The following is a 144,179-nucleotide window of genomic DNA, read 5'->3' on the forward strand; positions in this document are numbered from 1 at the left end:
TGCCATTAAAAGTAATGACAGAAACCACAATTACTTTGGCATTAACTTAATAATTTATAGTTTTACATTTACTCTGTATGCCACATTTTCTTTATCCATTCATCCGCTGATGAGCACTTAGGTTGATTCCATATTTTGGCTATTTGAATAGTGCTGCAATAAACATGTGAGTGCAGATCTCTCTTCCATATATTGATTTCTTTTCTTTTGTGTATATACCCAGTAGTGGAATTGCTGGGTCACATGGTAGTTTTATTTTCAGTTTTTTAAGGACATCCATACAGTTTTCCATAGTGGCTGTACTAATTTGCATTTCTACCAAAAATGTACATGGGTTCCTCATTTTCTATATCCTCACCAAATTGTTCCCTTTTTGATAAAAGCCATTTTTACTGGGGTGAGACGATATTACCTTGTGGCTTTGATTTGCATTTCTCTGATGATTAGTGAGGTTGAGCATTGTTTAATATACCCGTTGGTCACCAGTGTGTCTTTGTTTGAGAACTGTATATTCAGATCTTTTGCCCATTTTAAAATTGTATTGTTTTTTCCCATTGAGTTGTTTGAGCTCCTTGTGTACTCTGGTTACTAATCCCTTATTAGAGGAATAGTTTGCAAACATTTTCTCCCATTCTGTAGGTTGTATCTTTATTGTTTCATTTGTTGTGCAGAAGCTTTTTAGCTTGATGTAACCCCACTTACAAGATCACCCCAGTGGCGTGATCTTGGCACACTGCAACCTCTATCTCCTGCACTAAGTGATCTTCCTATCAAAGCCTCTCAAGTAGCTGGGACTACAGGTGCATGCCACCATGCCCAGCTAACTTTTTTGTATTTTAATAATTTTTTTTTTTTGTATTTTAAGTAGAGACAGGGTTTGGCCATGTTGCCCAGGCTGGTCTTGAACTGCTGGGGTCAAGCGATCCGCCCACCTCAGCCTCCCACAGTGCTGGGATTACAGGCATGAGCCACCGTGCCTGGCCTTTGTCTTTGACTTTTGAGAGTTTGATTCCTATATACCTTGGGGTAGTCTTATTTGGGTTGAACCTGTTTGGTGTTCTCTGACCTTCCCGTACCTGGCTATTTACCTCTTACTCAAGTTTTAGAAAGGTTTCTGTTATTATTTCTTTGAATAAGCTTTCTACCCCTTGCTCTTGCTCAACTCCCTCTTGAACACCAATAATTCTTAGATTTGGTCTTTTGAGGTAATTTTCTGTATCTGGTATGTTACCTTCATTCTTTTACATTCTTTTTTCTCCTCTATTTTCAAACAGGCTATCTTCGCCCTCACTGATTCCTTTTTCAGCTTGATCTATTCTGCTGTTGAAAGCCTCTAGTGAATTTTTTAATTCAGCAAATTATTTCTCAATTCCAAGATGTTTATTATTTCAATCTGTTAAATTTCTCTGATAAACTTCTGAATTGATTTTCTGTGTTATCTTGAAAATCACTGAGTTTCCTTATAACTATTTTGCATTCTTGTTGAGTTCCCATATCACAGTCTTGTTTGGGTCCTGGTTCCTTATTTTGTCTGGGCGGTCATAGTTTCCTGTTTGCTTAAGTTTCCAGTGGATATACATTTATGTCTTTGCATCAAAGCATTAATTATTTACTCGTCTTCTCCGTACGGCTTTTTTTTTTTTTGGATACGTTAGAGATTTTTTTGCCATCGGACCTACTGATTTTCCCCCACTAAGTCCCTGCCTCTTTTCTGGCACTAGATGGTGCCTTAAGCCCAGGTTTGCCACCCACCCAAATGGGGACGGAAAAGTACCCAAAGGGGTATCTTGGTAGTGCGGAAGGCTGGCCAGGGGTTCACGCCCAGGACGCCTGTGGAATGAACCTCATATACCCTGATGTTGCTGAAGAGCCACTCTGATTTGGTGTTTCTTTTGGCTGAGTTACATAGCTGCCAAGGCTTGCCTCCTGCCTTTGTCTTTGGATGACCTCAGGGGTATTTTTCCCTTAGGCACTCTTGATGCTTCCCATGGGTTGAGGTAGGGACAGGTCTCCTGACAGGGAACTCAAGATGGTGGGGAAGGTGGTTGTTAACGTTAATCTCTTTTTCCAGTGTAGGAACTCTGAGCTGAGGGGTGAAATTTTTGGGGGAAGGGCATTGTGGACATGGAGGTCCAATTCTCCGACTACTTGGAGTCTTTTCACTTCCCTGTGGTTCTGGGAACTATCTCTTCTTCATATTTGAATTCTAGAATATTGCTGGTGATAATCTCGGCACTATATGTTTGTCTTTTTTTTGTGTATGGGGGTTAGTGGGGTGGGGAGTAAAGCAAGCTTGCTTCTGTGCTGCCATTTTGGAACCAGAAGTCTTGGTGGTTCTCACATTTGTGCAACAGAATCACTTGGGGAATTGGGAAAAAAGTTACATCCCTGGTCCTACACTGTCATTGTGAAGCAGAATTTCCCTATAATGTGTACTTTCTCCCATCAAACTCTGGGAGCAGAATTTCTCTCATCAAATCCAAGGGAATACCTTTAGAATCCCCTCCTTTCAGATCCCACCCTTACCTGGAGGGATCCAGGTTGTGGCCAATAGTGGGAGGAGAAATTCCAGCTCTTGTAGGATGAATGCAAAGGCTCTAATTGTGTCCATGGCAAAGGGCCTGGGTACCTGGCCCATTAAGCTGTCCTGTGGAGTTCCCCATGCCAATAAAACTTAGTCAGAGTGTTGTCTAAGACTTCCCCACCTCTTAGTTTTTATTTTTATTGCACAGAAAGCAGTAATAAGGGAAAGAATTTTTAAAAGGGGAAAATCACAATGCCAACATCTGGACATCAACCACTTCACTTTTTAATTTTCTTTCATAGTCTTTTGTAATTATTCCATTCAATAGCATTATTATTTCATTTATATTAAGGACCAAATATACTTTTGTGAATGAGCCTAGGAATCTAGCTCTCTTCCCTTTTATTAACAAGAAAATACACTACAAGTTCTATACTAATTAAAAATGAGAGTTTTGTAGGGCTTAAGGCTTAGTAGACCTGGGTGTGAACTGGAGTCCATAATTTACTACCTGGGCAAACTTTCAAACTCCTCTGTGCTTCGGCTTACCTCTAAAGCAAGGGTCACATTTAAGAAATGCTTGAAACATAATATACACTTAATAAATGTTAGCTTCTTTCTCTTTGTCTTTGTTGACATCTCTAAGTTTGTTAACACCTTTTTATGCTTGTAATTTAAATTTTGTTTTCTTTTCATAATGGACTTCCTACCAGTTTCTTTTCTAAGGGACACTGTCTGATACTGAATATTTAAATTATTTCAAGTCTAGTTTCCAGCTAAGGTGTTTCAACTTAAAACACATTTTGAAGTTTTATTTTTCCAAGCTGCAATTATAAATACATGAAAATCTCCAGGTATGTGTACACCATATTGATCAGAGTTTTACATTAATGAAGATGCAAGTTACTTGTGCATTCTAGTGAGAGGCCAGGTTTTCCTGCTCCCCTTTTACTGTGGAGAGTGGGGAAGGAGGAAGTGGTTCAAGGCAGTGGCCTACTTTCCTTCCCAAGGGAGTGCGGCAGAGGCTATTCTTGTCTCCTATAACCTTCCAATCCTCCACCTGTAACTTAACTCTATCTGATCTCCTAAGTGAAGCATGTGGCTATCCATTATAGAGATGTTTCCCAGCCTCTCTGCAGCTAGGAGTGGCCATTTGACTACGTTCTGGTCAAAACATATGAGTGTAAATGATGTGCACCTTCACAGCTCTTACCCTTTTCCTCTTCCCTTTGGCGGCAATGCAGATGTGTAGAATTATACTACTTTAGTTTTTCATACGAGAAAAAAAGAACTGCTAACTTGTTTCAGCCATTATTTTGGGCAACAGCCAAACTTACATCCTAGTGAATATGGAGATAGTGAACATGGTCTGAGGCACTGAGGTTAAGGCATTTTCTGATATGGATAAAAAAGAAAGCACAATAGGAAGAAATGTTCAGTGTAGGCCAAGGAAATCTATACTACTTCCTCAGTCCTCCTAAACATAAAATTTGGAACCATGAATGCGAAGATAGTAAAACTGAAATCTGACTACATAATTCTAAGAATGTACTAATAGTATCACAGCCCCAATGTACAGGAGTAGATCTGCTTTGTAAGCATATAATTCATCCATTTCACATGCAGGTTAGATAATATTTTCATGGTACCTGCAAAAGGAACAAGAGTGGTGCCAATTTTTCTAAGTAAGATGTCTATCACATTTTAGATGGATATTTAGTTAAGGACCTTTGTAGGAAACTGATTAAAAGCCAAGAGCTTTTAATCTACAGCATATGATGAGGGAATACCACCATTAATTCTACAACCAAAGTTACACCCAGTTTCAGGTTTCTTCAGTCTCTAATTTGAATTTAGTAAATGAGCCAATCAATGATTAATGTAATCATTCCAGTAATAACTAAAGAAGAGGTATCCACAAACAGAAACATGCAAGAAGTCTGAAAAGTAACTGCATTTTGTAAGTTACTTTTGCTTTTCAGAAGATAAATATCCAGCATTTACTCAGTAATTTCTGGTGCTTTCAAAGCAATGATCCTGCTGCTATATAGCACTGATAAGATATCATTAACCATTAAACTAAAGGAAAAGTAATGCCTTTCATGACTTGGAAATTTGAAAGTACCATGACACTCAAATAGAGTTAAATAGCCATTCATTTCTCAAAAAAGCTTCATTTAAAAGTGGCCTTATGTATTTTGGAAGACTCAAGTTATACATAACATAGAAGCTACTGATTTAAAGGCTGCCTAAAGTAACTGATGGGCAGGTCATTTAAACTGAAGTTCCGTTTTGGTGGAACTGCATGGCAGGGGGTGTTGGAACCTCCAAGATCAGTGTCTAGTCATGGATGGAAAAGGAGTATAGGGCCTAGTGTTAAGTGTTACATGATCTGCCAATGCAAATATTATTTCTGCGTGCACCACCATATCAGGAAGGACCACTGACAGCATCTGTATGAGATAGTGTCAAACATTTTTACAAAGACTATCTTCACTGTTACTGAAAATATTGTTTTGCAAATTGTTCTGTGGCATAACAACCAACCTAGTCTTTCCTGGGATTTTCAGCAAGCAGAAAGCAGCTGCAACTTAAAAAAATAAAGAAAAGAAAAATAACAGAAAACTTAAAATTCCTCTCAAAGGAATTACAAAAACTATTCAAGTGGGGAAAAGGCTTAAGAAGTAAAGTGTACATATTTTAGGATTTCATTTATGCAAAATTGTAGAAAATGCAAACTAATCTATATTGTTAGAAAGCAGATCAGTGGTTGGGGACTGGGGTGAGAGAAGGGCTCAATTGCAAGGGGCAGGAGGGTACTTTTGGGAGTGGTAGACATACTGAGGATGTTGACTGCTGGGGTGGTTTCACAAGCGAATACGTAAGTTAAAACTCTGTCAGCAGCACACTTTTACTTAAATGCTCACCAAATTCTGAGGTGACTTAGCTTTCACATTGACTTATTTGGCAGGTAGGATATCTGCATTTTAAAAAATTGGGTGCAGTTTATCATATATGAATTATACCCCAATTTAAAACAATGCAGATCTCCCACCTGCTAAATAAGTCAATGTGAAAGCTAAATCACCTCAGAATTTGGAGAGCATTTAAAATTACAGCATGGCAAAGACCACAGACTTGGGTTTTAAAAGACATGGGGGTGGGTCTCAATGTTGGCTTTGTTGCTATCTATAGAGCGGTCACAAAGCCCCTGCATCTTCTAGTTATAAGTTATCTTGTTCTATTCCTTTGTTTGCCATTCAATCTAAGATTTTTCTTATGCTCTTCTTTGCATCATGGACTAATAGTGGCCACAGTGTCCCCATGCATGAGATTCTGCCTGAAACAGATGATGATGGAAAAGCAGACTCAGGCAGAAGTCTTAACCTTTAGGAGCCTATTTTCCTATCTGTAAGATGGGAATACCATCTAACTACTGTGTGACTGAAATGGACATGTAACTTGGTATTGGTAATAGCAGTGCAGTTTATAATATATGATAAACAAATATTTATTAAAAGAATGAGCAAATGAATGGATGGATTTACTAAAATGAAGGTAGAGTTTATAAGAATGTGTGCATGTGTTTAGGTTGGAAAGCCAGCAGGTTGAAAAATGAATGAAACACCTAATTTAACTTAGAAATGCTCTAAGAAATCAGCTTTCTGATGAGAAGAATCACTTAGCAATGTATGATGTGTTGTGCTTCATAGAATGAAATTGTGAAGAGCTCCATTTAACACAAAATTTTGAAATGCAAGAGATGATGTGTTAACTGGCCAATTACCCAGCCTCTTAAAAACCATGATTATCGTACAAAAGTGACATTTCAGTTTTTACTAGGTTCTGTGTAAGGTAAACATGGTGCTAAAGCAGAACACTTCACAGCTCATTTGCTGATACAAGTCATTCACCACTTTTATGTACCAGTTTAGAATAGGAATCTGAATTTTATTAAAAACAAAAATAAATCTAAAAAGCTTCCTTCAGTTACAAATATGCACAAGGATTTCTGCATTACATCATTTGACATAAAATGTTCTGAATAACAGAAGTAGAAGTAGAACTTACTACCATTTTGAAGACAGGAGTTGAGCGCTGAAAACCACACACATTTATAGAAAGAAACCAAAGTTTCACAGGGAAGACCTGTGATCTCTGGCTACAGGAGCTGAAATTAGGAACATGAAAGAAACTTGAAGAGAGAAGACATTCAATACTCTAAAATACTTCAGCAAAAATAGTCAAACATTTGTAAACAACTTTTAACAAATCTTTATATGTTGTGTTGCTATATGGTAAATATTCTTAACTGATTATTATTCAACTCAAAAAAGTGATTTTTATTGCTCACGAATACTTCCCTCTAGATTAGAGAAAAGCTTGCTTGCTTTCCCTGGAGGCAAGAGTCAAATATAATTAGGGCTTACTCAGTGATTGTTTTTGAATTTCTTAGACTGGGGCATTCCAGCCACTTGCTTGGCTGTTTGCAATTTCCACCCCAAAAAATAGTCAAAATAAATTGTAAAACCAGAACGAATAAGTTTGGCTCCTTGTTAACATTTTTATTTGCAGGTTTGATGGATGAGGACACTGATGAAACTGGCTGTGGATTTAATTATCCCTGGGTATCTTTTTCTCCCATCTCCAGGGATCATCAGGACTTAAAAGCATGAAATTGACAACACAACTACTTAAAAACAGAGTAAGGCTGAACTGTACTCAATGTCCAGGGCAACTACAGTACTGAAAATCCCAAGGAACTTACTGTAAACAAACAAGCAACTGTTCAACAGCCTCTTGCATTTGGTACCATGACTAAAATCTACTATTTTCTTCCATTTACCTATTTGGATATTTTTATGAAATGACTACATGTAAAAACCATAATAAAATTTCCCTTTAAATGTGTTATGATACAGCAAAACACATCAATGACTATAAATAAAATCTGAAATCTCGAATGCTAAATCCTAATGGAAACATCAAGCCTTAGCATTCACGCTTGGATATCTCGTGCTCTGAGATAAAAGGCCTCTTTAAAGTGACTAGGTCCCTTTCAGTGGAGTGACAGATGTACATACAAGCAACAATGCTATGGAGGAGTCATGCTTTATCCTAGTCTACAGTTATTTTCTCTGCCAATTTTATTTTACTATTACTATGCTGAACCCAATATCTGTTTCAGCTAGGTAATCAAATTTGGGAACAATAACACTCCTTTTATTTAAATTAAATGATAGAAGACATTTATTTCCAGGAAGCTTTCTAAAATAGCTTTTGAAGAAGCTAAAAATAACAGTTTAGTACAAACTGTCCTTCACCTGTATTGCTTGTATACACAAGGAATTCATTATAAAACTCAGCAGTAGGAGGAAAAAATAATGGAAGAAAAAGTTACCTGCTTTAGCATTTTAAAGAATAGTTTTGATAACTTCTTAGATCTTGCTTATCTGGAATAGAGCAAAAACTACAATACAGTCATGATAGAATTCTAATAATCACAGCAATTAATGCTTTCATTCTGAACTTTTTCTTCTTAAAACATTAATGCTATAAAAATCAGATTGATGACATCCTTATTTAAAAAAGACATCTTGTATTGGTATCAAAATATGACTTATTTTAACACCAACTGAAAAAATATAGTTTGTATAGTCTATTATTTCAATGTCATTTTATTATTAAAGTTATTCTGAAGGTTTTGGTAGCAAAATTACTGTTAACAATATAAATACTCTATAAGTGTTGAAATTCTCTTAAAAGTGTTGAAAGGCGGCAGGCATTCTAGAATGGGATTGTAAGGAAAATCAAATATTCCAATATCCAGGATAATTAGGATACTTGTTGAATTTATATTTACTTCTTTAACTTCCTTCTGATTTGCCTGGTTTATTTCTCATTTGGTATCATAAAAAGAAATCTAAGCCCGAGCCTTTTTTAGCTGGAGTAATTACTTCCATTTTCCATTATTTTTCTTCATTTTTTTTTCCCAAATACATGAGAAAACAATCCAAGAATCACTGCAGGAAGAAATGATCATTTAAGCTCAATCATGTTCTTTTGCCTTTTAATTTCATTTAAGAGATTAATATTAGAGTCATAAAAGCTTTACAGTTTCAACACACATACACACAATCACAGAATTAAAAATCTTTACTCCTTAAAAAAAAAAAAAGAGTTCCATTTTGTTCAATGTATCACAATCAAATTTTAGTCTAACAAAATCCGGTAAAACTGCTTCCATTAAATAGAGCAGCTGCCACTTACCTTTACATATTTTACGGATGGAACTGAGTTCAGTACTGATCCAAGGATGCTGGCATCAAAGCCCTTACACAGAACTATCCCTAAAGGTTCCGTATTTCCGTAATATACCACCGATCACTCTAAATTTATAATACCCTGTCTTTAACTTGGTATATACCATCTTTTGGGAAAAAATTATTAATATTTTGAGATGAGATACAAGAATAAAGTCATTCTTGAGGTTCCACCTCTAATATGAAAAAATGGACGATGTTTGCACATAGCAGCTAGTTTGATACCTCCTGCTCTGTTAGGCTAGCCTTCACACAATGAGCATGCATATACAGCCACAGTTCACTGCACCTGTTTTGAAGTTGCAAAGTGCTGCTCATTCAAGTCACAGATGCTACCATGTTATGCAATGAAACAGTAAAATTGTATGTCCACCATGAGTAAAGGAAAATAAACAATGAAACAAATGCAGCAAATATAGGCAGTTGGCATTCAGAACACGCCAAAAAGCTAACACTCATGAATTGTCATTATAAGGTTTTCCTTTCCTCAAAAAAAAAGTCTTTCTTTGCATATTTCAAAATGTAACGGTCCCAGAGAATCATGAAGTGCCTTGTCGTTTCTGCTGCTGACTTCTGATGACCTCTAGTTGTTTTTTGCATTGCTGGTAGTAAGTAGAAAGACTTTTGTTTTCATCTAAAAGCTTTTTATGTTCCTGTACCAGGCGAGATGTATTTTGCTGGTCCTTTTCATCCTGGTCCAGTTCTGCAACTAGTTCTTGCCTACAAACAAATACCACATAATATTACACATGATGGAAAAATTCATACCTTACTAGCTGATGGTGGAAGCTCAATTAATGAGAATTTTTATTCTTGGTTTATCATTTTGCATCTTAGGTACACTAATCAAATATAATTATGGGCTGGGGTGGAACTCTCATCTACTTCTAGTGTAATCATACAAATATCATAATCCTTTTATTAAGTAACTGTACTTGGATAACTAGTGAAGCAGATAAGATGGTAAAATAAAAGTTTCGGAAAATTTCATTTTCTATCCTCTTTTTGTGTAGGAAGGATGAAAAAAGGGTGGGAAGGGTTCTATGTGGCTATGGGAAAATATCATGAAGTTTTTATCCTTCACATTCTACTTTTATACTCATTCACATTCTGAAGTCACAATCCTACTTAACTGTAGTAGAGGGTGGTAAGTTAATAGAAAATTTGCCATCTAATTAAAATAAATGCTATCCAATTTAAAGCTTTTTCCCATTTTAAAGCAGTGAGAAAAATGACAAAGTACCACTTATTTTAAAACACTTATATTTGCAAGCATTTTCAGGAAAGGCCCTCATTCTTTTATAGTCTGATAAACTTAAATATTTAAGTCCTTTTTATTTGGGAACTATTAAGTATTCCCGAAAAAGATGCATCTTTAGCATTTCCTAAAGTGAGGTTACTGGATATAAATGGATAATTAATAAAAAGTCCTCAAGTAAAATAACTACCTAATACTACTTCTGAAAGTATTTAAAATTGATTAAAACTGTCATAGTTTTCACAGCCAACACCCTAATCCACCATTTGTTTTTTCCAGCATAGAATTCTTCTTTCAAATGATTAAAGTATGGCAAAAGTATAGGTTAAATACGTGAAATAAGAAATCAAGCTTTTTCAACATAAAGTGCCAGCAGTTCGATAATTACTTCTACGATTTCCAGACTGTAGTATTTAATTTCCTATTTAGGCTTACCTTTCAAATACCAGGTTGGTTCCATTTAAATCACTGTATCAATAAATTGTGATAAAACAATTTCTTCTCTCTTTTTTTTGAAGTACATACAGAAAGCTTTTCACAAATTCAGAAAAAAACAACTTTCATTTATTTAGATTAAAATTAATGAAGGGAATCCTATTATCATACATATATAAAGTTGCCAAAATTTTTTCCTTAACACTTCATTTTAGTTACAACCAATAATTGTTTCCTAAGTATAAAATTTCATGAAGGTCATGCTTAAGAAAACTGAAGATACATACATATTTAAGAATTATGAATTTAGTAGTGAGGAAATTAGACTGGGTTTCTTTAAAAAGGGAGGAGGGCAGTTTCTATAACTCCTCAGAAAAACACTCAGTTATGAAATACAGTCTTTTAATAAGTAATCCAATTCTAAACATACACCTGGAAAAAATGTATCTACAAAAATGTTTCTAAGATAAGGCACAACTGAATGTTAGTAAATCAAATTATTTTGTCTATGTACAAGAAAACAATAAATCTTTATAATAATAAATCTAAACAGCTCTGAGAACATAAAACAACGGGTATAGAGCACCAGTTTATTTTCCATAGCACTAATATGATATAGTCAAAAAGACTGAGTTTTGCATAAAAAATTTTTAGTAAAAGGGTGCTTAAAGCTTAAACAAGTTGAAAGTATACTTAATGACTAATTCTAAAAACTACGTTTTCATTGCACCTTATCATATTTTAAACTCAAAATACTAATGTATTTTTATTTTTATTCATAAAAATAACTTACTTTCTCTGTAATAACAATGCAATTTCTGTTTGAACTTTCATATATTCTTGTGCCATTTTACAATGCTGTTCAAACACTGCCATAGATTCTTTGGAGTTTGGGCACGGTGCTAGAGGCTGAAAATAATCAGGAATGTTAAAACATAATTAAATCAAATTTCAATATCTAGCTAAGATGAGAGTTAAGACAGAGACTGTGATATATTTTTAGAGCACTAAAGCAATGATCTTTTAAAAGTAAGTGTTAAACCATGCCCTAGAAAATCTCAGTGTCCTTTTGTCAGAGTTAACTCAGCATTTAAATTTACTCTTGCTGTTTTAACAGTCTGTTACAGAGAACCACGACTGTTGGAGTTGTAGTCTCTGGTATGACATTTCAGGTTGCAAACAGGATCAAACTAAATGATGTTTATAGCCCTCATACTCATGAGGAGGCACTGAAGTATATTATTTACATTTTCAGTCACTATGAACATGAGAATGTATCACAAATGTATTAAATGGAAATAAGCTTATGAGTTTTGTTTTAATGCACTAAAATTAAAGAGTGAAAATGTAATGCTTAGCAGTACTAAAGAAAGATACTGGAGGATTTTAAGATGACTGAAAAGATAAGAATATGATTCTGCCAATTTAAAGTTTGATTAACTTAACCAAGAGAATTATTTTGATTTGATTCTAGAAAGTTTAAGGAGGCCAACTAAAAGGATAAATTAAGGACTATACAATGACAGGTAGCAACACAATTGTCAGCTTAAACTCTCTAAGAAGAAAAAAGTCAACTTTCAATAAGAAAGTACTTCTCTACCTGTAGTTGGTGATCCAGTGTAAGATAAGCCATTGGGATGGAGTTATCTGATCCATTGGTATCTGTAATTCAAGCATGTATTTTATTCATTTTCTGTCACAAATAATTATAAACGAACAGCAAGAAAGCATGAATGAAATGCTTTTTTTTTCTCTAAAGTAAATAATACGTAAATTAAAAGTTATGGCTATTGGTAATGGGAGAGTCTATTTCTGAATTCTAAAGGTTAAAAAAAGGATATTCATCTACCATATATTAGAATGTAATCATATTCTCATACCTATAATTTAAGTTGGCTATAAACTGAATAGAACACAATATATTAGAGCTTCTAAGCTTAGTTAATTAAAAACAAAAACAGTGATATGAGATCTTTATATTTTAAATTCAGTCTTAATTGACCCTATCTAATCAAAGCCCCCTTCTCTTTTCTGTATCATGCTAAGTTTATTTTATAGAAGGCTATGTCAACTCTGCTAATATCAATGTTCCTTAACAGGGAAAGGGAGAAAGCAGAGACAAATTCTCTTCCAGCGGATCATTTTCAATTTATATAGATTATAATGTGACCCCCACCACTCAACCTGCCCTTCGCAGTAAGAATCACTGCAGAAAACGAGATGTTGGTGATGAGAGTGTATTACAAATATGAACAGTAAGGAACCAAAATGAGGTTGAAACCTGTGGCTCAATGTCATGCCGAAAACAGTTAAGTTGATTAATTCAAACACCCAGTCAATTTTATAAAATTATTCCAATAGAATACTTTTGTTTATATATCAAAAGAGGTAAAACTGCCACACAACTTGAATGAGATGCGTGGGACAGTCTCTTCTCAACTTTAATGGTTATGTAGAATAGTTACAGAGGTAAGCAGAATAACTCTGAAGCAATACAGACTTTTCTACTTCAGAAGTAGTTGCTTTCCCACTGTTAGTAGAGAAAAAATGAGCTAAATGAGTGAGCTGTTCAGCCTTTTTCTGACGAATAACTCCTTGAAGGAGTGGTGTGGATAAAGGCAAGTCAGGATGACAGCACACGCACTGTATGCAATCCAAAAAAACTCAAGAAGGGTTGCTGGCTCAGTAATCTTCTAATTTATTGTTAACTGATATTCCAGGTGTTTTTTTTTTTTTGCTTTTTTTCTAAAGCCAATGAGAATGTGCTGGTAAGAAACTCCAAAAGCTAATTAGCGAAATCAGACCAAATGAGACAATGCATGTGAGAAACACCATGGAATGCTGGCGTATATTAAGCACTCCACACGACAGTAGTTATCATTATTATTCAGAATAAATGGAGAATTAGAAAGAACAATTTAAAATAGTATAGTATGAATTTCATATTAAAAAAGTAATGTTTATTAAATATTGGAGGGCAATACAGAAAAACAGTAGAGACTTAAGGCACTTACCCTTAAAGCTCATACACAGTACTAACATAAATGTGTGTTTTTCTGAAGTGGCTAAACAAGAAATATACTTAATTTGTCATTTCTCTGACCAACTCTCCTCCCACCCCAACAGTAGTTTCAAACTATGCTCCTACGTAAACATTGCTTTCCACAAAACTAAAACTGATTAAAAATGACTGATTTCCTCCTGATTTACTAGAAAAATTTAAGTGTCTTGAAAAAGTTTCAATTTAAGATTTCCATTCCTATTATTATTTCTTAAATCACTGATACATTATATATCTTATTATATCAGCACCCTGTATCTGATATGTATTTTAGAATTAAGTATAATACATCAATGTTGCATGGTATTCTGGGAGTGGGAAAAAAGTCCAAGGATTGTGTTATTCAAATAATTAAAGCCCTTCTATGGTGGGGAACTTAAAGTCCTTCATTGAATTTCATCTTCTCTCTAAAACAAGGAAGTGGGATTTCACTTTCTCACTTTTAAACTAAATTGAAATTGAACTTCCAGTCTCTACTAGCAATAATTAGTCAAAGATCGGAAGATTATTTAATGAAAGTTTTTTGCGGGGTGTGTGTGTGTGTGTTTCAATTGCTAATCAAATCTAATTGCTTCTCCTGAATGTCAAGGCTGAAGTCGGTTTGGTTAAATTAGGCAAACTCTCTTTTCTGACCCCTCAAACACAACACTTGTTACTATCTCATATTCTTTGAGTATGCATTCCCTTCAGTGGAATGTTGCCTTCTCCTTTCTGCTTTATTACTAAAAAAAGTCTCATCATTTTATGAAAAGGTCAGAGACTATGCCAGGTCTTGTTTAATTGATTTCTCTTACAACTATCAAAACACTCAGCTTGTACTATAAATTTAGTAAGTTATTATATCGTATAAGTTTATTTTTAATGTGTCAGTATTATAACTCTAACCAGACTGCAAGGAAGGGGCCATGCCTTATACTTTATATTAATACATCTATGCAAAGTACTAAGCACAGGTGAAAATTCTTCAGTGAGCTTCCCCCTCTGCAGCTCCCTCTACTGCGTCTAGATATCTCTCTCACTAGATTCTCCCAGTATGTGTGTCTTTTTAAATACCCATTATATTATAAATAGGAACTGAAGAGCACTCATGATCGGCTATGATTATTAAATTGTTATGCTCTTTAGCTTTCTCTGAAAATATACAAAAACCTCTCAAATTAAAAAAATTTAATTAGGTCGCTTTAACTTATGTTTACACTCTTAATTTTTTCCTTGGTCAGTGGGCCTTCAAAGAAAAAGACTTTACCTATCTGTTCCCTAATTTATTCTCTTAGCTTGGTTACCAATATTTTTCTTAGAAATACTGCAAAGCTGAATTAATTATAAACTTAAACCAGAGCATCCATTTTTAAAATGTATTCAAAAAAAATTTTTTTTTTTTTGAGACAGAGTCTCGCTCTTTCACCCAGGCTGGAGTGCAGTGGCGCGATCTCGGCTCACTGCAGGCTCCGCCCCCCGGGGTTCACGCCATTCTCCTGCCTCAGCCCCCCGCGTAGCTGGGACTACAGGCGCCCGCCACCTCGCCCAGCTAATTTTTTGTATTTTTTTAGTAGAGACGGGGTTTCACCGTGTTAGCCAGGATGGTCTGGATCTCCTGACCTCGTGATCCGCCCGCCTCGGCCTCCCAAAGTGTTGGGATTACAGGAGTGAGCCACCGCGCCTGGCCTAAAATGTATTCAAAATTATAGCCACACATTTGCAATATATTTCAAGGCAAAGACAAAATTCAGCTGATATTGCAAATTATTTCTAGCAATTGGTATTTTGTGGTGTTTCTAGGTACAGAAAAAGAAAACAATGGGACAGGAGTTGGAAGGTAGAAGCAACATATGAAGGAGAAATGTAGCGGTTATGTGAGAGAGAGCCTTAAACATTTTTTATTTTACCCCCATGAAGTCACAATCTGCCACACTATTGACTGGCATATACAGATTAGTGTAGACTGAAGACAGGAGGCTCTGCTGAGTTGAGTACCAGACCTGGGCAAATGCTGTAATGTCAGAGAGCGTACTCCCTTGCCAGGGGGTTCAGAAATCAAAAAGAGCTGCTATCACCTGAATGTTAATAATAAAATTGGGCAAGAGCATTTCCCTGTCTACCACTGGGGTCGAGCAAGTCTATAATGAATTCTACACATGTGCTATGTAGTGGTGAATGCTCTGGAGAGTCCTAGGTTGGGCTGTGCTAGGGGTGAAACAGGAGTTTTTGCCACCACTAAATTTAAACTTACACCCTGGCTAAACATAGTTGGCTCTCTTATATGACACAGAGAAAAAGCACCCAGTTAATTTTTTAAATTAAATTATAAACTTGACCAAACCACATCAGATAACTATAAATACTTGAGTTGTATTTTAGTTTGTAAAGATAGAAGGCTGGCTTTTAAACTTAATATAATTGTTACTATTAAAAACATAGTCGATCTTATATACAATATCAAATGCTTTAATTTTCCAAGGGCTAAGAGATCATCTTTCCCTTTATGACTTAATATCATATAAATAAAAAATTTCATAAGTACACTTAAAAGCATTTATCAAGGTATTCTCTTAAAGTTAGGGAAAAGTTAATTCTATTATAGCACATCATTTCCTGTTTGCCCATAATGAAATGATGTCATCACTACCTTTAGGTGGGTAGACATTAATACTAATATTGTGACCAGTTAGTTATTCATGTTGGGGAGCTTTAATAACTCTTCACAGGTTTCTAAAGGTCTAATAGAATATTTGTACAACTGAAAATGGTATCTTTTATCAGTTAAAAACAATTCAAAAGGTCAATGGTCAAAATTTTTTTCAACTTAAGGTATGTGACATCTTGTGTCCTTAAAAGACTGAGATGAAGATGATGAGGATGATTTTTAACATTCTCCAATTTTGGTTACTGAAAAAATGATGACTTTACACTATCATCTAGTAGGATGAATCTAGTAGGGAAATCACAGGATAAGTACCAAGAATTCAATATGCTTCGCAACTGGAAAAAAACCCCAAACAGACAATCTTTTTTTTTTTTTTGTTTCGGCTTCTCGGAGAGACGAGGCGGGTTCTCTCTCTTTCCCCCAGGCTGGAGCGCAGTGGCGCAATCTCGGCTCACTGCAATCTCCGCCTCCTGGGTTCACGCCATTCTCCTGCCTCAGTCTCTCCGAGTAGCTGGGACTACAGGCGCCCGCCACCACGCCCGGCTAATTTTTTGTATTTTTAGTAGAGACGGGGTTTCACTGTGGTCTCGATCTCCTGACCTCGTGATCCGCCCGCCTTGGCCTCCCAAAGTGCTGGGATTACAAGTGTGAGCCACCGCACCCGGCCCAGACAATCTTTAAAATACATGTTTAGTATCTGGATAAAAACAAATATAGAAGGCAAGGCAGTCCCCGTCTCTGTATTCAAAACGGTATTTTAACATGTATTGCTAAATAGTTTATTTAATATAAAAATCTAAACAACAGTATAATGCCTGCCTTTGTAAACATTAGAGTAATGACATGGCCAAATGAAAATGAACATAAAGATGACTGATTCAATTTCATAAGTATGAAGAAACAGACTGGTCACCTGTGGAATCATCAGGGGTCCATGGATGACTTCGAGTTGGCTTTTCTGAGGTTGGTCCTGAGGTAGTAATCATTCTGACACTGGGACTGGATGACCTACTGCTCACCTACAGGAAGAAGTCACAGGAGAAACAAAATGTGATTTTTTGAATAAAAAAATGGCAAGAGAACGTTTCCATTAAAAGGCAAAGAAGAGACTTAGAGATCCCCAAAAAATTATTGTAAACAACAAAATAAATCCTCTCATATATATGTAAAAATTTATATGCACTCACACATGATACCTCTTAAAAACTGATGAGCTTGCAAGAAACTAAGAAATACTCTGAGATTAGAAACAAAACAAGATCAGGAAGCTAGCAAGTGCTTAAGCTGACAGCCGTGGGAATTTCAACTGAACACCAATGGCCTAGAGCTACTGTTTTCACAGGCTGCTGCACTCAGAGGAATGGACCATAAAGCCTTGGGCCTTTGTAGGATGGAAGTAAGACTGCAGAAACCTCTGCTTAAAGCTAAAACTCAGCAAAGGCTTCACTCTCAGAGAAAAGGTCACACAACTAGGAAAAAAAAAAATCTGTCCTACAAAAGCAGACAGGAAACAAATGTGTCTCTCTTGGGTTAGTGGCTCTGGGTGGAAGGGAGAAATGTATTAATTGTGAATCCACAAAAAATTTCCAGATTGGATGCAGGTTACAAGAAATTCCAACCACAACAAATCCCCAGCATTAGAAATAGGAGGAAGCTCACAAATTGAGTTCAACATGGAACGTATACGTTCAAATTCTAGGAAACAATCAACAGGAGACAGAAAAAGCAGCCAGAAGAAAGTAGAACAATATCTTCAAAGTACTGAAAGAAAATAACTGCCAGTCTAGAATTGTCTAGCCAACAAAATTTGAAGATGATAGAGGCCAAAATAACATTCTTAGAAGGGCAAAAACTGAGTTTACCTTCCATACATTCTTACCACAGAAGTTTTTCAAGCATGTATTTTTGGAAGAAGAGAAATTTTACTTGATGGAAGGATCAAGATGCAATAAGGAATAGTAATAAACGGGAAAATAAATCTACACACTGAAAACATTCAGTGACGGAAACAGTGAATTTATAGAATCATCAAACAAATAAATAAGATGGCACTAAAATTATAAATAGCAATAGCATAAGCATAAAGAACACTGATTTAAAAATCCTTGTATTGTTCAGGATGAGGGTACAAATCTTTACTAGGTGGGGCATGAATGTTAAAATTTCAAAGGTATTTACTAAAAGTAGTAATTAATATATAACTCCCAAACCAGGAAGAAAATAATAAAATGAAAAATAAATTTATTCAACTCAAAAGAAAACTTGAAAGAGAAATAAGAGAAAACATAAGAGAGCAAATTTACCAGTAACCGCAATAAATGTAAATGAATTACTCTCCAGTTAAGATATTTTTTAAAAAATCAGATTGTCAGGATGAATTAAATGCTATTTATAAGAGACATATCTAATTTACAGAGACAGAGAAAACAGAGAGTTAAAGGATAAAAAACGAAAACCAAGCAAAAACTACCCCAAATAAGGTACCTATATTAATATCAGAGAGAATATATTTTAGGGTCCAAAAAATTACTAGAGAAAGAGATAATATAAGTGGTTCAATTCAGAATACAACAATTCAAAATTTATTTTTTAAAAATTAATTTTTTTTTTTGTAGACATGGGTCTTACTATGTTGACCAGGCTTCTCTCAACCTCCTGGCCCCAAGTGACCCTCTTGCCTCAGTCTCCTAAAGTGCTAGGATTACAGGCATAAGCCACTGTGCCTGGCCAATGATTCAAAATTTATATGCTGTACATACAAATAGATAAATAAAAAAAAAACTGCAAGGAAAAAGGACATATCCACCATCACAGTGAGATTTGTTTTTAAAGACAGGGTCTTGCTCTGTTGCCCAGGCCGGAGTGCATAGCTCACTGTACCCTCAAACTCCTGGGCTCAAGCGATTCTCCCATCTCAGCCTGAGTAGCTGGGACTACAGGCACACACAACTATGCCCAGCTAATTTTGTAGAGCCAGGGTCTTGCTATGTTCCCAGGCTGGTCTCGACCTCTTGGCCTCAAGTGATCCTCCCTCCAGTTTCCCAAAGCACTGGGATTGCAGGTATAATCTACTGTGCCTGGCCAACAATTCAAAATTTAAAATTTGTATGCTGTACATAGAAACAGATGAAGTAAAAAAACTCAAGGATGTATCCTCAAACTCCTGCACTCAAGTGATCCTCCTGCCTTAGCCTCCTGAGTAGCTGGGACTACAGTTACATGCTATTATTGCACTTGGCTAATTTTTAAACTTTTTGTAGAGATGGGATCTCACTATGTTGCCCAGGCTGACCTAATGGCTTCAAGAAATCCTCCCATCTTGGCCTCCCAAAGTGCTGGGATTACAGGTGTGAGCAACTGTGCCCAGCCCCACAGTAATATATTTTAATATTCTTCTGTAAATTATATAAAAGGAGACCAAAAAACAAAAACACCCACACACACAGTAAAACTTGAACTCCATAAAAAACAAGCTTAATCTAAACACAAGTGACTTTACGCCTAGCAAATGAAGAATACACATTCTTTTTAAGCGTTTGTGAGACACTGATGAAAACTGATTGTGTACTAAGCTGTAAAGTAAATCTCAAAGCTAAAAAAAATTTCAGCATCATAATTTAATTACTTTTTATACTGATTTCAAAACCTTTAAAAATCTTTTGTTTTGAAAACCACTTCTAAATAACTCATTGGTCAAAGAAGAAAACAAAAGGGACATTAGAAAATACTTGAACTGACTTTTAACATGAATCATGCTAATACTTGGGGATGCGACTAAAAGAGCATTTAGAAGAAAATAATTAATTCTAAATATATATATGAAAAAACCAGAAACACTGACAATTTATAAGCTAGAGATCTAACTTTGTTAAAAAAAAGAATTTGCCTCCCAAAATGAAAAATGGTAAAAGATAGTATTTTGAAATCAGAGACAATACTATAAAAATGAACACATTCTTTAAAAAAAAGTTTCCAAAATTCCTATATATTATAGAAAATACCAAGCACAGAGGAGGGTTTTACAGGTAAGTTCTATCAAACATTCAAGAAAAGGATTTTTTCAATCTTAAATTATCCTAAACAAAGAAAGAAGAAACTTTCTGACCCATTCTGTGAAGGCAGTAAAAATCAATATATAAGGACAGTGTGAGAAAGAAAGTTAGAACTGAACCTCACTTCCAAAAAAATAAAAATAAATAAAATAAAAATAGACACAAAAGTCAAAATTTCTAAAAATTATATTAGCAAATATAATGTGGCAGTGTAGAAGCAATAAAAACCATTTAAAAAGTTTAGTTTATCCAACTTTGCAAATGACTGCAGAGGTCACTCATCTGACATTAGGAAATTCCATTAATAAAATTCATCGCATCAACAGATTAAAGGACAAAACCTCAACAGATGCAGAAAAAGCATTTGACAACATTTAACATCTACTTATAAAAAATACATTTAACAAACTTAAATTCCATGTATGAGAAGATAATTTCTTTTTCTTTCTTTCTCTCTTTCTTTATTTCGTTCTTTCCTTTTTTTTTTTGAGACAGGGTCTTGTTCTGTTGCCCAGGCTGGTGTGCAATGGCACCAACACAGCTCACTGCAGCCTTGACCTCCTGGGCTCAAGTAATCCTCCCACCTCAGCCTCCTGAGTAGCTGGAACCACAGGCTCACGGCACCGTGCATGGCTAATTTAAAAAAAATATTTCTGTAGAGATGGGGTCTTGCCCATGTTGTGCAGGCTGGCCTTGAACTCCTGGGCTCAAGCGATCCTCCTGCCTCAGCCTCCCAAAGTGCTGGGATTACAGGTGTGAGCCCCTGTGCCCAGTGGGAAGAGGATTTCTTAATCAGATAAAAGGTATTTATGATATCTGGAAACATGATATATGACAGAACGTGGCACTGAGGGTTGCTGGGGAAATGACAGGAAAGGCCACAGGTGAGGAACACACAGGGACCAACCCCCACTGGAATTGCTAATGTTCCATTCCTTAAGCTGGGTAGTGGGTTCACAAGTGTTTATTTTATTATTTTCATAACTCATACATTATATACATTCTTGTCTACATGTTAATATTTCATATACTAAAGCCTTTCAAAGGACATAGAAACTAAAATGGGTTTCATAAGGACTTTTTAAAAAGCACCCTTTTTTTCTTGATGTGTTACTGAGTACCAAAAAAGAGACTTAAAAAAGAATGTGGAGTTATAGAAAATAAAACATAAAATAAATTCATGAAGAATCTTATATCTAGCTTCAACATATATACAAACACTCAAATTCAAGACTGCAACAAGTAAAATGAAACGCAATACAAAAGTACCTTTGAGTAGAATCCATCGTATGTGAACTCTAATTATGCTGTAATGTCTGCTTTAGATCACTTCAACCTCTATCTGCAGAGGGGTTGGGGCTGGGTTAAGAATGTAATGAGAAGTGTTCCATATAGTGCTAACATTCTATGATTTTAGGTCTTGAAAACCCACAATGGATTCAGGATATTAAACAGTGAGAGGTACTTTGTTTTCCTCTCATTTCTGTTTTTTTTAAATAATTTTTAATTTTTGTGGGTACATAGTAGGTACATATTTATGGGGTACACGAGATGTTTTGACACAGGCATGCAATCATAATAATCACATCATGAAAAATGGGGTACCCATTCCCTCAAGTATTTATCCTTTGTGTTACAAACAATCTAATTATACTTTTAGTGAAAGGTACTTTCCTAACAATTTCAGAGAAAAAAATCATAGATTAACTTTGAAGAAAAACTGATGAAATACGACTTTCATTTTGGGTACCCACTGAAATTGCTTCAGAAATTCCAAAAAGCTTTTCTACACCATAACCAATTTTTAACTCCACATAAGATTGCTCATTCTGTTCTTTTCTTCTCCTTGTTAATCCTTCCCCACCCTGTAAGGCCCAGCTCAGGTTTTCTTCTACATTATGTGGTGATTCTTGCCACTTCTCTGGTTGTTTGTGTACAAGGCCAGACCTTGTGTTTGAGGACATGGAGTGCCTAAGAGTGTACTGCAGGCAAAATGTTCGTTTACTGATTGTTACTGAATCAATTCTGAAATTCTCACTCTGGCATTCATGACTCTCCATCAGCAGGTTTACCTTGCCCATCTGGATTTTCTCTCCTCTTAAAATTCCTCATGCCCCTGTTTCCCTTGCAGTTTTGTTTTTGTTTTTTGTTTTGTTTTTTTTTTTTTTTGAGACAAGAGTCTGGCTCCGTCCCCCAGGCTGGAGTGCAGTGGCACCATCTCAGCTCACTGCAAGCTCCGCCTCCCAGGTTCACGCCATTCTCCTGCCTCAGCCTCCCGAGTAGCTGGGACTACAGGCGCCCGCCACCACGCCCTGCTATTTTTTTTGTATTTTTAGTAGAGACAGGGTTTCACTATGTTGGCCAGGATGGTCTTGAACTCCTGACCTCGTGATCCGCCCACCTTGGCCTCCCAAAGTGCTAGGATTACAGGCTTGAGCCACCACGCCCAGCCATCCCTTGCAGTTTTTAATCCTGACCTCGTATTCACCTAAAGATAATATGGTGTAGTGCACAGGGCATGTATAAAACTGAACCACATAAAACTGATGTTTTTGTAGTTCAAAACTCAGCAACTTCACATGTTTCAGTCTAATACTTTGGAGACCTGGGGTTATGTCTCCATTCTGCCACTTACAGCTGTGTGAACTTGTGTAAGTAACTCAGCCTCTCTGAGACTTAGGTTTCTCATTGATGAAGTGTGAATGAGAAAAAGTAGTAGCAGTAAGAAGTTGGGTGTTGGAGACAAGACAGCCCAGAGTTTGATTGTGCTCTGCCATTTCTAACTAGTGCAGCTTTGGGTAACTTATTTAACCTCTAAGACTCAATAGGAAAGTAAGGACGGTATTATCTATCTCATAAGGTTATAAAAATTAAATGAAATGATGTACATGAAATGTCTTCACACGAGATTTTTTTCTTCTTTGAATTTTGGCTGTATAGTCAGTTCCTACTTCAACTTGTGCCTGAAATTATAGTACTCTCAAAGTTTTATTCCTCTTCAAAAGTATTATAACCTCTTAAGGGCAGAGACCATGCATACTTTTTATATTGTACTTCCCAGGATCTGGGAAATTGCTGAATATATAATAAACACATAATAGATACTCATTGAATAAAATGAGAACACAAGCTATTGGCACTCAGATATAAGATTGGTGCTTAAGCTTATTTACCTTTAGTATATAAGAATAACGACATACACCAAAGAAAACCAGTGATGAAATGTTTAACTCTTACTTTTAGGATACTTTTACCCTTGATAAAGCAAGTATAGACATTATGAAATTATTCCTGAGTCTTTTTAACTTTCTTTGACTGAAAGCAAGTACATGAATTTGCCCATAGTTATAACTGCTATTGTAAATCAAAAGCATTTTTCCTTCAAAGTGGTGGCAGACCAGGGTTTCAGAGTCAGTGTAATGCTAACGCACATTTTAAAAAAAGAAACACGTTTGTGACATGTGAGAATCAGTATCAGTTGTGAGAAATCAACAAGATACAGTAGAAGTAATAATTAGGTTTTTAAAATGAGAATGGATTTAGTATATTTAAAAAAGAGGTCACTGAACATTTGCAATATTAAAACAAGTAAGTTGGACCTAATAGGAATTTTATAGTACTCCTTAAGCTTAAATCTTTTGCAAAATGATTCTTTGCTACACGTTTCTTTTGACCTTCTACTTTCCAAGAAACTCTTAGCACCTTCTGTGCATGCTTGTTTGTCCCACTTGTAATTTCCAACAGCTATGAAACTAATACAAGGCTTGCACTTTTAGTGCAAGTTTCAAAACTGTCTTTAGACCAGCATAGAGTTAGATTTAAATCCATAAACTAATAAGTAAATCTTTATATTTTAAGAAATGTGTATCTCAATAAATAACAGTATGCTAATATGTTTGTTTAAAAAACCAAGGAAATATTTAAAAACAAGGCATAACTGTAGTTTTTAAATATGTGAATAATACAAGGCATAAATAAGAGGAACACATAACGTCTGACAATTAACCAAAAAACTCAAACTAGTCTGTGGCTGAATTTATGTTACTGCTTGTAACCAACTACTGAAGAAGTTTTTACAGTAGTTATTTTTTTAAATCACTGGTAAAATTCTGAGGGTCACAAATGCTCTCAAACTATTAAAACTCATTTAAGTTGCTCCTTCCTTTAAGACATTTACAATTACTTATTCTATCCCCACATTAATTGCAAAGTTTAAGAGATATAGGCAAACTTGACTTACGAAGAGGATTGGATATGAAAGTGGTTACAAGAGTATAGAAACGCGACACAGCAATTTAAGGCAGCAAAAGAATACTAAGCCAAATTTAAACCGCAGGGGCAGATTACCATCAGTAGACATGAACCAGAATTGGCCTTTGACCAGAAATTTATCCCTATATTTATAAAAAGGAATTGGAAGTTATTTTACAGACAAAAATAAAGCAAAGCTTTTAATTTCTTACCTGAAAGACTGGGAAAATATTTTCATAAGTCAGGAATTTACACCCAGTGTTATTACTTAGACTGACATTTAAAAGCTATTTAATACCCTCAGAAATCTTAGTAGCTAAAATCATACAAGCACAAAACACAGAGATTAAATGATGACTTCTACGATATTCTTGCTAAAGTAACATCTCAATAATATAAATATTTTTAAAATGGGTATAAGTTAGTAATGTGGATTTACATGGGTACTTATTATGGTAGTCACAGATAATTAAATCTATACATGAAGGTTGTACTGAAAATACTCTTTCTAATCTAAAGGTCTGTAGGCTTGATCTAATTTTGGCTTCACTACAGTTTTTTATAAGGAAATTTCAGAATTTTATTATTCTTACATGGTCTTCTACAATAGAAAGGTGTCTATTCTCCAACAGAGGCCGAGCGTAGTGGCTCACGACTGTAATCCTAGCACTTTGGGAGGGTGAGGCGGGCAGATCGCTTGAGGCCAGAAGTTCGAGACCAGCCTGGGCAACATGGTGAATCCCTGTCTCTACTAAAAATAAAACAAAAATTAGCCAGGTGTGGTGGCACACGCCTGTAATCCCAGCTACTTGGGAGGATGAGGTGGAAGAATCACTTGAACTCAGGAGGCAGAGGTTGCAATAAGCCGAGATCACATTACTGCACTCCAGCCTGGCTGACAGAGGGGACTGTGTCTCAGAAAAAAAAAAAAGAAGAAAGGTGTCTATTCTCCAACAGAAAGGTATACTATGAAGAAGGAATTATTCAAAACTATTACATAAGTTTCTGACTTAGAGTTTACCAGAACATTTGTTTACACAAAAGGAGGTGCAGAATGAAGATGCACAAAAGTGGTATAATAAATCACATCCCTTAAATAAATAATAACAATGTATATTAATGTCACTCACTATGCGATAAGAGACCTTTAAAGCAAATACTTTCCACGATCTTTGACACAAGGTTTCCTTATGATACAGAAAGAACGCTGGTGGATTTTACTTCTTTCCCTTCCCAAGTGCTATTTTCTTTTTATTTCTCACTATCATGAAAGCAAGGAAGTGGTATCAAGAGCCCGATGAGGCACACTGTGAAGATGCTGGCATACAACATGGATTAGTATCTACTGTGTGCCCTGGTACTTTCACATCTGTTAAGAACTCTGGGAGGTGGGTGTTATGGTGCCTATTTGCAGATAAGGGTGCAGAAGCTCAGGGAAATTAAGGAACTTGCCCAAAGTCACATATTTGACTAGTAAAAGTAGATTATAAAGTTCATATGGAAATGTAATATGCCCACTTCTCTAAATAATCATAACTGTATCATCTTGCAGTCATAATTTTCACTGACTGCAGCCCCCTCTAAGGGAATTCTTGAATATAGATCTATACTGAATACAATTCCAGAAGGGGTATTCAGGCATTTATAAGAATGTATATTGTTTTAGTGAAACACAGAATGGCTCACCCAGGTATATAAAACATAAATTTGTGCTGTCATTGGTAGAAATTTATTACGAAGATAGGCTAACCTTGTTCAATGATATGATACAGCTACAATTCATCATCACTTAACAACTATTTAAATAATTAATGACAATGCAGACTATTAGAAGCCAAAATACCTAAATGTAAGAGATCTAGGGCTATAACAGCATGCATCACATCTAGTTTCACATGCAAGTTAGAATGATTAAAGTATAGAGTTTGTGTGCTTTGCAATCAGGTCTTGATTCAAAACCTGGTTATAGGAATTACTGGCAGCATAAGGAAGTAAGAGACTTAGGTCAGTTTCTCTCATCCTCACTTTACCTGGCTGCAAATGAGGTGAAAAAGTACCAACTTCACAGTACTAAGATCCTGATAACAGGATTAACATTCTGATAATGTATACTAAGAGCCTATCTGGCACAAAGTCAGTGCACAACAAATGGAAGCTGTTATTACTCTAGTTTTCTAATTGATTTGGGCATAAGTCTGATCTCTCCAAATGAGGTCCTTGCGGACTAGGCTTTATTGGTATTGTCAAAGCCCTCTAGCCAAAGACTGCCAGAAACACACCAATAGTGGAAAGAGCTGGGTTTAATATTTATTGCAGTGAAGGAGAATGCTTACCATGGGGCAGCATGGGGTGTCTCAGTAAGAGGGTTTTAGAAAAAGAATGTATTATAGGATTTAGGCTTTGGTTGAGTGATTTTGGGGAAACTCTAAGGAAGGAGGGGTTCGTTCCAGATTGGCCGCTGTCAGAAAGCAAGGGCAATTCCACAGGGAGGGCAGTCCAGAGTGAGGACCAAGCTGTAATTGGTAAAGAAGCAGCAGTCACTCTTAATAGCTGGGAGAGGACAATGTTAGATACTTTGTGGATGGCACAGTGACCTTGTTTTTGTCTGTGCTTAGAAAACATTCCGAAATAGTCTTGTTTCGTCTCCTTTTATCACGGTCTCAGCATTATCTTGTCTGATGTTGGTGTTCTGAGAGATTATGGCCAATAAGACAGTAACATGGTCTAGCTGTGACAGCCAGCCGTTGAGAATAAGGCTAGCTACTAACAACAGTGAGGCCACAGTGTCAAACCAGTTCCTGGATGTCAGGGACTGCTTTTTCTTTCTCAGTATCTTTTCAAAGCTTCTAGGAAGTCACATCTATTGAGTGTTTAAAAAGCTTCCTGAATTAATGAAAAAACCATGTTTAAAAGTGAGTTGTATGTTGTAAGAATGCAATCTTTTACGCCTATACTTATATCATTACTTTTAATTAAGAAGCTTGCTTCAGTTACTATTCCTCTCAAATGGATGGCAGCAGAAAGACAACCAATTTAATTTTAGTTTACAGATGGAAATTCTAAGTGGTTTTACTAAGATTATGTTTTGAGTCAAGAGCCACAGTACAATAAGTTTACTTTCCTCGACAAGATGGAATCACGCTTAGCCAGACTTCAAAAAGGATGGCACCTTCCAATTTTGAAAACACATACTGTGAATACTTTTCTTCTTCAAATGAATATCATCTTTGTGAGTAATTTAAAAGATTTAATGATCACTTATCATACATTTTTTGGGAGAAATGTTTTCCTAGTACATTAGGATTAGTATTTGCCACTCTCATGCCAAGCTGAACATTAGGCATTTTAAGGTTATAACACAAATAATTTTGAAAGAGTGAATCAGTTTTAAAATGTGGCTACACAATGGTCATATACCACCTGTTTCAGTACAGGTTTTACTAATATCAAACTCTCCCTCACCCCAAATCTTTCAGAGTGGTCTATGACAATTCCACAAATGACTGTCCCACACCCATAGTTGGCCTCAGTTCCAGTGTTTTACTACCTGAAGTTATTGTGAATTAAAAGGGTAACAACCAAAATCTCAAATAATGTGGAACTTGTGAAGAAATAAGTAAGACTTGGTGTGGGAAGATCAGTCCTGAATTATGGCAACACTTTTATTCTAGAGTCTACAGAAAAGCTTTCAAACTAGTAGCTGCTCCTGACATGTCTTAGGACAAGCTTCTCATTCCTAGTCAAACACTTAGCTAGAAGTTCTCATAACTGGAATATCAGTGGCAATAGTAAACAGAGTTTAAAAGGCTGAGCTCATCAAACCTCCAAAGAATTAAAGCAAATAGCAGATGTCAAACTGTCTGTTACTAAATGGGCTGATTAAAACTTTTAAGTATCTGAGGGGGAGAAAATGGGAAACTTCAGCCAAAAGTTCTGGGGTCTTACAAAAACAGATACACTGAAAAAAACTATCATTAAATAATGAAATCAAGATTTAGAGTCACTAGTATCACAACACATAATAAATTAATGTGTCTATGTAGGTTTTATTTATATATGTGTTTATAAGTATTTTGTGAAATAAACATTTCCAGATATAAATGAAGATCAAGGATATTCACCACTTAAATATTTGAAGTGGTTTTTGGTAAGTTGGTTAAACTGATGGGTATAAAAGGCTTTTTCATTAATGACTACAAAGAATCTCCCAAATTTTAAGTATATTATAAAAATGATATAATAATAAAATACCTTTTTAGGATGACAAATACTAATACATATTATCATAAATTACATCAGATTGTTTATAATATATAAATGCTAAAATTTTATAAAAATATGGAACATGATATAATAATTTCATTACTTAATACTTAATAATTTAATACTTAATACTTCTTAGTATGTAATAATTTCATTACTTTATTAATTTCATTACTTTTATGCTGCTCTCATAAAACTTATTCTTGTACAGCTGAAAACAAACATCTTATAATTAATCTTCATTCATTTTACAGAATATAGTATATAATAAATTATATATGTCAAGTGTATTAATCTGAGTAACACAGAAAAACAATGACTGAGCTACTTTTATATACCTGGTGGGTTAAAACTCTGCACTAATCAGTAATGGCTTAAATTATAACACTGTCTGCATCATCTGCAAAGCAGCAGTGATAAAGAGACAAGGAGAGTTTAGAGGAGGATCCAGAAATATAAACAACGAAATCTTAACCACTGGAATAGAAGCCTTTCGAGAGTTTACACATTTGCTTAGTAAATGTTATCTTAAGGATATTTGAAAAAAATATTAATCCAGTGGATATGCCAAGTTAAAAGATGTTAGAGTTCTCCACATATGCCAATGCCCTACGTGGCCCTAGAGGAGTAGCAACTTATTGGGGAAATGTTTACTACCCTTATTAGTAAAAAGGAGACATACTAATGATTCACTTTAAAGGACACTTTAATGATAAATTGTTAAATTATAAAATTGAATACTTATTAAAACATACATAAAACCATATGACATATATACAGTGCTAATGAACAATTTACTTTTCCATGGAGTTTAATAAACCTACTTTAATAAATTATCTTTCAAGTTAAATTAACAATGGCACCTATGTTTTTTCCCCCCTAAGCATTTAAGTTCAGGTGCAATGAATTTCTCTATCACAACTTTAGGTCAACTCATAAAACTAATTTTGCAGAGTAGATTACAGTGAATTCTTGATTTCTGCCTAGTATTCTTCCAAGATAGAAAATTTGAATGTTGTCTTACCTGACCAGGTTCTGTTCCAGTTACAGTCAAGTCTTGGATGGATCTACGTCTTGGCTGTCCGTTGCCTTTAAAAAGAAGAAAAAAAGTAAAATACTAAAATCTAGTCAAACAGACAAAAAGGGTGTAATTGCTACAGCAGAAAGTTGGAATTTGTCGCTCCTTGGATCTACACAAAATGTTTGTGGGGAAAAAAAAAGTGAGTTTATTGCTAAGAAAAAAAAAAAAAGAAGAGAAAGATGTAAAGAAAGGAAGAGAAACAGCTGCAGTGTTTTAACTCAAAAGTTGCTGGTCTACAACAGAGTATGTCCTAATACAATAACCACTTCTACCACATGAATAGCTGCTGAACTCTCTTCCACCATCTTCTGTCATGTGTTTAAATAGATTAATGCTTGGGGGCTGGGGCTGATGACGGCATCTATTTCAAGGGCCTTACGTTACAGTTTTTACAGCAAGACAGCTAGCAGGTTGTAAGACACAACTGACTTTTAACTGGCAGCAATATCTTGTTCATTTCAGGGTCTAAAAGATGCTTAGGCTTAAATTTGTTATATTGAGTCACGCTTACTTAATCCCCATTAGTCTTTGTCAGAATCTAGTAATTTATTATTTGTGAGCAACAACTCTTAATTTCCTACTGGATGTTAATAACTGTCACTCTGTTCTCAAATATACAGCTTGTTGAAATGGGCTATTGTGTTAATTCTGCTTTAGAAACTTCTATGCTTATAATTAATTAAAAATCAACTTATGAAAGAATTCTACACATATAAGTCCTCAGCAAAACAATGAATTGAGCAATAGCTTCACTCAGCACTTTTATTTGGGAATAAGGCTGTTTATGCAGTATCTTCTAACATGAGAGATCAGCTGTCTAAAAGGAAACACCAAAATACTGAGTAACAGCTGATACAGTACTCAAAATTCTTTTGACTCTGAAATCTGTATTATGTAATTTCTCAACTAGTGGGCAACACTTAGAACATGTACTCACTCTAATTGTAGTTTCCCGATTAGTAGACAGAATTCATTCTTAAAATTTTAGACTTCCAGAATCTTTTGTAGAGACATCCTTTTAAAACCAATCAGCAATATAATTTAGCACCTTAACCCACATGACCCCATTATTACACTGCAGATAAACTAAAAGGACCTTACAATGGAATAAGAATGTTTAATAGAATAATATGTGTAATGAATATAAAAACTCAAATTTGTAACTCCTCTTGCAAATGTAAGACATCATCAGTTTTTTCCATTTTAAGCTATGTTTTATAATTCTTTGCATAATCTAAATTCATATTTACTTCAAATTTCATTTTATTCCAAAAATTTCAACTTTTCATTACAAACTAAAACAACAAAACTGTGCATTTATTGAATTAGGCCTACTAGATTACTTTTATGAATACTTTCAACTACCCCTGTTTCCCGAGGACAAAAAAGATCCCCACAACCATGACTAATAAGCAATTTTAGGCACATTTCATTCAACACACTCATTCTAAAATTAGCGGTGATGAGACAGGCTTGTAAAAGTGTCTGGAATTCTCTTTTCAGATTAGCAACACAGCAACATTTGTGAATCTGAGGAACCACCCAACACATGTGTCTATAAACCATTACATCACCATTGCAATAACAACAAAAACAACTTAAATTTAGGTGGAAGGATAGGAGAAAAGGGAAGTAAAAACTTTTAAGGAAGTAAGGTAAAGAAGAGCTGACAGTTAACAAATGCCATAAAATGAGAAATCTTTAAGCTACTGCATGAATCAAAGCAAGCAGTATTAGGCAATGCATTTTAATTAGCACAACCATGGCAGAAACCATCTGGCAGATAGTTCAGACAAAGCAAAACAGGATTGCAATCAACAAATACTTGTTGCTCCAATATTAAATTTTAAGTCATAATTTAGAAATATGAATGTAAGAAAAATCAACCTCCTATTACTTCAAATGAAAATTACTGGGTGTGTTCTCAGTAAATTTGAATTGATTCTGAAGTTTTTTGCAACTGAATACTAATTTAGACATTCACTCATTTTACCTTTTTTGGTCCTTTGATATGTACATACCTATATTATACATGGTAGTGTAAATGGAAAAAGTAGTAGAAATGAGGACAGCATGATGTAAACAGATGCCTGATCAAGGAATCTGAAACCTGCATATGCTATCCTGAGTATTTCATTCTGTAATGAATTCTGGAACGTTCATGTCTTATAATAGAGAACAAATTCCACTTTTTAGAAAGACTTCTAAGTATACATCACATTGCCAGTGCATACTAAATCTGCACTCCTGCCCCCCACAAATAGAAAGCAACTTAGGGGTCACTTCCATTCTTTTTACAGTAATGTCATTAAGACAGAGCCCCTCTTCCAAAAAGCTGCTCTTTTAAGTACAACTGATTTCCTGAGCTGGTATTTAAAAGTTATCCCGGGGTTCTTCCAGAGACTGCTGGCTTAGGTCCCAGACAGCCACTCCTGTAATTTTTCTTATCAGTTAAGCTCATAGTTTTCCTTGACTTACACTACTCTTATTTTCCACTTTAAAACTTCCCAAAGTCTGTCTTCATGTAAGAATCAACACTACATTTTCCTGGAGACTTCTCTTAACCTAAATGTTAGAAATTTTGAGATTCACAAGTTTTGAATATTACAAATTACGGGACACCATTCTCTTCATGTGTAAAATACCCAAGATTTAAAAAAATGCATAGCATGATACAGTAGCATTACATTACTGCTTCATGGTAAACTGAACATGTAATTTTAAAATATATGTTCTAATTTAGGCTGCCAAAGTTTCATATTTCTTTACTAATTTCAACAAATTCTGGCTCTTTCACTGGAAAGGTCTGTCAGGTGGTTTATTTGCTTTCCAATAAACCAGCTTTATTAGGTTAGAGTTGAATTTTTTAGATTACAAAAAGTGATCTTGGTAGACTATATAATATGGCAGAAAGGCCACCTAAATATTCATTATAAAGTTAGATTAACTTCCCTATTTAATTTGCCACAAATAGAGAATTTTATTGAAAGTGAGGTGGCTATACACAGAAACTAGTACAGCACATCTTAGTATAGCACCCCTTAGCCCTAGGATCCCTATCAAAGGCTTACATCTGCTAATGATACTATCTGTGCTAGGTAAGAACTTGCCAGATCTAGAAAAACTCAATTCTTTCTCTCTTTGCCTCTTCATATTGGTGCTGCAGTAGTTTGGAGGAAATATTTAATAACTTACATGCTTCCAGTTAAAGAAATGTTTACAAACATTAGTTATCGACCAGCTCTTGAACCAAATATAGTATTAAAAAAGTGATATTTTCGGCCGGGCGCGGTGGCTCATGCTTGTAATCCCAGCACTTTGGGAGGCCGAGGCGGGTGGATCACGAGGTCAGGAGATCGAGACCACGGTGAAACCCTGTCTCTACTAAAAATACAAAAAAAATTAGCCGGGCGTGGTGGCGGGCGCCTGTAGTCCCAGCTACTCGGAGAGGCTGAGGCAGGAGAATGGCGTGAACCCGGGAGGCGGAGCTTCCAGTGAGCCGAGATTGCGCCACTGCACTCCAGCCTGGGCGACAGAGCGAGACTCTGTCTCGAAAAAAAAAAAAAAAAGTGATATTTTCATCCTGGTGGAGAAAGCAAAATAGAGCTTAGGTGTCCTTGAAAAGTATCTCTGCTTCCAGTTGTTTAAGCATTCTATAAAGCCCTCCCCACCTAGATAATTTATTTGCCAATAACCTGACATTTGAAACTTCTGAAGGAGGGCAACAAGATACAAGTATTAGAAGCCTAACTAACCATCTATTTTTCTGTTAAAATGTTTGGGCCTCTCTACATTCTACTTACTCCAATTTACTACTTATCATACTCTTAGTAAAAAGCCAATATACAATAGAGCTAAACGTCCTTGACTGAAATTAAAAGCGAATACGCGTTTTTTATTCAGTTAAGAGATCTAAATGCGGCTGAAATCATAAGGACACCTAAGGTTTCTTTTTAGCTTTAAGAATGATATTACAAACAATAAATATCAATTAAGTTCAGGCTCTTCAGGAAACTAGGCAAAAATCTTATCTATTTCAGTAAGATCTGACTCAAAAACATTTGTATATTCAATCTTCTTTTGCATATCCTTAAGAACAGTATGTAAGACAGAAAATCATCTTTGGTCAAGGCATTTTATTGCTCTCGAATGTTATGCCATATTATTTTAGGCTTAAAAATAACAAAAGGTACACTAAAGCAACACTGTTCAAGGTTCTCAAATTGAAGCACTTCAAGGCAATGTTCATCTATAGAATGGATGGTTTTCAAGTACTTGAAATCAAGCATTATAATCTAATCTGAACTAAGAAATAAATTTAGAATTATCTATGATGATATAACAGCATTAAAAACGTCTGTAATTTAGAAAATTTTACTTTTGCATATCACATTTGGGAAACTCATTTCACTTTATAAAAGCAATCAAGCCGGTGTGAACCATGTACAACAAATTTTATATCAGAGTAGAAGTGCAGAAGACTAATATTTAATTAAATCTTTTATAGGTGGTAAGTATATATGTATATGACAGTATTTTTTTCCAGTAGATTTTAGAATGCATTATAATTACAGTTTATTTCCTTAAATGCTATAACTACTCACACAAAGGCTCCAGAGCAGAACCGCCCATCTTCCATTATTGATGCTACAAGCATGAAAAAAAATTCGCTTTCTTAACTATTTATTCTCTTACTCTACATGTTAAACTGAAATTGTTCCTCTTTTTTTGTAATAGTTAGGCATTCCACCTGTTCCTCTTTGACATTTGGATTTTTAAAAGAAATGTAAAATTTAGGTATTCTTCTAACATCAGATGGACTGCATTAGAATGTCTTATATAGTTTCAGAATCACAATAATCTATTTCATTTGTGTATTTGAGATGAAGATGAGTGAAAAATAGATTCTGGGAAGCTTAGATAGTGACAAAAAGAAAATATGGGAAAAAGTAAAGAAAATCCATGAAAAACAAAGATCTGTGTTCTTACTGCCCTTATTAAAGTCCTAGAACAAAAAAAATCTAGAAAAACTTCAAGGAATCCAATAATCTGCCACCCATTCCCTTTTCTTCAAATATAAGTGTAACAAATTAGATGTACTGGCTGAAAGGGAGAAAGGATATGGTTTTTAAAATGCAAGTTTTAGTAAAAAACATTTAAGAAAATCTATTTCTTTTCTCAAAGTCCCTTCCAACTTATCAGCAAGCAAATGCATTAGAAAACTGTAGTTCAAATGGTCTAAATACGGGGCAAGAAACTTCCACATTTACATTTACTTTGCTTAGGTAGCACACTGCTACTTGGCAGGACCTTCTCTACAAAGGAAGATTCAGCAAAATGTCACACATTCTACTGGTAATTTGCTCTTAGCTGCGTGTCTTCCCTGGTAAAAAGGTGCCAGGCTAATCTATAAAGCTCACTCTTTTAAGGGCGGATCGACAGTGGAAAGAAGGAAGGGTTACCATACAAAAGTTTGCCAGTTCTTCTTCAGAGCCAGTAATATGGTAGAAGAGGTATAAAAAATTGTACAGTCTGACCCACAGGGAGTCCTAAGGTATTAAAGGTTAATTTCTGTATGATCTGAGAGACTACTAAATTGATAAATACTGCTGTTTTGCTAAGTTGCTTTTTCTTCCACATTTGACTGATGGCATAGTATACACATTTTGAAGAGCAAGCAAGAAACAAGATTACAAGATTAGGGTCTTTGCATTTCTTTATCTATGACTAGGTTAGACATTTTAGTGACTATAAAGATATATATACAAAACCTTTTTATGATGCTTGAAGGATTGCTCTTATTAAGAGAGGTAGTTCATTCCAAGAAGTACATTAGACTCAGTATATTACACTTGGCCAAAGGGAAGTATTAATGAAACTCTTATCCATATAAATAAGATTTTTAAAAAGCTATATTTAAAAAGAATGCTTGCAATTGGGTTTCAATGCTAATTAAACAGTTTGAATATATCAAGAAGTATTTGCTAATACTATAAAGCTTGTGGGAAATCCACTTAGAACTAAACAATTTCTAGAAAGTATTAAGAAATTTTGGAAATTAAGTATCATCCTTCTTTACAATTAAAATGCATGTAGGAAATTTGAGATATTCCCAAAGGGTGGGCAGTATTTTTATATTTAATTTAAAAACATTACCTATGAGCACATTCATGATTGGCTTTTATGTCCACTAGTGGCAATTCTACAGCTTGTATTCTTCTATTAAAGAAAGTGCACTTGAGTAAGTTAATGTTTGATATCTGAGGGGGGAAAAGCCTAAAAAGAACATTTAATAAAAGGTATTACTGAATAATATTTTCATATGAATAGCACTGCTACTCTGGCAATTAAGAGAATTAAGGTTACCTGATTCCATAAGGGCCCAATGTCATAAAAGAGGATCTCCCTGGCTGAAGAGCTCTCCTTAATGTGAACACTAAGAGAAAGCAAGAAGAAATTACTCTAGTTTCTCTGACTTAAACAAAAGAACAAAAAATGGATGTGATTTGGAGTCAGAAGATCTGGGTTGGGGTCCTGGCTATGATTCTGGAAAAACCACTAAACGTCATCAGATCTAAGTCCTTCGTCTGTTAAGCAGCTATAATTTCATCTGATAACCTAGTTATAAGATTGTATGAAGGTAAAATAAGATGTACTTTAAGCTACTTTGTAGGGCACAAAGAACATCTAATCAGGGGTTTTCAGCCTCAGCACTGTTGACATTTTGGGCTGGATCATTCTTTGTTGGAGAAGACTGCCTGGTACACATCAGGATGTTGAGCAGCATCCCTGGTCTCTGCCCACTACATGCCAGTAGTACCTGACAGTTGCAAACTATCATTCTTTCCTTATTTTTCCCTCCCCCATTATCTTATATAGTATGGGCTATACTGCCATATATAAATTTATTCTTTTTTTTTTTTTTTTTTTTTTTTTTGAGACGGAGTCTCGCTCTGTCGCCCAGGCTAGAGTGCAGTGGCGCAATCTCGGCTCACTGCGAGCTCCGCCTCCCGGGTTCACGCCATTCTCCTGCCTCAGCCTCTCCGAGTAGCTAGGACTACAGGCGCCCGCCACCACGCCCGGCTAATTTTTTTGTATTTTTAGTAGAGACAGGGTTTCACCGTGGTCTCGATCTCCTGACCTCATGATCCGCCCGCCTCGGCCTCCCAAAGTGCTGGGATTACAAGCGTGAGCCACCGCGCCCGGCCTCCACCTCTTTAAAATATGTCCCTTACACACAGTACCTTTCAGCATGGAGGTAAACTGATCTCCATGTAAAATGACCTCTTTGTAACACAATCACAGGCAAAGGACAGCCTGCTGAAGAATTCATCCAACTTACATTCATGAACGTGTGTGGAAAATATGTATTTCCTTATCAAGATTTTGGGTAAAGAGATAGAGAAAAACCTAAAGGGATAAATAAATGATAATTCTGATAATACATTAATCAATACTGAAGGTCAATATGCCATTTAAGTTTCCATTAAAAATGGTAACATATTCCTCTATGAAATGATCACCGTAAGAAATAAAGCAGTTTACCAATTTTAGACACTAAAGTACCATGTGTAAGTTAGGTATAAAAACATGTAATTTATGAGATTCTCCTGATAATACACAAAAATCAGAATTGACCAATTATTTTACATGATTCTTTGGCAAGATACCCTGCAAAACAGCACATCTCATTTAGCTTTACTTTTGTTTTCTAGGTTAAGGCAAAATGCTATTTAGCAACTCTCTTCTCTCAACTTCATATTCACTTGCTACCAACAGAAAGAGGTTAGGATAGAAAGTCTAGAGGGGACCCAAAAAGCAGTAACTGAGAAAGGAAAGGAGCCAAGGAAAATAACAAATTTTAATTAGTTGTTTCCTCTTTCTGTTGGGTGCCAAAAAGGTCTGGGTTTAGCTCATGTGCTCACTTAAAAGTAGAGAGGAAGTTGGTAGAATTCTGGGTTGGTGTTCTCCCTTCTCCAAAAAGGTTTACTTTCTCTTCTATTTTATCCTCATGTATTGTAGATCAGAGGTATCTTTTCAAGACTGCTTCAGAATAAATGTAGTTTTTCAATCTGTCTCCCTAATTACTGCATGCAAGGTATCCATTTTCACGTCTTGTAAAAATTGGAGCAAGAAGCATTTTACAAGTACCAGGGATCATTATTCCGGTTCCACAGCTATTAGACCAACTCAGGTGGTCTATGATACCTGATATGACGATCTCAGGGACATCCAGAATGTTGCCAAATGAAGCGGTTTTACGGTGGCCCCGTTTAGGCTTGGAATAGGCTGCAAAAACACATATACAGTATACATGCAAACAACCACAAACAGTAACACGGAAAATGATGAACTACAAAAATAGACTCATTTTCAAATAGTTCATGTTAATAACATTTCATGCAGAATGGCATGCAGAACTACCTAACTGTTCATCCATGCTCAGAAAAGGTGAGATTAAAGAGCAAACAACTACCAATACAAGATGTTTTACACACTGGTTTTAATTAGCAGAAAAAAATAAAAAGAACAGAGACAAAGCTGCAGGGTAATGAGGAAGCAAAATTTCAAATATATTCATAAAAACAGTCTACTTAAGTGAAATCACTGATATGTGATGGGGGTGGGGGAACGAACGAGGAAAGGAAGAAAGGTGTTAAAAAGTAACTTGTCGTATTTGTTTTAATTACACAAACACAGGAATATATGTTCAAGTTAGGTGTTTCTTGAAGTGTGCTATAAAGTAAAATTCAATGATTAAATAATAATTATTGGATCAAAGTGTGAAATGTATATGCTTTTGTAATCATACTTATGCATATTTCTAGTAAACCAAATATTTACTATATTTTGCAAAGTTTAGGGTACATTCACAGTAAACACAAAGTTTGTCAAAAGGCTGGAAAGTATGACTCTTTCCAAGTAAGACAATTCATGAAAAAATTTAAATTGCGTAAAACTCAAAGGATGTACAATAGCATTTGTTCTACATTTAGGCAAAAAAAGATAGGGTAATTTTAATGTGTGTGGTTATCCTTCTAGCAAAGTCATTTCTGTAAATAATAATAAAAAACCAGTGCTTGACTAGAAATATGATACTAGCAAAGACATGAAACCATTATTATAACAATTTTCAGTTTTGAGACAGCAATTAGTATGTGGCAGATCTATCCTGAGTAACACCCCTGAAGTGAAAAGGGTTCCTCAAAGCATGAGGGTATGTCCTGGTGAGTAGGGTTCATCTGACACTACAGTGAGACAACCCTGCTCCAAAGAAATACTTGTGACTCATGAAGACTCATGGGCTTGTCAGTGGCTGGTGACTTCTACTCAACTTGATAGTTTCTGAAGACCCATCTGTGGCAGACACAGCTATCTTCTGCCAGTCTCTACTCTTCCCTTCTGTTTTAGCAATAGTACTCTGATTTTATTTAGGACAGAAAAGTCATCACATAAAAGAGGGCCGATCTCCTCTTCCCTTGGAGCTACGTGTAGCCATTCGACTGTGTTACTTTGACCAACGACGTGTGGACGTTGTTAGGAGAGGCATCTGGGAATGTTCCTTCAAAGAACTTGGATGCCTATTTGCCCTGCCCCCATGTCTTCCTTCCTATTGCCTGGAATGTAGAAGTCATGAAATGGAACTTTAACAGCCATTTTGGAGTGCAGGATAACTTTGAGAATGGAAGCTATACAATAGGGATTACAGCACAGAAATAGGAGACCAGTTACCTCAAGATCACACAGCCCACTCCCTCCAGACTTGTTTATGTGTGAAAAATAATGCTTATGTGTTATAGACACTGTTATTTTGGATATTCCGTTATATCTAATGGATTCGAATACTAGCTGATAAAATCAATGATCATGATTAGTTGAAGACAAGTATAGTATGATGGTCCATCTTGACAACTTCTTTCTGAAAAGAGCTCCACACACAATGAATATTCTATTTAGAAAAAAACCAAGTCAGTGAAAAAAAGACCTAAGAAATTGGTTAGCTAAGTTAAAAAAGATGCAAATACACATGAAAATATACATTTATACACATATATAGTTAAAAGATGGGGTAAATACACACAAATGTTAAGTGTTTATCTCTGAGTGGGGTAATTATGTAAGTTTTTTTGGCTTGTTTACATTTCCACATTTTCCACAACAGAAATGTGTTTACTTTTAAAATCAGCTCCCCCTGATCCCTGGAAAGAATCAGCAAAAAACCAAAAAAGTCCAAATTAAACCAGCATTACTAAAATGAAACCTGGTCAGAGAATTAGGTTGTCAGTTTACTTAAGTAACAAAACATGTAATTGTTTTTGTGCTGACCAGTTCTTCCATGACTAATAATTTTAAGAACTGAACAATGGAATTTAAATGCCAGCTTTTTCAAGATCCAATAAAATTATGATATTTTATTTTACAATTTAAAAAATTAACCACAACCAGCTTAGCTATTATTTTGTCACTGGAATGAAGAAGCAGATAGAAGGTCAAATCATACATGGATCTGGAATACATTTTTCTGTTAAATTTGAAACAAAATATTTGCCATTATTTGAGCTCAGCACAAAAATCTAGTAGTATCACTCAAAATCCCCAAAATATTCTGGTTTTGGCAGAATTTCAATTTCTCACTTAGACTTTCAACTCAAGTTTGAGCAGAAAGAATTATATTTGATAAAATCTGTAAATGAGGAAGGCATACTTTCTCATCCAAATAATTTTACAAGTCATACTTTCCTTATTTGGAATTTGAGATAAATGCATAAATTATTGCTAGTAACTTAGAAAAATATATTGTAAACCTACTTCCTATTTTAAAAAAAATACAAGACACACACAAAAAACCTTTGACAACTGAAACTACCATGGTCAAAAAGGCTTATATACATTTTCACTCTTCAGACTTGTAGTTCCTTTTTACCTGTGGTTGCAGCGATCCTAGCTTCTATTTCAGACATGTCAGCACTCATCCTCTTGCCCTCAGAGGTTGGGGGCAAGCTCTCCACACTGCTCCCACGGGAGGCTCCCAAGCTTAAACGTCCAGATTCACTCTGTTAAAATTACAGGTCAATCTGAATTACTGAAGTTCTTTAGATTTAGCAATCTTAGGCAACCTAAAACGAGGAAGATGGCAAGTGGGGTTCTGATAGATCCTGTTCTGCTCTGAAAGGAGAGGGAAGTTTGCACGAGAGGGAGCTACAGGGGTAAGGGAAAGCAAGCTGCAGATACTGTCTTTATGAAAGGGCAGTCACTAGAACTGGGGGCTAAAAGCCCCAATTATTCATTAACCTAAATGCCTCCGGCAAAATGAATAAACTCACTCCTTGAAATATTTTAAAAAATCAACAACGGCAAAAATATAATAAATCTGAACAGCATGAAATGATAGACTTAGGACAACTCCTCTAACTGGGCAGCGTGGCCAAAATATACCGATTTTACATTTTTAACCATCAACCATTACATTTAGGGATGATTATAGATAGGGATTTAGAGTTGGCAAAGGTAGCAATCATTAGAAGGAAAAACCATTTGGTAATAAATGGTAGGAGAATCTCATTACATGTCTCTATTTGTAAGCTCTTTTGTATGTTTCAGGAAGAAAATTCAGGATTTATAAAACAGAAGATGGTAAATAATTAATTTCAGCTAGTATAATATTGTGACTACTGGTAAGGTTATCAGTTTTACTTGTAATAACACAACAAACCTGTTGCTTTGCCTGATTTTTCAACAATTTTGATTCTAAGCGCTTAATAGTATCATTTGTGGCAGGAACTTGCTCCATATTAGTGTCACTTTTGTTACTCGTATTTGTAGAAGCAATGTCCATGAATGAGCCTAGGAAAAGCAGAAACATTTATGACTAATGGTTGGAAATAATACAAATGCTTCACTTAGTATTACGCAACTTACATTCTTTTATAAACTAGTCAGGCAGGAACAGAAATAAAATAAGACTTTTCAGGCTAATGAAGATATCCAAACAAACCCATTTTAAGTGAAACTTAAGGATAGCACAAAAAAGGAACCAAGATGCCTAAATAGTCTTCTAATAGTCAAGAATAACTTAAGGTTTTTAACCTGAGCTAGTAGAAGAACTGAGGGCTATTAATTGAGATGGGGAAAGACTACAGGGAGAGTGAGTTTGAAGGAAGCATCAGGAACTCAGTTTGGAAAATATTGAGTTTCTAGTAGATGTAAAGGAAGTAGTTGGATATATGAGTATAGAGTTCAAGTATAAGATGGAAAACATTATGAGCCAACAGATGGTATATAAGGCCATAATACTGGATGAGGTTACCAAGGAAATGAGGTTACCAAGACAGATAAGTGAAGAAGCCAAATGACCAGGCCCTGGGCACTCCAACATTTCTAGGTTGGGGAGATGAGGAATAACCAGCAAAGAAAACTGAGAACAGATGGCCAGAGACGTAAGATGGAATCTAGGCTAGTATGGTATCTCGGAGGCCAACTGAAGAAAGTGCTGTCTGTAAGAAGGGGAAAGTAATGAATTAGGTCAAGTGTTACTGAGAGTCAAGATGAGAAATAAAAATGATTCCTTAAATGTAGTGATGTAGAGATAACTAGTGACCTTGACAAGAACAATTCTGAAGTGCTGGCATAATATGTCTGAATGGAGTCAGCTCAAGAAAGAAGGGGAAAAGAGAAGCTAGTGAATGCAAATACAGACTACGTATGTTCTAGGAATGATCCAGTAGAAAGCTAAAACTGATGATGCAAGAGACAGGGGAGAATTGCTCAGAAGAGCAGATGGGATATAATGCACAGGCAGAAAGGTACACCTTTGGCCAGAAGTATGGATAGTTTAGCCAGAGTAACAGAAGAAAGCAGAGTAGATGGGCACAGATGTTGTAGAAGCTGTCTTCCAATTACTCCGATTTTCTCAGAGAAAGAGCAAACAAGATCAGCTGAGAGTGAGGAGTGGCGAGGAGGTGTTTGAGGAGAGGCTACGGTATAAAATTAAGACATATAGGAGGAAAGAGATGAACTACAATATAGTACAACTGTCCAATAGCACTAAACATGCATGTGAGGATAGTAAACCTGTGCTATCTCCAGCCACACTCAGCAGCACTGGTACAGGCAAGGAGTAAGCCGAGTGTCAACTTTTATTAGGCTTGTGGTTTAGTCAAGCAAGCTTGAGAGAGAGGCTAGAAAGATGAAAATTATTCCCAAAGGAATTATAATAGTTGATTGGAATTAAGTGGAGGGAGAAAGAAAAAAGGACCTAAGAGGACCAGCAAAAAGGTGGGAGGCTCAAAAAATTCAAGGTCACAGTAAGGAAATGAAGAGAGGGTTTGGAGGACGTGGGAGACACAAATGATAGAATTTTAGAGAAGTACATTTTAGAATTCAGAGCAACTCAGAATATTTTCGGTAAAACTGGAATTTGAGAATAACTAGCTAAACAATAAACCATCTTAAAATAAATAAAACTATTCTTGAGGGGGGAGAAATAGATCAGTAAAAGTATTTGTCAATAAATGCAGGGTAAATACATGTGCATATAGACACACACATATCTTTTAGTTTTAATTAATAATGAAATGCTTAAAATGCCACTATATTTTGAGAAGTACAATATTTCTAAGTTACAGTATTATTTCTATTATCTTTTTGATGACCACAAATTACATGTCCCACTACTACTTCATATTTCAGAAAACTAAGGAACTTTTAACATAGCTTCTTAAATCAGAGTCTCTGTAGAAGAGAACAAAAATTAGGGTGTTCATGACGAAGAAACGTGTTAAATACATTTACAATAATTTCTAATACTACTTGATCTAGTAGTATCCATGTAAAAGTTATTTTTCAAGAATGACATTCACTGTAATACAATGTGCCATCTTTTTATTCATAATTATGTAGGAATTCCAAGACTTGGAAGCAGGTCTTCAAAAACTCTTTAATCAGGGTACCGACATGAAGAATGGCACACCTGTAAACTCAAATTGCAGTCAATCATATGAAATGAAGGAATTAAAATGCAAATGGGGACATTATTCATTACTTCTTGATTATAATTTCATGGGAATAGAGACGAAAGAAAAATCAAATCAATACTCTTCCAATCTATCCATTTACCTGTACTGGTGGCAGAGTTGCTCTGTCCTTCATCTGAATACTGACAAGGATACTGTAATGGCTCATCTGCTCCTGGAAAGTACTATATATAAAAAAGTAAACCACAGCTTAAAATTTCCTTAATACAAATTAAGTCCTGTTGATGTTTTATTTTCCCTAAGGTATATACTAAATTTGTAGGTGCCTAAGTTTTTTATTTTACAAAGATTACAATAATGTACTCTTGGATTTCAACTTTGATCAATGCCATGCACCTACCTAAGAATCTAGCTTACACTGGAGTCTAGACAGTCTTGAAGAAAACAGCAAATATTTCTCTAGAGAAACATATGCAATAAAATAGTATCATTTCTCATAATTATATAAAACATACTCATGTTCTCACAGTAGTGATGTAAACTTCCGGTGATTGTTAGTCTGATGACTGAGACTAGTATACCATAGAATAATTGTTAGAACATTTTAAATATTAAGAGGATAGATTATGAATGTCTTTCTACAAACTGGAGGCATAATACTCAAAGTATATGCTGGACAAAAATGTTAGAAGTTAGAGAAAAAAAGGAAATGTATTCTCCTCAAATTAGACAAAGCACAGAGAAGCAAAATTACAACTTCGATAACACATATCCCAAAGTTTTAAGTAATCTGACTACAGAGACTAAGTTGTTTTCTTATGCACACACCTTTAAGGCCTAGGGTTCTATGTATGACTGGTATCTAAATATGATGGTAAACTTTTAGTAGAATAGTTCAAGCTGCTTTGCCTAAGAAATTTTCAATAGATTGAATAAACAACGTTTTACCATTTAGGAAATCACTTAGTCTGTATTTAAGGAGATTGTAAGATTCTTCTACTGAACAAACTGTTTCAAAATTCAGGCACTTTCATAGATATGTGAACTTTTTAAAGCCAAGATATCACTTCACAGTTTTTGTTAATGTACCAAAAACCAGAGGCGTAAAATATTCCAAATAATTATAAAGGCGCTTGATTCATAGACTAGGAAAATTTGATAATCATTTAAAAGGGTTCTTCTAAACAGAAGAAAGTTTAACTTTTTACTGGGATATAAAAACCTGAAAATAGGCCAAATAGTAAGTCACTCAAATAAATGTGTCTGAGAATGCAACCTATTGCCTTGCATAAATGACTAAATGCTTGATGAAAATTGGTATCAGAAAAATGTAAAATTTAGTTTATCATGTATTGAAGTCATAATATTAATATAGCCAAGTCCTGTGATGGCTTTAGAGACCATCTATTTCAGTTTCTCCCACATTACAAATGAGGCAACAGGCCCAGAGACAAACACACTTGTCCACTAATGTAAGCAAAAAGAAAAAAGCAAGTCTAGAAACCTAGTCTAGCCATCTTTCCAGTGATAAAGAACTAGATTTTCCCTCTCAAAATAATGTTTCCTCTTCTGACTATGAGTAATAAATGCCCATTCTCACTTAGAAAACATAGTAATATATAAAGCAGAATATAGTAATAACATCCCTTTTAAAATTCCATTAAAACTCAGCACATACTAAATTCCCCTAAATCCAAAGCCCCTCAAAAGAAGGATTATACCCGCATCAAGTGAGTCATTATTTTCACAATTTCCTCCATTGAAGGGCGCTGGGAAGGATCTTTAGACCAACAACGAGTCATCAGGCTCTCAATGGGCTTAGGTAAATTTTTGATCAGTGGTGGTCGAGTACCTACAATTGAAAATTAGAGGAAGGGGGGAAGAATGTATTTACCCAAAGAATGATGCAAACTCTTTGTACATATTTCCAAAGCGGTATTTAGTTTACAGATCTTGTAGTTTAAGATCTATAACTTGGAGTAATAAAAGTGCTTTGTAATTTTATCAATTAACAAGTTAGTTCTTTTATTCTTTACTTCATGGACATTCAATTATTTACTGACAACTGATAGAAAGCAAGCTGTCCTGGTCAATGCTGAACAGTCTCCACAATGATACTAATGGTAGTAATATTAAAGGCAGTATAGGAAACTGGTAAAAACAGCTAAGATTACTCAGATGATGGTACTGTTTGATAAATTTATGAATGACCTAAATAATTAGGCAGACATTTGTTTTTATACTTGTGGAATAATGTAAAAAATGGCCATTAGTCACAATTATAAACAAGGCATAGAAATGAAATAACTAAGAGTGGCGCTAAAGTTAAGAAGGTAAGTAATTTTCCTTCATGAAAAGCTATTTTCCCAAGCAAATGTAAAGTAACTTTACTAATGAAGAGGATGCATTCTAACATCATATGTGGTTAAAAACAACATTACCAGAACTATAAAAGAAACAGGACGGATGCAAGGACATTGAGTCCGTAAGTCAATATGACTTAAGATATGAGCATTCAAGTCAGAAGCATCTGGATTTGAATCCCAGCTCTACCACTTACTAATCTTGTGACCTGAAGCAAGTTATTAACCTCTCTAGGCCTCAGTTTCCTAATCTGTAAAATGAGGCAACAGTACTCACCTTCTAAGGGTGGGTGAGAATATAAACAGGAAAAATATGTGAAGCATTATTATTCTTTGCTTTTTCTCCTTGATGAGGCCCTTGCTTCTTCAGGAGAAAAGGGCTATAACTCTCCAGTTATATTAACCATGTCAGAGATTTTACGTATGTATTTTTTAATTTTTTCCAGGATCCAGCCTGATGCTTCTCCCTAAGAGAGAGCCAACTGTCTAGGTTGTGTACTGATGGCCTTTCCCTAATCAGCGGAGCCAGTGAACATCCTCAGCCACATGTGGAGATCAGGACTACTCTCAATCCTGCTCTGCTGGACTCTGGGGCAGGGACAGGGCAGAGTCTGATAATAGTAAAGTAGTCTCTTAACAAAGAATTGTACATTTCAATGTTAGAGATAAATGATATTCTTTAGGGAGGGGGACAGGAGTAGTCTTCCAAGTAGAAAACACAAAAAGTACATTTAAGAAAAATTTCTTTTTACGAACCATTATGAACAGCCCACATGATTCGGAAAGCTGGGCCACCAATCTCATCAAAGGGTTTCCGACGCGTTATCACTTCCCAAAGAATAATACCCCAGCTGAAGACGTCACATTTTTCACTGTAATTACTACCTAGAAAAAAAAAGGTAGTATATAACCTAAAGACTATTTTTCCACATGACTTACAGAAACAATGGCTTAAATTTTGAGAATGGGTACCATGGATAAAAATGAGGCTGTCACATGTAGAACTAAGAAACTACTCTTTCTGAAGTACTTTGTCTTTCCAACAAGTATATTTTTAAATGAATTATCAACAATACACTAAAAAAATCTACTTCAGAAACTCAGTTATTTTCTATCTTTTCATCAAGAGGCATAGGACTTGACTTTTATGTATTTAGACTGATACTTTCTCTGGGGCAGAGTATGAAACATCTGTACATTCCTTTATGTTGTTTATTATTATTTTATTCTGAGACAGGATCTCACACTCTCATCCAAGCTGGAGCTCAGTGTAGCCTCAAACTCTTGGGCTCAAGTGATCCTCCTGAGTAGCTGAGGCTACAGGCATGTGCTGGCACAACTGGTTAATTTTTAAAATTTTTTGTAGAGATGGGGTCTTGCCATGTTGCCCAGGCCGGTCTCAAACTCCTGGGCACAACTGATCCTTCTGCTCTGGCCTACCGAAGCGCTGGGATCACAGGCATGAGCCATTGTGCCTGGCCTCCTTTCTGTTACATTTTAATCTTAAATTTTCTTCCCATTCTCTGACGGACAGCACTACTCTGCCATCAAAGCAGAAGAACTTTCTAATTTAGTGTTACAGTTTCTTCCTCAATATATGGTGAAGGGAAATTCTTAATTTGTAAACTTAAACATAAGTTGTAAGTAACGAAAATTATGGATAACCCGAGTTATACAGCAAAAATTTACAAACTAAGTAGGTGGTTGAATCAGCACAATAAGCACCCTTCATAATCTCCCAAAAACAAAAACTCAACCCACTGTAAGAATGAACAATTATTATAGTTATAGCTTTACATGCTAAGCAGTACACTGTAATATAGCACTACGACCATGCTACAATCTAATTTGGGCTACAGGTTGACTGACATCTTTCAGATATGAAGAAACTTACACAGCCTCAGTCTGCATTTTGTTGCTCTAGACAATTAAGGATTGTCTAGAGCAATAAAATTAATCTTTTGTATAAACAAATCTTTTTGCTCTCCACATATAGTAACATTAGATCATTTTAACTCACATAAAGGTATATTAAATAAGTAAATAATTTTAAAACAATGTCAAATGTATACATTCTGTATATAAAACAGGAGGCATTATTTAATCTTGTGTAATATAACACCCGATTATCCATTTATCATTAAATTGAATTTTAGGGCAAAAGAGCTCCACTCAGGTGACTAGTTGCATTGCAATTTCTCTTCCTCTGGGGTGGCTAAAAACAAACAGAAAACCCTTTAAAGTCATCAAAACTAAAAGAAATTAGCTATAACCGGAGTCTGATTAACTGAATGTATCTGAATTTTATGGGCATTCACACTTCCTAACATACAAATCACACACCGTCAGTTCAACTTCTTTCATTTAAGATAATTTGATGTTTTTATACAGAAACCTAGCATATAATTTACAGACAACTCTTTTAGAACTTCAGTGACATATGGAGGTATAAAAGAAGGTAAACATATAAGCTTGACATTTATTTGTAATTCTTAGTATCATTTCTGTCCAATTACTTGCATTCTTTTTTTTTTTCTGAGACGGAGTCTTGCTCTGTCGCCCAGGTTGGAGTGCAGTGGCCCGATCTCGGCTCACTGCATGCTCCGCCTCCTGGGTTCACGCCATTCTCCTGCCTCAGCCTCCCGAGTAGCTGGGACTACGGGCACCCACCACCACGCCCGGCTAATTTTTTGTAGTTTTAGTAGAGACAGGGTTTCACTGTGTTAGCCAGGATGGTCTCGATCTCCTGACCTCAAGATCCACCCACCTCGGCCTCCCAAAGTGCTAGGATTACAGGCCTGAGCCACCGCGCCTGGCCTCTTGCATTCTTTTTAAGGCATCCTCATTTAAACTTTAGGGCTCTCAATTTTTTAATTGCTAGGAAATCAATACAAAAGCACAGTTAATTCTCATTATTCCTGGTATTTATGTTCTATAAAGTTTCTGAGAACACTGAATTAGTGAACACTGAATCATCACTCCTAGGGAAAATACAGGGGTAGGTTCCTGTGTGCCTCTGGTCACCATGTTTTTGTCAACTGATCAATATATAGCCTTGTTTCATGTGTGTTTCTGCTTAAAGACACCTTATTCATATATACTGTTGATTTATTACCATTGAACTCATAGCCAACATTTCTGTAACTCATGCCTGAATGAAGATAATTTAACACATGTATATTGTCTATTATACATCATAGCCTTCTTGTACTTAGGCAGTACTATGCTTGAGGGCCATTTTAAGTAGCAAAATTACCAACAAAAATCACAAAAATGAAAAAGGGCTCTAAACAGTACAAAAAGGACACCTGCTTACAGCATGAGAGCTGAAACAAGATGGAAGAGTGTTGTCTTGTTCAACCTCAGCTGGGAACATATGTTAAGATGACTCAAAATTTGCACTGCTCAGCGCATGCACACTAAATACATGAAAGCACTATCTGCAAATAACCATGAAAGCACCATGAATATTAATTTTGGGGTTACAAATAAAGGTTAGCAAATAGGCAATTTTGCAATTAAGAAATTGGTGAACAATGAGGATCAACTGTACATATGCTTGAACTTGCATAGAAGATTTAAATCTTACTATAAAATTTAGGATATAACACTATATTTAATATCCCCTTAGATTTCATTGTATACTTTATGTATTATGCAGAAATAAAACCATGGAAATGGGGAAAATCTATAAAAACATACTGAATTCACAAGGAGTGAGGGAGATTATCAAACATACCATACTTTTGCCATTTTACCTTCAAAAACTTCAGGTGCCATCCAAGCGGCACTCCCCTTGTTATTGGTCATGTGTGTCTGAATGTCACAGGCTGTACCAAAATCACAAATTTTTAGAACTGTCCCCCCTGCAACCAGCAGTAAGCTGTTTAAAAAAACAGAAAACATCAAAAGTTACAAGGCCAACATTTTATTCTACAATAAAAGAAGAGACATATGTGGAAATGGAAAAGGTTAAGCAAAATGAATGTTACCATTCAACTTCTGTGAAATGACTAATTTACTTGGTCACTATAAAAGCCTGATAGTTCAGAGAAATATAAGCAAAAAATAATTGACGATAACCTAGCTCTCTTTGGAAGGCTGCTAGACTCACATTCTGATGTCTTCATCTCTAGCTCCAAAATCTTTCCTGATCATACTTCTCTCTGGCCAAAATAAAATGTGGGGTTTAAAAAACTTCTATTAGGTCAACATTATGGTATCCTGAAATGGGAGTTTAATCATAAATATGTATTACTTAAAAAATAGTAACACTATATAATTGAAAGAAAATAAGCCAATGTAGAAGGAAAAAAAGTCTTTATTTTGAAGATACTTCTAAAAATGTTCAATCCCAAAATCATTTTTGTGCTTAGACTATGTATGTGTGGGAGGAATACAAATCTATTATAGCTAAAATGACCTAATGAGAGATTTCTGGAAAATTTTCTGAACTTAAGATTCGGACTTTCCTAGGTGTACTATTACCCAACTACAGTCACCAAGTAGCATACTCTTACTTACAAGCTTTTGCTTTTCATGACAAACAGAAATAGAAATGGGTAATATAATTTGCACCATCATCACATTGTAGTAATATCCAATAGCAGTACATAGGAATTCATTTTAATTACAAGTTTTATAAACTTTTTATATCTGGAGAGATTATTTGGAAATTTCTTCTCTTTTAGTCCAATGTGACTAAAATAAGTCAGATAAACTACTGTGCACAGTTCCATAATACCAAAAAGACTCTCACAATCATTCCAGTGAAAAGAACGCTAAATGCAGTATACCTCTATATGTACTTCAACAAAACTTTTTTCCCGCATCTCAATGTCCTTGTTCAAACTCTTATACTTTTTACCCAAGAAAATTATAAGAACTCTGTAACTAGTTTCCTTGTTTCATACTGGTATATTCAAGATATCAAGATAATTTCTGATGATTCAAGATAACTTTCCTGAATGAGTTTTATGCTAGCACTCCTTTACTCAACTTCAAAAGTTCACCAGCCTTGAACAGAAAATTCAAGGCTCACTGAAATGTGAACTTAAATTATATTTGTAGGCTTACTTTCACACTGTTAAGATTAAAAACTCATTTTAATTTCTAATGTACATGTGAATAAACTTGCAAAAGATAAAATACAAGCACAAGCACAACTTGATAGTGTATAAAACACCTCCCTAGATCATCAGGTACCTTTTTTAGATACCATTTTGAGGAACTCTTCCTGACCACAGAATCTGTAGGTTTTCCATTGACAATAAGATATAGCAGGTATTGGCCGGGTGCAGTGGTTCAGGCCTGTAATCCCAGCACTTTGGGAGGCTGAGGCGGGCGGATCACGAGGTCAGGAGATCGAGACCATCCTGGCTAACATGGTGAAACCCTGTCTCCACTAAAAATACAAAAAATTAGCCAGGCGTGGTGGCACATGCCTGTAGTCCCAGCTACTCAGGAGGCTGAGGCAGGAGAATTGCTTGAACCCTGGAGGCGGAGGTTGCAGTGAGCTGAGATCCCACCACTGCACTCCAGCCTGGGCGACAGAGTGAGACTCTGTCTCAAAAATAAAATAAAATAAAATAAAATAAAATAAAATAAAATAAAATAAAATAAAATAATAAAAATAATTTAAAAAGATATAGCAGGTATTCATGTATGTCCAATTGTATATAAAAGCATAGCCATTCCAAAGAATTTCTTTCACCCCGTACTTTCTGAATTAGAATCAATTCTGATTCTAAAGTCCAACTTGTATACCAAGGGCTCCAAAGATGATTTGCAAGATGAATCCAATCATGGAGAGGCCTGGAATAAATGACCTAGACCAGACCTTCTGTAAATATGTTAATGGTATTTACTAGCAAAAGGAGAATCTCTATCTACAAATGATTTTAGAAGGATATATCTGGTCTAACTAGGTTGATTAAATAAACCTAAAATTTATGGGGTGTAGTTGGATGAAGATTAGGGATAGTCATTTAAACTGTGTAATTAGTACAATGTAAAAGATGTTAGAAAATGGAAATGACTTCCTTTTGTAAGATATTTCTCCATATATTGTTCAATAACTAATCATTTATTCCAAAGCCAAAACACACCGTAACGAGGAGAAAAGGGGTACTTTTGGGTGTTGTATCAGATGCGTTCAGACTCTTTTAGGAAAAGAATGCTTTGGCTGTATCTGATGCTTGCCTATATCCTTTGGATCATTTGTCAATTTGTTGCTGGTTAAGAGCTGTGATTCTCATGAGTTTGCTTTAATAATTCAACTCTGTTAATATAGTGGAAAAAGGATGACTGAATATTCACAACCAAGAAAAAAAAGGCTAAGTGATTTCTTCATTAGTTAAGGCAGGTAACTAAGATAATAGCCTCAGGAAAACATTATTTTATCAGTGACCTGGGGAAACACAAATCAGTTTAAGTTTGGGAGTAGAGATAAGATACACTAGCAAGAACAGTGATTCTAAGAGTTGGAACCTATGTAGAGTATATCAGATTAGACCTGAGAGTGACAAGTTACACCCAGAAGGGATGTTTTAATGCTTTAACCAGTATCAAGAGAATGAAATAACTGAAGACTATACTGATTTCCTAAGGGAAACCTCTTCTGTAAAGACTAATGTGCTGGGGTGGGAGCTTGGGGGAGGGTAAAGAAGATACGTAGAGACTATTTTTACTCTGTTACAGGTGCATAAAAGAAAAAAAAGAGAGAAAAGGAAACAATACGTTTTATGTGTATGTTTTCTTTAACTGAATACCTATACAAACAAAACTCCCAAAGTTTTAGTCTTTTAAAATACTTATCTAAGGAATTTATAAGTTTTTAAAGTCCCAAGTATTCACATTATGAAGAATCCAGAATATTTTCAATTTCTACCCAGATGCCAAGAAATGCCCTTTTACTTTCCTCTGAAAGAGCAAGTAATAACAACTCTGCAAATTTCTGTAGAATGTTTATGTGCTAGGTGTTAGGGACACAGCAAGAAAAACGTCAGACCTATCTCCGCCCCCAAGGAATTGTCTAACAGCAACATTATATACTGCAGGCACAAAATGAGATTTTTATAGGCTAACAGATTCTAGAAGTATGCTAATCTAAGGTAGAGGTTACCAAAAATAAAAATCCCACTAAAGACAACATCTAAAATACAAGCTTAGATAAATGACTAAATGATGAAGGTGAGTTAAAAGTAAATATTGAGTAAGCCAAATAGAGAAAAGAGAAACTCCTGTACAATAATGAGCTTGAATTAGAGAGTGGGTTGGGGGTGGCGAGAGTGAGAGAGAAGGAGGAAGGGGCTGAGGGGTGTCACATTATTATAACTTACTTTGGTGGTTTCAGGTCCCTGTGAATGAGCGCTTTGGGTTGCATGCTGTGAAGATAAGCCACTCCTTGGGAACACTGTAAACACCAACTCATTGCGTGGGCAGCAGTGTAATATGGCAATGGTTCAGCACCATGCAGCACTGCGAAAGAAAGGCACAAACTAAAAAGAACTTTATTGCATATAACAAAAGACACAATGTGAATGCAAGCACTATCAGAACACATGACTGGGTATTTTTCTATATATACATATGCTCCATCAGTCCTGCTTTTAATTTTTTTCTTTCTTTTTTCTTTTTGTTTTTTGAGATGGAGTCTTACTTTCTCTCCAGGCTGGAGTGCAGTGGTGCGATCTTGGCTCACCGCAACCTCCACCTCCTGGGTTCAAGCAATTCTCCTGGCTCAGCCTCCTGAGTAGCTGGGACTACAGGCGTGTGCCACCACGCCCAGCTAATTTTTGTATTTTTAGTAGAGACAGGGTATCACCATGTTGGCCAGGATGGTGATCTTGATCTCTTGACCTCATGATCCGCCTGCCTCGGCCTCCCAAAGTGTTGGGATTACAGGCGTGAGCCACCACGCCCGGCCTTTTAATTTTTTTTCTAAATAAAAAGGATGAAAATATCTAATAATTTTGAGTGGATAATTGCCATAATATTAACATTTAATAGTACACCTATTAAATGTTATTCCTACATTCAAATAAAATCAATATACATTACCACACTTTTTCAAACAGATAAAGACTTTTATAAAGTAATATAAATTATGAGCACTCTTATGGCACACTACTACAAGAGAGAGGCAGAGAATAGTACAGAAAGAAACAAAACAATGTGTATCAAGATGTTTGCACCTGTATTTTCTGTAATGGCTAAAAACCAGAAGTAGTTCAATCAAATAAAACAATGGGGTATTAGATATCCATCAACAATGATGAACACATGGGCAGTAAATATAAGTAAAAGTTTACATAAAATAATATTAATTAAAAAATAAAATGGAACAATTTGTTCTATATAACTGGGGATACAAGAGACAATACATTTCTGCATATGGTTGGTATTTTTAGGATAAAAGAGCTCTGTTCTACAAAGGTAACTACACAAAGTTTTTTTTCATTGCTACAAATAAAAGGTTGTGTGAAGTGAGTTTTCACAATTTTTTTGAAAAAAAGAAAAATAAAGCAGAGTGAAATGGAAATATGGTTAAATAATTCTAAAATAAGGAGGCTCAAAGTTATGAGAGGACAAAAAGAAAAAAAATCTGAAGATATTTTAAAATCTATTTAAAAAGTAAACTTTTACTTAAATGCTTTTAATGAAATGCAAAGTACCATCTACTTAAAAAATTGATAGACCTCTAAATTTCACATACTAATGTTATAGAATCTTATCTTTCCATTTTTATTCTTTAGCAGATTTTTAAACATTATGTCCTTTTGAGACTGACAGCAAATTGTGAAGAATGTTAAACAACTTAGGGTTTATATTAAAAGTTTTCAAATTATTTTTATCTACTAGATAAAGACAGGTCTAATAACACTCACCATTATATAAAGAGCCCCCTTCAGCATATTCCATCACAAGACACACCTAAAGGAAACATATACCAGAAGCATTAACCAAGAAGCTCCATCATCTTAGGACCTTTGAGAGATAATTTAATTCACTCCCCTGATTTTACAGATATATTAAAAATCATTCTTTTGGCCCCTAGTATGTGAATAGTACTAGGGAAGGAAAAGGTATCTATGACCTAAGACTGTCTTCTAGGAGTCCACTAAATGTGAAAATGTATGTAAAATACAATCACAAGATATTCTGGGGACTTTCTCCAGTGCCAGTAAGTAGGTGCTGCCACAGGATATCAAAAGCCTCATAAGAAGATGAGGTTATTGGACAAAATCACTTAAAACAACTCTTCTGATACACTGTTTTGCTAAAAGACTAGAAACAAGTCAAATGAACAAACTATAACTGTTCTTTCAGAAATACATCTAAGATAGTAGATCAAAATAGCTACATAGGAGGCTCCAAGATGGCCAAATAGGAAAAGCTCCAGTCTACAGCTACCAGCGTAAGCGACGCAGAAGACAGGTGATTTCTGCATTTCCAACTGAGGTACAGGGTTCATCTCACTGGGGCTTGTCAGACAGTGGGTGCAGCCCATGGAATGTGAGTCAAAGCAGGGCAGGGCATTGTCTCACCCAGGAAGCACAAGGGGTTGGGGAATTCCCTTTCCTAGACAAGGGAAGCCGTGACAGATGGTACCTGGAAAATTGCGACACTCCCACCCTAATACTGTGCTTTTCCAACGGTCTTAGCAAACAGCACACCAGGAGATTACATCCTGCGCCTGGCTCGGAGGGTCCCATGCCCACGGAGCCTCACTCACTGCTAGCACAGCAGTCTGAGATCCAACTGCAAGGCGGCAGCGAGGCTGGGAGAGGGGTGTCTGCCATTGCTGAGGCTTGAGTAGGTAAACAAAGCGGCCAGGAAGCTCGAACTGGGTGGAGCCCACCACAGCTCAAGGAGGCCTGCCCGCCTCTGTAGACTCCACCTCTGGGGGCAGGGCATAGCTGAACAAAAGGCAGCAGAAACTTCTGCAGACTTAAACGTCCCTGTCTGACAGCTTTGAAGAGAGCAGTGGTTCTCCCAGCATGGAGTTTGAGATCTGAGAATGGACAGATGGCCTCCCTCAAGTGGGTCCCTGACCCCCGAGTAGCCTAACTGGGAGACACCTCCCAGTAGGGGCAGACTGACACCTCATACAGCCGGGTGCCCCTCTGAGATGAAGCTTCCAGAGGAAGGATCAGGCAGCAACATTTGCCATTCTGCAATATTTGCTCTTCTGCAGCCTCCGCTGGTGATACCCAGACAAACAGGGTCTGGAGTGGACCTCCAGCAAACTCCAACAGACCTGTAGCTGAGGGTCCTGATTGTTAGAAGGAAAACTAATAAACAGAAAGGACATCCACATCAAAACCCCATCTGTACGTCACCACCATCAAAGACCAAAGGTAGATAAAACCACAAAAATGGGGAGAAACCAGAGCAGAAAAGCTGAAAATTCTAAAAATCAGAGCGCCTCTTCTCCTCCAAAGCTCCTTGCCAGCAACGGAACAAAGCTGGACGGAGAATGACTTTGATGAGTTGAGAGAAGAAGGCTTCAGACAATTGGTAATAACAAACTTCTCCAAGCTAAAGGAGGATGTTTGAACCGATCACAAAGAAGCTAAATACCTTGAAAAAAGATTAGCTGAATGGCTAACTAGAATAAACAGCATAGAGAAGACCTTAAATGACCTGATGGAGCTGAAAACCATGGCACAAGAACTATGTGACACATGCACAAGCTTCAGTAGCTGATTTGATCAAGTGGCAGAAAGGGTATCAGTGATTGAAGATCAAATGAATGAAATGAAGCGAGAAGAGAAGTTTAGAGAAAAAAGAGTAAAAAGAAACAAACAAAGACTCCAAGAAATATGGGACTATGTGAAAGGACCAAATCTACATCTCATTAGTGTACCTGAAAGTGATGGAGAGAATGGAACCAAGTTGGAAAACCCTCTTCGGGATAATCCAGGAGAACTTCCCCAACCTAGCAACGCAGGCCAACATTCAAATTCAGGAAATACAGAGAACTCCACAAAGATACTCCTCGAGAAGAGCAACTCCAAGACACATAGTTGTCAGATTCACCAAAGTTGAAATGAAGGCAAAAATGTTAAGGGCACCCAGAGAGAAAGGTCGGGTTACCTACAAAGGGAAGCCCATCAAACTAACAGTGGATCTCTCAGCAGAAACACTACAAGCCAGAAGAGAGTGGGGGCCAATATTCAACATTCTTAAAGAAAAGAATTTTCAACCCAGAATTTCATATCCAGCCAAACTAAGCTTCATAGGTGAAGGAGAAATAAAATCCTTTACAGACAAACAAATGCTGAGAGATTTTGTCACCAACAGGCCTGCCTAACAAGAGCTCCTGAAGGAAGCACTAAACATGGAAAGGAACAACCAGTACCAGGCATTGCAAAAACATGCCAAATTGTAAAGACCATCAAGGCTAGGAAGAAACTGCATCAACTAATGAGCAAAATAAACAGCTAATATAATAATGACAGGATCAAATTCACACATAACAATACTAACCTTAAACGTAAATGGGCTAAATGCTCCAATTAAAAGGCACAGACAGGCAAATTGGATAGAGTCAAGACTCATCTGTGTGCTGTATTCAGGAAACCCATCTCATGTGCAGAGACACACAAAGCCTCAAAATAAAGGGATGGAGGAAGATCTACCAATCAAATGGAAAACAAAAAAAGGCAGGGGTTGCAATCCTAGTCTCTGATAAAACAGACTTTAAACCAACAAAGATCAAAAGAGACAAAGAAGGCCATTATATAATGGTAAAGGGATCAATTCAACAAGAAGAGCTAACTATCCTAAATATATATGCACCCAATACAGGAGCACCCAGATTCATAAAGCAAGTCCTTAGAGACCTACAAAGAGACTTAGACTCCCATACAATAATAATGGGAGGCTTTAACACCCCACTGTCAACATTAGACAGATCAATGAGACAGAATGTTAACAAGGATATCCAGGAATTGAACTCATCAGCTCTGCACAAAGTGGACCTAATAGACATCTATAGAACTATCTATCCCAAATCAACAGAATATACATTCTTCTCAATACCACATTGCACTTATTCCAAAATTGACCACATAGTTGGAAGTAAAGCACTCCTCAGCAAATGTAAAATAACACAAATTATAACAAACTGTCTCTCAGACCACAGTGGAATCAAACTAGATTCAGGATTAAGAAACTCATGCAAAACCACTCAACTACATGGAAACTGAACAATCTGTTCCTGAATGACTACTGGGTACGTAACGAAATGAAGGCAGAAATAAAGATGTTCTTTGAAACCAATGAGAAGAAAGGCACAACATACCAGAATCTCTGGGACACATTTAAAGCAGTGTGTAGAGGGAAACTTTTAGCACTAAGAGAAAGCAGGAAAGATCTAAAACTGACACCCTAACATCACAATTAAAAGAACTAGAGAAGCAAGAGCAAACACATTCAAAAGTTGGCAGAAGGCAAGAAATAACTAAGATCAGGGCATTACTGAAGGAGACAGAGACACAAAAAACCCTTCAAAAAAAATCAATGAATCCAAGAGCTGGTTTTTTGAAAAGATCAACAAAATTGATAGACCACTGGCAACACTAATAAAGAAGAAAAGAGAGAAGAATCAAATAGACACAATAAAAAAATGATAATGGGGATATCACCACCAATCTCACAGAAATGCAAACTACCATCAGAGAATACTATAAACACCTCTATGAAAATAAACTAGAAAATCTAGAAGAAATGGATAAATTACTGGACACATACACCCTCCCAAGACTAAACCAGGAAGAAGTTGAATCCCTGAATAGACCAATAACAGGCTCTGAAATTGAGGCAATAATGAATAGCCCACCAAACAAAAAAAGTCCAGGACCAGATGGATTCACAGCCGAATTCTACCAGAGATACAAAGACAAGCTGGTACCATTCCTTCTGAAACTATTCCAATCAATAGAAAAAGAGGGAATCCTCCCTAACACGTTTTATGAGGCCAGCATCATTCTGATACCAAAGCCTGGCAGAGATACAACAAAAAAAGATAATTTTAGACCAATATCCCTGATGAACATCGATGCAAAAATCCTCAATAAAATACCGGGAAACTGAATCCAGCAGCCCATCAAAAAGCTTATCCACCACAATCAAGTTGGCTTCATCCCTGGGATGCAAGGCTGGTTCAACACACACAAATCAATAAACATAATCCATCATAAAAACAGAACCAACAACAAAAACCACATGATTATCTCAATAGATAAAGAAAAGGGCTTTGACAAAATTCAACAGCCCTTCATGCTAAAAACTCTCAATAAACTAGGTATTGATGGGACGTATCTCAAAATAATAAGTGCTATTTATGACAAACCTACAGCCAGTATCATACTGAATGGGCAAAAACTGGAAGCATTCCCTTTGAAAACTGGCACAAGACAAGGATGCCCTCACTCACCACTCCTATTCAACATAGTGTTGGAAGTTCTGGCCAGGGCAATCAGGAAGGAGAAAGAAATAAAAGGTATTCAATTAGGAAAAGAGGAAGTCAAACTGTCCGTTTGCAGATGACATCATTGTATATTTAGAAAACCCCATCGTCTCAGCCCCAAATCTCCTCAAGCTGATAAGCAACTTCAGCAAAGTCTCAGGATACAAAATCAACGTGCAAAAATCACAAGCATTCCTATACACCAATAACAGACAAACAGAGAGCCAAATCATGAGTGAACTCCCATTCACAATTGCTTCAAAGAGAATAAAATACCTAGGAATCCAACTTACAAAGGATGTGAAGGACCTCTTCAAGGAGAACTACAAACCACTGCTTAATGGAATAAAAGAAGACACAAACAAATGGAAGAACATTCCATGCTCATAGGTTGGAAGAATCAATATCGTGAAAATGGTCATACTGCCCAAGGTAATTTATAGATTCAATGCCATCCCCATCAAGCTACCAATGACTTTCTTCACAGAATTGGAAAAAACTACTTTAAAGTTCATTCGGAACCAAAAAAGAGCCCGCATTGCCAAGACAATCCTAAGCCAAAAGAACAAAGCTGGAGGCATCACGCTACCTGACTTCAAACTATACTAGAAGGCTACAGTAACCGAAACAGCATGGTACTGGTACCAAAACAGAGATACAGACCAATGGAACAGAACAGAGCCCTCAGAAATAATACCATACATCTACAACCATCTTATCTTTGACAAACCTGACAAAAACAAGAAATGGGGAAAAGATTCCCCATTTAATAAATGGTGCTGGGAAAACTGGCTAGCCTTATGTAGAAAGCTGAAACTGGATCCCTTCCTTATACCTTATACAAAAATTAATTCAAGATGGATTAAATACTTAAATGCTAGACCTAAAACCATACAAACCCTAGAAGAAAACCTAGGCAATACCATTCAGGACATAGGCATGGGCAAGGACTTCATGACTAAAACACCAAAAGCAATGGCAACAAAAGCCAAAATTGGCAAATGGGATCTAATTAAACTAAGGAGCTTCTGCACAGCAAAAGAAACTATCATCAGAGTGAACAGGCAACCTACAGAATGGGAGAAAATTTTTACAATCTACCTATCTGACAAAGGGCTAATATCCAGAATCTACAAAGAACTTAAACAAAAATACAAGAAAAAATCAAACAACTCCATCCAAAAGTAGGCAAAGGATACGGACACTTCTCAAAAGAAGATGCTTATGCAGCCAAAAGACACATGAAAAAATGCTCATCATCACTGGCCATCAGAGAAATGCAAATCAAAACCACAGTGAGATACTATCTCACACCAGTTAGAATGGCGATAATTAAAAAGTCAGGAAACAGGTGCTGGAGAGGATGTGGAGAAATAGGAACACTTTTACACTGTTGGTGGGACTGTAAACTAGTTCAGCCATTGTGGAAGACAGTGTGGCAATTCCTCAAGGATCTAGAGTAGAAATACCATTTGACCCAGCCAGCCCATTACTGGGTATATACCCAAAGGATTATAAATCATGCTTCTATAAAGACACAGGGACACGTATGTTTATTGCGGCACTATTCACAATAGCAAAGACTTGGAACCAACCCAAATGTCCATCAATGATAGACTGGATTAAGAAATTGTGGCACATATACACCATGGAATACTATGCAGCCATAAAAAAGGATGGGTTCATGTCCTTTGTAGGGACATGGATGAAGCTGGAAACCATTATTCTGAGCAAACTATTCCAAGGACAGAAAACCAAACACCCCATGTTCTCAAATAGGTGGGAACTGAATAATGAGAACACTTGGACACAGGTTGGGGAACATCACACACTGGGTCCTGTCGTGGGGTGGGGGGATGGGGGAGGGATAGCATTAGGAGAAATACCTAATGTAAATGATGAGTTAATGGGGGCAGCACACCAACATGGCAAATGTATACATATGTAACAAACCTGCACATTGTGCACATGTACCCTAGAACTTAAAGTATGATAAAAAAAGATATCAAAAACAAATAAGTAACTCAATAAATAAAGAGAAAGAAAAAAAATAATATGGGAGCAATGCCACAGTGCTGTATTCTCACTGTTTAGAGTGTGTTGGTGACATACTGTGCGTGTATAATAGCCACATGTACTCATATAGTCCTTGAACTATTGGGATCACTGCTGATATTTTAAAATATTGGAGGTATCTTTTTATCTTGAAAAAATATAATATTTTTGAAAAACTTAAAAAAAAAAAAACAAAAAACCCAAAATACCTACATAAACTACACACATCTGCCATGTCATTTCTCACAGGTGACCATGAAAAAGTAACAAACTTACTGGATTCAAGCAGGCTCCATAAAGCTTTACAATATTAGGATGGTTCACACGGGATAACTGCCGAAGCTGTTAAGAAATTAAGGTTTCTTTTAAAAAGTGATAATTTTCGAAGTACTGATTTCACAGTATCATTAAAATCTTACTGTTGTACAAAACATTTGTTTAAATCATTCAACCATCACTATTTACTAAGTAACAGGCATTGTAATCATAGTCACTGAAAATACCAAGTGACTGCCCAGAATGGCACAGAATCCCTGTTCTCCAGCTCATACAGTTTAGCTGGAGAGATAGACATCTAAACAAATAATTAAATCAATATGCAAAGTGCTATAACAGGAGTTATGAACAACGCATGATGAGTATATAGAATAAGAAGAGATGAACTCTGCCAAGAAATGTTAGGATATGATCCCAGAGATGGTACTGAGCTGCATCATACAAACCAGAAGTCATGTTATCATTGTTATCATCTTCATAGCTATAGTTGAACAGTCTAGCTGCTCTGCGTGGGTCCCTAATGTGCACCTCATAGATATTGTATAATTATCACAACTCTGCAAGGTAAGTATTATCATTTCCATTTTAAAGATGAGATTTTAACCTTAAGTCTCAGAGAGGGTTCAATGACCTGTTCTATAGCTAAGAAGTGGGGTGTGAACTTTAGTCTATCTGACTTAAAATGTGCACTCCCTCTGTATACTTGCCTCCATTCCATTTCTCATTTCTTGAATTAATTCTCTCCTCTCCATTCCCACTGCCATTGCCTTAGTAATCCCAACCTGAACTGCTGCAGTGATCATTATAGCCTACTGGCTGGTTTCCCTCTTTCAGTTTTAATCATCCCTGATCCAATGATCCATACTGAGGTCAATGAAGGGTTTGGCTATACTCACTTCTCTTATTCTAGATCTCAAACTTCTTTCTTTCTTTCTTGTGAGACAGGTTTTGCTCTGTTACCCATGCTGCAGTGCAGTGGTACAATCTTGGGTCATTGCAACCTCTGCCTCCTGGACTCATGCAATCCTCCTACCTCAGCCTCTGGAGTAGCTGGGACTACAGGTGCACAGCCACCATGCCTGGCTAATTTTTGTATTTCTTGTAGAGATGGGGTTTTGCCATGTTGTCCAGGCTGATCTCAAACTCCTGGGCTCAAGAACCCATCTGCCATTCCCAAAGTTCTGGGATTACAGATGTGAACCATCATGCCTGTCTTCAAAATTCTATTAATGCATCCCGCTCCACAGCAAACTGCTTCTTGTTCTCATTCTTTTCTCCCTTCTCCTCTCTTTTCTGCCCCTTTTCCACTCTTCTTCCTCTTCTCTATTACATACATTATGCTGCTGGCTCATATTCAGTCCACTAATGTCTTTAAACCATCATACTGTATGCTAATAAAAAGCTCTATCTATCTAGAGCCAACATGTTTGGATTTTTCGTTCTAATAGAAGACTTAGTATCACTATTTATTATATTTATTTACTATATGAAAATATATTTACTATATTTCATCTTGCTAAGGTGAGATTCAGATAGCAGATTATACAAGCATTTCTTCCTCCTCTCTCCCTAATTGCCACTAAGATGATAAAGATTTGAAAAATTTTAAGGCATAACCTCAGAAGGATGAAGAGAATGTAAAGTGCACAAACAGCATACATTTTTGGAAGCTGGAAAGCAAATGACTAGCAATAACATATAGCAGACCTAGAAGAGCTGCATCATAAACTGGCAATGAGAAAAATGGAGAAGCAACCAGATTTATCTCACAAAGCTTCCAAAAGGTTGGGGAGTGGTGGCAGAACGAGGTACCTATGCAAATGAGCTAATCAAAGGATAGGGCAGGGGACAGCGTAAAAGACCCAAAGATTCCTTCCTTGACTTCAGACAGCTCAGTGACTATCTCTTATCATCCCAGCAGAAGACTAGAGGTTGATTCTTTAGAGAAGGGGTAATAAACAGCATCTGGACTGGGGACACCAAACATGAAGGAATGAGCGCAAAGTAGTTGTCTCTGGGAAGCAGAAAATTAGATTGGAGGAGGTATAGGAGACTGAGGTCTTTTTTACTAAGAATTTTTGGAGAACCATTTGATTTTTTATATTACATGCACATCTTATCTGGATTTAAAAAATTTTCTTCACGCTATTATGATCTTTTTGACTTGTGATTCCTAATGTTTAACACATATGCTATTTCATCCAGCTTTGTGAAACTGCTAATGTAACAGGAAATGATCAATAGCTTTATCTAAACTGTAATAAAAATATTGCATAAGACAAAGCTGAGGCTAGACTCCTAGAACATATTACTAGAAATCACCTTTCTTCATGCTGACATCAAATCACTTATCAGCATTTCTCAACTCATTCAGCCACTTACAAATCACTTTCTCATATCACAATTAAGTCCTCATTTTTCCATGTTATACATTAAAAATCTGAAGTATATTTTGAAATTATGATTAAATGAAAAAACAGAGATATAAATTCAGAAGGTTTATAAGGTACAGGCCACTTATCCATCGGCCAATGAGGTTTAATAGTGATAAAAACATTGATTTAACTAAATAATGTGATTCAAAATACAAAATAACAAAGTTAGTAAAGGATAAATTTGATAATACGCTAATCTCACGATTATTTGATTTTCATTCATCATTCAATCTAATCTATTTCTAAAAGAACAGTTGCAAATTTTCATGCTAAATGAGAAAAATCAAATGTGAAATAATTTTTCTTTAAAATAATCTAATTTGAGTTTCTAAAAAACATTCCATTTAAAATAAGTGTATAAAATTTCTTAATTTTAGATAATGGGAAAGCATACCATTTCTTTTCTATTTTAAAATTAAAATATTATGCCTTGAAATAGGTCTGAATTCCATGGATGAAACTGTTTTAATCCAGGGGTGAATTCATTTATGTAGTTAAGTCTCTTTTCCCCTAATTTTTAATCAGACTTAAGAGTATGAATGAGAAAATGTTCCTATGGCAGTACCTTTGACTAAACCAAATTGCTGATGTTCATGTATACAAAGAAATGACATCTGAGAAACCAATCTTTTTCATAATATTAAATTCACAGAGTATCTGAAGTGCAGAACTACACAAAAGAAATGACATCTCAACTTACCTCTACAATAAATGCTTTCCTCTCAGATTCACTTTCTATTTGTTTAATAGCAACATCTTTTGCTCTCCACTTAGCTTTGCAAACAACTCCAAAGGCTCCTCTTCCAACAACCTGAGTTAAACAAACAAAAAAAACAAACAAAAAACACCACAAGAATCGGAATCAAATAGATCAGCCCAATATAAAAAACTAAAGCCCATCTTTAAGACTTTAAATTAAAAAAAAAAAAAATGGAAATCAACAGTATCTGGATTTGCCACTGAACAAGTATGAATTTTTGTTAAAGTGAGAAGATAATTAAACGCACGCTTGTCTCTATCTTTGAAAGTTTATGATCTGTACACCCATTCATTCTCAAGTAAAACCAAAAAAGACACACGGAGGAACAAAGTAAAGTGATTTGTTAAACAGAGAAAAAAAAAATTAAAACAGGCAAGATGAATGAGAAGACAGAAGATGATATGGAAAAACAAAAAGCAGGAACATATAATAAATATTTCCAGCTATCATATTTTAGAAATTAAAAATAGCCTTTGAATAATTCAATAGGGATAGGGAATGGAGGAGAAAGGATATAAATATAGATGTTAAAAGACTGGCTATGAAGGACAGATAAAATATAGTATTATTTATTCCATGGAGTTTTATTCCGCAAGAAAAAGTATTGATATATGTTACTTACAATATGAACTCCAAAAACATTATGCTAAGTCAAAGAAGTCAGACACCAGAGACCACATATTGTATGATTCCATTTATACAAAATGTTCAGAAAAGGCAAATCTAAGATAGATACCTGGGTCCGAGGGTGAAAATTAGAATTAACAGTAAATGAGTAGCTGGTATCCTGACAAAGTGATGAAATTATCAAAAAAAAAAAAAAACCAAAAACCTAATTTATGGTGGTGGCTGACAACCTGGTAAATTTGCAAAACCCACCAAATTGTACACTTCACGTGGGTGAATTTTATGATGTATAAAATAGATCTCATTACAGCTATTTTTCAAAAGTCATAAAAAAAAAGATCAGCCATGTATCATACTATTGTTGAAGCCAACTGATGAGTACTGCATGGGTTCATTGCTCTCTCATGGAGTCCTATTTTTACAAATATTTGACATTTTTCATAATATAAAAAAATGAAGAAAATACAAATAGCTTTTGATACTTGTTAGAATAAAATCGTTAGATTTTATTATTGTGAAAGGACCTTAGTTAAGCACCACCTACTCCAATCTCTCAGCTTCCAACGAACCTAAGCACTTTGTATCAAGGCCTTTTTCTTTAGCAAAAAATCTGCATCTCTTAACCATATTTATATGTACTTTCTATGCAGCAGGCACTTAACTAATGCTTTACATACATTACCTCATTTACACAGGCCTAGAGGAAGGTACTAATGCTATCCTCATTTTACAGTTGAAGTGCCTAGCTTTAAAGAAGTAAACTAACTTGCCCAACGCTATACAGCTAGCAAGTGTTAAAGTGCAGTCTGATGCCAGGTAGTCTAACACGGGATTGTTACCAATCCTAATTTGTAACATATATAAAGCCCCATGTCGTGAAGTAGAAGTTAGTGTCTTCCCTTGGAGGAACTTTCACTTTAGACTTACATGAACAAATTCCTGGCACAAAACTCTTCTATAACAAAGCTGACTATAGCTAGGTTGATCAAATGAGTTATTATCTAACTGAGGGCACTTTGGAGATTAAAAAGGGGGTATTAATAATAATAATATTAGGACACTAGTTGTAAACTGCGATGTGTATGGCCACTCTAGCCATAGCTTAAATTCCACTTCATGTATCAATAAGGCAGAATGAACATTTACCATATTGTTCAATGTCTAAAGCCACTCAAATGGTTAACATTTATTGAATGTTTACTAAGTACCAGGTACTATTCTATGTGCTTCTCATGCATTAACACATTTAATCCTATTCCATTTAAAAGGGAGGCAAATGGAGTCACATGGTTGTAACTTGCCCAAGATTGGATGGTCAGAAAATATTCAGAGAAGCCAGGATTTGAAGCCTAGAGCACGTAATGATGAACATACTCTACATTCAGCTTCTGTTCATCAGTGGCTTAAAGGAAATGGGGCTGCCTCTAGGCAAAAATTTCAAAGTAGGCCAACATCTCTGGTAGCTAGTCTTTGTTTTGTTGACTTTCCATTTCACTCGTCCTAGCCCTGGGCGCCCAGTGTTCTGTGGTTTAGGTTCTTGTTCTCCTTCACAATTCTCATCAGACATTTGTACTTGCCATTCAGTTACTTTATTGTGAATAGAGGGTACTGGCTACCTGGTACCATTAGAATAAATGAAAGAGCACACCCAGGCTCTGAAATCCAATAGACTTGAGTTTGAATGTAGGGCTCTGTCTACCTATTAGCTCTTAATGGTGGACAAGTTTGAGTTTCTGTTTTCTCAACAGTAAAATAGAAGTGCTGACGTTTTACTTCATGAATATCTACAGGATTCGTAAGTTAAACCAGGTATTTCCTCAAATACTACAAAGAACAGTAAGTGCTTGGCATTGGGTATGAAGCAGTGTAAAGGGCTGTAGTACTCATTTCTTTTTTTTTCTTTTTTCTTTTGGGTAGAGATGGGATCCCACTATGTTGCCCAGGCTGGTCCTGAATCCCCGAACTCAAGTAATCCCCCTGCCTCAGCCTCCCAAAGTGCTGGGATTACAGGCATGAGCCACTGCACCTGACCTGTAGTACTCATTTCTCTTGCAATAAACTAAGATGAGGCCGGGCGCGGTGGCTCACGCTTGTAATCCCAGCACTTTGGGAGGCCGAGGTGGGCGGATCACGAGGTCAGGAGATCGAGACCACGGTGAAACCCCGTCTCTACTAAAAATACAAAAAAATTAGCCAGGCGTGGTGGCGGGCGCCTGTAGTCCCAGCTACTCGGAGAGGCTGAGGCAGGAGAATGGCGTGAACCCGGGAGGCGGAGCTTGCAGTGAGCCGAGATTGCGCCACTGCACTCCAGCCTGGGCGACAGAGCGAGACTCCGTCTCCAAAAAAAAAAAAATAAACTAAGATGAATAGCAAGCAGGTCCTAAAAAAATTTCAACTTCGTGGCAACATTAGTTTAAGAACACAGGCATGGAGACCAGACTATACCTACTGATATTACTATTAAATATGAAATGATTATTAAGTAATTTATTCTTCAGCTATGTATTTATAAATACATCACAGCAACTGGTACTTACTAGGAATCCCCTTTTTTCATTTCCTCCATTTTGAGGTACGTTCATGCAGGGATTCCAAACATTATCTATTATTTGTGAATCACACGTTTGTCATAAAAATTCATTTGACTATTTGTAATTCACAAGTGCCACCTAGTGATGAGAGCAGAGCTGATTCTGAGCTTTCAACTTAAAGCCATGGGAGCAAAATGTGGCCAAATGAGGACATGATAAACTTTCTCCTTTTGCTCAAGAAAGCAATTTTCTAGAACACCCTGAAATACAAAACAGGCACATTCCTGTAAGATGAGCCCATTGGCTCAAGAAGCCTCCATTCTTATTAGGGCCACAAGATATTTCACATGCACAGTGAAATGACAGGATCTAAAGTTATAATAAAGAAAGGTGAAGATGTCCAAGGTTGTACTGACCTGAAATACAGGATAGAAATAATAACTGCTGTGAATTCAAAGGAGTGAGATTATAAGCACAGTCAATACATAAAGAATTAAGTTTCTGTGTATCAAAAATGACTTCCCATTTTTAAAAATAGCATAAAGGTAGATACACTGGGGATGAGAAGAAAAAATATATATAAAGAATGGACCCCTGCCTTCACGGAATGAAAGTGCGGTAGAGAAGAAATTTAAGACTAAATAATAGTGCTTAAAAACTTTTAAACACTTACCAGCTGAAGAGAGCCAAAGGTAAGGGTCCATGATGAAGGCTAATAAACTCCTCCCTCCCCCTTTTCAGGATAGGGTTAGGGTAGGGATTCAACAGCAAAAAAGACTTATACCCCTCTCTTCTCACTTAGATCCCCAAGAGCAGGCATCCTCACAGCATGTGCTCTGCAAACACCAGAAGCTTCAAAGGAGTAAGGATTGTGGCAAGGAAGACAGACCAAGGGAGGCCCTAACCCGGGTTCCCTCAGCCCCAGTAGAACATGTAAAAGATAAAGAAAAACTCTTGTGAAGCAAAAAGCAAGGTAACTGAGAATTAAGGAGTCTTCTGATCGCAGGAAGGAGGCTGCAGTAGGGCAGAGTGTTGGGGCCTACATTAGAGGTCTGTGGGATGGTAGCTAGCTCAAATACTTAATGAAGAACACAGCTGGGTTTCAGAGGATTAATGAAAGCTAAGGGGAAGCCCTGGTCAGCAAGCCGGGAGAAATGGGTTAGGTCTTCTGCCTTCAAAGGATGCAAGTGAGGCTTGATGTTGAAAGAATGATGAACTTCATTTGTTTACTCCTTAAACCAATATTTCTTTAGTGCGTACTACATCCAGCTACTGTTTGGGACATCAGAAATACAGAGAGAAATAAGACAAAGGCTCTGATCTACACAAATGTACTTTCTAGTGTATGTGGAGGGAGGGGAGAAGGAGAAAAGACAATCGATATACAAACAAAAGATGAGTAAGAAAAAAATCAGACTTTAAAAAAATGCCACGTAGAACAACAATGACAACAACAAAAAATAGGAGATGCTATGACCAAGAGACTAGTGGCAGCTCCAGGCTGGGCAGTTTGAAAAGGCCATATAAAGAAGTTACTAATCTGACATTTGGATGACACAAGGCACCAATCCCAGCACTTTGGGAGGCTGAGGCAGGTGGATCACGAGGTCAGGAGATCGAGACCATCCTGGCTAACACGGTGAAACCCCATCTCTACTAAAAATACAAAAAATTAGCGGGGCGTGGTGGCAGGCACCTGTAATCCCAGCTACTGGGGAGGCTGAAGCAGGAGAATGGCGTGAACCTGGGAGGCAGAGGTTGCAGTGAGCCGAGATCGCGCCACTGCACTCCAGCCTGGGCAACAGAGCTAGACTCCATCTCACATAAAAAAAAAAAAGAAGAAGAAGAAGAAGAAACAACTAATATAAAGCTTTGCCCTAAGGGAAAAGAAAAACCTCACTACCTTGTTCACTCCAATATGTGAGCCCAACCTAAGGGCTATGCGCTATTCCAGGCACTGAAGATACAAGAGTGAACAAACCAAATCAAAATCCTTGTTCTCATTGTTTTTATTCTTGTGGAAAAAGACAAATAAAAAGGAAGGGAGTTGTGTGCTAAGAAGAAAAGGAGTATAATTGTGTGTGTATACACACATGTATGCACTCTGCTTCACTCAAATTTTAGACAAGGTAATCACTCAAGGCCTCACTGAGAAAGGTGACATTTTAGTGATGATTTAGAGAAATACTTGGGAGTGTCTGGTGTGGCTGGTGTATAGTGGAGGAAGGGAAGAGTGATTGTAAAGTAAGGCTGGAGGGACAGGCAGAGGTTGGATCCTGAATGGCTCTAACTACCATGAAAAGGAGTTTGAATTTCAGTCTAAGTGCAATGTGAAGGAACTGAAAAAATTCAAGGAAATAAGGATGGTATGTGACTTACATTAAACAAAATCATTATAGCTCTTAAAGAAAGAATTGTAGGGAAGCTAGGATATGTAAATAGAGACCCATTAGGAAGCCATTACAGCAGTCCAAACAAGCAACAACAGCTGCCAGGGCAAGGTCAATGGTAGCGCAGAAACTGGGCAGACCTGGGACATGTTTTAGAGGTAGAGTCAATAGGGTTTGCCGATGCTCTGCATCCAGGCAGGACAGGTGTAGAGGAAAAGAGATGAATCAAGGAAAACACATAGACTGGACAACAGTTTACTGAGGGATAAGAATGATGCACATTTTTTTTTTTTAATAACTCAGTTTCGTTTTAGTCATATGAAGTTTAAGATGCCTACTGGATATCCAAGAGGAGATATCAAGTAAGAAGGTAGAAACTGAGTAAGAGGATCTATGGAGAAGTCAGACAAAGAGATACAAACTTGGGAGTCATTAGCATGTAGTCAGTTTTTCTGGTCAATCAGTTGGAAGAAGTAATCAAAAATAATATGGAGATACTGGAGTCCAGGAACTGAGCTTTGAAGCAGTTCAACATTTAGATCACAAGAGAGGAGAAGGAATGGGCAAGGAACAGGAAGGAACAGTCAGTATGGTAGCAGGCAAACTAGGAGAGCATCAGAGAAGCCAAAAGAAAAAGATGTTCCAGGAGGAAAGCAGATATGAGGGCAGTGAAAGCATATGCCAGTGGCTCTAAAAGTGTGGTCTCCAGTTCAGCAGTATCAACATCACCTGGATATTTATTAGAAATATAAATTCTCAGGGTGCAACCCAGAATTATTGAGTCTGATGGTAAGGCCAAGCAATCCATGTTTTATCAAGCCCTCCAGGTAGTTTCAATGTTTGAAAACCACTGCATTCAAGGCTAATCCATTAACAACACATAATAAGGCAAGATATTTCAGTGGAAGCCATCACACAGACCAGAGAGCTCTCCCTTGCTGTTTATACTATTTGTGGAAGCTTTCTACAGCACCCATATGTCATCTTGAGCAGGAGAAAGGGAAAAGGAAAATCCTCATGAGGGAAGACTGAATTTTGAAATAACTGAATTCATCTTGAAATTTCTGAGTACAAAGATACTTAAAAGAGGTAAGTATTACATGGAAATTATCCTTGTTGTGGCAAGATTAAACGCTTTTCTCTACTGAGTTGAAAAGAGGAATGACTCGCAATTAAATAGTAGTTATAGAAAAATAGTTACATTTCTGAACTTTTAAAAACAAGTAAGAAATACCGGCAGGAGGACAGGAGTTTGTTTTGTTGTTTTGTTTTTTTGAGATAGGGTCTCACTCTGTCACCCACGCTGGAATGCAGTGGCGCGATCTCAGCTCACTGCAGCCTCTGCCTCTCTGGCTGAAGTGATTCTCCTGCCTCAGCCACCCAAAAGTAGCTGGGATTACAGGCTTGTGCCACCACACCTGGCTAATTTTTGTATTTTTAGTAGAGTCGGGGTTTTGCCATGTTGTCCAGGCTGGTCTTGAACTCCTGAGCTCAAGCGATCTGCCTGGGTTGGCTTTCCAAAGTGCTGGGATTACAGGCATGAACCACTGTACCTGGCCAGAGACAGGAGTTTTGTGCTTTAAACAAGAAAGAGTATAAGCCTATATCCATAAGAGTAGAAGACAGAATAATCAGATGATATATACAATGGATAAAGTTGTTTCCTGGTATATTTTGCTCTCCCTCCCCCCATTCTGATACTAGCTCTCTAAGGGAAAAGTCTGAATGGGAATTAGAGATGGCAGAAGGTGCTATGCAGCATAAAAAAAGCTTCCCAGGGCATTCCAATATACTTCTCATTCCTTTCTTCAAGAAATAACATTTTAAAGAAATGCAATTTTATTATCTGTATAACGATAATGCAACCTTATATTTAACAATATATTACAACTTGTAAAGCTCTTTCTTACAAATATGATGGAGTTTGAGTGTCACCATAAACCCATGAATATATAGGATTTTTTATTCCTACCTTAGAGAGAAGAAAACCAAGGCTCCAAGAACTGAAGTTACCTATTCAAGGATCATGGAATTAGTAAATCAGAGTCAGCTTTCAGGTATGTTTCATGGTGCCAACAAAACAGAGGCCTGCCAGGATTTGGTCCAGTGCCCAGTACAGAGAAAAATGCTACTCAAAGGCAGCAAGTATGATAACTAACAATCAACTTTTCAAAAGATTATATTCAAATTGGATTTTAGCTGTTTAGAAGGGGATTTTAAAAAGCCCTAATCTCCTTTAAGAAAAAAGAGTGAAGTTGGGTTAACAGAAGGCTTGTGTATAAAGGGTTTATGGCAGTCTCCAAAGATGGCTGTCAACAATCCCTTCTCTGCCTGTCTCTGCTTAAGAGTTCTATTTTAGCCTCTTTCACTGATTCTTCCTTCCTCTGTCCAAACCTTAGATGCTGCTACTTTCCAGGGTTCTGTCCTTGGCCCTTTTGTTTCTGAATCTGTTCTCTAATCTCATGGCTTCATACTCTCAAATCTCTCCCATCCAGGTCTTTTGCCCAAGCTCAAGATATATTTAAAACTGCCTTTGAGACTCAGGGGTCCTACAGGCTTATTAAGTTCAATATGTCAAATATTGACTCCATTATCAGTCCCTCACTTGTGTATATTGTAGTTTACTTGACCTTAGTTAAGTAGATTTACAGATATTATCTCATTTTAATTAAGTCAATTCTCACATTTTAGCAAAGTTTTATTTAGAAAGTACTTATTGCAACTTGAGTCATGATCAAATGATAGTATGAAACCTTTCATCTCCCATTGTTTAAAAATATCTATTTCATACATACACACTGAAAACTGAGTATACAAAATAGAAAGTGTTTTGTTTTACCAGTGGGAGACAGACAAACAAAAAATTGTGGACACCACTGCTCCAACAGGAAATGCTGGTTAAGAAAGTTCATTATTGTCTGCACTCCAACTCTCTCAGGCTATGTAAAACAGCACTCCACTGACTGGGGAAAATCTTACATGTGTATAGATTTAAAAAAAAAAATCATATATTTCTAAGAAAATGTTTCAAATGCAAATATCTTGGTAACAAATTTCCTTATTGTATTAATCAAGAACATAAAATCTTGGAGAAGATCAGATGTAGAATAATAATATGTCTGGACTACAAAGGCCAAGCCTAAAAACACATAAGGAGATTATGTACATTATTAGATAAGGAATGAGCCAATGTTACAAACTACAGAAAGCAAATTTGATGTTTTTCTTGACATATGGTAGATCAATAGAAAAAAGTGGCATAGATGGCCACTCGAGACATACTGGCAACTGAGGTAAACAATGAAAAAACTTAATATTCAAGTTGTAAACCACTGAAAGAAGGCCACTTTTTATTTACTACCAAATTTCTAGTCCAAGTTCACAAATCAAACGTGCTTTCTGAACCGTATTCTTTTCTGAATAATACAGTTTATTTGACACACTGTAACAATTAGGTTGTTTTTTAAAATTTTTTAGAGAGACACGGTCTCACTATGTTGCCCAGACTCGTCTCAAACTCCTGGCCTCATACAATCTCCCACCTTGGCCTCCCAAAGTGTTGGGATTACAGGTGTGAGCCACCGTACCTTGCCCAACATTATTTTAAATGACTGTTTTTTCCCCAAAGATGAATTTTCATCAAAAAAGTAAAAAAGAGAACATATCAAGTTACACGTATTTCCTCTATCACACACATCCAACTAAAATGGTGACCTACAAATAAATATTTCAGATATTCTTCATAATCCTTCATTTGTAAAAAACAGGAATGCAAAAAGGACTTTGGTTTTAAAAGGGAGGTCAATTTGGAAATATTTCCTTCTAAATTTATGAATGTTTTCTAAATCAAAATGTTTTTGATTACTTTATGATAAGCATTTCTCCCCCTATGGTTGAATCCTCTCTGTTTTGGGTCTACAACTTTAGTCTCATACAATTAAGTAGATTTAAATTTAATTTCTTAATAAAAAATACAGAAGAATATGAGATGGTATATAGAATATTTCCATGCAACTACTATTGAAAGGCACAAAAACAAAAATCAGGTTTTGTGTGTATGTATGTTATTTTTAAAGAAATTCCTTTAAAAATTAATTTCCTCATGATGTAAGATGACTCCATTCCTTCAGAGAAGTCATGTTAAACAGCCAAACACACACCTAATCTAAATGGAAAAGGATGTATGCCTTTGTGCTCTTAATTTATTATTAAATAATTCTTTTAATTGTTCCGAATTCATGTTATTTTTAGTTCAGTGACTATAGCTGTCAGTTTCATTTGGCCCTGTTCTATGAACTATCTGAATGGACCCCTGGTGATGCTGGCATTGTTCTGGCTAGAAATGCGGAACATGACAGAACAAGCATAGATCATACATTTATTAGTTAGGACTTGGAGCCTCCAACTATGTTAGAACTTCAATATCTATTAATAAACTGGCAGAGTGGAACTGCCATCTGCTGACAAGATGGATTTGACAACATAAAAGTAAAGCTTTGATTATTCAAACTTTCTTCTGAATTTTTCAGGCAGTCTTTTAATACCTGCCACAATACATCTCACCCGTTTTCTAGGCTTTTATTTCAAATAATATGCTCATGCTATCTTTTAAGCTACACGTGTACAATGCAAAAATTATCTCTGTAGCTACCTCTTAACTATAGTAATTCCAGATTTCTACTGAAATCAGTGGTCACTTTCACATGAAAGAATGTATTGATTATTTTAGGTATCCATAATTAAATAGTGACTAACAAATCTATGTACTCAGTTTGTTTAGACCACTATAAATTAGCTTTTTCTCTAATACCAATTCCCCATATATTTGTAACTTAAACTTACAAAGTATATATAACTGTTTAAGTTCTATCTGTATCTCCTCTTTGTAGCATATTTTAGCTTTTAAAACAAAACCTTTGTGTGTCTCCTTAACAAAGCTGAAGAATATATACAAATACTGCAGTAATTTTATGTGTCCAATACTGTAGCTTTGTTCCTACACTATAGTTGAGGTCAGCATTGTGGGTCTCCCGTTTCAAAAGCAACCATTGTAGATAGTGTCTTTTTAGCACTCTGTAGTAAAGACCTACCATACGTGGCTTATCACAGCATCTGGCCCTTTACAGCATTTTTTATCCCTGCTAAACAAAAGTATCTGCTAACTGTAATAGAGTCGACATTAAAACAAGACTCAGATCTCATTTCTAATGTAAGTGTTGCCTTAGCCAAATTGCATAACTTAGCTTCTGTCTTCTCACATGTAATAGAAGAGAACAAGATGGGCATTTAATTCTTATGATTATGCTGTGATACTTTCATGTACTCATTGAACAAATATGTATAGAGAACCTTCTAGGTTCTAGGCATTGGGGTTACAAAAGTGAATAAGGCACCTTACATTTTGCTGAAGGAGAGACACAATTTCAGTTACTGGTAAGTACCATGAAAGATAATAGAAATGACAAAGATCTAGGTTGCTCAGGGAATGCTTCTCTAAGGAAGTATTAATAACATTTGAGGTGGGACTTGACTGGTGAGGAGTCAGTCATCTTAAGTTCTGGGGGAACAGCACTTTAGGCAGAGGAATAACTGCAAAGAAAATTCATCTTAGTGACTTTCCCAACCCAAGATGGTCACTTTATTCAAAACCTAGTTTTAAACTTGTCCCTACTCAATGGAACCTTCTGTGATTAACTCTATTTTCAAATTATGGCTTAAGTGTTTAATTTACACTATATTCACAGTTTTAAATTTGTGGTCTATAGTTAACTGTTTTGTGTTTACTCCTGTCTCATATCATACTAAGTCAGACATTTTAAGGAGCGAATCCTAGGATTCTTCTATCATCTTTTTTTTTTTTTTTTTGAGACACAATCTCCCTCTGTTGTCCAGGCTAGGGTGTGGTGGCGTGACCTCAGCTCACTGCAACCTTTGCCTCCTGGGTTCAAACGATTCTCATGCCTCAGCCACTCAAGTAGCTGGGATTACAGGCCTGTGCTACCACACCCAGCTAATTTTTGTACTTTTAGTAGTGATGGGGTTTCTCCGTGTTGGCCAGGGTGGTCTTGAACGCCTGGCTTCAAGTGATCTGCCCGCAATGGCCCTCCAAAGTGCTGGGGATTACAGGTGTGAGCCACCGCACCAAGCCCTATTCATCTTTCATAGTACCTCAGAGTATTACGCACAGATGAGAATGTTCATTAAATGCTCAGGACCAACTACACTAAAAAGGAAATCAGTATTTTGTTTCCCCTTTCCCATATTAGGTTTGGTTATAGAGTACTTCAGAAAGTACTGAGTGACACTGTAAATCCAGTGGAAAGGGCGACTGACTCACAAGTGAGAAATCTCATATTCAATTCCCAGCTTTACCATTTACTTAGGCATGCGGATTCTGGCAAGTCAAACTCTATGACTGCTTGTCAGTATCTGTAAAATGGGATATCATTTGCCCTGTCGACCCAGGATTAGTTGGTCACCAACTAAATTCTATAGGAGACCATGATCACTGTCTTTAAAGAACTTCTAAGCTTACTGTAGAAAACAGTTAAATACTGGAAAAAATGAATTTGTTTTCATTTTAGAACTGGAAAAGACCTTAAATGATCTTGTTCAATCAGTTTACATGAGTAACCACAGGCCCAGAAAAATGTGATGACTTCCTCAAAGTTACAAAAATATATTATGGCAGAATCAGTACAGCATCTAAATTTTCTTTTTCAGTCCAGAACACTTTCCACTATACCACCCTGTGTAACACTTCTTGCAACCCATCCCCTTTTATTCCAACATTCTCTACAGCCAGATCTAGATGGTAAACCCTAAATGACTTTTAAAAAGTACCTAGGCAGATTTCTGAGGCTGAGACCTTACCTAATTTGATTGAATTGAATTGAATCTAAGATGTGCCAAACTAATACTACTGAGTTACAATATCAGAAATGCAAGATCAGCTAATGTCTTAGAAATATGTATCTACTAAATGGCTGCATATTTGGCCTGTGGTTGAATTATTATTTTTTTTTACAGTTTCTAATTATATTGATATAATACAATTCAATTATATTGAGAAATACATGATTTTCTTAATTTAGAAGGTAATATTCTCATACAATATAAAATATTGGAAGCAACATAAAATAGTTTTTGTTTCTGGTCATCTTTCTCTGTTACCTTACAATTGAACTGGAAGTGTAATCTAAGTTGACAAATAGCTAATAAGTATTCATGGTTCACCCTGGATTGTGTAACACTGGTTTAATGCACGCAAATGAAGAAGATGATGGAAATTATGTAATGCTTTCAATATCAGGAAGGTCCAAATTCAATCTTTAATGCAAAAATGAACTAAGTATTAAACATGAAAGGGAACAAAACAAACAAAAAACCCAAATGACTGCCTAATATTAGAAACAAATTTTCATCTAAAAACAAAAACCTACTACCAGAAATGTCCTAAACACACACACACCCACATACACACAAAGATTGAAACATTATCTAAACTGAGAGAAGGGTCTTGGAAACACAGAAACCTAACCAGAAGAGAAAAAGCTTCAGGGGAAGAACATCAAAGTGATAACTACCTCCTTAGTAATTTGTTTTTCCCTGAATCAAGAATGTAAAAAGCTTTAGAAAGTAGCATTCAAAAACTAAGGTTTTAAGAACCAAATGAAGTAAGTTTGTGAAAGCATTTAGTAGACCATAAAGCACAAGTTATTATTATATAACAATTTGTAGTCTACAAGCATAGCAATTCACCACAGAGCAGACGTAAACGCTTATTTAAAAACTGCAATTCTTGTATACTGACTCACTGAATTTTTATTCTTAAAAAAGAATATTGGCCATGAAAGCTGGATCAACTATCCACTTCTGGAAAAGGAATTTATCATAGCCTCAATGTAAAAAAAATAAACTAAAATTTCCCCCTCTTTTCAAAATACAGGTCTTCTTTTAGCCATGTGACCTTAAAGCAGGTCACATTTCCTCTCTGGAACTAGGTTTCCTAATATGTGTCAGGCCCTGTGGTAGGTGTTTTGCATATAATGTCTACTAAGATCTGATATGCAGATAAAATGAAACAGAATTTATTAGTCTTTTCTTAGAGTAAACTAAACTTCAAAGGGGTTAGGAAACTTGTCCCAAATCACACAGCTAATAAATGGAATATCTGATACACTGAACTTTCCTCTAACTCCAAAGACCTTGCTCTTCCCACCATATTATCTTGTAAAATGAGGATATTCTCAATGATCTCTGAAGTTACTTTATGTGATAAAAAATATATAATTCAGTAATCCATTACTCTTCCAAAACATGCACAGGAAAAAAAATTTATTTGTTGAACGTTATCTCACTACTTTGAACTTGCTGACACTTAAAAATAATTTTAGTATTTTAAAGTAGACATAACTCGTTGACAATCTGTAATATTTCACTAGGTTTTTCATGGGATATATAACGCAAAGTGCTTAATAAATTTAAAAAATGGCAAATAAATGGTAAGAGATAGTATTTTCAACCAAAGTTTTTAACAAGTTCTAAAGTGTCTTTAAAAAATATATATGCAGTTTTTACTTTTCTAAATTTTATAGTCATTAGAACCCAATTTACCTGTTAATTTGAAAAACGACGCTTTAAAGTCACTTTGAAATATCTTGTTCTAAAATAAATTACTGCAGAATAAAGAAAGGATATAGGTTTTCTGATAGCGATTTCTAGTCTAATGTTATATTCTGATTGTCACCGAAGTCATTCGTTATCTCTTCAGAATATGCTACTTGAAACATCTTTTGATCGTAGACCAGTATATGTTACTTATGGTGAAATTCACCTACATTAGCTCAACTGAAAGCCGAGCATTTAAACATTACGAGTACCTTTGTTGTGCGGTATCGGAGAAATTGAGAACCATTCGGTGCTAAGGGAAAAACTTTATTAGACTTGATGATCTACTAATTTAACAAGCATTTATTGAGCATCCCCTACATGCCAGGTACTGAAGTAGAAGTCGAACATAATACAATCTTTGGCCATTAAGAACATCACGTCCAGCGGACTGAAACTCCAGAACGGCTACGATCTTCGCTGAAACTACTACTTACAGATACGAGAACTGGTGGACCACACTATCTCACCAGTTCATTCTCCTGTTTATTACCGGAATATTAAATCCAAAATCAAGAGTACACAAGAGAGGAAAAAAGGCAGCTACTCCCGAGCAGTTGAGCTCAGAGAGTAACCCCCCACTCCCACGTTACTGAGGGCTGTGGGGTCTCCCGGGTGGACCCCGCAGGGTCCCGCGAATTAGAGGGGCCGGGGAGGCACCTTCAGAGCCGGGACCAGGCAGAGGCGGGGGCGGGGCGGGCCGGGACCGGCGTCTCCATGCCGGGCCTCGCTCACCTCTTCCACCTCGATCTCCTTGTAGTCGATCTCTTCAAAGTTGAGGACCTGAGAAGGGGCTTCGATCATCTCACCGGCCGAAGACGAGGAGGAGGAGGAGGCGGCAGAGGCTGTAGACATGATCCCTCGCGGCGCCCGGTGGGGCCGGGAACGGTGCCGCCCGGACAATCTGGGTGACACCCGCGCCCACCCGCCTCCGGACCGACCCTCAGCCTGGAGCCGCGCAGTCCTACTACCCGGCGACCCGTGGCGGGGGTAGAGGCAGCGGCCACAGCCGTGTCCGGCTCTGGCTCCGCTGCGTTTTCCGTCGACGGGCCCCGCCCACTACACTTCCGGTTCCGGGCTTAAATCGGAAACAGGAGGAGGGCCGTAAACTCCGGGGTAGGGGAGGGGAGAATTTTGTGACTTGGAAAGAAAAGGAGGGACAGGTTGGGGGTGGGTGGAGTAAGCTAAGAAGCAAGCTTGGACCGCTAGAACAAATTTCGCGAGACCTTTATTACAGGGCCTCAGCAACCGGATGATACCGCGAGAGAGGATGTCTGACGTAATTAAAGTGCGCGAACGGAAGTGGCGCGGAACATGACGGAAAATCAGTACGGTTGGTCCGTTAAGGACCAGCGGGAAAGATAAAAGCTGGGGTTTCGTCTGTGCTGCGTGAAATATGTCTTGGCCTCACTTCTCCTCTGAGCTGCCTGCAGACAGGCGAGGTGGTGTTGAACTGTGTTTTTTGTGACGAAGCTTTTAAGTTTCATCCCCCTAAACTAAGTTGACCTGTTTTTTTAAGACGGCTTGCAAGATGTGTTTTCCTCAATGTGGGATATAGAAAGAAGTTGCTCCTGTTACTTTGAGCTAGTACCTGACGATATGAGAAATTCTAAAAGAGCGAATCAGATCATGCAACATGAATAACTATGGAGGCTGAGGGATCAAGAACAGAAGTTAATATTTTGGTGTTACAAACTTTCCACGGATTAGGTGAATAAGATATTTATAATTTGGTGTGTTCATCTCAAGTTATGGATTACGAGTGCGGGGCACTAGTGCTTTAGATTGGTAAATGAATCATCAACAGTCGCTTTGAAAATCAAATATTTTCGTCACCATTTTCAGGACATGAGAAAATACGCTGAGAGTTTAAAGCAATTATGGTCCTCACAAACTAGATCAATCTGTCCCCAAGATGGTCAGTATTGCTCATGTTGTACTACCAGTACAAGTTTTAGTTTTAAACTAACTGTTGAACTTTATATAGTCCATTTGACATAAAGCCTAACTGTGGAAATTGGAGTTAGAGATGAAGATTTAAAGACCAAGGATGGATTCCTGCGAATGTCAGATTCTAAGTTTCAGTAAGAGACTGAAAGGGGGAAGTGAGGAAAATAGTAATTGGAATGTCACCAGAGGAGAGCTTTCCAGTGAAGAAGTAGTCAACCAAGTATATGCTGTATAGAATTATGTTAAACACATTTGGGATTGAAAATAGATCATTGGATTTCACCATCAAGAAGTTATAAACTCCTGGGAAACATTGTCACTTTTTATTCGTAGTTCTAGTGACACGCAGTGACAGTTTGATGAGTGGATAAAAAAATGAAAGAAGCGATAATTTCTTTTCACTGTACACTCTCTCTTTGCATGCTCTTACCCAAGGTCTCTGTTTCTCATACTGTTTTTATAATGATGACTCCTAATCTCCAAATACTCAAGATTCTTCCTGAATTCTGGACCTATTGGTCATCTGTACTTAGACAAACACCTTTCAGATACCACAGAAAATTCAAAAGTTGTCACCCACCACAAATATATTCCTATGTTATTTTCCTAAGTCACTTAAGGATGCCATCACCCAGTTGGTTGTCCAAGTGAGAAATCAGGGCATGTGAAATGGTGTGTGGTGCACTGATACCCAATAGAAGCTGATTTAGTCAGTGGGACAGTCATTTTCACCTGTCATTCCCCTTGCATTTCCAAACAAGAATGGTCACTTCTTACCTTGTGCTATAACTCTGCAGGTCTATATCTGATTTCCCTTTAACACCTTGATCTTGCTGCCAGGTGGGAACTCAATAAATACTTACATATTCTGTACAAATGAATAGCTTTTGTCAATCCTCCCTTTCCCTGGAGTGTAAGATATGTTTCCTGTACCTTCAGTTTAGGACTGGAATCTTGACAAAGGGCTAATTACTACAGCCATGATGCAGTTCTCCTGCTTGATTTTTTCCCCCCAAAATTTTGTTACAAAAATGTCAAATATAGAGAAAGGTTGAAAGAATGTTATGGTGAACACCTATATGCCCACCACCAAGATTCTACCTTTAACATTTTACTATACTTGCTTTATCATAATATACATATGTGCATCTCTCCATCCATGTTTACATCCATCTACCATTTTGCTAGATGCATTTCAAAGTGAATTGATTACAAGATTTTGAATATCTTCTACCCCAACACTTCTATGTTTTATCCACTGATTTGGACTTCTGATATTGATGCCAGTCTAAAATCAATTTTTGTCCAACTTGCTTGCAGATTACTTTTTTCTTTTTTGTCTGCCTGCACCTTTTCCCCAGCTTCTAGTAATAGATGGAAAATTTCATCAGTGTTTATGTCTCTGGGTTCAGTCATTCCCAAGGTCCAATCCATCTCTTACATTCTGTGATTTGGTTATGTGAGCTAGTAAATTACCATTTCATTTAAGCTGGTCCAAGTTGTATTTTTGTCACTTGTAACCAAATAATCCTAAGTAATAAAGTTTAAATGCAGAGGAATGATGGAGGGGAGCTGAACCTCTCTCAGTTCACTTCAATTTTGACTTTGCATTTCCTTTAACTTTCATGAATGAAGGATAGAAATTTGACCTCACAATTTCATGTCAACTTCAGTCACCAGTCTGTGTGTCTCCACAAGTTTCCAGATACATAATAAAACTATTTAGGTAAATTCCTTGAAGTCCTTCTGAGTTTGAACACCCTCCACCATTCTCCCTCATGTCAGCACCCTAATAACTACTCTCTAACTTCCAACTCTGTCTTCAATTTTGGCCCTTTTATACTCTCCAGGGGATGAGAGGACAAGGGTTTCAAAATCCATTTCCCACCACCTCTTTGCTTGTTCTAAATGAGATTCTGATCTTATTTGGCTCATTTTGGGTGTAGGGATATGTGGGACCTATTTTCATGGAGGCTTAGCAGAAACTGGGACTAAAGTAGCACCACTTTAATGTTCTGGGTCATATATATGTCAGACAAGTGTTCCATATTTCCATCATAGGCTTGATGATAACATCAATAATTGTTTCCATTATTCTCTTCTGCCTTTTGTGGTATTTGCTATATTCTACAATCGTGTTTTTCAATCTTTTTTTCATTATTGTTCTTTTAAGGAGCCTTTTTAGACATCTTAATACCCCTCCTCAAAGTTTTACTACCTCAGATACACTGTATATCTATTATTGTATTGTATGTGTATTTGTGCTTTATATGTAAAAAGAGTAAGATTTTTTCTCTCCCCAGTTTTTGTCCCCTTTGGAGGTGTTATTGCCTTCATTGAGAATGCATGTACTAGCAGTTTCATTTTTCACATGACACATCACAAAGTACAACAGAGAGCATCTCTTGGTAGCCATCTCAGAAGAGCAGTTAAACATTCCTTTTCAAAAGCCCTTGGTGAGTGTACCCTTGAGGGATGGGGAACAGGATGCTTGAGGATACACACAGTCATGCACTGCATAACGATTTTTTGGTCAATGGACGTCATATGTGACAGTGGTCCTATATGATTATAATGAAGCTGAAAAAATCCTATTGGCTACTGACATTGTAGCCATAGTAATGTCATAGCATGACACATTACTTATAGTGCATTACTTGTGTTTGTGGTCATACTGGTGGAAACAAACTTATGCTGCTAGTCATACAAAAGTATAATACAATTATGTGCAGTGCATAATATTGACAATGATAAACAACTGTTACTGGTTTATATAATTACTATACTATACTTTTTAATTGTTACTTTACAGTGTACTCCTACTTCCATAAAAAAACTATAAAACAGCCTCAGGCAGGTCCTTCAGGAGGTATTCCAGAAGAAGGCATTGTTACAAGAGACGACTGCTCCATGCGTGTTATTGCCTCTGAAGACTTTCTGGTGGGACACCAGATGGGACACCACCTCTGATGTGGAGGTGGAAGATAGTGATGTTGGTGATCCTGACCCTGTGTAGGTAGACCTAGGCCAACATGTGTTTGTCTTAGTTTTTAGCCAAAACGTTTAAAAACTAAAAAAAAAAAAAAAAAAAAAAAAAAAAAAAAAAAAAAAAAAAAAAAATTAAACAGAAAAAAGTGTATAGAATAAGGATACAAATAAAATACTTTTGTACAGATGTTCAGTGTGTTTGTGTTTTAAAGCTAACTGTTATTACAAAAGAGTCAAAAAGTTTTAAAAAATTTAAAAGTTTATGAAGTAAAAGAGTTATAATAAGCTAAGGTTAATTTATTGTTGAAGAAAACTTTTAAAAAATAAATTTAGTGTAACCCAAGAGTACAGTGTTTATTAAGTCTACAGTAGTATACAGTAATGTTCTAGGCCTTCACATTCACTCACCAGTCACTCACTGGCTCACCCAGAGTAACTTCTAGTCTTGCAAACTCCATTTATGGTGAATGCCCTATATAGGTGTACCATTTTTTTTTATCTTTTATATTGTATCGTTACTGTACCTTTTCTATGTTTAGATACACAAATACCATTGTGTTACATTTGCCTGCAGTATTCAGTATAGTAACATGGTTTATACAGGCTTGTAGCCTAGGAACAGGTATACCTGTTATATACCTAGGTATACCATCTTGTAATGATATAAGTATATAATGTTTGTATAAGTACACTCTATGATGCTCACATAATGATGGAATTGCCGATCAACACACTTCTCAAAACTTATTCCTGTAGTTAAGCAATGCATGACTGTGCGTTGTTTAACTTAGACTGAGGGCTCCTGGAAACATGGGCTCTAAGGAGGAGGAGGAGATGCTAACCTGAAGGAAAATCTTAATACTCTTAGGAAGAGCAAAGCAGGGAATGGTTTGTGGCTGGTGGGTATGCAACCAGCAAATGCTCATTATTCATATGTTTATTCAGATTGAGCTCTCTGATGGTTAATTTTGTGTCAACTTGGTTTGGCTAAGGTATACCCAGCTAGCTGGCAAAACATTATATCTGGGTGTGTCGGCGAGGGTGTATTTGGAAGAGATTAGCATTTGATTAAGTAGGCTGAGTAAAGAAGATCTGACCTCACCAATGTAGGGAGTCATCATCCCATTGTTGAGAGCCCAACAGGACAAAAAGGTAAAGGAAGGATGATTCACTCTGTCGTCTTGAGCTGGGACATCTATTTCCTCTGTATTCAGACATCAGAGATCTTGGGTCTTGGCCTTTGGACTTCAGGACTTACACCAGTCCTCCCCTCAGGCCTTTAGAGCCCGTCTGAGAGTTACACGCTTGGCTCCCCTGGTTCTCAGGCCTTGGACTGGATTACACTACTGGCTTTCCTTGTTCTCTAGCTTATAGAAAGCAGATGGTGTAACTTCATGGCCTCCATAATTACATGAGCCAATTTGCATAATAAATCTCCTCATATATATCTTATTGGTTTTGATTCTCCAGAAAGCCCTAACACAAGCTCTATACCTAGAAAGTGCTATTTTTACTGCCTGAGACCCAAACCCACCCAACCCAATTAAATATTATTCTTTCCAGGAATTCAGAAATAGTTTTCTGCTGCACTGTATTCAGAACTGGAGTATGCAGAGGATAGCCAGTCCCTTAGCATTTTAGTGACACTGCTAGAGAGCAGCATTTCTTTAATATATATATTTGTTCTATGTTTTCTACCCTCCATATCTTCATCCTAGGTCTTTGGCATCCCAGGAGAAACTAAGCTGGAACTTAGCCAACTCATGGAGCTACAGGAAGTGTTGGTGTTCCAGTTACCCACAATGTAGCTTTTAAGGGCGAGCATTGCAAAGGTGGAGGCTTCTGGCAAGTGCGGTGCCAAGACATTCTCTGACATCACAGTTAGCTGACATTTCTGTTTGCAGGTAACATTCTCTCCTTTAACCCCGTCCCCATCCAAGCTAGTTATAGGTGACTGTTTTGATGATGTCTGTGTGTTCTGCCGATAAAAATGTCCATTATTTTCTAAACACTTGATATAAGAAAGTACAACTTATCTCAAAATTTGCTTATATTACCACAAGACATTTGAACATTATATTTGACAACTAAAGGAGAGCTGTTAAATTTCAACTGTTGTAAATTTTAGAATGGTTATAAAAATGCTTTTTTCATTTACTTTTATGAAGAAAGTTTTTCTTTGATGATGACTATCAAGAATTTGAAGAGCTCATCCTTAAAAAGTCTGGATCAGGAATTGATGGTAGTCATTTCAAATATAATATTTTATGTTAAAAATTATATTCATGAAGGAAAGCTTATTAAAAATTCTTACTAAAATTTCAAAAAGTCTATTTGATGTTTTATACAAATTTAGTGTTTAACATTGTCTCTAATATATTGTATTTTATTTTTCAAAATTATATAATGTAAAAAAAAGCAATGGTTTTTAAAATTAAGCCCTGAATAGATGACTTCAATCCCTTCTAGTTTATTCCAGAGTATCTTACAATATTATCTTTTTTTCTTTCTTTCTTTCTTTTTTTTTGAGACGGAGTCTCGGTCTGTCACCCAGGCTGGAGTGCAGTGGTGTGATCTCGACTCACTGCCACCTCTGCCTCCTGGGTTTAAGCGATTCTCCTGCCTCAGCCTCCTGATTAGCTGGGATTACAGGCATCTGCCACCACACCCGGCTAATTTTTGTATTTTTAGTAGAGACAGGGTTTCACCATGTTGGCCAGGCTGGTCTAGAACTCCTGACCTCAGGTCATCTGCCCGCCTTGGCCTCCCAAAATACTGGGATTAGAAGCGTGACCCACCACGTCTGGCCAATATATCATTTTCTATGTGTGCCATGACATGAAAAAGTTTAGGAAGCACCGAGTTAGGAGGCTGTTGCAGTATTCAAGGCAAGACATAATAGTGGTTTAAACAACATGGATAGTGGCCATAGGGGTTATAGATAAATGGATAAATGGGAGGCATTGAGGAAATAGAATTGGTAGAGTTAGTGATTGGTGGGAGTTAGTGACTGACACTGGAAGTGGGGAAGGAGGTAAAGGGAAGGGCAATATAGAGGAGGATTTCTAGGTTTTGCATTTGTGCAATTCATTGTAGAAAGGGTGCCTTTTACAGGAGGCAAGAAGAAGAGCAGGAACAAGGTTAGGGAAGAGGAGAATGAAGAAATAAGTTTTAAACATGTTGAGCTAGAGGTACCGGAGAGTATTATATCAAGTAGGCAGTTGATCTTCCGCGAAAAGACAAAGCTAGAGAAACAGATGCTGACCTACTGATGATATTAATAATTAAATTCATGGAAATAGAAAGATGTGTAAAGTGAGACTAGGATTTAAGAAAGAGCTGTAAGGAATAAAATAGTTAAGGAATGGGTGGAGCTGGAGTAACTACCAAAGAAATTTGTGGAAAATAATTTTTAAAACCTATGATATTGTAGAAACCAAGATGAAAAGGATGTTTGTGTTGAATACTTAAAAGAAGTTAAACATGGCCGGGTGTGGTGGCTCATGCCTGTAATCCCAGCACTTTGGGAGGCCGAGGCAGGTAGATCACGAGGTCAGGAGAGCAAGACCATCCTGGCTAACAGGGTGAAACCCCATCTCTACTAAAAACACAAAAAATTAGCTGGGCGTGGTGGCGGGCATGGTGGCGGGCGTGGTGGCAGGCGTGGTGGTGGGCGTGGTGGTAGGCGTTTGTAGTCCCAGCTACTCGGGAGGCTGAGGCAGGAGAATGGCGGGAACCCAGAAGGCGGAGCTTGCAGTGAGCCGAGATCGCGCCACTGCACTCCAGCCTGGGCAACCAAGTGAGACTCCCTCTCAAAAAAAAAAAAAAAAAAAGAAGTTAAACATGAGAAAATCTTGAAAAGGGTCTATTGGGTCTAGGAACTCGGAGGTCATCCATAACCTTGACTAGGGCAGTTTCCAAGATGGGAACAGAAACTAGATGAGTTGGACTGAGTGAGAGATGAGAGAAATGAGGACAGTAATGTGGACAACTTTTTGGGAAATTTGATTGTTAAGGGAAGGCAAAATATAGAACAGTATAAATTAAACGCACATTGCGGCGAGGGAGTTTAGGGCTTTGGCAAGAGTATAGCTGAATGATGGGCCATGGGAGCTAACCTGAAGAGAGGATAAAGAGATAATGGGAGGGTATGATAGTTTGGGAGAAGGTAGAAGGGTCAGTAGGGTGGAGGTTTGCCATGTGATTGAAGAACAGGTGTGGTGAACGTTTCCTGGTCAAACTGGGTGGATCTGGGGTTGTGTTTAGAGAGTGAGACTTTTGAATTTCTGATTTCAAAAGTGGTGCAGTTTCAGGTAAGGGCAACATTCGATCTGAGATACGATTGAGAGAAAAGGAGGGAACTGAGAAGGGCAGGAACTGAGACGTCAGGATGTCTGTGAGTCATTCATCTTACTGTCTGCTGTTGGACATTGAGGTTGTTTTTAACACTTCCCCTCCCTCCTTTAAATATCACTGAGATGAACATCCTTGTATTTAAATTTAGTGTTTTTAGGGTATCTTCATGCAAAAGCTATTCTATTTCTTTGCTAATCTGAAAATGCTTCAAGTTTGCTTATGCTTTAGAGAGGGGTGGTAAACTAATCGTAGTTAGGATTTCTGTGCTTTATCTTCAAAGCACAGGTTTTAGAATTCTGATAGAGTTCTTATCTTGATTCTGCCACATATCTTCAATAAATTACTTAAAATTTCAACTTTAGTTTATCTAATACCTACATCAAAGGTTTTGGTGCAGATTAAAAGTGACTGGTTCATAGAAATTACATATGAAGTAATTGTTAGTTTTCCTTTTTTCCTTCTTGGTGTGGTGATAATGGGAAAAACAGTTCTCCATCACAGATACTAGGAGACTATTGTCCCATCATAGCTTAGTTGCTAACTGGTATAATATTGGAAAGAAAAGAGAGGCTGGATTGGGGAGATTTGTTGAGGTGAAAAAAGTGTGCTGGTGATTTTTTTATGTATACTCTCTCCACTAGCCCCAATAAGAGGAGTCTCTGCTCTGAGCCACACACTTTAAAATGTCCTTTTATAGCATGTTTCTCATGGGATGAGAGCTCTAGGTACTCAGGACCTTGAAACAGCCCCCAAACAGCCCCAAAGCTACGTGTACAAGTTTCTTCTCTGGGTCTGTCCTCCCGAGGGCTAGCCAAAGAGTATCTGTGTATGCATGTGTGTGTGAATGGGCTCAGATGGGCAGGTTTGGGAGCCCACATGTGGGTGTGTAAAGGCCCCTTGCAGTGTAGATTGAGCCCAGAGGAGGAGGACAGGGGTATAAATCAGGAGTTGGAGGCTAGCTTTGCTTATACCACTACATTCTGGTGAAAGGGAATATTGTCAAGGTGTTTCCGGAATTGGTGGGTTCTTGGTCTCACTGACTTCAAGAATGAAGCCGCAGACCCTCGTGGTGTTACAGTTCTTAAAGGCGGCATGTCCGGAGTTTGTTCCTTCTGATGTTCAGATGTGTTCAGAGTTTCTTCCTTCTGGTGGGTTCGTGGTCTCGCTGGCTCAGGAGTGAAGCTGCAGACCTTCACAGTGAGTGTTACAGCTCATAAAAGCAGTGTGGACCCAAAGAGTGAGCAGTAGCAAGATTTATTGCAAAGAGTGAAAGAACAAAGCTTCCACAGTGTGGAAGGGGACCCGAGTGGGTTGCCGCTGCTGGCTCGGGCAGCCTGCTTTTATTCTCTTATCTGGGCCCACCCACATCCTGCTGATTGGTAGAGCCGAGTGGTCTGTTTTGACAGGGCGCTGATTGGTGCGTTTACCATCCCTGAGCTAGACATAAAGGTTCTCCATGTCCCCATCAGATCAGTTAGATACAGTATGGACACAAAGGTTCTCCAAGGCCCCACCAGAGCAGCCAGATACAGAGTGTCGATTGGTGCACTCACAAACCTCGAGCTAGACACAGGGTGCTGATTGGTGTGTTCACAAACCTTGAGCTAGATACAGAGTGCCGATTGGTGTATTTACAATCCTTGAGCTAGACATAAAGGTTCCCCACATCTCCACCAGAGTAGCTAGATACAGAGTGTCGATTGGTGCATTCACAGACCCTGAGCTAGACACAGGGTGCTGATTGGTGTGTTTACAATCCCTGAGCTAGACATAAAGGTTCTCCATGTCTCCACCAGACTCAGGAGCCCAGCTGGCTTCGCCCAGTGGATGCTGCACTGGGGCTGCAGGTGGAGCTGCCTGCCAGTCCCACGCCGTGCACTCGCACTCCTCAGCCCTTGGGTGGTCGATGGGACTGGGTGCCGTGCAGCAGGGGGTGGCGCTCGGGCGGCACAGGAGCCCACGGAGGGGGTGGGAGGCTCAGGCATGGTGGGCTGCAGGTCCGGAGCCCTGCCCCGCTGGAAGGCAGCTAAGGCCGGGTGAGAAATGGAGCGCAGCACCAGTGGGCTGGCACTGCTGGGGGACCCAGTACACCCTCTGCAGCCACTGGCCCGGGTGCTAAGTCCCTTATTGCCCGGGGCCGGCAGGGCGGGCTGGCTGCTGCGACTGCAGGGCCCGCCAAGCCCACGCCCACCCGGAACTCCAGCCGGCCCACAAGCGCTGTGCGCAGCCCAGGTTTCCGCTCGCGCCTCTCCCTCCACACCTCCCTGCAAGCTGAGGGAGCCGGCTCCCGCCTTGGCCAGCCCAGAAAGGCGCTCCCACAGTGCAGCGGTGGACTGAAGGGCTCCTCAAGTGCCGCCAAAGTGGGAGCCCAGGCGGAGGAGGTGCCAAGAGCGAGCGAGGGCTGTGAGGACTGCCAGCATGCTGTCACCTCTCAAAGGTAGAAGAATGGAATATATTTTATTTACCAGTTTACCTTGATTTGCTGCTTATAAATATTTAGGCATATAATATGTGAGCCTCCATTTGTACTCTTACCCTGAGCCCCACAGATGTTAGGAGAATGTCTGCTTTTGTAAGTGCTAGATTTCTGTTCCTGTGTACTACTCGTGATTTATAAGTAAGATGTTCCCAGCTTGGATTTGCTATTTCCTAAATTTTCCACAGATGTCTCTACCTTATCATGTAGGTCTCAGCTCAAACAGCACCTCAGAGATAGTGATATTGTCCTCCCTTTGGCTCTCCGTCCCTTCACTTCTATCTATTACTAAGTTTTATTTCTAGCCCTTTACCTATCAACATCATCTTATTTAATTATTTTCTCTCTTGTTTATTTTCTGTCCTCCTACCCCTTACCAGACCCTGCCCATTGGATGTTACCTGAACTGGGGTGAGAATTATAAGTGTTTAGTAGACAATAACTTTTTAGAAAGTAAATGAGTATCTATATTTCTAAATAAATGCTGTTTACTTTATTTCAGGTGTAAGGATTGGGTTAACCAAATATTTTCTGTAACTGGGGGAAGATTTAATAAATAAATTGATATATAATTGGCATACCAACTATTTGTAATGAAGATTTCTCGAGTATTTGAGGGTTTTGAAAATTCTTCATTCTCCTGGTCAGTTTAAATATCTCTCCAATCTTAATGTTACTAAGTTTTAGGATACTTTTCCCCCCCTGGATTTTCCAAGGGTAAACTTTAGTTCTTTCCAAATACCTATTTAATTCATTTGAATAGTTTGCTTGTTGAAAGTTAATAAGGTGTTATTATGGCACTAATGATTACTTTCAGAAATAACTGATATTTTAACCAAAAAATATGTAAAAATAGAGAGAATAGACAGATTTTTATTTTCTGAGCTTCTGAGTTAAGCTTTATCATCATGATATACTTCAGCATCGGTTTTTCATAGCAGAAACTTAATCAAATAAGAATATGAGTCAGAAAAAAATAATCTTCACGGAAATAGTGCTCTTCACTACAAAAGTGCATTCACTGAATGTTTTCTATCATAGACTAATATGTCACATCGATGTTCTTAGATGACCTTTCTCAGAAGAAACTGCAGAAGCAATTTGGTTTGATTTATGGGAATAAATAAGAGTATTTCATTTCACACAGCCTCAGGGAATCACAAATTAAAACTTTCCACTGAAATGGATGCCATCTACTATTCATTATTTCAACAAACAAACCACTCTGCTGAAGCTATAATCAGGGTAAGGGATAGTGTAGTGCTTGAAACCTGTGAGGCTGAGAGGGTCTACTTTGCATTCTTGTTTGTTAGCAACCCATTTCACATCTTCCTACGAGTTCCCCAACACCCCACAGAGCTACTCTCAGTGGCGCAAAGCTCTATTAAGTAAATAGAGGCTCCATATTTAGAAGCCATCTCTGGGAATTCAAAGTGCTCTGAGAGGGAAGTCGGTACTATCAAGATTAAGGTATTAATGAAAAGTTCTGTTAAATTTCTGTTGGGATGCTAATTAATCTTCTAAAAATTGTTAATCAATTCAATTATGTAACACACTTAAACTTTAACACATGATACAGGAAAAGTAACAGGGTCTTTTAATTATGCCCAGAGGCATTCAGAAAGTTAAGGGAAATCGTCTACTGGGAAAAGTGTCCCCAAATGGTGTTTTAGTTGAATCTAAAAATATTCACTTGTTTTATTACACTTGACAAGTTTGGGAAATCAATTATTTAGTGCTTAGATATCCGAAGAAATATTAGAAGTATTAGAAGAAATTCAGGAAGTGGAATTATGACAACTATTTCTTAATGGAATTTTCTATCTGAAGTGCAGAAGACAATCTAAGCACAGATTATTAAACTCATGCTTTAGCTTGAATTGTTAAATGAATAAATAATCTGATAAACTTTTAATATTTGAAGCCTGACTAACCATGCTAACTCTAAGTATTGAGCTAAGTGAGCTACGCTATATTCCTATCAATATTAAAATATTTTGTTTTAGTTGTTAATAGGAATTTGAATCATATCAGTTTTGTTAAATATTAAAATGTCAATCCATTTCTAAATATTTTAGTGTGTATGAAACAGCATGTGAAAGTATGTAGTACAGAGCCTAGAAAATATGTGGTTTTCAAAAATGTTAACATGAATGAAATACTATATAGAGGAACAGAAATAAACAACATGATGCAACAACAGTTAGTCACCATTCTATAGATTCTGATCAGTAAGTCTCTGATATGGCAGCATTTGTTTCTATGTCACAGGCCAATCAGAGTTGAGAGCCCTTGAGGTCACATATAGGCAGCAGCATTTATTTTAATAAATAATTTGAATTATTCATTTTGAAGAACTAAAAATTAGTGATTGTATTTTAATCTTCAGCACATTTTCCTATTGTTTAAATGAAGAAAGTTGCCACCTGGGCAACACGGTGAGACCTTGTCTCTACAAAAAAGTAAAAAAATTGAGGCAGGAGGATTGCTTGAACCCAGGAGGTTGAGGCTGCAATGAAATGTGATCATGCCACTGCACTCTTACCTGTGTAACAGAGTGACAGCTTGCTTCAATCAATCAATCAATCAAGTTGGTGTTAGCTGTTTTGATTTATAATACATTTCTTTTCACTGAAGTTGAAGACTGTTTCCAGTAGAGTTCATAGGGCAGTTACACATTGGTGAGGATACCTTGATCGTGGCTGTAATCTTTGGTTTTGTAAGTTTAATAACTCCATTTTATCAGTTCATTCAAAAGATGATTAGGCTTTTGATTCCTGCTTGCCAGAACCGCTAGTGACCATATGAACTAAAGAGCCAATATAGTATACTAGTCCTGAGTGAGGGGCTGGAGACTGGTTAAGCTGAAGACAATTATAATAGGCTTATGAATAAAAGGAGACTTGAAAAGAGTGGTATATACAGTAGTTCTCCTTCATCCCTGGTTTCACTTTCTGCAGTTTCAGTGACCATATTCAGTCTGCAAATATTCAATGAAAATGCCAGAAATAAACAATTCATACATTTAAAGTTGTGCACTGTTCTAAATAGCATGATGAAATATTGTGCTGTCACATTCTGTCCTGTCCCTTTGTCTGGGGTATCCATGCTGTAGAAACTACCCACCCATTAGTCACTTAGCAGCCATCTTGGTTATCAGGTTGAAAAAACAGTATATAGAGTTTGGTACTATGCATGGTTTCAGGCATCCACTAGAGGTCTTGGAACGTTTTCCCCTTGGATAAGGGCAGTCTACTGACAAAAGATACTGGTGTAGTTGTCGGTGAGCTTCTTAATGTCCTAGAAAATTGTGTTATCAACTTGGTCAAGTTATCATTGAGAAGAAAACAGCTAGCTTTGTAACCACAGGAAGACATTTCATTTTAATTATCTCTAAAGCTTCCTTGTATGTAAAGTCACCAAAGCCTACTTGTCTGAAAGCTTAGAGCTGGATTTCCAATTCTAGGCCTCTACAGAAGCTATCAGATGATCATATTTTCCTTTGGGGGCATATTGGAGTTCGTTAAGACAAATGATTAATTGTTATCTTCCTTGTCTAGAGAATGTTTTTTGAATATAGACTTTCCTGGGAAAATAAGAGGTTTTCCTGTTAGCTTATTTGATGAGATAATTATACTTTAGTGTTGCATCACTATGGTTTTCTTAATAGTATTCTCTTTTCTTATCTGATGCCAACTATTCTTAAAACTTGAGTAGGGTAGAAAGATTCTTTGATTTTAGGGAGAAGAAATTAAAGTTGAAATTTATGCAGAGTAAAATGTTTTAAAGAATGCAAGGTCAATTAATCCCTAGAAATGAATCCTCTGGGATGTTTAGGAATGCAGTCTGTACTATAATGAGTGCATCAAATGTAATGGTATACTGCATGACATTAAGTATATAAATAGGTAATTTTGAGAGGATGAAAAATAGCAAATACTATCATTCAGTTTATGTTCGGGTTTTAAACCTCTAAATTTCTTAAACTTTTCTAATAAATACTTCTGGTTTCCTTGATAAATGACAATTGTTTAAGGTTACTATGTCATTATCTTGATCCAAACTTGATGAAATTCACAGCCTAAAGGGAAATTTCATTGTGAGATCAAATTAAGCAATTCTTGATCAATCTAAATGAGAGTAAGTTCTATACCTCCTTACACATTCAGACAATTCAAACGTGTATTAATCAATATAAGCCGTCTTCATTAAAAGAAAAACAATAGCATTTTCTAATTGACATATGGCATTTATTAAACTAACAAAAATGGAATTGTCTTTGGTTTTAATTTCATGTATTGCTTACCTTAACTCCCCTGCTCACAATTGATTTCTACCCTTTTCTTCAGCCTAACCAGTCTCCAGCCGCTCACTCATTATCAATTTTAATAAGCCTGGGATGGATCTCCTTTGGAAAACAAAGAATACATTATACCCTGTCTCTAGCTTAATTTATTAAAAAAAAGGCATTATCAGAATTGATAATTTACGTATGATTGAAGCATATTGAACTGGCATAAAAATGATTTCTGAAAGCAACAAAATTAGCTGAAGGACTATGATAAGATGTAAAATCTGCATTACAAATTTAGCCTTGAGTTGTCATTGGATCCTGAGAAAGAATGTGAGAGATTCAGAATATGTAGAGAACAAAAAGTAAGATGAATTTGCTTCTTACATTCAAGATGCTCTTTTACTTGGTTTTTAATTGGCTACATAACTGTGTTTATATTAGGAGAAATTGTTAGTTAAATCTATTATTTTTATTCTTGGTTCTTTATGGCCAAAAATGGAGTATGCGACCATCTCTTAGGGAAAAAAAAGTCCTGCATCAAAGCTGTCCCTTCTTACATAAAAGTGAAGTTTTAAAAGTAAATTAAAACTCAGAGCTCAGTGAACGTGGGGTGTGAATGGCTGTATTGTGGTGTATCTATATGTGGATAGTTTATTTCTAAATCATTCACTGATTCCTTTATCAAGCACAGTGGTTTACTGAGTGTAGACGGTAGTAGCCACTATACTATAAAGCCTGTTTAGCCTGGAGTTAAAAAGAAGTTACAGTTATATTTTGTTTTCATATCCTCTTCTTTAGGGTCTCTTTTGCTTATGTAAGAATTGCCAATAATTGCCAGGTGTAGCAGATATTCTGAGTGTCCCATCCATATTCCCTCAAATTCTCTTACTGTTTCCATACATGTGAGCTTGACATCCCACGGGCAGCAACTACGTCTTTCTTGGGTGGCTACCTTTGAGTTGCCAAAACCCACTTTGCCCACATACATTGGCTGGCTGGAAGGGGGATGGAAATTAATTTCTTTCAGGTGATGGCCCTTAACCCAGTGATCTGTGGTGTAGAGGTATAAATACCCAGGCTCTTCACCTGTTTTTATGGACTAATTCCAGAGCCTCCTTGTGGTGTCTACTTGGGCAGTTCTTAATAATACACCCTTTACTGCCCGCTTTTCCTTTTCTCCATCATCTTCCCCTTTTTCTGTAAGGATCACTGTTCCATGGACTTTTACTGTAAGTCCACTGAGTACACTGTCCCATGTGCACTCAATAATTGTTTTCTCAGATTTTGCTTCTAGGGGAAACTGAACTAAAAACTTGGTGTTGTCCAAGCAATCCAGGTGGAACCTTGGTTGTAGCAGTGCAGGTCTGCTAAATACAGATAGTGGTTAGACTTTTTATTTCTTTTTCAGGCCTGAAAACATATACATTAACATATGACTGGCAGAATCTTACTAGGTATATTTGATTGCAGATTAACAGTCACATAAATGCTGGTATATATAAATTCACGTTCACATTATTTATGTACACAAAGATTTTGCATTAACTGGTTTCACTTTGAGATCACCAAATGACCTACCAAATTATAGCTTTAAATAATAGAAATCACTGGGTGGAGTAATTATATGTGTAATTTTTTAATTGAACAAAACTCACTGAGCATCTATTATGTGCTAGGTACTATGCTAGGTAGATATATAACAATGACTAAAACTAATGATTGCTTAGTCTTAACTCTCTGCTTTCATAGAAGCTTAAAGTTGAGCTTATTTTGTTGTTTACAGCTATATTTACATGCTGCTCTTGCAAATCTTAATAGCTGTTAATAAGAGTTTATTGGTTTTACTCAATGTGCCTGGTTATTTTCCCTAGTACTTGCATTGCAATACTCAGAGTGGAAATACACTTTTCTCTGCTATGCCCTTCTATATTGATTGCAGCCTACTGATTTTACATATCTCATACATCAACCTAACTAGTTCTCTTTTTTTTTGCTCTTTATATTGTCATTCTTTTGAGAATGAGTTTTCATTATTGTCGAATTTTATTTGTTTCAGGGTTTATTTTATTACTCCACTAATGTCTCACTGAGATTAGCATTTCTCAAAGTTTTTGTGTTTTTTTCAGGCATATTTGCTAAAAAATATTTAAGCTTTTGATTAAGTATAAAAATGCTCAAAACTGAATACTTTTTTTATTAAGTGGTCTGAAGCACAAATAATTCTTAATACTATGCAGAAGTTGGAAATAAGTGCCATATTTAGCTTTATACATTGCAGCAATTTTTTCAGCTTATTAAAAATATTAAGTTAATACTTCCTTAGAAATACATAAAAATCTTAAAAATGGTTATTTTTTTACAGTCATATGTCAGTGTAAACATTTATAAACTAAGAACTATGGTTTTCTCATGTTCACCGTATTCTGTGCATTCATTGACTACAGTGTTTACCTGAAATTTGCAGCTAGCCAGACCTTGAGAAAACATAGCAGAAAGCTTATGTACAATACAGTACATTATTTAAAGCTTTGGATTAATATATGCATTTTATTTGAAGAAAACAATGGTTTATTAGTCATTCTTTGCCATTAACATTCTTTGCACTTAGAAATGATGCTTTCTGAGTCTGTCGCTGATGTTTGTTTTGGCGTTAACATCTCGGTTTTCCCTTGGAGAATGACGTCTCCTAGTACTTGGGTTTTAGGTGAGGTTGACTGCTCCTCTCTTCAGTGGTGGGAACACCATCTGTGAATGATGAGAGTAGTACCTCTCTTGCAACATGTCTTTGGTGATTGGTTCAGGGGTAGGTATGTAAACCAAGTTAGACCAATCAGAACCAGTAAACTTTGGCTACAACTATAGGAAAGAGGCATTCTCTTTCTTCCAGGGTTGCTAGGCTGATAGTCTGTATGCCTGGTGCTAATAGTAGCTATCTTTGTGACCATTTGGGAAGAGCTTGCTTTGAAAACAAAGCCTGTAAAAGGAATTGGAGGATAGATGGAGAGAAATGGAAACCTACTGACAAAGTCTGAGCATCTGGATCCAGTAGTGCCTGGAGATCCACCTCTCCACTCTTACTTGAACCATTAATTTCCAACGGCTCCACCAACGCTCTCCCACCATCCTTTCGCAGATTGTGTTTTTCTCTCACTTTTTTCCTAATACTTACTATGTAAATCTATATGAATCCATTGTTCTCCTTCCCTCCACAGGAGTTTTGTGATCAAAATATCAAATTGGCCCCTATCCTATGTGTGGCAGAGTTAGGGTTTTCTTTGCTGTGGAGCCAAAAGAAGTGCCCTGTGGTGTTGAATTCATAGTTAAATGCAGAGTCATTAAACTGAGTATGACCTAAATCTATAATTGTAAAGAAAACATACTGTTTACTGAGCTCCTGCTATTTTAGACATTAGGGAAAGAGTAGTAAGTGACACAAATAAAAATCCCTTGACTTCTTGAAGCTGACATTCTTGTTGTATTATTTCAGAAGCCTTGGTACCTAGAACTGGAGCTATTTCTGGGTCACGTGGCACTCAGGAAGACTTCATTTCTCTGCCCAAAACTCTTAAATTATTTCCCATTGTGCTTAAATAAAAACCCAAAGGCGTTAACATACTTTTCAGGCCTGCGTGATAAAATCTGGTTCATGCTCACTTGTCTGAAACCTTATCCAAGGACTTATACCTTCCCTGGTTTATACCAGTTTACACCAGTCACACCAGACTTCTTCCCTTTCCTCTAACACTAATCTGTCTCAGACACTTTCATATTTTCTTCAGCCAGTCTTGACTATCTTCCCCTCTCTACCCTGTACTTCACATGGTCCCAGCTTAAATGGCATTTCTTTGGAGAGCTCTTCTTTACCTAACCCATCTAAAGTGAGTTGCCTTAATATAATCTCAGAGAACTCTGTTTTTTTCATAGTATTTATAATAAATTGTTATATATTCATGTATATCTATTTATATGTATATATATTTTGGTGTTTACTAACTCTGCCACCATTGTCAGCTCTGTGAGGTCAGAGGCTATATCTGTTTTGTTTGCCACCAATTGGTCAGTGCCTGGCATGGTGCCTAGTACAATGCAGAAACTTAAATATATTTGTTAAATAATTATGTGGCTTGACCTCAAGCTCTTTAGTGGTAGCCTCAACTCTCTCAACCCTTATTTGAGTCTCATGCTTCCAAGTCTAGGACTCTTTCCAGCTCTCTTCTTTATCCTAGGGGTCATTCTGGTATAGTAGTCATCATCTATTTATGTGATAGGCTGGGTCTCAGGCTCCAAAGTGGGAGAGTGACCACAGAGACATGATGAGATAACAGGAACCAAAACAGAAACTCCACCCTTACAACTAGAGCTTCCCAGAGCTGGGATTGAAAGGGACAGGATAATTCCAGAATTCTACTTGTCATCCCTGGGGCACTGAACCCCAAGCCTGACTGTGGGTGGAAGAGGCTCAGGCATCAACATGGAAGCCAGTGATGAGACTGAGTAATGGGCAAGTGTCTGCTTCTAAGCTTGTTTCGAGTGTGATGTTTGTGTGTAAGTGAGGGGTAGCTGTGTAGTGAACAGCTGTATCTGCTTACATACTGACTACCTAACACTCAGAATGGCTGGATAACCAGGAAAAAACTGACCTCAAGGTGGGAAACCAGTATAACCAATTGTGGGGATCTAGGGGAGTCAGAAGCAGGGAAAATTAGAAGAGCTGACATTCTGATCTTGCCTGTTCCCATTATTCTGGTTCTTTGTTGTTTTAGATGGCTTGTAAACAGATTCTTAGGCTACTCTTGTCCCTTTTAGATTTCAAACCTTCTTGGATTCAAGGAATTAATTCTCCCCCCGGTATTTTATTATTAAGCATTTCAAACATACATCAAACTTGAAGTTTACAGTGAATACCCAAATATCTGCCACCTAGAGCCTATCATTAAAATTTTACTCTGCTTGTTTTATGCATCTCTGTCCATCTATTTAGCCCTTTATCCACCCATTACTACATCTTAATTTTTGATGTATTTACTAGTGAAAGTAGATTGCAGTCATTGGTACATTTTCCCCTAAATAGTTCAGCACTGATAACATTAACAAGAATTCAGTATTTTAAACATATTTTTCTTCTGCGGAAAATTTTACATATAATAAATGCACATATCTTTAGTATACATTCACTGAGTCTCAACAAATGAATATACCTGTATAAATGAAAGCCTATTATATTATAAAACATTATCCATCATCCCAGAAAGTTCCCTCATACCCCTTCCCAGTCAATCCCTACCCCAAATGCTAGAGATCAGGGCTGTTCTGTTTTTTTTTTTGGATGGGGGAGGGGGGAGGGGGGAGGGGTGGAGGAGAGTGTGAGTTTATTCTATTATAGCTTCAAGACATTGTTTTATACCAGTTGGAGTCATTAACGAGTTCTCAAATAATCTTTCTTTGATAGTGATCTGTTCTCTCATGATTCAGATAGAAAGAACTCTGCTTCCAAAATTCAAACTCAGCCAAAGCTTGAAAGAAAGAACTTAGCACAACAAAGCCAGTGTGAGCTTCATAATGACTTTCTCCAGTTGGGCCTACTGTTATGTTATCTAACTCACATTTCCTTAGGTTGCACCAGATATAGGATAAAAATGAGGTCATAGGGTCACAGTTTCACACTAACAAAAACAAAACAGTACTTCTCTGATTATCACCTCCCCATCCTCCATCTACCCTGAAGTTATTCTGGCCTCTTAAATTTTTACCAGTGCTTTCAGGAAGTCTCCATAGCTTGCTAACACAGCCAAAATCATTCCTCTAATGAGACTGGCTCATTATCCTTTGTTGGGTCAAACCTGTACTCTAAAAGTCTCTGTTAACCTAAAGATGAGTTATTTTCCAGGAGCACCTTTTACAAACAGACCTTTGATAGCCAAATCTTTTTTTTTTTTTTTTTTGAGACGCAGTCTCGCTCGTCGTCCACGCTGGTGTGCAGTGGCGCGATCTCGGCTCACTGCAAGCTCTGCCTCCCGGGTTCACGCCACTCTCCTGCCTCAGCCTCCCGAGTAGCTGGGACTACAGGCGCCCACCACCATGCCCAGCTATTTTTTTTGGTATTTTTAATAGAGACAGGGTTTCACCGTGTTAGCCAGGATGGTCTCCATCTCCTGACCTCCCAAAGTGCTGGGATTATAGGCGTGAGCCACCGTGCCCAGCCTGGTAGGCAAATCTAACTTGTCCTCTAAATATGCTCAGACTTGTCGAAATTTTCTGTGGGTTCACAGCTCAGCTTAGTCTTGGTGTCTCCTACTACTGTCACAACTGACATCCTTGAAAACTAAACCATTGCCACACCTTTTTTCTAGCTCTTATTCCTTCACTACAATAAAAAACACTTTGTTAGCTTTTAGCTTTCATACATATCTTTTCATGTATTAAAGTCTGTATAGACTTTGAGATTGGCATGCCTGAACTACCTTCTGTGTACTAAATTTGGACTCTTCTAAACCATCTTATCGGCAATGATGTTGAAATTGTAGTAGGTTGGTGTTGATTGCCAGTCAAAAAGTTAGCTGCACTTATGTTCTTGGCTTTATCCAAACAACTATATTTATTTATATATTTGAATATTCTATTATATTTTCTCCTTATTTCTCATTATTTGAAAAATGAATTCACAATAGAAAAGTGAAAGGGCTGGTAAAATACAAATGCCTAAGTATCTTAATAATATCTTAATAATGAATTTGGGAAAAAGACTAAAATGAGCTGAAAGCAGTGACTTGTCAATCTTGAAGGTTCATTAGACTTAAGTGGTTTGTCCGTGTGTTGAGGTATATTTAAAAAAAAGAAAAATGTATGTGGGATGCCTTAGAAATATATCATAAAAGATTGGGCTTAAAAGGTGAAGTATAATGAGAGAGAAGACGGTGTAACATTTTGTAGCTCTTTGGGAAGAAAACCCACTGTTAAAATCACATTATAATTTACTTTTCCTATTACTATTTTTCACAATTTATAATGGCATATGTACCACGTGATTATCCAGTATAGATTTCTTTCACTATACTATAATCCCCCTGAGTATTTTTTTCTTTTAAACACTCTTCCATGAGAAATTAGCAAAATGACTAGCACTTGGATCGATTCAATAAATGTGTTCAATGAATTAGTGAACTTGTGTGAATATTCCTGTAGAAAAGCTACCTTGATGTTAGGTTGAAAGACATGAATATTTAAAATATTGATAGATGCAGCCAAATAGCTCTCCAAAAAAGCATAAATCTCATTTGTATGGTATTGGAAAAAAAAATCGTAAAAAGATATAGGTTTGTTTCCCAGTAAAGAAATTAATATGAAACTATGCTTACAAAAATCCTATTCTGTTGTATTTAAAATGCTCTTTCAGGAAAAGTATATTGTATTGAGAAATTATGTTTTAAAAATTTGCACTGCCGGGCGCGGTGGCTCATGCTTGTAATCCCAGCACTTTGGGAGGCCTAGGCGGGTGGATCACGAGGTCAGGAGATCGAGACCACGGTGAAACCCCGTCTCTACTAAAAATACAAAAAAATTAGCCGGGCGTGGTGGCGGGCGCCTGTAGTCCCAGCTACTCGGAGAGGCTGAGGCAGGAGAATGGCGTGAACCCGGGAGGCGGAGCTTGCAGTGAGCCGAGATTGCGCCACTGCACTCCAGCCTGGGCGACAGAGCGAGACTCCGCCTCAAAAAAAAAAAAAAAAAAAAAAAAAAAAAAAAAAAAAAAAAAAAAAAAAAAAATTTGCAGTTGTTACTTCTTATAAGTTGATGGTGTGGTTTACTCTGAGGAAGAAACATTTAAAAAACCCGAAACTTGTATGTATAGATGTTGGCCAGGTGAAAAGTGTAGGAAATATTTTTTTAAATAAAGGAAAAATCCAAATATTCAGCAATAAGGATGAGATTAAATAAATTATACACATCCATACCTTGAATACCATGGAGTCATTGCAAGGAATGAGGTGGTTCTGTAGCTACTGACACAGAAAGATGTTATTATGTTATTGAGAAGAAAAAACACAGGTATATGATCCTGTTTTCTTGAAACAAACAAACAAACAATCAAACACTGTTGGGGGTGGGCATGTGTATGCACCCATACAGGCGTGTGCCTGTGCACACAGAGAAACTGTCTAGGAAGATACAAATCAGAACGTTAACTGTGTCACTCCTGGGGAGTGAATGGGTTGGGGTTATGAGAAGGAGATTTTTAGTTTAATGTATTTCCATTTTAATTGAAAAAGTTTTTCCAACCTATGTACATTTTGTAATGAATAAATCTTTTTAAAGAAGAAAAGAATGTGGTATGTGGAAGCATGGTGGGCTGCTTTTGAAGTGCATTTGTTAATAAACTTGCAGGAAGCATCAGGACTTTTTTATGACATTTATTTATTAGACTTATACAAAATTAGTTGGATTTTTAAAGCCACAGAACCTGTTGTTTACAATGAATTGTAGGCAGAATTCCTATATGTGAAAATGATGAAAGCAGACTTGCTTGGTGGAAGCTGTGAGTGAGGGGCCTCTCTCGGTGTTTCCCTCCACTCATAATCTTTTGACAGCCCCTAGGGCTCTGCTGAACACAGTTTGAAATACACTGGTCTCTTCCTGGGATGCTTTTGATTTAGTCCTTCCTGAAGGTCAGAGGGATATACCAGCCCTGTGATTCTAAAGCACAAAGAATAAAGAATGCCTACCAGGTAACCCCTGAATTCCCTCTTGCCTCACAGAAAACACGTTTAGAGCAGGAAACATTCGTGTCATTTAAGGTATTTCCAGATGTACAATAGATGAGGAACAGTTTTTGTTTTGCATTTCTTGGCTCTGGAGTCTTACAATTTTATTTTTTAAAATTCAAGCTTTATGATCTGTGCCCTCTTTATATCCTGAAAGTGGCTAGAACAGTTTTGTTAAGGTAACAATTATGAGTTCTATAAATATCTGGCTGCTCCACCCTTCTTAGATATAATGAGACGAACAACTTTAATATATAAAAATTGCTTTGTATTTATCTAAAAATATGTTTTTTCCAAGTCTAAGCAATTGAAAAAAGAAATATATTTTTAAAATGCATGAATTGTATTTAATACTGAAATTGAAGCCAATTTTAAAAGAATTATTATTCTGTTAGAATGTGCTCACAGTTTGATATTTAATATTTCATGCCTAACATTTGACATTTGATTTATGGGATTATTTGCAGCATTAAGGGTAAAATTTCTTAATATCACACATTGTAATGTTTAACTTGCTAGAATAATCTTAAAAGTTTTAATATAAACATTCCAGTGTGTTAAAAATATTAGAAAAAGCATATTATCACAACAAAATTTTTGCTTTCAGCCCCAAATGGCTTTGTTTTTATTTTTAATTTGTGTGTGTGTGTGTGTGTGTGTGTGTGTGTGTGTGTGTGTGACTGTAGTACAGGGAAATAAAACAACCATAATATTGAAGGAGAAAAAAAATCTCTCTTCCCCACAAGGTGGTACTGTGGTTCTTTTACTTTTTCACAAATTTTTACATAGAACTGCTATTTCCCCACTTGTCTTCCTTCCCCCACCTTTTACAGGTGATCTTCAATTAGATTCTAATAAAAATGAGAAATAATTTCAAAGGAAACCTGTTACTTTTAGGTTTGAAGTAACTTGCAAGCAACTAAAAATTATCTGCTTAGCCTTCTTTACAAGAGTTTTTTTTTTCCTTAGCTTTTTTCTTCTTTTAAAAAAGTTCTTGTACATACTTTGGTTATAGTTTATGACATTTTATAATCTTTGTATTATATATACTATGATAGTGTATACAGTGTGGTTTTTGGTTGTGAAGAAATAACGTGTATTTTTAAGCATCTTTAAAATGTTTCAATAAATGAGTATAAATGCAGCTCATCTTTAGGCAACTCAGCTTGGTGGTGTTTTAATTTTCTCTGTTAACCAACTTTCGTAATTAAGAACTTGATCCAAACCTCATTTCTACAGGTAAAAGTCACGGAACATGGTTTTTAAAAAAACACAAGTCAACATTGTGCTGTTAAATAATATGTTCATATTTGACAATGGAACATCATATACGAATTCGTTTTTCTCTGTAGCAAGGACCAAGAGGAGTATTTGGAAGTCTGGGCTCCAGTCTCAGCTCCCCACTCGGCTTGTTGGTCGCGGGCCGACGTTCCTCCAGCCCTCGCATGGATTTCTGGGCCTGGTGTTGGGGACATGGTAACAAAGAAGCCACGGTGTCTCCTGCCCTCAGGGAAGCCGTGGTCTCAGAGGTCCCACGTAGCAGAAATTTAATGGTTGGAAATGGTGCGAAGTGGACGTGTGTCTTAAGACCGTGTTCGTGTAGTAAGCCGAGTTCTTTCTTGACTGTCTGTTTATTTGGGGTAGCCCGGCGAGGGGGCGCTGGAGATTATGGGGGGGGCGGTTTCTTGGGGAGGCCTGGGTCTAGGGAGTGGAAACCAATCTTTGATGAATTTGGTCACGATAACGAACACGGAAGAAAAAGGAGAATTGAAAGGAAATGGATTCTGCGAGAGACTGGGGAGACAAAACCAAGAGGAAAAACACAGGATTAAAAATGACAGCAAACACTAGAGAAGAGTAGGCAGAAAATAGAGAAGAGGAAGAAACGAGTCGGACGGAGACGGGGCCGGGCACTGGGAGCTCGAGGCTGGGTCTCCATCCTCCTTTCATCCTCTCGGGAGCCCGCAGAGACGGCGGCTTCAGTCTCGCTTCACGATTGGGAAAGCAGCGACCTTGAGAGGTTAGGTGACTGCTCAAGGTCACCGAGCTAAGTGCCAGAGCCAGGATTCTCACCGCTCCTCACCCCAGATGCGGGCTCCGGCCAGACCACGCTGGCCGCCGGGGGAAGAGGACGCGCGGGGCGGGCAGAGCGTGGCCGGGGGCCGGGAAGGAGCGGGCGCCAGGCGCGAGCGGAGGAGGCGGCCGGGCGGGGAGCCATTTCCTCCCCAAGCAACGGCGCTTTTCAGGGGCGCGACCGGGAAGCCTCTCTTGGCGTCCCTTCCCCAGCCGCAGTCTGGGCAGGGGAGCGAGGGCCGGGAGGCGTCTAGGCTGTGGCGAGGGGAGAAGCATCCCCCATCCCTCCGCTCCCCGTCTCGCTCAAGCTCTTCCTGCGCCACGGGCAGGTCTCCCAGCCTCGCCATCGCGGGGCGCCCCCGTCCCGGCCCACACCTCTTTCCAGCCCCACCGGCGCGCCCCGAGGGTTGCAGGCGGGGGCTGCACCGGGTTGAAGCCCAGTCAACCACACGTCCCAGGGCTCAGGCGCCGGGCGGGGACAATGTGTCCTCCGCCTGGGCTCAGACGCTGCTAGGGGGCTTCACTGTCGGTGAGACCAGACTCACAGACACGAGGGGGCCTGGGCTATTACAAACCTCACGGTAACTTACAGGAATGTACACAAATACACAAGACTAGCAACGTGTGTACCTCAGGGGGTAAATCAAAACAATCACAAGGACGAATCATGCCCAGTCTATATTGTAAATCGATGCAGTTGCATATTATGAGCACCCTATTCGAAGAATAGCTCCTGCCAGTCCTCAGTGATTATTCAATGATTATCAATTGACGAGACACCTTTCACCTGAAAATGGCTTGTCTGCATTGTCTTTCTTCGCAGAGAACTGCGAATTGAAGTTTCTTTGTTAGGGAGAACAAAGAAGAATCCAAATTATTTTAAGGAGGCTTTAGCATTTGACTTGGCAAACCGTTTTGCTAAAGATCAACCCTTCGCTCTGTGGTTCGCCCCCTCTCTGTCACAGCCTCACAGCCGAGTTGTCTTTGAAACAAGGCTAGAGCTCCTGGTGGGTTTGGGGGCTCCCTCTTCTAGAGGTGAGCAATTTAGAGCTAAGGGGAAATTTAAAAGCCGCGTAATAGAGCCGTTAACATTCACATCAGAGGCAACTGAGGCCTGCAGAAGTTAAAGCTGTCTTGCCAGTTTGTGCCGAAGCTGGGACCTGACACCGGGTCCGGGCCTGGTGCTGTGCGCGTTCGTTGGAGCAGCGACTCCCAGTGCTTCCCTCTACGTGGGCGCGCACCCCACGCTCATCCTTCCTCTTGGGAGCCCAGTGAAAACTCCTTTCTTGAAAGTTTGTCAAGAAGGCAATGTCTTCTTCCTTTTCATTTAAAAAATTATTTTCTCTTGCTGTCAGATTCATTCTGACATAGATCAGGAGTGGAAAAGTGTGTGGTATAGAATAGAGTCATTAGTAAATCCATCTCGTTTTTTGTTTCATTTGACAGCAACACATTAAATTAATCCCTGTCCAAAAGAATCACATTAAGGGAGCTGTCAATGCTAATCCCTAGCTCATTGTTACTACCTAGCTCAGGGTTGACTTTAATAGGTCGCGCTGACATTTGTTTCTTCTGAGAAACATCGGTGACTTCATCCAGACCCAAATCTACTCCCATTAAAAAGTCAAGGCACCCACAAGTTTTTACATACCGTGAATTCTCTGGACTTCTAGTTTAGGATTTGAGCTCTTGTTGGAAATGTTGATTCACATTTATGCCTTTAACGGAATAAAGGTGCTTATGACAATAAAAAGTAAGGTAGACTCCTCCCCGAGGAAAGAAAAAACCTGATTAAAAATTTAAAAATAAAATGATGTTGCTATTTTTATACCTAGTTTTTAGCATCCTGTACTAGTCACTACTGTTGTCTATATACCTGATTATGAACAAACCAGATTTAAGATTAAAAAAGAAAAAAATAAAATTATTGAGAGGAAAATAGATTATATAGACAAATGAAAGAAGGGTTCGGGGAGAGGCAGGGATGAGAGAGCCTGGAGACAGATATGATTAAAAGATCTATAGAAAATGTAGAGAGAAAAAGGAAATTTACTGGCAAATCCAGGTAGTAATTTAGATAGGAAAAATTTAGGCAGCATGGAAACTAGGAAAAATATATTACAATAAGATTAAAACATTTCTTTAACCAACATTTACAAAGTATGATAATAAAATGTTTTCTTTAAATGTGGTCTATTTCTCTCCTCTTTTCTACCTCTGCACCCCTCCCCCCAATGATGTGGATTATCTAGCTTTGTGCTTATGACATTTATGGATTCCAGATCTGACAAGTGAAGTCTGGGCAGTGAAGAGAAAGGAGAGGACTGATCCAACTTTAAATCATTTGACCTGTTCTTAAAATATACTTCCCACCTGATTATTCTTATTTTTATAGGTATTTGGCAAGGTTTAGAAGACAGAATGGGAGCTAAAAATTGATAAATGATGATCCATTATTGAACAAGCTTGTATTTAGTTATTGTACAAATACTACAGATTTGCGATATTCATGCATACCAGAAAAGAGGTATGTATGTGTATATTCTGTTTTTACTGATAGAACCATGCTTTATTCATATTGCAAAGTGATTCTGTAAATCTTTTTGTCAAGCAAAAACTCACCTTTGCCTCATTGTTTTGCCCGGAAAATCTGTATTTTCAAGCAAACATGGTGTAGCAGTAGTTTTTACTCTCAGGATTTTTGCTATTTCTATTTTAATTACAATTTTGTTTTGCATTTGTTATATATATATATTTTTCCTTTTGCTTTCTTTGTCTCCTGAGCATCATCTCTGCTCTGTAGGGGTGGAAGATTTTCTTTTTATCTTTTTTTTTTTTTTTTAGCTGATACAGAATAGGTGTACATATTTTGGGGAAAAATATATTTTCTTCTACCCATCCTAGGTTCATGGCTGAAGCCCATATAAGGAAAGACAGATTAACAAGAGATACACATACAAATTTATTAAATATAAGTTTTATGTGACATGGGAAAATGTCATTTCCTAAGGAAATGAAGACCTGAAGAACAGTGAAACCTGACTGTTTTTTCTGGTAGGTTTGGTGAAGAGTGGACATTTGTGGAGAAATATGATAGGACAAATAGAGTATGAGCTAAATATGATAAACTCAGGGAAATTTAGCAAGGTCTTTTGATTCCGATTTCTCTCTTTCTACAGAGGTAAAAATGTTCTTTTCTCCGAGTATAAGGAGGACCCTTCTCACTTGAGGCTCTTATGACCTCCTTTGGGGGCAGGTCAGAAAATCCTTCCTAGGTTTATGATCTGCTTCAGGGGAGAAGGATGGGAACAGGTCAGGGAGACCTTTCTGCTTTTGCCATTTTTTCAAATTATTTTAGCTTAAATTATTCCTTCAGCTCAACATATGCCAAGGTTCCATATTTTGGGGTAGCATATCTTAAGCCCCATAAGAACATAACTACTTTTGAAATTACTTTTAGACAGTCTGCAAAACACAGTTTCATTGTGCTATCTAGTGAACACTATTTTATTTACCTGAATGAAAATAGACTAAGGTTTTGGTGTTCCAAACAACAAGACTATAAAGGATCAGTGAGAAATGAACTATGCATACATTCAAGACCCTCCAGACAAATGCCAGGAGTATGAGGAATAAGAAGTTAGATTCATATTGCGTCAGTGGACTAAAACCTGTTTGACATTTTAGAAATTATTAGGTTACAGCAGACATGAATGGAATGTTAAAACTCGTAAAACCCTGAACTTAATAATACCCTGTACTTGGCACAATGTATTGTACATAATAGGCATTCAGTAAATAACCCTTAAATCAATAATGAATATGTGTGTTAAGCATGCATCGGGGAGGAAATGCATGGTGGAATGATCCAGATAGGAAGCAAAAGAGATGGCCAGAGCAGGTGGCAGAGTTGGCCTTGTGCGTTGTAGAAGTGGGTGTAGCTGGTGGTACTTGGCTGGATTGAAATGACTGAGGAGCTGGCTCTGTGAATAAGGTAGAGGGTAAAGCCAGCAGGCAGTAATGCAGTGGGTATGTAAGTACTTATTTTTTAGAAAAGTATTCATATGCACTGTTCACTATATTCATGGTCAGACTTGAGCTTTGCCTTCACGGAACTTATATTTCAAAGGAGAAACGTGTTCAAATTTAGGGAACTCAAACATCCTCCCATAGAAAAACGTGTATGTGGAGGTTCTCGGCTTAGCCCTCAAAGGCAGTGGAACTTGTGTCACTGTGGAATGATGTTGTGCCAGGAAATGACTTTCAGTGATTGAACTCCTGAGTGTACTGCATGGTTCCCCTTTATGCATCCTGGAAGGATTGATTATTCCTCTTCTTCCTGTTAGGCAGAGGAAACAAGGAATGCCCTAACGACAAACCATAGGTGGTGGAGACACCACTGGCAGGCAAACTACTGGCAGGGTCTAGGGTTTGGGGTGAGGTTGGTTTAGTGGTGGCTGTGATAACAGTAGGGTTGGGGGTGTGGAAAAACTTTCTAGTATAAGTAAACCTGCAGCTATTCTCTGAAGTCTCAGGCCATTTCCTTATATCCCATCCCTTGCACCAAACCCCCTACTGTTCTTTGCTTCACTGGCTCAAGGGATGGTCATCCTGCTTTCCTTTTCCACATCTGCCTCCTGTGGTTTTTGTCTGGGGTTTTCTCCATCTTGTGGAATAGAGCCCAGATTCACTGCCTTTGCCTTATCACCGATCTGACCTTGAGGAAAACACAGCATTTTTGATTTTTAAAAAGGATTGTTTTTGTTAGAAATAATGGGAGTGAAAGGAAGACATATAGGTGAAAGAGTACCCCCACTTTCTCTTTCTTTTATACACTTGGACTTGCATGTAAACACAAATACAATATATATTGATGAGATGTGTTTCTCAGGGTATGTAAAGGACTGAAATCAGAGGTACTGAAGTTTCAGACCTTACTTCTCCAGACATTTGTCACAGGAGTTGGAGGAGAGGTCTGGGGTGAACAAGGCCTGTGAAGATGGGGAAGATCTGGACAGGGATGTGAGTGTTGCCAGCAATATAGAGCCTTGGACTGGGTGGCGTAGGGTCAGGGAAGAGGGAGGCAGTTGTGGAAACTTCACCTTTCACTCAGCTTTCCTCACTTGCTGCTGCTTTTGGATACAGGTTCCCCTCTCTCTGTGGGGCAGGTAAGAAGTGGGGCACATACACAGGATTGTTTCTAAGTGCTAATGACTTTCTCTGAGCTATCAATGACCTCTCACTATTGACCTGTGGCATATTTCTGTGATGTTGTTGTCTGGGTTAGCAAACTGGGCTGTGGGATAGAAAGAAGATCCAAGGATGGGGGAAAGATTCAGTATATGAATCTATGTTCTTTTAGTTTTGTCATATTGCTTCTAAGCTTATTGAAAAGACTGTAACTGACAACTACAACTCATTTTCAAACTTAAATTATACCTGTGTAATTTAGGTAGAAAGCCCCTGGGCAGGTATGGCACCTTTTTTCTGTGCTTGACAGGGTACCGAGCATACCGAAGGCATTTAGCAAATAATGTTAATAATTTAAAGCAATGGGAGCATTGGGTGTACAGGGAGATAAGAAACTGGAAGACTGGGACCCACTAATAATGAATAATACCTTGGGAGGTGGTCCCACTGTTTTTGGATTTCAAATCCGCTTGTTCAATTTCTTGCTGGAGCGAATTCTGCACAAAAAAGAATAATCTTTAATTTGATACTTAGTCACTTCAGTGTCCTGTGCTGAGCTGGTTAAGATTGCATATTCTTATGAAAATATATGCATTCATAATCAGTCAGATAACGTAGCTCCCCAGGGCTTCTAACTGCAAAAGCAAGAGATCATATATTTAGATACATGGCTTCAAAGTCATAGGATCATCTGAGAAGTTCACATTCCTCATTTTTTTACCTTTTCTTCATGGAATTGAAAGGAAAACAACACCACAAAAACTTCTAATTAAATACATAATAAAACAAGGCCCAGCATTCACAAGTTAAGGCTTCACTAGAAGTGAATTCTTGTCCTTTTATGTGATACATTGAACTGAAAGACATTTTAATAAAATAACAGGATAAATGGAGTATGCCTTTGATTTTAAGGCTTAATTACCAATTATTTTTCAGCCTCTTATGCTCACATCCTGAAAAGTTGGGGTCTTCCTTTATTTATTTGGGTTAACATACTCAGAGACCATGGAATAGACTAGCCCACAAAAAGATCAGAAAGAAGATACAATGTTTCTCATATGCCCATCATTTCTTTCAGTGTGTTCTTTTTTCCCATGTCTGGTACACCCCTTACCACCTGCCTTGGGTTTGGTTTAAACTTTCGTCTATTCTCCATATCAAAGCTTGTGAATCTTTGCTTTTCTGAACTGACCCCATTCCATTTAGATTCTACTTTCTTAATATTTTTGAAACCTTCCTCTTCTCTATTCCTCTTTGCCATGGTCTTATTTTGAGTCTGCACCACCTTTTGTCTGAATTACTGAAATAGCTTCTTGAGTGGTGTGTCCAGTCCATCCTTCACCCTGCTGTTAGTGTTTTCTTTCTAAAACACAGGTCTGCTTTTGTCTCTTCTCTGTTTAAATATTTTGACACCCTGCCTTCATCAGGTGTAGGGTAAAAATCATACTCCTTAGCACAGCATAAAAAGTGCTTCCTCATCTGGTTCCCGACTATCTTCCCAGCTTCATAAATTGCCTCTTGGCCATGCATCTTTATACATGGGTCTTTCTGGGCTATTTATGGGCTGCTTTGCTCCATCCATACCTTTGAACATGTCATTCCGTCTGTCTTAGACTGCCTTTTCCCCTTTGTGTCTCTGAAAGATGCCTACCTTTCCTTCAAGGCTCACCTTGAAATTATCTTACTGTCCTGGAGAGGACAAGTGTCTACTTCTCATCACCACACTTTCTTTTAAGAGAATGTGTCCTTAGACCTGGTGTACATTAAGTCAGATTCTCTTTCTAAGGAATTGATATGGAGATATAGAGCAAGTAAATTCATTGGCTATGGGTGTTGGATGAATAAGGTCTCATGGTTTTAAAGCTCTCATAGTCACACCTGCAAGCCAAGAGAGCTGATCTGTGGAAAAGAGTAGGAAAATGAAGCAGATTGCAAGAAAAAGCATATACGAGAGATATTTGGGGGCCTAAGAAAGAGAGAATGAGTGGGATACCATTTTGGTTCCTGTTGGCTTATGAATTCCTGTTTGAGTTCCTCTTGAGACTGTAATTTCTTATTAGATACTCACGTCTTTATGCTACTATCTCCTTTATTTAACTGGCCGAAGTGAATTTTTTTTAATCAAACAATTCCTTATTAAGACTCACCTATTACATGCAATTAAATGATTTGCATGTAGTATTCTCTCTTCCTTAACAGACAGTAAACCATTTGAGGGTAGAGACATTTTATAAAATTTATCTTGAGATTCCCAGCAATTAGTCTAGCTGTGGTTGGTTGACAATATATGTTTGGATGAATGAAAACGAATCCAATTTTTTAAATGTCCTAACAAAGAGCTTATGAAATTGCAAGGTTGGTTTTACTATCATAGTGGATGACAAAGTGTTAGGACTTCCAGTAACATACTTGTATTTTAATAAGGGCTGTCTGGAACAAATCCTTTGAGGTATAGGAAAAGCCATAAAAGTAGGATTTGTCAGTATTGAATTTCATGGGGAGGCATTTTGGGAGTCTTTCGACATCTCTAAAATGATTACATATCTTTGTTTAAGGACAGCAGGGTGTAGGGGCAGCAACAGAAGGAACTGTCTGAGGGACAGAAGGACTCCTCTGCAGGAGCTGATTGAGTGAAAACCATGACTGGGACCTCACTGCCCAGAACTGCATTTACTTCATTCCAAATAGTTTTAGATAAGCACTGATTATCCAGGAAAACCAGAAATAGTCTTGGTAAAACCAATCAAATGCTGAGTTATTTGAGATAATATCACTGTGGGAAACTTCACTCTGAATCAGTGTATTGCTTTTAAAATATTGGTGTCTCTAATAATCCACTCTTATATACTTTCTATTTTGGTATTACTGATTGAATGCCAAGAGACATCAAATGAACGCTTTTTTTTCTATGACATAAATTAAAGGGGATATTGTTATATTATAGTTGAGACCTCACTATAGGAAAAGCAAATGGGATGGATCATTGAAATGAGCTTGAGTTAAGTGTTTGCCTCCCCCAGATTTTACCTTCCAAGATATTTGGGTCAGTAGAATTCTTGATCTCCCCTTTTTAATCATAAGCTGTACATTTATACTTTCTTTCCCCCCCCCCACTTTCTGGTGTTACTAAGCCTCCCTCTTCCTGGTTACACCAAACCAGGGCCATGAAACTGTCATTTCTCAAGCCGCTATCCTCACTGGCTGACATTCCTGTTGGGGCAGATGCCTTTGAGAACATTGGCCTTTGAGGGACCAAAGCCTGTTTGAGGCAAAGCTTCTTCTAGACAAACCTTGAAACAGGAATGCATTCCTTGTTAATACTATTTCTGGTAAATGGGCTAAGCGTTAAAGGCTAGCTTTGTTTAAGAACTTAATAAATTCTACTTGTGGTTTGAGGTGATGTTCCTTTTATGTTAAATATAATTATAATAGGGCAGAGGTGCAGTGTGGGCATGTTGTTGTATAAACACATACACTTATGAATGCTTAACAGATTCTGGGCTTATTGTAAGGTTTGTTTCTCCCTTGTGAAAATGTTGCTCAGCTTTAGTAAAATGTATGTGCACTATCCTCCAGAGAATCTGTGAACATGGATGGAGGTTAAACAGCTGGACAGAATGCCAGTGTTTTAAAATATAGCTGGGAATCAAAGCTGGAGAGCAAAAAGACCTCCTTGGCTTCAAAGGTAGCCAATTAAGTTGCAAACACTACTGATAACAGTTGCTTTATTCAGAGGCTTATTATATAAAACACCATGCTGTCTTGAAACTGAAGAGGTTGCCTTGCAATCGTCTCCATAATCCATAATTGAAAGAATCATAAAATGTAACAATTATTTCCCACAATGATTGCTTTCACAATTTCTTGTTCTCTGCAGGATCCTTGTTTTTTGTTTTTGTTTTCTTCTTTCAGCTTATTGCAACAATCACACAATTATAGTGTGATTCATATTTAAGATTAAATTTTGCATGTCTACTGAAGTATATGAAATCTCTATTTTCATAATTGTGAACTATATTTATATATCAATCAACTTTTAAAGTAAGTAGTATTAATTGCAATATATGCTCTATAAGTGTTATTTATTTAGCTTAAATTTTGCAAGCTTAATCAATGACTTAAAACAGAGTGATTAAAAGTAATTTTAAGATGGACATAAATAGTACAATATTTGAGTTGGAAAACTTAATCTGTATGATGGAAAAGAGATAAGAAATAAAAACAATTCTCATGTGGTGTATTTAATTTAACCTTAAAAAATTATGTCATCCTCCAGAAGCTATTTCTGGCTTTAAGTGCTTTGAAATGTTTAGCAATGAACTAAATGAAGCTTTTTTGGGAACCCTGATTTAACAGAGTATAGGTTGAGTTTTAGGAGAGGGAAAAAGCTCTCTCTCTTCTTGCCTACTCCCTACTCCACCTCAAATCGAATGAAGAAAAGAAAGAGTGAAAGCAAGTAGGGAAGAGGAGAGGAAGAACTAAAGGAGAGTGAGGGAACAGTTCAGAGACGTTCTTATGCATTTTGAACATGCAAAATAAAATCAGCACTCCACATACATGTAAGTTCACTCTTTATTTATTTTAAAAATTTAAAAAGCCATCAAATTATGTCATCTTCACTGAAGCTAATGGCTCTTTATCCAATTTTAAAATTTATTTATAAAACACCCAAATATTTCTTTCCATATATTTAACATATATTTTCACAAAACCCTCATGTTTTACATGATCTCAGAGGCCATCTAATTCATTTTTCTAATTGTACAGGAGAACAACTGAGTACTCTGTATTATAATTAGGGTGATTACTTATGTTATTGTCCAAATCTGGACACTTCTGAGAATAAAAGAGGTTGCTATTAATAATTACCCCAGGACAACAGCTATAAATTGGAAAACTAGAATTTATGAGCACCTTGATTATAAAAAATGAAAACTAAGATTGCCAGTTGATTGAGTCATTAAAATTAATTTAATTGCCTTTTTAGTGTTCTGCCATTATGACTGAGAGAAAAAGTGAAATTGGCCACTCTAATAACAGCAAACATTTTTGACCACTTATTACATGCCAGACATTATTCTCTACATTTTATTTTAGAAACAGGATTAATCCTCATGTTGACTCTGTGAAGTTGCTGTACTTGTCCCTATTTTATAGAAGAGGAAACTGATACCTAGGAGGTTAAGTTAATTGCCCTGGTCACGAAGCTAGTAAGTAAAAGATCTGGGATTAAAACCCAGGTATTTTGGCCACAGAGTCCATGTCTTAACAGCCACCTTATTCTGCCTCTCATGCCTCTAGCACTGATGATTCTAGAGGGAGGTCTCCAATCGCAGTAATGTTTGAAGGGCTGAGCAGACCTCAGGGGTTTGCAATTCTAGGGGCCAGGGTAGGAGGTCATGAAGTAAATAATTAGAGACCAGGATAAAACATCTGGTATCTGAATTCTCAGAAATTAGAGAATTAGGCTACGGTTATGGATGACCTTCAGTGTGCCTTCTCACATGTGGGTGTGACATATGGTGTTAAGCAAGCAGAAGTAATAACCATGCAGTGAGCCAGGTGAGCAGGCAGAGGCGAAGAAAAGGAGCATCTGATTGAAGTGAGGAGTAAAGGTAGGGAATGCAGGCTCCTGACCATCAATTCGATCTACACCTGGACTATGCATACAACCTAGGCTTCAGTTTTTCTTGATAGAAGGGAAAGACTTCCTCTTGCTTCCAGGGAATAAAAGTATGAAAGAGAGCTGGGGAGAACAAGGACAAGGGGAGGTTTTCTAGTGAAGGCACCAAGGCTTCTTGGCTTACCTGCCAATCCTGGCTACCTCCAAACAGCTAGTGATCTTAACAGAGGTTCCACCTGGCTGATACTGTGCTGAGAAATCATAGAGGAACCATTGGACTGATTATTCCTTTATTCCTAAATCTCTTCATAGTGAGACATTATGAGATTCAAGAACTAGATTCAATATATTGCCAGTTCTAAATCTGCATAATGTGAGTTGTGTTGTTTAGGTATTTTCACCTTTATCACCAAAACATCTCTAGTTCCAATCATTTACCATGATATAGATTTTAGTGCAAACATACATTTACTACATATACTTTTAAACTCGTTGATATATTGTGCCTAAGTTCTCCATAAAGAATATGAAAACATACTCATTCACTTCTTTTACTGATAACTCACTCACCTGATCCCAGTTGTATTCTATTCATTAAACTGGCATAGTCAATCATGATTATGTTGGTTAATCTTATTGAGGACCCATTTATCAAATAGTGGTACCATGGGGAGCTGATATAAAGAAAATAATTCCTGTCTCCAAAGTATAGAGGTAGGAACATATACCAGAAAACAAAACAAAACAAAAGCTAAACAACTTAATCAAAATCAATGTAAACAAGGGCAAATGACAGTGGGATTACTTACATTAATTCTCAGTGATTATAGTTGAAAAGTACTTTCACAAGATATTTTATCCTATCACAATTTGTTTGAATATTATGAATTTTTTGCAAAATGATTAAATACAATGATGAAATTGAAAATAAAAATTATAGTATTTAAAAAACTAAGGTCTGACAAGATGGCTGAATAGGAACAGCTCCAGTCTGCAGCTCCCAGTGAAATCAATGCAGAGGGTGGGTGATTTCTGCATTTGCAACTGAGGTACCCAGCTCATCTCATTGGGACTGGTTAGACAGTGGGTGCAGCCCACGGAGGGCGAGCCATAGCAGGTGGGATGTCACCTCATCTGGGAAGCACAAGGGGATGGGAACTCCCTCCCCTAGCTGAGGGAAGCCATGAGGGACTGTGCAGTGAGGAACGGTGCATTCCAGCCCAGATACTACACTTTTCCCATTGTCTTTGCAATCTGCAGACCAGGAGATTCCCTCAGGTGACTACACCACCAGGGCCCTGGGTTTCAATCACAAAACTGGGCAGCTGTTTGGGCAGACACCGAGCTAGCTGCAGGAGTTTTTTCATACTGCAGTGGCACCTGGAATGCCAGCGGGACAGAACTGTTCACTTCCCTAGAAAGGAGGCTGAAGCCAGGGAACCAAGTGGTCTAGCTCATTGGATCCCACCCCCATGGAGCCCAGCAAGCTAAGATCCACTGGCTTGAAATTCTTGCTGCCAGCACAGCAGTCTGAAGTCGACCTGGGATGCTTGAGCTTGGTTATGGGAGGGGCATCTGCCATTACTGAGGCTTGAGTAGGCGGTTTTCTCCTCACAGTATAAACAAAGCTGCCAGGAATTCAGACTGAGTGGAGTCCACCACAGCGTGGCAAAGCCACTGTAGCCAGACTGCCTCTCTAGATTCCTCCTCTCTGGGTGGGGCATTTCTGAAAGAAAGGCAAGAGCCCCAGTGAGGGGCTTATAGATAAAACTCCCATCTCCCTGGGACAGAGCACCTCGGCGAAGGGGTGGTTGTGGGTGCAGCTTCAGCGACTTTAACATTTCTGCTTGCCAGCTCTGAAGAGAGCAGTGGATCTCCCAGGACAGCCCTCGAGCTCTGCTAACGGACAGACTGCCTTCTGAAGTTGATCCCTGACTGCCAGGCCTCCTGACTAGGAGACACCTCCCAGCAGGGGTCAATAGACACCTCATACAGGAGAGCTCCAGCTGTATCTGATGGGTGTCCCTCTGGGACAAAGCTTCCAGAGGACAGAACAGGCAGCAATCTTTGCTGTTCTGTAGCCTCCGCTGGTGATACCCAGGCAAACAGGGTCTGGAGTGGACCTCCAACAAACTCCAGCAGACCTGCAGCAAGGGGTTCTGACTATTAAAAGGAAAACTAACAAACAGAAAGGAATAGCATCAACATCAACAAAAAGTACATCCACACAAAAACTCCATCTGAAGGTCACCAACATCAAAGACCAAAGGTAGATAAATCCATGAAGATGAGAAAAAACCAGTGCAAAAAGGCTGAAAATTCCAAAAACCAGAATGCCTCTTCTCCTCCAAAGGATCATAACTGCTTGCCAGCAAGGGAACAAAACTGGATGGAGAATGAATTTGACAAAAGGACAGAAGTAGGCTTCAGAAGGTGGGTAATAACAAACTCCTCCGAGCTTAAAGAGCATGTTCTAACCCAATTCAAAGAAGCTAAGAACCTTGAAAAAAGGTTAGATGAATTGCTAACTAGAATAACCAGTTTAGAGAAGAACACAAATGACCTGATGGAGCTGAAAAACACAACATGAGAACTTTGTGAAGCTTTCGCAAGTATCAATAGCCAAACTGATCAAATGGAATGAAGGATATCAGAGATTGAAGATCAACTTAATGAAATAAAGCATGAAGACAAGATTAGAGAAAAAGAATGAAAAAGAATGAATAAAGCCTCCAAGAAATATGGGGCTATGTGAAAAGACCAAACCTACGTTTGATTGGTGTACCTGAAAGTGACGGGGAGAAGGGAACCAAGTTGGAAAACACTCTTCAGGATATTATCCAGGAGAACTTCCCTAGCAAGAAAGGACAACATTCAAGTTCAGGAAATACAGAGAATACCACAAAGATACTTCTCAAGAAGAGCAACCCCAAGATACATAATTGTCAGATTCACCAAGGTTGAAATGAAGGAAGTAATGTTAAATTAATTTTAAATTTCTCTCAACCAGAGAGAAAGGTCGGGTTACCCACAAAGGGAAGCCCATCAGACTCACAGTGGATCTCTCTGCAGAAACCCTACAAGCCAGAAGAGAGTGGGGGCCAGTATTCAACGTTCTTAAAGAAAAGAATTTTCAACCCAGAATTTCATATTGAGCAAAACTAAGCTTCAGAAACAAAGGAGAAATAAAATCCTTTACACACATGCAAATGCTGAGAGATTTTTGTCACCACCAGGCCTGCCCTACAAGGGTTCCTGAAGGAAGCAATAAGTATGGAAAGGAAAAAACCAGTACCAGCCACTGCAAAAACATACCAAATTGTAAAGACCATCGACATTATGAAGAAACTGCATCAACTAACAGGCAAAATAACCAGCTAGCATCGTAATGACAGGCTCAAATTCACACATAACATTATTCACCTTAAATGTAAATGGGCTAAATGCCCCAATTAAAACATACGGACTGGCATATTGGATAGAGTTAAGACCCATTGATGTGCTGCATTGAGGAGACTCATCTCACCTGCAAAGACACACATAGGCTCAAAATAAAGGGATGGAGGAATATTTACCAAGCAAAGGGAAAGCAAAAAAAGCAGGGGTTGCAATCCTAGTCTCTGATAAAACAGACTTTAAACCAACAAAGATCAAAAGAGACAAAGAAGGCCATTACATAATGGTAAAGGGATCAATGCAACAAGAAGAGCTAACTATCCTAAATATGTATGCACCCAATACAGGAGCACTCAGATTCATAAAGCAAGTTCTTAGAGACCTACAAAGAGACTTAGACTCCCACACAATAATAGTGGGAGACTTTAACACCCCACCATCAATAATAGATCAACGAGACAGAAAATTAACAATGTTATTCAGGACTTGAACTCAGCTCTGGACCAAGCAGACCTAATAGACATCTACGGCACTCTCCACCCGAAATCAACAGAATATATATTCTTCTCAGCACCACATTGCACTTACTCTAAAGTTGACCACATAATTGGAAGTAAAACACTCCTTGGCAAATGCAAAATAATGGAAATAATAACAAACAGTCCCTCAGATCACAGTGCAATCAAATTAGAACTCAGGATTAAGAAGCTCACTCAAAACTGCACAACTACATGGAAACTGAACAACCTGCTCCTGAATGACTACTGGGTAAATAATGAATTTATGGCAGAAATAAATAAGTTATTTGAAACCACTGAGAACAAAGACACAGTGTACCAGAATCTTTGGGAAACAGCTAAAGCAGTGTTTAAAGGGAAATTTATAGCACGAAGTGCCCTCAGGAGAAAGCAGGAAAGATCTAAAATCGACCCCCTAACATCACAATTATAAGAACTAGAGAAACGAGAGTAGACAAATTCAAAAGCTAGCACAAGACAAGAAATAACTAAGATCAGAGCAGAACTGAAGGAGAGAGAGACATGAAAAATCCTTAAAAAATCAATGAATCCAGCAGCTGTTTTTTTTGAAAAGATTAACAAAATAGATAGACTGCTAGCCAGACTAATAAAGAAGAAAAGAGAAAAGAATCAAATAGACACAATAAAAAATGATAAAGGGGATATCACCACTGGTCCCACGGAAATACACGCTACCATCAGAGAATACTATAAATACCTCTATGAAAATACACGAACATCTAGAAGTAATGGATAAATTCCTGGACACATACACTCTCCCAAGACTAAACCAGGAAGAAGTCGAATCCCTGAATAGAATAATAAAAAGTTCTGAAATTGAGGCAGTAATTAATAGCCTACCAAGCAAAAAAAGCCCAGGACCAGACAGATTCACAGCTGAATTCTACCAGAGGTACAAAGAGGAGATGGTACCATTCCTTCTGAAATTATTCCAAACGAGAGAAAAAGAGGGACTCCTCCCTAACTCATTTTATGAGGCCAGCATCATCCTGATACCCAAACCTGGCAGAGACGCAACAAAAAAAGAAAATTTCAGGCCAATATCCGTGATGAATATTGATACAAAACTCCTCAATAAAATACTGGCAAGCCGAATCCAGCAGCACATCAAAAAGCTTATCCACCACGATCAAGTCGGCTTCATCCCTGGCATGCAATGCTGTTTCAACATATGGAAATCAATAAACGTAATCCATCACATAAACAGAACCAATGACAAAAACCACATGATTATCTCAATAGATGCAGAAAAGGCCTTCAATAAAATTCAACATCTCTTCATTTTAAAAACTCTCAATAAACTAGATTTTGATGGAATGTATCTCAAAATAATAAGAGCTATTTATGACAAACCCACAGCCAATATCATACTGAATGGGCAAAAACTGGAAGCATTCCCTTTGAAAACTGGTACAAGACAAGGATGCCCTCTCTAACCACTCCTATTCAACATAGTATTGGAAGTTCTGGCCAGAGCAATCAGGAAAGAGAAAGAAATAAAGGGTACTCAAATAGGAAGAGAGGAAGTCAAATTGTCTCTGTTTGTAGATGACATGATTGTATATTTAGAAATCCCCATCATCTCAACCCACAATTTCCTTAAGCTGATATGCAACTTCAGCATATCTTAGGATACGAAATCAATGTGCAAAATCACAAGCATTACTATACACCAATAATAGACAAACAGAGAGCCAAATCATGAGTGAACTCCCATTCACAATTGCTACAAAGAGTATAAAATATCTAGGAATACAACTTACAAGGAATGTCAAGGACCTCTTCAAGGACAACTACAAACCACTGCTCAAGGAAATAAGAGAGGACATAAACAAATGGAAAAACGTTCCATGCTCATGGATAGGAAGAATCAATATTGTGAAAATAGCCATACTGCCCAAAGTAATTTATAGATTAAATGCTATACCTGTCAAGCTACCACTGGCCTTCTTCACAGAACTAGAAAAAACTACTTTAAATTTCATATGGAATCAAAAAAGAGACCGTATAGCCAAGACAATCCTAGGCAAAAAGAACAAAGCTGGAGGCATCACACTACCTGACTTTGAACTATACTAGAAGGCTACAGTAACCAAAACAGCATGGTACTGGTACCAAAACAGATATATAGACCAATGGAACAGAACAGAGGTCTCAGAAATGACGCCACACATCTACAGCCATCCGATCCTTGACAAACCTGACAAAAAGCAACAGGGAAAGGATTTCCTATTTAATAAATGGTTTTGGGAAAACTAGCCTGCCATGTGCAGAAAACTGAAACTGGACCTCTTCCTTACACCTTATACAAAAATTAACTCAAGATGGATTAAAGACTTAAATGTAAGACCTAAAACCATAAAAACCCTAGAAGAAAACCTATGCAATACCATTTAGGACATAGGCATGGGCAAAGACTTCATGACTAAAACACCAAAAGCAATGGCAACAAAAGCCAAAATTGACAAATGGGATCTAATTAAACTGAAGAGCTTCTGCACAGCAAAAGAAACTTTCATCAGAGTGAACAGGCAACCTACAGAATGGGAGAAAATGTTTGTACCCTATCTATCTGACAAAGGGCTAATATCCAGAATCTACAAGGAACTTAAATAAATTTACAAGGAAAAAACAAACAACCCCATCAAAAAGTGGGCAAAGGATATGAACAGACACTTCTCAAAAGAAGACATTTATGCGGCCAACATACATATGAAAAAAAGCTCATCATCACTGGGCATTAGACAAATGCAAATCAAAACCACAATGAGATACCATCTCATGCCAGTTAGAATGGCGATCATTAAAAAGTCAGAAACAACCTATGCTGGAGGTAATATGGAGAAATAGGAACGCTTTTACACTGTTGGTGGGAATGTAAATTAGTTCAACCATTGTGGAAGACAGTGTGGTGATTCCTCAAGGATCTTGAAGCAGAAATACCATTTGACCCAGCAATCCTATTACTGAGTGCATACCCAAAGGATTATAAATCATTCCTCTGTAAAGACACATGCACACATACGTTTATTGCAGTATTCACAATATTATTCACAACAGCAAAGACTTGGAACCAACCCAAATGTCCATCAATGATAGACTGGATAAAGAAAATATGGCACATATACACCATGGAATACTATGCAGTCATAAAAAAGAATGAGTTCATGTTCTTTGCAGGGACATGGATAAAGCTAGAAACCATAATTCTCAGCAAACTAACACAGGAACAGAAAACCAAACACTGCATCTTGAACAATGAGAACACATGGAGACAGGGAGGGGAACATCACCCACCAGGGCCTCTTGGGGGTTGGGGGGCTAGGGGAGGGATAGCATTGGGAGAAATACATAATGTAGATGACGGGTTGATGGGCGCAGCAAACCACCATGGTATGTGTATACCTATGTAACAAACCTACACGTTCTGCACATGTATCCCAGAACTTAAAGTATAATAAAAAATACAAAAACCTAGACAACATCTTATAATTTTAGATTATATATACAAAATGTGTATATATATTTTCAATGTGTATTACTTTAAAAACTGGAAGTTTTAAATTAGAAGGGAGCTCCCAGTTTATCTAATTCAATTTTCCTCTTCAGAGGGTGAACAACCAAGGATTAGAATCTTTCATAACTTGCTCAGGGTCATTTGGTAGCACAAACAGAGCTAGAATCCAGGTTTCCTGTTCCTCAGCCTGCAGCCTTTTCTTTGTTTCTGTATTAGCTTAAAATATTAATATCATGCATGCAATATAGATTGTACATCTGTACATCTTTATCTTCCACCAATGAGTTCTGGAAGATAAAGGCAGAAATTTAATTCAGGTAAATGTAATTTTTTTTCTCTAACAAAATAAAACATTCTTGTGATGCACACAAAGCACCAGCAAAATCAGCAAATCACATCAATAATTCTAAATTCGAATATGACTTCCATCACTAACTCAGTGCAGTCTTTGATAGTTCAGTTTACCTCAATGACATGTACCCCATATGTACAACACAAAAAATAATGTCTTTACTTTCTGAGACAGGAAAAAAAGGCAGGATTTTTTTTTAACTATTACCAATTGGAAGGGACTTGAAAATTCCATGTTAAGTACATATTGTAACGTTTTGATAAGAAGCAAATTATCTCAACTACTAGCAATAATGGTTAAACAAGGCAGAAGGTCTATTAGCATGATATTTTGTTTCTGTCTTTAATTTCAACTCTACCCTTCTGGACAGAATTAAATATGTTTTCTCTACTTATATTTTTCTGCCTTGACCAAATTATTGTTAGAAATAAATTCTGTTATAAAACTACAATACCTTTCCTGAACTTAATCAGCCAAGGTAAACCATTTAAGTAATTTCTTCCTAAATCCCTGTCTTATCTGGATTGACAATTGACGTTGCTCACATTAAGTGGGTAATTACTTAATATGCATTATTTTCTGATATTACAGTGCGACAAAAAATAAGAGCATGAACACTGAGGGTAAATTGTGAATAAAAATGCACAGCTATTTAACGTTTTTGTGTGTACACATGTTTACTTGTTTGAAGTTTGTGAGGACAAACGTTCATTTCAGGTTAGAGAAATAAAAATGAAGAAAGAACCAAAAAAATATATTTTTGGAGTAACATTTCTTAAATGCTTAAATTAGGATAGTAAAATAGGCATAGCCCCAATCTAGATTTCATTATCAGTATATGCAAGCCTTAATACTTGATCCTTGTTTATAGGAACTAGCATTTGAATTTATTGATGAAATTTGGTTTGCTATATCTCATTTGCATGGTCTGTTGCATAGAACAAATAAAATGCTTATTCTTCTTGTTATTTATTAAAAGACATACATTTTGATCTTGAAGGCATAGTTTTGAGTTAAAGAAGTATCTTTTAAGTAGGAATATTTCTTGCAATTAATAAGTTGGCACTTATTTTATGGTTCTGATTATATTTTTATTTTAACCATTAGAGGGCACATTAGTTCAAGGGAAATTAATGAAAAAGCACAGCAACAACACGGAAATAGGCTTTGAAGTGTGGGGCAGAAAAAATTTATATATATAACTATGCTTATTTTCATTCATTTCATTGTCATTTGCAGTATAATTTATCCAGGAAATTTTTTCAATCTGAAAAAGAATTCAAGTATATATAGTTTCATGTAAGAAATAACTCTTCACTTTTTACTGCTAGGTACTACTCCTTGGAGAATGAGGTTGGCCTAGTTGCATTTGACGAGGTTGACTGCTATATGACCAAGGAGGACCTAATAAATCATGGCATTTGAAGAACATCCTGAGTTCAAAGTTATGTATGATCAGGTTATTATGAAATAAGTATGAAGTAAGCAAATGCCAGTCCCTGGTCTTCCAGTTAATAATAATAATAAAAGGCACCTAAGTGTGAATGAATGCAGCTCAGCAACTAGGCTTCACTGCAAATATTTATAACCTTTAAAATTTGGTACAAATTACAGAGAGAAAAATAGATGGCCCTGGAGTGAACACAAAGCTTTATTTCACTGGAAAGGCTTGACTGAGGTCATAAACTGCAAGAGGACAGGCAGCTCAAGTGGCTTATGAATGGCTGTCCAGTCTCAGAATGAGCTCATTTGTTTTCAATCTACGCAAACTGTTATTATTTCTAATCAGTCTTTTGCTCTAAAGGCTGCAGGTTTTTAATCTGTAAAGGCTAAAATAGACACTAGCTAGTATTAAGTAATACTACTTTTATGATGTCAAGTTAAAAGATCACTTTAAATAATTAACTCATTATTTAGTAAAATTTATTGAGCACCTACTAAGTTTCAAGTTCTGAGCTGGGTGATAGGGAATAAAGACAGATAATATATTGTCCCCAGCTCAGTAACATAATTTTTTATTGCCCTGTTATTTATAGAGAAATAAATCAGCAAATAACTGTAGTACCTAACTTTATATATTAGTGCAAAAATAGGAAAGAGATTTATCAAACATTACAAAAAATACTTCGCATTTTTTCAAGGGAGGTGAGTAGTTAGGCAAAATCATTAGTATATACTATCTTCAGTTTAAGACTGCAGAACTGCTCTGTTAATATTTTTCTCTGAGAGTCAATTATGCAATAAATTGTAGTAATTAGTAGCATAAAACAAGGTAATAATGTAATTAAAACCAAAATATTTACTTGCTATAGAAGATACTTTTATGCATCTTAATTCTGCTCCTTGCAAGCTAATAATACTCTATAGGAATTTCTGTGTGGCTTTTACATCTGGTGGTTTTGGAATTAGCATGTACAAAGAGAGCTCAGAATTATGCTTTAATTATGATTTGAATGATGATTTGAGACTGAGCATGAGTTGTCAACAGAATTGTGAGCTGAGGGAAAAAGAGATAAGGACTGTTAGTGGGATAAAAAGTATATTTGCAGTCACTTACTTTAAAGAGCCTTTTGTTTTAAAAGAAGTAATTAATGTTAGGAATTAATTGGTTCAGATTCTTGATTTTAAAGTTATCACTTGGTTGCTAAGATGAAGCCTTTTCAAAATTACTACACGATATGCAATGACAGGAACATTTCAGTTGAAGGTAGAAAACATAATTGAAAAGCTAGCTTTTGAGTGCCTGCTTATCACCCTAATTGATAGATGAGCCCGAGGAACTAAATGCTGTAGTTCAATACAAAATGCATTTAGCTGGATTTCACATTACTATGTGTGGTTTTTCTAAGAGCTAAACATTATTGCTGATATTCTGATACATCCTTGGGCTTTAGGTGGAACCTGGTCAGTGTGCATTAACTGTTATAAACAATCATGAAGTCAAAATTCCATGCAACAAAGGGATCCAGGTTTAGTATCTAAAAATCTTTGAAGATTTGGATAACAAAATTATGGCATTCATAAAATTCATAAAATGCAGGCATAAAGAATAATGTTTCAAATATATGTTTGTTGACATAGAAAGCGCACTGCAAAAAAGATGATACAGTGAGTCCCACTATTGTAAGAAAAATATGACATGTATAAGAATGTGAAAAATCAGAAAGGACACACCCCAAATGTTAGCAGTGGTCATCTTAAGCAGTGGGATTAGGGAGGTGTTCATTTTCTTTAGGCTTATATGTATCTTCCTAATTTTTCTGTAACAAATATACTCAATTATATAATAAAAAAGATGTATTAGTATCCAGTCTGCCCAACACGTAGCAGGAAATTTTTCATACGACTTTAGAATATTTAGTGATATTGCTGATATTTAGTTAGTCCTAACATATATTTATAACTCCTATTTATTTATGTGTTCTCTGTTTTTATATTTATATATTTTCTTGTAGCATTTGTTAAAAATTCGGCAAAATAAAACACAGATAATACCTACTTTGTCTTAAACAAATGAGAGGATACAATGAATTCGGAAACAGTAAAAAAAAAAAGACAATTGAAAAATAAAGGTGAATTTTAGCTTTGCAAATATAGAAGTGAAAATTTAAGATAATATGTATAGGATGTGACCTGGGCATAGAAGAAGGCTGAGATGAAAGAAGTCCACATTAGACCACCTTTTGAATCTGTACATGGGCAGGAGGAAGATAGAACTATTGGGAGTGACTGTCACAATAGTCAGGACGGGAGGTGTGACAATCTTTTGAGAAAGATGGTGAGTCAGCTAACACCCTGGTGATCTATTTCTACAAGGTGTATCCCTTTTAGTGAGGAGAAATCTTGGCCCAACTGATCTGCTCAAGGAGAGTTTATTTTCTTATTTCTATTTAAAAGAATAGTTTTTGGCAGATGGATTCTCAGGGCATTTTGTATGTTTGGTTCAACTGTTCACACTGATGTGATGCCTGAGACATCACATCAGTGTGAACAGTTGAACCAAACATACAAAAATCAAATGAGATGGGCGAATTTGGATGAAGTTCAGCAGGATCTTCCATTGACAGGGGGAGCAAAAATGACTCCTGAACTACTTACTTGGAAAAAGCCATACACACATATAGATAAACATCGAATAGCTCTTTGGGGCATCTCTATTCTGGGTCAGATGGGATTAAGCTATAAGAGAAGAAGACTGCCTTGCTAGTTAGTATTCATAGTTAAGCATGAGGTAAACGTTTATTACATTGTTGAAAGTAAATGTTATAAAATGAGGGCTTAAGGGAGGAAGTTATGTTTCTGGGGACACAGTATTAATCTTCTTTCTCCCTTTTCTGATTAAACAAGAAACTCTAGTGGGTGTTTTATTTTTTTCTGCTTTATAGGTTATGTTCATTCTGACATATGGAAAACAGCTTTTAACTACTAGTGAATAATCCATTTTTCGTTACAATTTTATTAACAGTAAGTAATTAATCAGTTTCAGAATTTTATTTAGAATGTTGGTTTAAATATCTGGCTGTAATTTTTTTCAGTCCAGAAGAAAATCTGTAAACCAACCATGTTTCAAATTGGCCCCTTAACCAATGAACTGATTTTCTTGAGAGAGAAAGCTTAGAAAATTTTCTAATTAGTGCTAAGACCTGATTTTCTGTGGCTCACTGCTTCATGTATTCTACTTCTTCAAATTATGCTGTAGGAAATGTCTTTAGAGCTTGGTGTTTTCTGTTGATCTTTACAATTGTTCTCACTAATTTAGAAGTTAACTGTGCAGTGATTTTTCAAGAATGCACTGGAGCCTTGAGTCAGCACATACTCCTGTCCACCAAGCCAGAGGGCAAAGATTCTTGTGGCCCCTCATCCTAATGCTCCATGCATGAGAATAGCATGCATGAACTCCAACTGCCAGTTCATTTTCTCCATGGAACTCTCCTATTAGTCTGCAGTTTGTGCCTTAAATGCCCCTTCCTCTTAAAGAGCTGAGAGGGGATTTGTGTAGCATGAGCTTACCTGAGAAACTAAAGACATTAATTAGAAAGGTGCTTCTGAGCAACAGGAAAATTTTCACTGGAAAGGTTTCAAATCTAAGAAAGTAATTAATTTCTCTGCGGAAGAGGATCATGATTTTCTCTTCTGGTGCCCTTCACTGTTGCAACTGAATGGTTTATGCCACAACAGAGGGAATTTGACTCCCCTGTCATTAACCCTTGTAGTTTGGCTCCCTCTGTTCTGTCTCCTTTTCTCTTCCATTTTGGCCTTCTAGGGGGTTTGGGGGACAATATTTTAATTTTTTGTGAGGAAAAGTTAAGCAATATGTTTGAAGGAGTATATGCAATATGTAGTTCTTTTTTTTGTTGTTGTTTTTGTTTTTCTTTTTTTGAGATGGAGTCTCACTCTATTGCCCAGGCTGGAGTGCAATGGCGTGATCTTGGCTCACTGCAACCTCTGTCTCCTGGGTTCAAGCGATTCTCCTGCCTCAGCCTCTCGAGTAGCTGGGATTACAGGCATGCGTCACCACTCTGGGCTAATTTTTGTATTTTTAGTAGAGATGGGGTTTCGTCATGTTGGCTAGGGTGGTCTTGAACTCCTGATCTCAGGTGATTCACCCGCCTTGGCCTCCCTAAGTGCTGGGATTACAGGCGTGGGCCACCAAGCCTCGCCAAGCATATTCTTATATATTTCCTGCTTTCCCTCTTTTTTATGCAAAGGTAGCATACTATATATACCTTTTTGTACTGACATAAAAATTACTCCATATCAGTTCATATGTATTCTCTTCATTGTTTTCACTGTTACGTGATATTTCACTGTGTGTTTGTGCCATAGTTAATTCATTCAATCTCTTACATTAGGGCTTTTAGGTACTTTCCAATATTTTTTAGTTGCAAATAATGTGGCAATAAATAACCTCATATTGTTAGAGCTGTAACTTCTGGGTAAAATCCTAGACATGGGATTGTTGGATTAAAAGGCAAATATGTATGCAGTTTTGTTAGATATTGTCAAAGCCCTCTCTATAGGGGTTATATCATTTTGCATTCCTGTTGGTGTTGTATGAGAGTGATTTTCTTCCCAAACCTCATCAACAGAGTATATCGTCAAGCTTCTAAATTTTTGCCAGTTGGAAGGGTGAAACATGGTATCTCAGTATAATTTTAATTTTTACCATCTACTATGAGTAAAGTTGAACATTTTTTTCACATGGTTAGAGTCATTGTTAAGTCTTTCTTTTTTGGTGAGTTGACTATTTATGACTTTTGTTCACCTTTCTATAGGATTTTTGTTCATTATTTCTTTTTATATTAGAAATACTAATTCTTTCTCTGCACTATATCTCACAGATTTTTCTCCCAGTTTGTCATTTGTCTTTTGATTTTGCTTGTGGTGTTTTATGTCAAAAAAGTCTCTATTTTTATGTAGTTAAATATATCAATTTTTTTGAATTGTGTCCAGATTTTGAGTCATGGTTATTAAGTCTTTCCCTACAGCCAGGTTATAGAAGTTAATGTGTTTTCTTCTAGTATTTATGTTGTTTCATTTTGTTTTGTTGTATGTGTCAAGAATGAATTAAATTTTATCTTTTTTCAATGGCTATTAATTGTTCCAAAGCAATTTATTAAAACATTCAATTTATCTTTACCCCAGTAATTTGAGAAACCACCTTTATAAAATATTTTATCAAATACTTTATCACATTTCCTTTTTTTTTTTTTTTTTTTTTTTTTTGAGACGGAGTCTCGCTCTGTCGCCCAGGCTGGAGTGCAGTGGCGCAATCTCGGCTCACTGCAAGCTCCGCCTCCTGGGTTCACGCCATTCTCCTGCCTCAGCCTCTCCGAGTAGCTGGGACTACAGGCGCCCACCACCACGCCCGGCTAATTTTTTTGTATTTTTAGTAGAGACGGGGTTTCACCATGGTCTCGATCTCCTGACCTCGTGATCCGCCCGCCTCTGCCTCCCAAAGTGCTGGGATTACAAGCGTGAGCCACCGCGCCCAGCCTATCACATTTCTTTAACAAAGAAAAATGTTCATATATAATTGAATTTGTTCCTTGATTTTTTATTCTAGTCCATTGGTCTGCCTGTCTATTCAGTCACCAGTACTACACTGTTCCATAGTACATTATAACATCTAGTAGGGCTCGTACCCTCTTATAGCTTTTTTCTTTCAATACTTTCCAAGTGTTCTTGCGTGTTTACTTTTTCTTTATTTATAAAGCCCAGTCGTTTCAGAAGGACTATTTTATTCAGTTTTTCTATGTATACAGTGGGATATTCTTTTTCAGGGGCATTGGAGGGGCTTGAGATAGGGTCTTGCTCTGTTGCCTAGGGTAGAGTGCTGTGGCATGACCATAAATCACTGCAGCCTCAAATTCCTGGGTTCAAGTGATCCTCGTGGTTCAGCCTCCCAAGTAGCTGGGACTACAGGCATGCACAACCACACCCAGCTAATATTTAAAAATTTTTTTAGAGATAGAGTCGCCTTGCTATGTTGCCCAGGTCTCAAACCGCTAGCCTCAAGTGACCCTTTGTCCTTGGCCTCCTGAAGTGTTGGGTTTACAAGTAGGGGTCACTATTCCTAACTATGACATTTAAGTTATCTCTTATTTCTAGAAAGTTTTTTTTGATTATATTTACAAATTTTGGTTCTGTTTTATTGTTTTGTGTTTCTTCTTCAGGCACTCCTATTACATGTATGTTGGACCCCATTCCTCTCTATTTTCTCTTCTAAGCATTTTTCTCTTTTACTCCTTTTTAAAAAAATCTTATTTTCATTCTCTTGGTTGTCATTCTTCCCTTTTGACATCTCTAATTAAATATTTATGTAAATGTATTCTCTTTTGGGCATCATGTAATTTATTCTTCTTTTCTGAGATGGTTTGTCTTTTACTTCACCTTCTTTCTGTGTTTAATCACTGTTAAATCACCTCCTATGCATATTTTCCCGGCAAGTTTCATTTTATTAAAAAAGGTTTCTAGTTTTCGAATTTTTACATTTAGTTTCTAAAAAAATTTCAAAATGCTCATTTAATGCTATTTAATTCAGCTGGGAGTATTGTATTATACTCTTCTATCTCATGGCTTTTCTTTTTGAGAGGAGGGGAAGAATTTTCATCAGCTGAAATACATTTTCTCTTTTCCTTGTACAGTAGCTTTGTATGGAGTTAGCCATAACTTTTCTATTCTGAGGCATATTTTGGATAGGGTTCTGAATTCAAAAGTGCCCTTTCCTGAGGTATAGTAATGTGCCATCTTTTTAATCAATGATATTGGCAGTGGAGGTATTGGTGCTTACTTTTTCTCTTTTTTTCTGCAGAATTTTTAATATTTTCTTCTTCCTTCTTTTTTTTTCTTCAAGAAATAAGGGGCTATGCCTCTCAGAGGCACCATCTTTTCTCTATTTATGTGATTCTCCCATAGAAGCGTGCTTCTTGGATATTTTCATGCTCTATCCTACTTACCACTAAGCCCCTTCCCTGCAGCTGGTGCTATGAATTACCAAATCTTGTTTTTCTGTATTTTATGACTTGGTTTTGGACTTTCTCTTTCTAAGGGGTAATTTTGTCTGTGCTTAGTTTTAGTCCTCTGTTCTCCCCTCCTCTTTTTCACTGAGTCTTTTATGCTTCCCCTTGTTCACTCTTCAAATTCATAAGCTTGCAATGGTTGGGGAGCTTTGTCGAAATGTGGTGTTTATTTCTTTATTTATGGTAATTTTAAGTTCATGGCATTCTCTGTCTCTGAGCAATGTAGATGGGCCATGTGCAGTTTTGTTTATATTCCTTGTTAATTTTACTTATTTTGCTTAAAAGAGCATTTGTGGAGAGATTTGGATTCAGGCGAATGTCATTATTTCCAGACCTGGAAATCTTTATCTGAAAAGATACTTTTAAATTAACTGTTTCAAAGAGTGAATATGTCAAGTAGTTCAATGTGTTATGCTCCTTGTCCCTTTCCAGGGAAAAGGTTTTCTTATTAATTATGGGAAAACTAAAATCCCACTAAGATTCTCCCACTAAAAGCTTGAGCTTTATTTAGTAGAAGCAGTATAGAGGATGTGGAAAGTTCTGGAACTGGACAATATTTCTTCTTCTCTTGGATCTCTTTGAAAACTTTCTTCTGAAAGTGCTCTCTTTTCTTTATCATGCTCAGCAGATGAGGTTTGGGGGTGACTTGTACCAACACTGGTACTCTTGGATGGCCAATTAGAAAAGAAAACCCAGGCTAGGTGTTTTATGTCAATTCTACTTTAGTGTCAGAGAAAATGAAAATTTATGCATTTTGCTTTCTTCTCTTTCCATAGAAATGGTAAGATTTGTGGTGTCAATCTCAGGGTGTGGGCTTAAGAGAAAGCGAGTGTGAACCTGAATGCATGGACTTTAGTTGGATGGAAAGATAAGTTTTTGAGGCTCATATGTGGTCCATCACAACTCTATAGAGAAAAGTATTGAGAAAAAATTGACACCATTTTCTTGCCCCCAACCCATGTAGACACTTGCCTCCCATCTCTACTCAACTTTTATACAGTTTTCTCTATTCTCATAAGATAATGATTGTTTCATCCTGTTCAAGACCAATTGTTTCCATCTGGGCCCTGAGATAGCTGCTCCTGCATCCGCCAGTTTCTTCCATTCTGTCTCCTGAATCTTCAACATTCATTCCATATCAACCACTTGCCCTTTAATGGTTTCTTTTTGCCCTACAAACCTGCTTAAATTTTTATCATCCTTAAAAAACTTTAAAATAAATTCTTCCCTTATGTTACCCTATAGCTACCATCTAATCTGTCTGTTCCCCTTCTTATTTAAAATTCTCACAAGAGTGATCCATATTTGCTGCATTTAATTCCTCTTCTCGCATTTATTTCTCTCCTCTATGTTCTTCTACCTGTGTCCTAGGACTCATCAAAATGCCTCCCTTTAATGTCACCCGTAACTTCCAAGTTCCAATTCTTTAACAACAGTGTTCAATTATATCACTAGAATTCTGTGGTCTCTGGCTTCTATGACATTGCACAAACCAGTCCTTACAGTTTTTTGACTGGGCCTTCCTGGTTTTTCTCTGTGATTTTCTTTAGGGGAGTGACCAGAGGGACATTCTATATGATCACTGCATTCTTAATAACCCACACTAATCTTTTGCCTCACTCAGTGCCTGAAAGGGAGCAGAAGCTCAACATTATTAAAAACACTGCATATGTGAAATAAAATCTGTCTTCAAGCTGTGACCTTCAATGTTTGACCACTACTGTAATTAGGCCTAGTTAGGGCTATGAGCCTCAAATACTCTCTAGTCTCATAGTTCACTCAGCAGTCATTTAAAATGAGGAGATTTCACAGACAAATCTAGATTTCAAACTCTCTTGCTTAATATGAAGCTCCAGCAATATTGGGTTGGCATTTCTTCAAAGCAGCTTGTCACAAAATTGAGTAACTACTGCTCTCTTATTGATAGGCATGTACTCTCAAGCTTAATTTGATTCATTAATTTACCTTTCCTGCCTGAAGTGTTATAATTTGGCGCCCTTATTTAAACCTGTTATCTATACCCAAACCTGACTCTATTATCCTTGATATCCCAAGGAACTAAAGATGACTCTGGGTAGGTGTCTGATCAGAAATAAATGGACTTGGTGAACTGAACACATTTACTCCTAATAGTTAGAGCTTCCATATATGTTGATTGGTTGACTTAGCATGCATGTGACTTATAAAGGACATTAGGAAATTTTAGTCCAGAAAAGGAACTAGAAAGTCAAGTCCCAGTGATCTGTGTTTTAAAGACAGGACCATTACAAGCATAAAATAACACTATGTTAGTCAGTGCAGGTATATCATATTAAAAACAAACAAAGCACAAAACATAAAAATTTGAACGTATGAAGCAAAGACATTATAGCTTGATAATTTTTGTTACACATGTTTCAGTTCTTTTTATAAAAGGAACTAGTGCTACGAACTTTTGAGTAGTAATTACCAAGCCCATCTAAGGTATAATTTTACTTACAAATAACTGTTGGAATTTTTTAATTGAATTCAATACTAACACCCATTATTTTAAATATTAAGCATTTAAATGAAACATATAAGTGTTTCAGAAAAATCTGTTGAATTCTTTTGTTTTAATACAGCAACTATGCTTATTCCATCTTCTGCTTTTTAATTTGGGCTCATATATCTTTATATAGTTGTGATCAGCGAGCTGTATAACATTGCTTTCTACTTTTTCAGTTAGCATTGTTTTATATAAGCATTTATCTGCCTATATTTCATTTAAACTACTTATTGGCATCATAATATTCTCTCAAAATAATATGTTACTGTGCCTTATTTTGGAGGCTTATATTGTCTTCAGTTTTTCAATGGTGTAGTAACAGTAATACAAATATCTTTTGATAATTAAAAGAAGTTTCCTCGATTTTCTCCCATTCCTTCTTAAAAAATTTTTTCTTCTGCAATCATAGCCATTGTAACCTTGAATACTTGGGCTCAAGGTATCCTTCTGCCTCAGCCTTCTAAGTAGCTGGGACTACAGGCATGTGCCATTATGCTAGCCTAATTCTTTTATTTTTATTTTTGTAGAGATGGGGGTCTCAATATGTTGCTCAGGCTGTTCTTCATATCTGGCCTCAAGCTATCTTCTTGCCTTGGCCTCCCAAAGTGCTAGGATTATAGGCAGGAACCACCACACCCAGCCAAAATTTGTCATTTATTGTCTTTTTTTATGGCTTCTTTAGCTGTCCTTGGACCTTAACTGTCATCCAGGTCTCTGAATCAACCCACTTGGAAATGTTACATTTCTGGTCTCATTCAAGTGTCGCTTTTATTCAGAGAATTCTCACAATGCGTAAATGCAGGCCCTTATAAAGTACATACTGTGGATCAGGATCTCTTTCAGGAGATACAGTGGTGAATTGAGTATGGTTTCTGTCCTAACAGACTATCCAGTCTGGAAAGGGCATTCAAGACATTATAGACATTCAAGTACTCTTGCAATACAATGATATGGATTTTGTACAAAGAAGACACAAAGAAGAGGTTGGTTAATTCTACCGAGTGAGGGATGATCAGGAAAGGTTAAGTAGAGATGGTCATATTTGGTTTCAGTATTGAAATATAGACAGTTGTTCACTAGCTAGAAGGAATGTAGTGTATAATAGGGGAGATGTGGAGAGAAGGGATTTCAAGTAGAGAGAGTTACCCAATCAAAGATACTGAGATGCAAACAAGATAGACTATTCAGACAATTCCACATATTCTTCTTGGTTGGAACTCTTGAGAAGGAAATAAGGGTACGATTATGGGGGAGAGGGGCTTAAGCTCTATATAGACTATGAAAATAGTAATTAAAGAATTACAAGTACAGGTATAACATGATAAAGTGATTTGCATTTCAGAAGATAATTATAATAGTTATATGGAAGAAAGCTAAAATGGGATCCAGGCCAGAGACAGTGGAGCCAGATAAGAGACTATTGTCATAAATATTAAGGAGGAAAAATCAACTAGGATTTGGTCACTGATTGGCTGCAGTCAATGAAGTAAAAGAAAGAGGTAAAGATGAGTTCCAGGTTTCTGCCTTCAGTGATAACAAATATTTGCCCAGTGAAAATGAATGGCATGGATCATGATTCTAACCAAGATAGCAAATAAAGATAATGAATTTAGTTTTGGCCAATCTAAATTGGAGGTGCCAGTGTCAGATGAGTGGTTTGATATATGCTGATACTGGAATTCCAGAGAGAGTTCTGGGCAGAAATTATAGAACTGTGATCTCAGCCTTGAGCATGTCCTTATTTCCAATTATTATAGGACGTGTCTACCTAGATATTCTACCATCACCTGGAATCCAACTTAGTCTAATTCTAACTCATCAGTTTTTCACCCAAGATAATTTTCTTAACTCTCTCACAATTAATTGTGGCACTAAGACACTCACTTCTAATCTCTAAGCAGTAGAGGTAAGCTTAGACTTTTCCTCTTTATTGTTATTGGTAAACTTGCCTATTATCATGTTCTGTAATGTCTTTCTTCAAAATTTCTCCAGTGAAAATTTCTAGGTGTCCAGAAATTTAGGCTTCAGTCCTGATTCTGTTGCTAACTGGGAAGTTGATCACCTTGTACAAACCATATAATCATTCTAAGTCCTAGCTTCTACCTCTGGAAAAAGGACTTTGAATTAGTCAGTGGATTCCCTTCCAGATATTGAGTCATATATGTTCCTTCATTATTCTGAATGGATTCTTTGTGATTCGTGTGTCTCCAAATGGATGTCCCAGCTTTTGGTGTCATTCCCACTCAATCTTATGCTTATAATTACCACCTGAAGCTTCCTTAAATGCACATCTTTCAAGAACTAACCTAATGGCTTCCTTTTGCCTATCAAGTCTGACTTGTTTGTCAGGTTACCAAGATTCTGCAAAATGATTTCTACCTAGTCAAATGAATCCATCATTACTTTTTAACATCATCCCTGATATGTAGTCAGTAGACTTCTGACTGATTTCTCCTCAGAATTTAATCATGATCTTTACCCCCCTTGAAAATCTAGTACCTTTCCCTCTGAATCCTAAATTATGTTTCAAATACCAGCTCAAGTCCTGTCTTCCAGCGGGATTATACTGAACCACTCCAAACATCAGTGTTCTTGCCTCTGTTTCTAAGAGCATTTGTATTCTGTGGCATGATTTACCACTTAAATTTATCTATAGGCTTGGTTTTGACTGATTTCTATGTGGGGACCATCTTCTGTGTCTGCCACAGCCTACCAGAGTGTGAAGCCCAACACACCATAAGTACAGGTTGGTTTACTGGCTTTCATGAACACACATGTTACAATAAGGGACAGGCCATAACCTCAATGTTTGAAAAACCAAAACAAAATAACAAAGCCACACCTCTGTCGGAGGGATGACTTGTAAGATGATAAAAAAAATTATACACCAGAACAGACATGGGAAATTGAAAAGCTGAATTGGTCTATTAAATATAAAATTAACTCTTGAATTCTTTTTGGTTTATTTACATGCAATTGACAATTTGAGGACTCGGGGTTCAAATATCTTCATTACAAATTGTACATCTAAGAACTGAATCATCTATGCTACCACAATATCCTATCAGTTTTAAGAATGCCACTTTAAATTACTGGAGAAATTAAGTGCAATTTCAAACTTTATATTGTTTTGCGGGTCAAAGTATAAAAATAGATTCCATGAATTTGTGAAGAAGGCAGCCACAAAGTAAACCAAAACATACTTGGTTAGGTCCCTGGGTAAAATTTGGCTGAGTTTTGAAATGTGAATGCCTCTTTGGACTTCACAATTTATTTCTGTTACATTAGGATTCAAAAGAAAAGAGAACTTATTCTCTACACTTTATCTTTTCTCCATATCTGTCATCAAACACTTATCTGTTTTTGCAATTATTATTTAGAGTTTTTGTATTTTGTCAGGCACCTTGAAGTATTTTAATTATTATGACAAACATGTAGCATAAATACTGTATGATTCTATATGAATTTCTATATGACTTTCTCTGATGTCTTTGAGTTTGTGGTTATCGCCTACTTAAAAGAAAGTTCAGGCCATATAACTGCCTTCAAAAAGTTTAAAGTCTTCTACGTTAACAATGCACCACAGAGCAAAGACAGGCCAGCCTACATTCAGAATTTAAATTTAAACTCTCATGGGCCTAAGACAGGATACTAAAGAGAATCATGATTCATATTCTATGTTCTCTAAGGTGGAACAAGTGTCTAGACTCCTGAGAGCTGGATGTCAGCAGGCTTTAACACAGTGATTCTCAGTGTAGCAAAAGTGGTAGAAAGCCGCCTCAAGGACTGAAAAACTGAGGGGGAAAAAGCTGTCTCCTAAAACACAGGAGACCCAGAGAAGACGAAGTATGGCAGAGACTTTGTGGTTTCCATCTGTTCAAGAAAAACTTGAGTAAACATTTTAGTTGGTTTCCATTCCCTGCCCCATCTTGGTGTTTGTATACCATTCTCTGCATCTGCATTCTATATTCCTATTAACTGAGAGAAATCTTCTTTTCTGTGATTTGAATGTGATTCTACAGCCCACTTGTCATATATGATAATAACACCATCATTGATTAATGTTTTACAGTTGGCAAAGCACTTTTACAGATGTTATTGCATGTGACCCTTATGGTAAGCCTATGATGTAGGTAGGAAAGACATTATTTTACTCACAAATAATTTTAAGCTCAGAGTACTTGATTAATTGTGTCCAAGATCATAGAGCTTATAGAATTATTTTGGAACTGAAACCTAAAATCTTTCTATTATTCTTTAAGTTCTGTTACCAACTTGCTAATGATGACATTTATGGGTGACTGATTAATGGAAAAATAGCAATAAAGATGTGAAAGGACTCCCATTCATGGAAGAATAGGAATGAGGACTGAGAGTCCCCCTGTGGTCCTTTTCTGATTTAATCATAGAATTGTAGGATTTGATAATTAATAAACCAATGGGTAGGTATGATTTTTTAATATACAAAGCCCTACACTTACCTGAGCTTTTGATTTAGGAGACCCTGGAGAAAAATATATATTGTTTCCAAATAGTTTCAGAGAGGGGGCTGTAGTTTCTCTCAATATAACCCTTTCTGATCTTAAGTTCCTTTATCACCAAGTACTCATTTCTATCTAACCCAAATCCTGAATGCTGTCGTTTGAGCCCAAATCCTTTTGTTCAGTAGGAGCTACTGTAAAATTTTTATTTTTAGCTTTGGAAAGGTGCAGGAAATATATTTGAATGATTTCTGACTGCTGACAAGCCCTAACAACCGATAGTCCTAGGCACTGAACTGAATGTCTCTTGGCAGGGATGGCTATTTTGAGGGGAAAAGACAGAAACTGGCAAGAAAACTTTTTTCATGCAGGTGTGATTTTATGATGGAATTTTATGACAGAAACCAACCAAGTGTCCTTTGTATGGTTTACGATGTCATCAGCTCTTAGGCTGAGATTTCTTTCTCATTATTCATGTTTATTTGGCTTAGAGCAAATTAAAAATCAGACAAGGAAATTGTAATATAATTTTGATTTTGCAGATGTAATCTGACTCCTGAGCAACTTGAGATAAGTTTGCTTCTTTTATTTGTGCTATTGAATTATGTTCTTAAAAGTTTTTTTGTTTTGCGAAGGTGGAAATTGTTCTTTGTCTGTATGGCTTGTGCAATTTTGAACACTCTATCACCACTTGATATTAACAGCAAACAAGAAATGCTCTGCATATTACAGTTATTTTTCTAGCTTCAAAGAGTTTAAAGGTAGGATTTAAAAAAATCAGTTTACTCTGAAGAGAAAATTGCAGCTGGAATTCTCTCATTGTGGTATACACTGATGCATTTCTTTGATTTTTTTTTTTTTGATACGGTGTCTGACTCTGCTGCCCAGGCTGGAATGCTGTGGTGCAATCTGGGCTCACTGCAACCTTCGCCTCCCAGGTTCAAGCAATTCTCCTGTCTCAGACTCCCCGGTAGCTAGGACTACAGGCATCTGCCACCACACCCAGCTAATTTTTGTATTTTTTAGTAGAGATGGGGTTTCATCTTGTTGGTCAGGCTGGTCTTGAACTTCTGACCTCAGGTGATCCACCCCTCCTCGGCCTCCCAGAGTGCTGGGATTACAGCCGTGAGCCACCACACCTGGCCAATATTGTTTTTTTCAATCTTATAGTAAATGAGGTAAAATTCATGGAAACAGTTTTTTTTTTTTTCTTCCTTCCTGAAGTTCCAGTTTGTTATCATGCCATGGTAAATGCCGGAAACAGGTATCCCTTTAAGAGCAATTGTAGTCTTCACACCTTTCTTATGAGTGGTTACCTTTCCATTGTAACTTGTGACCCTGCCCCCAACCAAATCTGAATGGACCTGTTGTGAGCATCTGGCCAAAAGGCAGCATCTATAGGCAGATTAGTCTATATCTTTTGATGTTTACCTCTCAATTCCTCTACCCTAATGCTTTATAAGCAGCATGCGTGCACATATGTACACATACACTATTACTTTTCCTACATCTCCAGGTCCTCCTTATTATCTGTTTGTAACCCCATGCCATCCACTTACTAGCCAGTGCCTGACTTTCTACTTTTCTTTGCAAATTTGCTTCCCATGGCATTGTGCACTCTTTCCCCCTTTTCTCAGCCCCTCCTTTCACCCATCACAAGCATTTCCAAATTAAAAAGAAAAATTAGAAATGGGTATCTGTGCATGTCATTTCAAATTTTAATAGCAGTTGTGAGTGGATAGCATCTCTGCTTGGCATATGAGCATTAGATATGACTCAAGCTTGAGTCATGGACATATAAAGCATGTATTCAAATCAATTTTCTTTTTGTCAGTATGTCTTGCAGTTATGGGTTGAATTGTATCCTCTCCAAATTCATATGTGGAAGTGCTAACTCCCAATGTAACTATACTTGAGATGGTGCCTTCAAGGAGGCAATGAAGGTTAAATGAAGTAATAAGGGTGGGGCCCTAATCTAAAAGGACTGGTGTCATAAGAAGAAGAGACATCAGGAGCACGCATGCACAGAGAAAAGGCTATGTGAGGACACAGTGGGAGGACGTCATTGGCAAGCCAGGAAGAGAGGACTCGCCAGAAACCTACCCTGCTGGCATATTGGACTTTCATCTTCCAGATCTGTGATAAAATAAATTTTATTTATTTAAGCCACTAGTCTGTGGTATTTGTATGGCAGTCTTAGCAGACTAATACACTTAGATAAGGCTTGAGTTTCAAAACATGATTTTAGTGGAATTAGACTTGAGCAACTCAAAATGATATACTTAATTCTGATCAGCATCATTGTTGATACATAATTGATTCAATCCTGTTATCATGACACCTGGGGGCTGTAAGTTAAACACTGATTTTAGTGGGAATATGATTAGACCTTTGGCCCATTGTTCATATGTGCTAGGTAATTAAGTTAAAAATACTTGTTCAAGGCCGGGTGCAGTGGCTCACACCTGTAATCCCAGCACTTTGGGAGGCCAAAGTGGGCGGATCACAAGGTCAGGAGATCGAGACCATCCTGGCTAACACCGTGAAATCTCGTCTCTACTAAAAATACAAAAATATTAGCTGGGCATGGTGGCAGGCACCTGTAGTCCCAGCTACTCAGGAGGCTGAGGCAGGAGAATGGCGTGAACCCAGGAGGTGGAGCTTGCAGTGAGCCAAGATGGTGCCACTGGACTCCAGCCTGGGTGACAGAGCAAGACTCCATCTCAAAAAAAAAAAAAAAAAAAAAAAACTTGTTCAAAATCTCATGTAGGACACACTTTGGGGTCTGCATTTGTCCTGACCACTCTGTCCTGAGATGTAGAGCATTTCAATCTCTGACTGAGGAATAATATTGATTTTGATCAGAAACTGTAAATATTCATGACCTAGTACCCTTACTTAAGAGGATATATGATATAATATGATCTATCTAGCTTGGGGTTTCGAGGTGATTGTTGATTGCTCTATTAGTGATTGGTTTTTTGAAACTTGAGTCTGTAACCTCATTAATTTAGCTGGTATATAGAGAGCACATATTGAAAATCAAGTTCAGGTTTAAAAATGATAAAATAAACAATTTGAAAATATAAATTGTAAATTACATTTCACATGCACAGCACACATCAGAGGCTCAGACAAATAATGTAGGTTTAAGTTTGATTCTAGTACTTGTAACACGAGATAACTTTTGGCTATGATTGATGCACCTGTGCACAGCCTTGTAAGATATATCTTCTCTGAAGCTCTCTGCAGGGGACTGTATCAGCCAGGGTTCAGCCAGCAAGCAGAGGCCCTATGAGTATCAAGGAAATAGGAGATTTCTTATAGGAATTAGATATGACACAAATGTGGGAGGAACTGGGGAAGTAAGGTCCAGAGGAGGAGTTGGAGGATCAGAGAAGGAGTCACTAGCCAGTATGTCTGAAGTACTGGCCATGATGGATAAGGGCGAGCTGGCAGGGAAATCTGTCTTGCCTAATCTGAGAAGGCAAGCACACGCAGCTGCCTCAGTAGGACCAGGGAGAAGTGTGTGACTATTTTCCAAGAGTCAAGCCTGTTGCTTTACCTCTGTCTCCCAAATCTCACACAAGTTCCTCTTTTGGCCAACTTTAACCTGGAAGCTTCAGGGTTCTCAGCTTAACCAAGTTGACATAGTACAGCACAGCCTAGCACAAGATTATCAGTTTCTAC

The 144,179-nt window shown here is 37.2% G+C and overlaps 1 protein-coding gene across 4 annotated transcripts; it reads right to left on the minus strand.

Moving 5' to 3' along the window:
• Positions 1 to 5,981: 5,981 nt before the first annotated feature.
• Positions 5,982 to 80,507, minus strand: MAP3K7 (mitogen-activated protein kinase kinase kinase 7). 4 transcript variants are annotated; one of them, XR_004248347.2, is made up of 19 exons: positions 80,185 to 80,507; positions 65,172 to 65,282; positions 62,037 to 62,102; positions 55,117 to 55,162; positions 53,569 to 53,707; positions 49,987 to 50,111; positions 46,985 to 47,113; positions 45,587 to 45,717; positions 44,008 to 44,089; positions 41,606 to 41,736; positions 40,817 to 40,946; positions 38,101 to 38,181; positions 29,836 to 29,900; positions 17,159 to 17,264; positions 12,141 to 12,202; positions 11,334 to 11,449; positions 8,795 to 9,567; positions 7,926 to 7,977; positions 5,982 to 6,695 (listed from the first exon to the last, which is right to left on the minus strand). XR_004248347.2 is itself a non-coding variant. In XM_032155413.2 (17 exons), exons 1-17 carry the CDS (start codon positions 80,302 to 80,304, stop codon positions 9,387 to 9,389), a joined length of 1,821 nt encoding a protein of 606 aa, XP_032011304.1. In that variant the 5' UTR covers positions 80,305 to 80,507; the 3' UTR covers positions 8,578 to 9,386. The 4 variants fall into 4 exon arrangements, 2 of the variants coding, with proteins under 2 accessions (XP_032011304.1, XP_032011325.1); XR_004248346.2 differs by lacking the exon at positions 5,982 to 6,695 and having other exon boundaries at positions 7,246 to 7,977; XM_032155413.2 differs by lacking the exons at positions 5,982 to 6,695; positions 7,926 to 7,977 and having other exon boundaries at positions 8,578 to 9,567.
• Between the last annotated feature and the right edge of the window lie 63,672 nt (positions 80,508 to 144,179).

Source organism: Hylobates moloch, unplaced genomic scaffold (genome assembly GCF_009828535.3).
Source record: "Hylobates moloch isolate HMO894 unplaced genomic scaffold, HMol_V3 SCAFFOLD_2, whole genome shotgun sequence".
NCBI classification, from domain to species: domain Eukaryota; kingdom Metazoa; phylum Chordata; class Mammalia; order Primates; family Hylobatidae; genus Hylobates; species Hylobates moloch.

Excerpts from the sequence above, each read along its gene's own strand:
- MAP3K7 (XM_032155413.2), bottom strand. The coding sequence starts at position 80,304 with ATGTCTACAGCCTCTGCCGCCTCCTCCTCCTCCTCGTCTTCGGCCGGT. Across the intron at positions 55,163-62,036 it reads ATGGAGCCTGCTTGAATCCA|GTGTGTCTTGTGATGGAATA; the intron begins GTAAGTTTGTTA and ends TGTTTCCTTTAG. Across the intron at positions 47,114-49,986 it reads GGCACCTGAAGTTTTTGAAG|GTAGTAATTACAGTGAAAAA; the intron begins GTAAAATGGCAA and ends TTTTTTTTCTAG.